This window comes from Eulemur rufifrons, chromosome 9 (assembly GCF_041146395.1).
Source record: "Eulemur rufifrons isolate Redbay chromosome 9, OSU_ERuf_1, whole genome shotgun sequence".
Taxonomy (NCBI): Eukaryota; Metazoa; Chordata; class Mammalia; order Primates; family Lemuridae; genus Eulemur; species Eulemur rufifrons.
The window spans coordinates 2374160-2518338 of record NC_090991.1 but is presented as its reverse complement, the minus strand read 5'-3'; the positions used below and the strand labels follow the sequence as shown (position 1 = coordinate 2518338).

General features: G+C 42.9%; 1 protein-coding gene across 1 annotated transcript; it reads left to right on the top strand.

Annotated features, from left to right (window-relative positions):
* The first annotated feature begins 26169 nt into the window (after positions 1-26169).
* On the top strand, positions 26170-120912 carry LOC138392053 (heparan sulfate glucosamine 3-O-sulfotransferase 3A1). Its single transcript, XM_069482348.1, has 2 exons — positions 26170-27183; positions 120291-120912. The coding sequence occupies exons 1-2, from the start codon at positions 26585-26587 to the stop codon at positions 120910-120912; spliced, it is 1221 nt and encodes a 406-aa protein (XP_069338449.1). The 5' UTR covers positions 26170-26584.
* Positions 120913-144179: the final 23267 nt, after the last annotated feature.

Sequence of the window (144179 nt, the reverse complement as noted above, 5' to 3'; positions counted from 1 at the left end):
CGGCTGCGCTCTGCAGAGGGCCTGCCTTTTGTTCCCCTTCCTCCTGACCCCACTTGTGGGCAATTAGATCAGTGATGGGGCTGCCCCTTGTTTGTTTTGCTGGGGCCCCAGGCTGCTTTATGCCCTGATTTACAGCACGAAGGGAGCCTCCGATAAGCTGGTGCTTGATACTTGCTCAATTTGTCCTCAGCCTCAGCAGGACTCATGCTGCCGTCTGCTTGCCATGCTGCAATAACAGCGCTCAAGGAATTAGCCTGTCTGTGTCTCCCTCCCTGGTGGTATACTTGCTATACTCTGGACCAGAAATAAACTCAGTGATCCCAAGATGCTTCGTGCTCCTGGGACTCATCCACAATAGGAGGTTCAGCCAGTGGCTGGTCCACAGATATCACTGTTGGGATTACCAAAATGTCATCTTCCGCTTGTGACTTACAAACACAAGGGAAATGGTTGTTAAGCAACTGCTTCCGAGATCTGCCCTTAAGTCCGTTTCTTCCCTTTTCCTCTTACAGGGTAACGCCAGCTGCAGGCAGCCCTCTGGGAGCAGCTGAGGAGTTTGCTGACTAAGAAACCAATTCCAGGTCAATGGGCCTCACCTTCCATCACTTACTTTGATGGCTTCCGAAGACCTGATGTTCCACAAACCCCACCTGCTTCGATTCAGTGCCCCGCCCCACATGCACACACCAGGCTCTGCCGCTTCCCAGCCACCTGCCAGCCACCTTGGGCAACTCAGTTAGCATCTCTGTGCCTCTGTTTCTCATCTGCACACCAGGGTTGTTGTAAGATTATGCCATGATTTTAAACAGTACTTGGCACAGAGCAAATGCCTAGCAAATGTTAATTACTGTCACCTTTGGGATGTTTCAACTCACAGCACAATGAGTGAGCCAAGCTAGAAGTGGGGAACCAAGCGAATGTGGGGAACAGATCCCTGAGTTGGGGCTTAAATCCAGGGATCCTTGATTTCCAGCCCCTGCTGCAATCAGCATGAGGTGGATCCTTCCACGACGCAGGGGTGGCAGCTGGCACTGAATAGCCCTGGGTGTGGATCCACGGCACTTACGTGTATTAACTCCTTGCAAATGTCACAACAATTTTATGAGGTTATTATTATTTTTTCATTATCTCCATTTTGCAAATGAGGAGATTGAGGCATATAGAAAGGCAGGGACTCCCCACAGTCACACGGGTAAGAAGCAGTATTCTAATGCCACCACACTGGCTTTGAATGTGTGCTTTTAACCACGCCATTATATCTCACTCAGAGCACTGGAAAATACAGTCCCAAGACCATAGTTGGTTGGCTTTTGACTGTATCTGCTAGAGCTCCCAGCATGAAACTGAACTCCTTCATTTTGCAGAGGAGGAAACTGAGAGTGGAGAAGTGCTGGGGCAAGGAAGGGGTGTGTGGCAGTTTGGGAAATCACAGGGCACTTGGCGAGAGTCCTAACTGTGCCACATACCAGCTAAGTGACACCCAGCAACTCACTTAGTCATCTAAGTCACACCTTAGTGTGATCCCACATCCTAGAGTCTTTCTTGTCATGCTGCCCCACCAGGCTGCCGTGCAGGCCACCTTGGATGACATGCTTGGGTGCAGTGAGAGCCTCCTGAGCGGTGGTAGTGGTGGCTGTTCTTGTTCCTGCCCAGTTCATGCAACTCAAGTGGTGGAGTCTGACCCCAGTGCTAGCTCAACTCCAGGAATCTTTCCTCTGCTGCCTGAAAAGCAGCAGCAATACATATACAAAAGCCAGGGCACTGTGAAATCCAATACTGATTCCATTCTATACATAGGATGCCATCCGCCATCCAGAACCCCCACAGATGTGCGGTGGGTAAAAGCAGGAGGAAGCGTGGAGTGTAGGAAAAGTGCTCACCACAGGCAGAGTCCTGGGTCCAGCATCTTAGGTGTTCATGGACCTGCTCTTCCCAAATCCTAGCCTCTGAGGTTAAATTGGTCTTGGTCCTCGTAATTACCAGATGTTCATTCTCTGAGGCTCAGTTCATCTCAGAGTTCATTGCCAGATGCTATGTTAGGATACACACAGGGAGCTTAGCAATGGCGAGGCCAGCATGCACATGATGAATATGCATGGCAGAGGGTGGCGCAAGTTCCAATGCAGTAATGAGCAATTCACAGGAGGATGTGGTTAACACAGTTTGAGGATGGCAGAAAACATCCACTACAGTGCTGAGCACTTCATGTACGTAATCTCATCTAATCCTTAAAGCCTTCTTCAAGAGATAAAGACAGTTAAATAAGTTTAACAGATGGAGCTTCAATGCTAAAGTCACATACTCGAAGTGTTAGAGCTGGGAGTGGAACCTAAGTCGGTTTTGCAGCAGTAATCCAAACCCTTTCTGTCACATTGCTTCTCAGCATTTACGGAGCACCTACTCTGTACACGGTACTCACATGCTGCATATATTACCTTATGTAAATGTCAATGTTTTGAAATGGGTGTTCTTTGTCCGAATTTCTACTAAAATGAGGCTTAAGTAACTTGCCCAAGGTCACACAATAATAAAAGCGCAAGATTTGAATTCAACTTAGTCTAGCTCCCAAATCTATATTCGTTTAACCTCACTATCATTCTCACTCTCTCTTTTTTTCTATAATTTTTAAACAAAACATTCCCAAATTCAATTAGGAGTTTAATAATGCATTCTCATCTATGCAAAAATTAGTATCTTCCTCACAGGCACTATCAGACCTTCTCTTCTTATCCAAGGAACCAAGTACGACCTCGCTAGCTCTGCACGCACCAGATCACATCGCTTCCTGCGAGGTGAGACTTCTAAGTGCAGCAGGGCAGGTGTGCTGCCACCTGTGCATCCCTCTCCCATAAACACCCCTCCAGTCCAGGTGAGATGAACCCTTCCCTCCACCTGTCCCCTAGATCTCGACAGCTGATAGATCCTGCCCTTTCCATGCACGATCTCAAAGTCAAGGGACTCCCCAAACTGTCTCTCTGGCACAAGTCCCTCCTCTGACCTCAGCATCTGTATTTATAACTTCCTACGGAGACGCCGAGACAAACCTGGGCAAAATGGCGCTGTGTCCGGATGGCGATATGCAGAACACACAGGGGTGGTGGGAGGAATCAACAGTCTGATGATTTTCTACAGAAAGGCCACAAAGAGTAAACCCTCTCAGCATGAGTCCAGGAAGAAGCTTCTAGGCCTTTTCTCTAAAGGCAGAAACCACTGATTTGTCACGGGAGACTTTCTTCACACAAAATCCATAGTTGTTTTCGTTTTATCTGTTTTCGTTTTGGTTCGGGCCCTCTGATGCATTTGCATTATTAAAATTCCCTCCTTGGGCTGACATTTGTCTCTTCAGTCTGTCTCTTGTGGTCTTCCCTGACCCCAGCAGGTGACAGAACATCTGGGCAACGGCATGGAGGTAGGAGGGTATTCAGGTGGGTTCAGACGTATCTTGAATGGCCTGCTCCTCAGTGGGGTGACCAGCTTGTCCCAGTTTGCCCTGAACTTCCCTGGGGTTAGAACTAAAAGCCCTGCGCCCTGGGAAACCCCCAGTGTGGGGCAAACCAGGATGGTCGGTCTCCCCATCTTACTGGAGGAAGAACTTTAAAAGGGCGTGGCTGTGGCCTACATGGAAATTGGTGTAAAAAGCCAAGAGGCCTTTGCCTCGAGTTCCTTTACTTTAGAACGAGGAGACGTCTATAGCTCAGAAACCCCTAGAGGGTGTGTGGAAAACACAGACGCTGAGCCCACCCGGAGCTCGCGATTCAGTAGGGCTGCAAACTGGTTCCCGGGTGATGCTGACACTCTGGTCCCGGGACCACACTTTGAGAACCACTGCCCCACACTGTCAGTGGGCCTCGTCTGCCGAGAGTGCAGGATCCCTCCAACTGTGATGATGCCGGAACCATCTTGCCACTAAGCCTGACCTTGTACATGCCCATTGAGCTTTTTCATTTTTGCTAAAGTCTTTATTGTTCAGAGAGAGAGGGAGTGAGTGATAGCCCGGCGACCCGGCCACCATTGATTAATGAGCCCCCTGCTGCCCCGGTGCCTTCGGGACACTCTGGCATGCAGCTTTTGCCCTCAGCGCCCTGCACTGGGGGGAGAGAAATAAGAGGTCTCTTTAGAAAGCCTGGAAGGGCTGAGGCTGGAGAGGTTGAGCCGAGCTACCCATCACTGCAGAAATACCAACCTGACCCTCTCCAACCCACAACAAAACCTTTTCTTGAGTGATTAGCCCCAGAGAAAGGTGATTTGTTAAAACCCTGGGTTCATGCTTTTGTGTCCTGGGCCTAGGACATCTGGCAGAAGCCAGAGAGCTCTCTGATACCGGGCTTGAGCCGGCATTCTCATCCACTGGACTGTGCATCATTGAAACACTGGCTACTCATTCTCATGCTAATCCGTGAACTCAGAGAGCAGATGTGAAACATTTGGTTCTGTTCTTGCTCACTTGTAAAGAACTAATGCAACTTTTTTAAAGGGAAGGGCAGAGTTGGGCTGAGAGAGGGGTGAAGGTGAAGGGGGAGGGAGAAAAGGAGGAAAATGGGGTGAATTCCAGAAAGAAATAGATGTTTACTTGAATGACTTCCTCTCTTGGTGGGCCAAAGCACAGCAGTTTGTGTGAACTTCATCCAAACCAAGATAAGGCAGGAAATGCAAATTAATATTAGAGGAATAGTGGGCTATGTCCAACCTGCAATACAGGCAGCATTCATGTAATGCAAAGATGGAAAGACATAGAAGGTTCTCTCCAGTGAAGTCCCATGAGTCCTTTGCCCTTTGCTCTGTGCAAAGGCTTTGTCTCTGGAGGTGAGAAAACTTTATTCCAACCCCCTAGGACTTGCTTGACAAGTTCATGGCACATTTTAATTATTTTATATTCAGAATGCCATTCCAAAATCGAGAATAGTTTAAGTGGAAGCTAGTAGTTGTTCAAAGAAATATATCTATTTTTCTATTTGTGTTTCTTTTTTCTCATTGATAGAAAAATATGTATAGGGTTATAGACAGGAACAGATAAATAACTTCTAATGCTGTCAGGCATTTAATACTGTCATTCCTGTGTGGTTCATCTGATTAAAGTGCCTATATAGTTGATGAAATTGTAAATCTGTTAATGACAACATTGATTCAGTGGAATATCTACATATGTTTCCCCCACTGTCATCAGGAAAATTCTTAGGGAGGGAGACTTAGGATACATTTGCTGATGGCATACGGTCCCTCCTGCCCAGGATTTGTGGTCTATTTAATGCATGCCACAGAGACAGGCTTACATCTGCAGAGCATGCCTATTTGAAATTGTTTACAACTCTCACCCGAATGTCCTCTGTGTTCCACCAGCTAGCATCACTCACTTTAACAGTTCTGCTGTGTCAGTAACCTCTGCATGCTAAGTGGACAGACCGTCACCTTCCACCCTTGCTCTTTTCTAGAAGCCTCTTAAATGAGCTCTGCCCAAGCTTCCCTCGAGATAAGAATGACCTGGGGTGCTTGCTAAACATAGAACTTCCTGGGCTCTCCCCTAGAGACTCTTATTCCATAGACATGGGCGGCAGTGGTTCCAGCATCCCTATCAAATATCCCAGGTGAGTTTGATCAACAACTGCAAAAAATCTAGGTCACATTGCCCAAAAGAGTGCGCCTGTGTAGTCTATGGGGCAACGGGATGTAATAAATACACCGAGCTGCGAGTCCTCTGCTCCAGCCATTTCTCCAGCTGCCATCCATCCACCTCTGCAGGGCAGGTGTTGGGAGGCCACCCCGACCTTGGGTACGCTGGGATGCCTGATCTCACGTGACTAACATTGCCTGCGATATGTGGCCGTGTGTCTCCAGATATCCAGCGCACACTTCTCTCTCCTATAAGTGCTTCCTCCTTGTCTCCATTCCTTGCTTGGGAGGAGAGGCTTGGGGACATTTAGTGACTGCCTACCAATCCTCTGGGGGAAAGTGCTCCCCAGGGGCTTGGCATTCTGGTAAAATTGTTGCTTTTCATTTTGCCACCCAGAGAGACTCTCAGGACAGGGAAGTTTAATCTCAACGTGGCACTGCCCTGGCAGCCACCGTCCTGTGACTGCTCATGTGGAGCTCACACTTGAGTCCTTCCTCCTTCACGGTGACTTTTTCTCAGTAGCCTTTCTCCCGCCCATACCTGTAAACTAGATAAACACACACACACACACGTGTGTATACAACACATACAAAACTAGATATACGAACACATGAACGTGTACACACAAGTGCACATATACATGACCTTGTATGGAAAATGTTGCGACTCTGTTAGCTGCCTGTGTGTGTGAGGCCTTGACTTCCCCCCTTTGGAATGCTGAGCCATTGTTTTGGGGCGTGTGTTATCTGGGTGGCTGTCCTCAAGCTTTATGCTCAGATAAACTCTATACATAATCATACTTTCCAAATCTAATTATTCAAGGTTGACAATAAAAATATAAAATACTTTCTTGATTTCTAAAAAAATATAAAATCTTCACTTAGCTTATCTGTGAGAAAAAAAAGAGCTTTATTAGCTATATAACACTTTATTTAAAATAGTTTTCCTTGAAACTTTACGGATATTGCTCCACTGTCTATGAGCATTTATGGTGGTGGGCAGTCTGAAGCTGATTTTTCGTCATGTTTAGATAGCCTTTCCTTTCTACCTGATTTTTCCAAGTACTCTCTTTTTATTAATTTTGTCTGGTACCTTCTTACTCCTTTTAATCTGAATCAATGTGCTTTTTTTTTTTTTTTTTTTTTTTTTTGCTTTGTTCAGCTCAAGAAAGTTCTCCTGTATTCTAAATCGATTCTTGTATTGGTTACATTTGTTCTGGAGGAGACCTCAAGAGCAACAAAGATTTGCATATTTAATCTTCGTTCTCTGCTCTCCATTTCTATCATCTTCTTTCTCATGTTTTTAATTATCTTTCTTTTTCTTGCCATCCTGGAACAACTTCTCTAATTTACTCGTCATTTTCTAACTCTATCTTCTTGAGGAAAACTTTGTTTTTCCTGCTTCTAATATATTTTAATGTTATTATCACCTTTTTATTATCTCATCAAGATTCTCATTTCGTTTCTGTTTTGTCCTTCAAAATATCCCATTTAAATCCCAGTTTGTTATCTTGCCTTCTCATTCTTATCTCTTGTTTCAGAGAGCCAATATGTTTTTTATTTTATTTTATTTTATTTTGTTGAGAGCTAAGCAAATGTACTCTAAAATATACCAAAGAAAACCATTTTGAAAATTTTATTTTCCCTCATGTATAATGTCCATAAATTTATATTTCCTTTTACTCATCCATGCATGATGATTCTTCTGTCTATAAATTATATTTGATTTCCAATAGTTTCTGTTGATTCTTCTTGAATTCCTTTGAGTTTTACCTGTATGCTTGATTAGTTTCAATAACACATCATCCTCATAAGCAATAAATATGAAGAGTATAAAGAGATCCTGTAACATAAAGGGAAAAAAGATAAACAAAACAAACTTAAACTTAGTTTTCTTATCTATTTAAAGGAGATAACAACACTTAGGTGACATGAAATGTTGGAAGATTAGATGCCTAAGATGTTTGACATACTACCCGGGAAATACTTAACAAATATAGCTCTTGTTATTATCAATAGGGAATCTAGTCTTTGTCCAGAATATTAAATTGGTGTGGAAAAAGTATGTGGCTGTTGATATTTTATATGTGTAAGAACAGCATTCATGGCCGGGCGCGGTGGCTCATGCCTGTAATCCTAGCACTCTGGGAGGCCGAGGCGGGTGGATCGCTCAAGGTCAGGAGTTCGAGACCAGCCTGAGCAAGAGCGAGACCCCGTCTCTACTAAAAAAATAGAAAAAAATTATATGGACAACTAAAAATATATATATAGAAAAATTAGCCGGGCATAGTGGCGCATGCCTGTAGTCTCAGCTACTTGGGAGGCTGAGGCAGGAGGATCGCTTGAGCCCAGGAGTTTGAGGTTGCTGTGAGCTAGGCTGACACCACGGCACTCACTCTAGCCTGGGCAACAAAGTGAGACTCTGTCTCAAAAAAAAAAAAAAAAAAAAAAAAAAAAAGGAACAGCATTCGTGGATAGAACCCCATTTCCTATCAGATTGCTGTACAATTACAGACACAGCCAGAGAATCCTTCATTTTTGTTTTTCACCTTGAAAAAGGTCTGGACAACCTAACTCCCAATTACTTCCTTTAAAAAAACTCCTTAATTTCCTCTAAACCTTATGCTTCTGGACAGGAATTGTGTTGATTCAGCCAAAGTTAGGCAAGTGCTAGCAAGTCAATGGTGACAACCGGGCTGAATAAAAACATCCCATTCACGTGAGGAGACCAGATGGCCGTCTCTGCCTTCTCCTGGCAGATAGGCTCACCAGGCATTTTCACTATTTGCCTTGTCTGAATCCCAGTCATTTGTACAGATTATGTTTCCATATCAATATCATTTCACTTAGAGAAGACTATATTTTATTGTTTTCTTAGTCTTAACTATTTCAAAAATATTTTTAAGGTTTCTATCTCAAAAAATTGTACACATAGACACATTGATAATTGTTTTTCTCTCTCTCTTCAAATTAATATTTTAGAAATTCACAGCTTCAATATGCTTCCCAGATATAACTTATCCTTCATACTTTCTTCACCATAAGAATCTGCTCCCCTTTTTTTTAAGGGTCCAGCATATTGATTTTGAAGTATCTTTTCTCTCCAAATATGTATAGAAAATGTCATTGCAAAGGATAGAAAGATCTCTAAATTTCAAAGGCATTTTTTTATGAAAAACCTTTTCAGCTTAGCAATTTTATAATATGTCCCTAATTTTTCCTTTCCTTATTTGAAGAGGGGCACACACAAGTAAAACAGGAAGTAGGAAGAAAAGGAAGATAGAGTTAAAAAACTAACCAAGCTGAGTCATTCCAACATTAATTGTTACTTTTCTGCAGGCTTGTACACAGCAGTATAAAATTATGAAGTGCTTAGGGGCATGCAGGGTTCAAATTCTGACCAACCACCACATCACTTAATCTCCTTGTGCCTCAGTTTCCTTATCTTAAAATGGGAATGATAATTATTTTATAGGGCTGTTAACAAAGATCAAAAAGGTTGATGTGTGTAAAGAAATTAGGACAGCATTGTATAAATGTTAGCTACTCTTTTTATTTAACCCCTCAGTTCCCTATCTGTAAAGTGGGGATGTTAGATTAGATCTAATATATCCAAGTTTATTTGTCCAATGGGCATATGATCAGGATTTCATCTGTGTAAAATTTCCAAGGTTTTTTTTTTAAATGACAACTTTACCAAATTAAGAATGTCTACACTTAGTGATGGAGTACTAGATCATGACTCAACCATGATTCAAATGTACATGGAGTCATAATTTATACCTATTTCCTTCTGTCCGTAATCCTTCATTATGTCAATTTGGTGATATAAATTTAAGGTATTAAACTTCAGCAGCTCAAAATTGTATGAGTAATGACATCGCACTTCAATTATAATTGCTACTTGATCCAAGCATTCTAACAGGACACTTGGCAAGGTTAGTTAAGCAACAGAAGCTGTGGGCTGGTGGCAAATGCTTGCTGCCCTGTGAAGTCATGTGTAGGAGCCAAATTGATCAAGAACATTTGCTAAAAAATCTTCTGGGCTACACCTTTGGCCCTTGGACAGCTGCAAGTGCAGTAGAGTGAAAAGAGTGCAGACACGAAGCCTGAGACATCTGAACCCAGTCCAGCGTTTCTAAGGTCCTACGGCAAGCTGTAGGATTTAGAGTTGGTGCAGATAAAGCAGCCAGCACATAGCTAATGTAATAGGCATTTTAGGTTACATTACATTAGTGGTAGTGGTATGGGTTAAAGTTAACGTGTGATAGTGAATGATAATGAATAACAATGCAAGGCAGAAATCATGAAGATTTGGGCTTTTGAGTTAGACAACCTTACATATGTATTCACCTTGCCATTATCTGGGTGGGTGACTTTCAAAAAGTTAATTTAAATATCTAACCCTCAGTTTCATCTTCTGCAAATTAGGAATAATACTTAGAGGGATTATGGTGGAAAAAAATATTAGAAATAACAGGTATAGTATGATTAGCTGAATGTGTGACATAGTAAATGCTCAACAGGAGATGGCCCTTCCCTGGTTATTCTATTTTATGTTTTTTCTTCCCCTCAATCCCCTGCATATTACATGTCCATTTATTTTCTTCATAGCGTTCATTCAACATTTGAATCTATTTATTTCTTGTCTTGTTTTATATCTTTCTTCAGACCACCTCTTTGGTGGCAGCCAGAATTGTCCCTCTTGTTCTTAACTCTGTCCTCAGCACCTTGCACATGGAAAGAATATAATAGGATGTTGGCTAAATAAACAAAAAAAATTATCTTTATTATTATTATTATTGATTTGGATACCTGGGCCTAAAAGAATCTCTTCCGCTTTTCATATATGTTAATTATTTTTCATATTAAAATGATTTTTCAACATTTCCACAAAGATTCTTGTCCTAAGTATATTACTCTCTAGCAAAATGTTTACATGCCCTTTTGCCAAAGGTTTGACAATTCAAAACTCATGTATTATGCTGTAATGAGGTCTTATTAGCATAAAATAGGTCTTGACCTTCTTACACATCTGTACTTTAGTAAGAGTGATTTGCACGTAACAACTGTGTATTGATGAGAAAGGGATTCATGCAAATGGAGTTAATCATGGTGAGAGCTAGATTAGGGATCAAATAGATAAGCATTGTTTCCAAGAGAGTATTAGCCCAATCATTATAAGAACCACAAATTTTAAGGGAAAGGCTTCCTAAAAGCCTCCTGACCTCTCCTGACTTCACTGCACTCAGCAGGAGGGAAGAAGATCAGGGGAAATAGAAAATGAGGACCAAAAAGAAATGGAAGAGATTCCAACTTTATATTTGTTCCCTGAGAAATGAAACAAAACTGTTCGTTTTTGATTATGTTATGCTCCACATTACTATAATATCACATTAAGTTTGGTGATATGTGTTGCCATGTTTTTAAAGTTTATAATGAAAATAATAATTGCTAACAGACTCTGCTTAAAGTGGTTTATGTAAATTATCTTCTTTGGCATTATTAATATGATGTCCATTTTAGAGGGGAGGAGGCTCATCGTCACATGCCCAAGGTCTCACAGGCACTGCATGAGCCTGCTGTGATTTGAACACAGGTGAGCCCACAGGTGTAACTACTACTGCAGGGGGTCTTGAGCTGTGGTCCAGAAGGCCTAGCTAACACTTGTTAGGAGCGCAAATTCTCTGCCTCCCCTTAGACTTCCTGAGTTTGACACTCTGGGGCAGCGGGCAGCAATCTGTATTTTATGTGATTCTAAGGCAGACTGACCTTTGAGAACCACTGTGATGTCCTCTCCTTTGAATGGTTGTAATTAAAATGTATCTTTGCCAATTATTCACCAATAACTTGAATTTCTTTTACTATGCTCTCATATCAGCGTCCACATTTGAATCAAACTCAGCCCAGTATGTATAAATCACTCAGTTAATATCTTTGGCATGTTAAAAAATAAAGCATTCAGGTATCAGTAACAACATACGTAAAGACAAGTAGTATTTACCCTCATTAGAGGCAATTAGGCTCTCAATAGAATTCCTAGAAAGATGTTGGAGTTGGAATTGTACGGATTTTAATGGCATAGCTCAGGCAAATATTTAACTGTGATATTGGAAATGGGAAATTAAGCCTTCATCTATGCATGAAAATAGACAAAGATGCAATTATACAGATTCCCAGATTGGCTTACATAGTCTAGGCAGACAACCAGCTTAGTGATTTTTCTCTGGAGAGCAGAGCAGGCCCATCTCTGTTTTAAGTAGAAAATATTCGAGTTAAACAGAAACCAGGATCCAGCGATCACTATTAGATATTTAACAAGATACATGAAAGCACACATCCATACAAAGTCTTGTATGTCAATGTTCATAGCAACCTATTTGCCCCAAACTGGGAACAACCTAAATGTCCATAGCAGGTGCATGGATAAACAAACTGTGGTGTAGTCACACAATAGAATTCAGCTCAGCAATGAAAACAAGCAAACTATTGATACACACAATAAATCTCAAAAGAATTATGCTGAAACAAATCAGACTATAGAGGTCACATAAAGTATCATTGTATTTGCATAACATTCTAGATAGTGCAAAGTAGTGTGCAGAGATAGAACACAGATCAGGTTGCCTAGAGACCAGGTGGGACATCTTGATTGTGATTATGGATGCACATACTGTGTGTGTTTGTGTGTGTGTGTATATATATGTTTGTGTCAAAAGCTATCAATTGTACATTTTAAATATGTACATTTTATTGTATGTCAATCATATCTCAATAAAGCTTATAAAAATTTCCATTTAATTAGCCACATGTGCATAGTGGCTACAGCCTAGATAGAAGAAAGCTGATGACTTACATTTAGTTGTGGTGACTTACAACACTCATGTAGATGATTCATCTCAAATCCTGGTTTCTCTGTTATTTGACCTCCTCATTTCTAACAACTCTTTCCTTCCCCCATGTCTGCCACCCACCTCCACACTCATACCTAGACTAGTGCTTTACGAACTGCAAGCCACAACTCATGAATATGGCTTGAATTTAATATAGTAGGTTGCAACCCACAATTTTTAATAAAACAGAATAGACTGGAAAATTCCAGAGTATGTGTGATATCATCTTGGTATATCTAAGTAGTAAGGATCAGTACTGTTTGTGAAATTTAATCAATTATGTGTGTATGTGTATATATGTGTGTGTGTGTATATCTATATATAGACAGAGAGAGAGATGCATGTATATGTGTATTAGATTACAAAATAAGATTTTATTTTACTATAGGTCAACGTCAAAAAGTTTTAACCTTACCGCCTTAGATCTTATCATTACCCTCAACTGCACTATATCCAAAAGTGTAATCAACACATTCTATTTTTATAGTCACTCATTTCATACATGAACATCAGTTTTTCCATTTTTCACTGTTGGATACCCATTAGTGCCTTCTCTTTGCTCCCACTCAGCTTAGACTCCAGAGTATTTCATTAGTATCTCCCTTGCATCCTCCTTAAACTCTCTTTTCTTCTTTCACTTCATAGTATTTGTTTAAAAAAATTTTACCTTAGTTGGTCCCAAATCTTGATCAATTTCAGCCCACACTGAGACATCTGAACACAGCTCAAGAAATGCAACCGTGATGATTCATTGTACTTAAAAGTTCATGACCACAAATACCAGGTGGGCTGTCTGCACTATATTTGCTGGTAAATTCACTCTGCCTGTGTTACAGAACACAATTTCACACCTTCTCTCCCTGCCCCCAAGCTGCCTCCACCAATCCCATCATACTGCTGTGAAAAACAGAAATGAGCAGTGAAGCATTGGCATGGAAAAAGTGCACTGAAGATCCTGATGAGATACTGAGGCAGGATAGCTCAGTGAGCATGAACAATAGAAAGTGTGGATGGTAAAAATGTGAGGTACTTGAAAGAATTCCATACCTCATCCTACTACCACCAAATGTCAGATTCCCCTGTACCTGTGCCCACGTGCTTTGCCTTAACTTCTGCTGGTGCCCAAGCCCCTTTTCTCCAGGTGGGTCCCAGAGATTCTCACTTCTCACCAACTCAAGGACTCAGTTCCTGTAATTATCCCTCTCCCTTATGGACTGAGTCATTCTCATCAACATAAAATATATTTCACTTTTCAGAAAATCTCTCCCACCTGCCCCTCCAATTCCCAGCCCATTTCTCTGCTCTCCCTTGTTTGCCAAACCCTTCTCAGAGGTCACCTATAATGATTTTCCTCTCAGATCATTTCTGTGCTATACGTGTATGTTTCCCATCTGAAGAAGATGAAACCCTTCCCACCTAGACCTTGCCAATCTAATGACACCATTCTTGTCAAGCTCAAGAATAAATTATATCTTGCCAAACTCTGGCCAATTTTCACTTCTAATTCTACTTGGTCAACAGCACCATTTGACCCAGCTGACATAATTAATCCTTCTCGATCAATTCTTCCCCCACCTCCGACCAAACTTATTCTCCAACCCCACTGTCTGCTTCTTCTTGTGTTTCTTTCCTGGCTCCATGCTGTGGTTCGAATGTGTCCCCTCTAAAATTCAGGTGTTGCCAATGTGATAGAATAAGAGGTGGCCTTTTAAGAGGTAATTATACCATAAGGGCTCCCCCTTCATAAATGGGGTTACAACCCCTATAAAAGAGACTTAGCACAGGCCTTGGCTTGCCCAATTGCTCCTCTCACCTTCTGCCACATGAGAGCAGAGTGTTCTTCCCCTTTGGAAGCTGCAGCATTCAAGGCACCATCTTGAGAGCAAAGACCAGATCTTCACCATACCCTGAAGCGCCTTTATCTTGGACGTCCCAACCTCCAGAATTACGAGAAAATAAATTTCTATTCTTTATAAAATACCCAGTATCTGGTATTTTTCTATAGCAGCATAGACAGACTAGGACACTTCTCTTTCATTTCCTAATTGCTATGTGGGAATATCCCAGGTCACAGACCTTGTTCCTCTCCACTTTTCTATTTATACTTTCTCCTCAGGACAAGACTAAATTTATTTTCTATGGTTTAAAATGCATTCAGTAAACTTCTGGGTCCCACACTTATAGCTCTAATCCAGTTTCTCCTCTGAGCTCCAAATTTACATATGGCTATTTGATATCTCCACCTGAATGTCTAATAAGAATCTCAAACTACGTATGACCAAATCTCTAGGTTTGATTCCTGCTCCTGAGCCATTCTACTCTGAACCATCCATCCATTAGCCATTCTGAGCCATCTGCGTTCCCCTAAATATTCATGCAAATGGCGCAATCATTCTCTGACTGTTTAGGCCAAAGACCTAAGAGCCATTCTCAATTCCTCCCTTTCCCTTATGCCCCATATTGACTCCATCAGCAAGTGGATGATGGAGTCATCCACTGTCTCCACCTCCAAAATACATTGCAAATATCCCTCTTATCAGCACCTTTGTCAATAGCAGCCTAGTTCAAGAGAGCATTTCTCTCCCAGAAAACTGTAGAAGTCTCTCCACTGCTACTTCTTCATCTTTTGTTCCTCTAGAGTTTATTCTCCATGCATCACTAATCTCTTGCATAAATAAATCATATTACCTTACTCTTATTCAAAATTCCTCAATGTTTTCCCATCACAACTAGAAAGATCTCTATACTCCTTTCTCTCTCTTAAATGACCCTAAATGATCTAGCCTATATCTCTCCAATGTCATAAGTGTTCAATGAATAAATGAATGAGTGAAGTAATAAATAAATGAACAGATAAGTAAACAATAAGAATAATAAATAACGGCAACAAGAGTTTAATAACTGTGAGCATAGGCTCTGGTATTAGATTATATGTGGTCATATTTTTGAATTCATTAATGAATGGTATGGGATCTGGAGGATTTGACCCTCTAAGGAAAGTTTTGATTCTAAGTGATAGAAAATCATCTCAACTATCCTCAACCAAAAGAGAGAAATTGTTGGTCTATGTTACCAGGAAATTCAAAGGATGATTCTGGCTTCAGGTACATTTTGCTGTAGGTGCTCAGATGGTACCATTAGAAATTTATCTTATTTTCTCCATAAATCACCACAGGTACCCCTGTGTTTGTCCTCAGTCCCAGGCAAACTCTATCCACAATGAGGCAACGATCTCTCTGTTTCCATTTTGTTTTATAGCTGATTCCATGAGAAAAAGTATCTTTTTTTTCCTGAAAGTTCTAGCAAAACCCTAATGGAGGACTTCAATGAACTGGGTTTGGGTCACTTGCCTAGTCCCAAACCCATCACTGTGGCCAACGAATGTCCTTCTACTCAGGCTGGGTCCATGCTGCTCAGACCACATGGACTAAGAATGGGGGCATGATGGTTTCCCAAAAGGATACTTCAGTCCTCTTACATGTAAAAGGGAACAAAAAACTTTCTACTCCTTGGGGTTGTCATGATGATGAAACGAGATACTGTGTATAAGTTTCATAGCACAATTCCTGGCACATAGCAAGCAATCTGTTAGTTAGATACAAATAGCACACCGAAAAACATATGGATGTGGGCAAAGTCTACTCAGATACAACTTACAATCCTAAACACTTTGAGATTTCTTGTAGGAGCAAAGTGGCTGACCAGAGACACCAGCTGCCAGAGTGTCTCAGTAAGAAGGAGAAGTTTTAGATGAAAGAGAAAAAACGAACAAACAGACAAACTGAAATCAGGTGTGGGTCTGAGGCAAGGGCATCAGAACCTTCAGGAGACTCCATGGGAAGAAGCTGCAGAGCAGAACAGGAAGGAGCAAGGGATCGGCAGAGATCAAGCCCTGAGAGGCTTGCAGTCCAGTGAGAGGGGTGGGTGGAGCAGTTTGTTTCTCCCTCTCTTGCATCTCTGACAGTTGGCAGGTTCTGAGCTGCTGGAGAGACTTTCTGCCCACATGAGCCCAGATGCTGCTACCACCAATGAGCTGGGAGCTTCTTGTGGACAGAGCACCAGACTTCCAGCCCCACTGGGGTACCTCCTGTCTCCACAGACCCGAGCTGGGACGGCAGGCGCCATATTGCTTGTCTACACACCATGTTCCTATGTCCTCCCCAGGGGAATTCAACTCCTTGAGTTTCATCTTGCTTGCTCTTACATAGACATTTCCTAACTCTGTCCCAGAATGCAGGAGCCACAGGGATCCAGTGGGTCCCGGGTGATCTGTGTGACTCCATTTCCAGGACATTCTGGGCTGGTGGCCTCCAGGAGTGAGGGATAGACATAACCAGGAGCTTCCTCCATCCAGACTGTTTTTCTCCCTTTCCCCTCCCCTCCCTGCAACCACTGAGAGAGACAATTGAGCCATCACACCAAAGCTTCCACAGAGAGTGGGGCTCAGACCCTTCCTCTTGGGGTCCAGCAGCAGACTGATGGGTGCTCGGACCATGAGCTCCCTGCCCACCAGCTGTCCCTGGTGCTGCTTGCTCAGCACCTCCATCAGAACAGGGCATGCCTCGAGGCGGAGAGACATCAAACCAGCTTGGTCACTCTATGGCCAACTTAGGACCAGCACACTTCTCCACGGTATGGTTAGGGATTAATCTTCAGCGACCTGGGGATGGACCCTCAGACCAGATCTTGTACCCCTAGGTCTCCATCATGTACCTCATGGCAAGGAGGGGAGACTTGAGAATTTGTCTTGGAAGGCAAGGGAGTGAGGGAACCAGCATGGGCAGATTGGGGGGAGAGTGCAGAGGGGGTGCTAGCTACAGCATGCTGGCACCCCTCCCCCAACAGGAGACCTGCACTCTCAGCTCAGGCTGGGATCCTGGGCAGAGAACCTCCTGGCCCACATCACAGTCATGAGGGAGCTCGGTTGGCTTGAACTCCTGCCTACTAGCAGATGCTGAGAGGGAAACCATGGAACAGAGGAGGGCAGAGAGGAGTGAGGCTGACTGCCAGATTGTGAATCTCAGATGGCCCTGCCTCCACAAACAGACTTGCTGCTTGTATGGGGCCTCTTCAGCCCCTCCCTCGTAGCTTTGCCCAGAAGCTGCAAGCAGACCTTTAACCCCTGCTGAAACAGATCCCTTGCCACCTTTTGTGAAGCCTGAGGGCAAGCTCACCCAACCCAGCCCTGCCCGGCCTTACTCTCCCACCTGCCTCTGCTGTGGCAGAGAATAAGGACTCACCTGAAGTTCCAGGGCCCCACCCATCACCTGGGGAATTTAAGTGCTTCTCCTCAGGTACTGGAGCCAGTCATAGAACCCCAAAACAACACTGTAGCTTGTTCCTTCTGGTAAGTGACTCCTACTGACAGGGAGGTCAATTTGTAAACCCTTTACAGAATTTACTGACTCAATCATACAGGATGTGGTTGAGCCTCAACCACAAGTACCACCAACTGTCTCAGAGATTATGCTGGGCATGCCATTACAACTCACACTGTTAAGAGGACCACAGGGCTGGGGAAAGAGAAAGTATTTGGTCCATTCTGGATAATCTTAGGGTCTGTGCCCCCTACTCCCCCATCATGGCTTTTATCAATTCCTCAATTCCTACCCCCAAGAGAACGCCAAGACATCATAGGGAATCTGGGCTTTGGCCACTGTCATCCATCCAGGGGCATCTTGGGTCCTTGGTCACCAGTCTACACTGGTCACAGCTGTGCTGGCTACAGACCTGGTTTCTGCAGACCAGACTACTTCTCCGTTGTTTCTGCACCTTCTTCCATGCCTTTGAAGCTTCCAGGAGCCCCTGGAAAGTTGATGCAGGTGCTTCCTGCTGAGGACCACTGCAGCTGTTCTCTTTTCCTGCTCTCATGCCACTGGGGTGGGAGATCTCCTTGAGGCTTGCCCCTTCCCTGACCCTCCCTGGGGGTCAAGGCACAGAACTCGTTTGCATTCAGATTCCCTTAGGCTATCTAGGGGTCCCTGCCTTTCCTCCAGCACCTGCTACACTTGTGGCTTAGGAGTGGTTCCTGCTCAGAAATCAACAACATTCCACTCTCTTATTTTCTCCCTAACTTACCCACCTCTCCTACAACACAGGGATTTTCTTTGTTCTATTATTTCTCAAGGAGTCCACTTTACCCAAGGGATAGGGTTTTAACTAAGGTCCTGAGATATGGTAATTTTCATAAATTATTGATTTGGTAAAAAAAATAAGTCTCCTCTAGAGATGGGGAACCCAGGAAACTTACTCAGACTCTTCATACTTTTCAGGTCCAGTGTATATGCCCCACATCCTTCTAAAATTCACCTACAAATTCTACTTAATTTTTTTTATCTTCTATGGAAAGCATATGACACCTTTAAAATAAAAAAAAGACCAAAATGGTGATAAATAAAATTATGGATTCAGTGTCCTTTCAGAAAACAAACTGAGAAGAAAACAAATAAAATAAGCACATCATGCTCATTGAATCAACTTTCAGCAGTACTTACATTATTTTAAAATGTCACATTTTCCAAGTAAGAGTTCTTCCAATTTTAAGAACCTGGATGGTCTATTTAAAAATGTCTCTTGAGCCTTTTGCATGTTAACTCATTTCTTGGTAAGGGATATTTTAAAACCTACACCCATTTTTTACAGATGTCACAGGATATGAAAGAATTCACTCAAGATGGAAGCAAAAGCATGAGGATATTTCGATGTAATTATCAACCTTTTCAATTATTTTTGGCCAAATCAATAGACGAGGGCTGTCTGGAAAGTATCCAGCCATTGTTAATAGGTAATTTTCATATTATGTGGCTGGATACTTTCCGGACAGCCTTCGTATTTATGAAAATTACTGTTTGTCAGGATCTTAGTGAAGACCCTATGCCTTGGGAAGAGTGGGCCCCTTGAGAAATAATAGAACAAAGACGATCCCAGATACTTGGTGAAATATGCCCCCAACCTGGTCTCAAAGAAAACCAGGCTCTCACTGCCTGCCGTGAGTTCCGAGGACTTTCACGCTCTGAGGCTCCCGATGGCAGCAAGCCTTGCCAAGCTTAGGGTTGTGTTTCCGGACGTGTGCTCCCCAGAACAATGCCTGCTACCAGGCAGGACCTGGGCAAAGGGAGTCCCGGATCCTGAAAGCTTGGAAAACATCAAATTACGCAAAATTTAACTGATTTCTTTATTGCAATGAATTATAATATGCTAATACTGATCTAGAGTGTTCAAGAGGAAATATGGTTTCCCAAATTTATTTAACCACAGAATACTTTTTTGTGGAACATTTCCCAGGATGAAGGTTATACCTGTCACTTTCTATATTGGAAATGACAAGAAAAATCTGAGCATCCTCTCAGAGAAAGTCCTGCTGGGAAAATCCCTGATGCTCGCTGCAATGCCCAGCCTTCAGTGACTGTCACTCCCTGTTCAGTCTTCTTTCCTCAACACCTTTACTGGTCCAAACTGCAATTGCTCACTAATATTGATAAGAACATTTCATATAATTGTCTTGTAATAAATTTTATATTTGTTCATTTTGTGTGTCAATCTTGAACAAGCACATTGATCTTCTCCATCTGCAAACATCATACTCCTACAAGGAAGGCCCTTCTTAAATTTCACTTCCATTGGGAATTTTTGATCTCTATTTGTTTGAACTCCCAATAACTCAATGTTTAGCATTTTTAACCATCATCTCACCTAAGATTGAGAAAACATTCTGCCCCAACATCATGAGATTAGTAAGAATTGTAGGTAATTTATACAGCAATCAAAATAGTCACTGTGACTTCATACAAGGCCTGCTTTGTCCTCTAGTGGGAGGTGACTTGTGACAAAAATTGTAGCTTCGATTCTGAAACAGACTTGACCCAGCCTCTGTCCCTTCTTGGCCTCTTGTTTGCTGCCCACTCAAGTCCACTCTCCTGGAACATCCCCAAGTCAGTTTAGAGCAGTGCACCAGCATGCCAGACTGCAGACAGACGGTAAAACCACCCCGCACACAAACACAAGGCCAGTGGTGCAAAGACGGATTCAATGGCAGTGCTTGGAATGGCTTTCAGCTTTTGCCTTTCTTTCTTTCACCCATGTTATCTACCCCATCACAGAGTTTTATGTTTCTTTCTTTGGAAGATATTTTAGATATTTTTGTTTCTGTTTGTACCCTCTGCTGAAGTCCTAGTTTGGGCTGCTGTGAGCTCATGGCTGGCACCTAACTATGGCTTCTCCACTGGGTTGCCAGCTATAAGGCTTTCCAACCTATCCAGCATACAGTTTTTAAAGTAATTTTCTAAAATGCTTTCTTCATTATTCCTGGGACTGAGAATAAGAAATCAGGTACTTGAATTTGAAGTTTAAAGATCCTGGGCCCTAATCTTTTTGTTTGGTCTCTTTATTTTTGTTTCTTTTGATTACAAATAAATCCCAGTTTTGGGGACCAGGTAGCTTTCTATCCCAAGCAGGGATGAATCATTCTGCTATTTTCCTAATATTGTTGTGATTGAAATAAGTTCAGAGAAGCAAATGGCTTCCACTTCTGAATAATAAAGCTTTTAAAAACTACATTGGAATGATGTGCACGTATAATCCAAAGTAAGAGGTGTATTTGTTGTATATGAATAATCAATTAGATGTCAAAAGCAAACACTCCTGTTTTATAGTCAATACTATAGTAATGTGTTAAACTCCTTATAAGGTAGATAAAAAGACAGTTTCAATGTCAGAATTAGCTAACTCTGTATGAGCCAGGCTCTCTGGAGTCGGGCGAGGGAGACCCAGTTCAGGCCTGGCTGGTGTGCTGTGGGCAGGAAAACAGGTGCAGTCAGATAGGTGAGAGCAGGTGGCTCGTGGTTCAGTGTCAGCTGGTGAGCAGAAGCAGCGCAGGCTGGGGTAGTTAAGATCGCTGGTGGGGATGTCTGGCTAGGCAGTCAAGGAAGCTTGTAGGGTGGAACGGAAACCAAATCTCATGAATAGAGAGAGAGCATGATACTGGAACATCCCAATGAATGTCGAAAACAATAACAGCAACAACAGAATTTATCAGTGCATGTAAATATAAGCTCCAGGGCAGAAATGAAGCCAGGGTCTCAGACCAAATTTCCCAGAATCTCTCTCCCTTGCTGGCCTCTGCATTCCTGTGTTGATTCTGTCACAGAGGACAGCACAGCCACCAGCAGCTCACGCCTCTATCCTGCCTGCCTGGTAAGCCCAGGGAAAAGGGCACTTCTTTTCCAGTAGTGGAAGCAAAGTTCTGGAATTGAACCTCTGGGCCTGGCTAGATTTAGTTGCACCTCCTAAACCAAACCCTTTGGAGAGGAAGATGGGCTACTTGGAGGTGTAAATCCGAGGGGTAGGGCTGCTTTTATTGGGATTTTGTGGCTTGAGTCTAGGGAGGAATGTTTGCCCAGAGGAAGATCAGGTTGCTATTATTATTAGAAGATTAGAGACCTGCTCTGTCCTAGCTCCCTGTGTCTAGTCTGCCTCTCAACACACACAGCGGAAAGCACCTCTTCCCCTGGCCTTGCACACGGGGGCGACTTCATCAGGAGAGTGTGAGAGCCCCTGTGAGTCCCCTGGACATCGCTGTGCAAGCTAGATCAAGGTGCTGCGTCTTCAAAACGGTGTACTGCCATCCGACAGAACATCGTCATCATAACTTACAAATCTGCAATGACTACCACGTGAAGGGCTTCCCTGGGATTAATTACGGTGGGCACAGCCTGCACAACCTAACTGTGGCCCTGAGTTTGGTACTCCTGTGTTCCCTGTGTGCCAGGAGAACAGGAGCGATTTTGCAAGTCTCCTCAGTCATTTCTTGACTGCAGTCTTTCTTCTTTTGGCTGGGGCGCGGGGGTCTTCAGTATGGTTTCTGGCAGCAAAATCCTCATATTAGTCTTAAGAGAGAGAACAGATGGAAGCAGAAATGTTGGGTGAGAATGCTCCAAAAAAAGGAACATGACTTCTCACCTGGTAACTTCATTCTCAGGAATGGGGTGTAAACCACAGAAAACACAAGGAGTGTGCAGGTCAGACAGAGGCTATGGTGCAATGCAGATGCCCCGGACAGGCCCCCGAGGCTGCAAAAACCAAACATCTGCTTCCGCTAAGTTAACAGATAAAGGAAACACTTTCTCAACATTAAAATAAGATTACATGAAAATCTGGTTATAGTTAATCGTTCAACAAATATTTACTGACTGCCTCGTGGGATTGCCACACTGGTATTTATCCCCATGACTCAAAATATCGTGCCCTCTCCAATTCCTCAAGACCCATTTTGGACTCTAAGGATTTCTATCAGCGCCCTGGTTCTGAGGCCTTCGGACTCTGGCTCAGCCACACCGCCAGCATCCCAGGGCTTCCAGCTTCCACAGGGCCTGTCCTGGGACTTCTCAGGCCCCATAGTTGTGTGAGCCACTTCCCCTAATCAATCTCCTGCCATCTGTCTATCTATCTATCTATCTTATCGGTTCTCTCTCTCTGGAGAGCCCTGACTGATACAGGTGGAATGACAAACAGAAAGGGAATAACAAGAGGAAACTGTGCAACAAGATCTATTGTGCTTCCCGGTATGTATTATTTTCCTTCAAATTGCCATAATAATTACTAGCTCCAACTTGTTTCCGTTCTAATGAATGCATCTGAATGGGTGAGGGAAAGCATTTTCTAAGAGGTCGTACAGTATGACTGAACCAATGTTATCATGAGACTCTGATCACTTTTCTTGATTTTTGTCATGATTAGACATAATGCCACATGGAACATTTCTGTCCCTGACTCCTTCCCTAAGAGGTTGGCTGGGGCAGGCTGTGTCTCACCAAGAAAGCTGCTTCTCTCCAGGGCCTCTTTTCTGTGACCTTTTCCTGCCAGGTTTTAAGAACCTCTCTTTTCCCTCATTCCTTCAGACATAAGGTGGCAACAGCTCCAATGCTACCAGCTCAGGATCATTGCGCCACATTTGGCTTTTGTCTATCCTACTCCTTTAGAAACAGATCTTTTGTAAATAAATCCTTCATGAATTATCCTAATTTGAATGCGCCGATTCCTGTTGAGACCCTGACAGACACGTCCTTCTCACCAAAACAACATCCCGGTGTGCTGTGCACTATGGTAACCACTGGGCCACATGTGGGCATTGAACATCGGACATGCGGCTCCAAAAGACTTGGTACAAAAAGAAAGAACATGAATGACCTCAACCATTTTTATATTGACTACATGTTAAAATCACATTTTAGATGTATTATGAAAAAATAATTTTGCCTGTTTCTTTTTACCTTTTTTCAAGGTACTGAAACTTGCTAGAAATTTAAAATTACCATGTGGCTTGTACTGGTGGCTTACATTTTCCTTCTAATGTGCAGAGCTGCCCTAGCTAGATATTGTGTGAGTGATTGTGAGCACCATGTCTCCTACAAAGCATGAGTCTTTATACCCACATTAAAGGAAATACCTATGTCCAGAATGTGAATGAACAAATACACGCTATTGTGGAACTAGAAGGGAACTTGGAGCCCATCATTTTCCAGTTGAGGAAACCGAGGCACGTTTGCAAGCATTTGTGGGACTGCAGGCTTTCAGAACAACTTTAAAAAGGTCTTTGTTTTGTTCTCCCTCTGCAAATCAGACCAAATACTTAGAGAAAAGTTTTAAAAGACATTAAAGCTTAAGTGAGTATTAAACCTCAACTGGTTTGTCAATATCCAATTTTAGGACACAAAGGAACTTTAAAGCTTGGCAGGACTTGCTGTTTATCCTTGTGAAAGTCCAGTGCTTTATGGCATCAGAAGCTAAAAAGCTCTTCACTGGTTGTAGAATCAGTTGGGATTGGTAGTTCATAAACAGAAAACCAAATGCAGCAGTGAGTATTTATCCAGTAGGGTACAAATTCAGCAGTGCCATGCAAGTACAGAGTTAGAACCACGAGGTCCCCTTTGGAAGCTGAGAAAGTATCTCATTGACTTCGACTTCCACGGTCAAAGCGCAGGAAGGCAGGCGGGTGGAAAGCTGAAGTGCCACCGCGGGGCGGCAGGAACTCCTGGTGAGTTTCTTGCAATATGGACATTACGCCCCGTGGGATCTTGTCAGCACCCACAGTGGGCCCAGAAAGCTGCCTCCGCAACTTGCTGGGGTTGGTAGGAAGCAGCCAGGCGAGCAACCACAGTATATGGCGTCCTGCGGAGGCCAGGAAGCCAAGAAATAAGGAACAAATAGGACTGGAACAAAAAACCACCTCATGCAGGTTCCACGGGCCACCTCCCTCCATTAAACAGCAAGGCTGCTCGTATCCCTTCCTGACCTGCTCCCCCGGGGAGCGCGCCAAGAGGATATAGGGTCAGGGGAGGCAAGAGAAGGAGGAAATCGCTGTTTGTGAAAGGACATTTAACCCCTTTGCGAGCGCGAGCACACACACACACACACACACACACACAACCAACATTAAGAAAAAAGACACTTCATCAAAAACTGGACATAGGGACTTGGACTTGGAGCTGATTTTTTTTTAAAATCTTAATTTCTGCCTTTGATTTATTTATTGGCTCTCTTCCTAGGGGATTGTTCCTTTCTAGGCCCCAGGGGACTCTGGATCATCCTTAAACAAATCCAAGGGAAAACAACTAAAAGAAAAAAACTATTGATGGAGGGAGGAAGGGCTTTGGTGGAGGGCTTGCAGCGGGCAGCTGAGTAGGTAGAAGCGCGAGCTGCCGCAGAGGAATTCAGTTTGCTCCACACAAACGGGGGCGTGGCGTGCAGCGCCGTGCTGGGAACTGCTGCGAACAAAACTTCCAAAGGTTCGGGGACGAGGAGGAGGTTCAAAGCCGGGGAAAGGGGTGGGGTGGGGTAGGATGCGGCAGCGGTGGCGGGAGGGACGCAGAGCGCGGGGAACCTCCAGAGGGTCAGGGCCGCGAAGGGCTGGCTGCGTTGGAGAGGTTTGGGGGCCCCAATCGAGCGAGTGGCTCGAAGGGTGGTCAGGCCCCCAGGGATCCGGCCGGCCCTGGCTGTCGGTCAGGCAACCCCGGGGCGGCCGCAGGCCCCTGCTCCGCTCTAAGGGGGCGAGGCTGCCTGGAGGGAGGGAGAACAGTGGGGAAGGGGCGTCGCCCCTGGCGCCCCCGCCCTCTCCAGTGCCATTGAGCCGCCCCTGCGGAGCCCGCGCCACCTTTTCTCCATCCCACCCCGCCCGCTGGCCCGGCCCCTGCGCCGCCGGTCCGCGCCCCGCCGCGCTCGTCCGGGGGCTGGTCCGGCCCGGGGCTGTTGACGTCACCGCCAAGTTCGCTGCCCTCCGCACCCCACGTGTGGCGGCGGCGGCGGCGGCCCAGGAGGCAGCGAGGGAGCGCCTGCGAGCACAGTGGCCGCGGCCGCTGACAGGTCCCGCGCAGCCCGGCCGCGCCACGCCGCTCACAGGTGGGGTCCAAGAGCGGTTTGGAGCAGCCGGGCGCGCGGAAAGGGCGGACGGCTCGGCGCCGGCCTTCTGGTTCCCGCTTGGAAAGAGGGACTCGGGGGGATCTCGCTCCGGGGCCAAAAGGACCTGAACCCGGGCCGAGAGGGAGCGTCCAGGCGGGCAAGGGGACCAGAGGAAGCTGGGGCTGGAGTGCACTGTCGCTCGCCACTGTCTGGAGCGCCCGGAGCTCAGCGGCCCCGCAGCCGCGCGTCCCCTGACCTGGACCGAGCGAGGGATGCACGATCGCTGAGCGGAGATCCGCGCCTAGAGGCCGCTCGGAGCCGGGGCTAAGACGCACGCCTTCGCCGCCGCCGCCAAGACCCCCATTCCGGCAACACTCGGGGAACCGGGGCGCCGAGCAATGCCCCAAGCCTCAGGACTTGGGCGCGTCTAAGACGATGGTTTCTTAAGCACGGCACCGCGTCCCCCTTCCCGCCCCCTCGACTGGAGCAGAGACCTTGAGCGGGGCTCCCGGGGCTCCGTCCCCGCGAGGAGCCCCGGCCGCCTTCTCTAGGGGCAGCTCGCACGGCCGCAGGGGCGCACGGGCGATGTGGTCTCCGGCCAGCGCGCAGGCCCGCCTGGGGGATACTATGGCACCTGGCGGAGTCCCAGCCTAGCATGGCCCGCGTTCTGCCCGACGTCGCCCCCGATTAGGATGGCCCCTCCGGGCCCGGCCGGCGCCCACCCCACCTCGGCCGAGCCGCTGTCCCGCAACATCTTCCGGAAGTTCCTGCTGATGCTCTGCTCCCTGCTCACCTCCCTTTACGTCTTCTACTGCCTGGCCGAGCGCTGCCAGACCCTGTCGGGCCCCGTCGTGGGGCTGTCCGGCAGCGGCGAGGAGGCGGGGGCCCCAGGTCGCGGCGTCCTGGCCGGAGGCCCGCGGGAGCTCGCGGCGTGGCCCGCGCCGGCACAGAGAAAGCGCCTCCTGCAACTGCAGCAGTGGCGGAGGCGCCGGCCGCCCGCTCCGCGCGACGACGGCGACGAAGCGGCCTGGGAAGAGGAGACCCCTGGCCTGGCCGGGGGTCCGGGTGGCTCCGGGGCCGGAAGCAGCGTGGCCGAGGCCCCGCCGGGGACCCTGGCGCTGCTCCTGGACGAAGGCAGCAAGCAGCTGCCGCAGGCCATCATCATCGGCGTGAAGAAGGGCGGCACGCGGGCGCTGCTGGAGTTCCTGCGCGTGCACCCCGACGTGCGCGCCGTGGGCGCCGAGCCCCACTTCTTCGACCGCAGCTACGACAAGGGCCTCGCCTGGTACCGGTGAGCAGGCGCGGGCCCCGGGCGCGGTCAAGTGAGAGCGGGGTGCTGGGGCGGGGGAGGGGGAGACCCGGGGGAGCCCTTGTTGACCCCCAGTTGGCCTCCCTCCCCACTTCATGCAGAAGGCAAAGGGTCATCCGTAGCTGTCCTTAATTAAGTTCAGTGGTCTCTTTCTCCACTATGTCTTCTCCTTCCCGGGAAGGGGGTGTTAAGGGAGGGAGTTGGAGGGAAATTTTGGCCTTAATGATTTTTTTTTTAGTCCTTGGGATTCTCTTTCCACTCAATAGCCAGTCTCATCTCTTTCTCCTGCTTTGCGAAAGTAATCATGCATTTAGCTAAAGAAAAAAGAAAAGTTTCTCCTAAATTAGAAACCTGTTCATCAATTAGTAGTAGGCGTCCCAAGGAAACCTGTTTTTATTTATTCTTTGTCTTTAGGGCGGTTCCTTGTGGCTAACACAGTCTTTGCCAGATAGTTGTCCTAGGTGGGAAGTAACAGAGAGACTTCGTAAAAGTGTCAAGAACCAGGGAGTCTACGAAGTTTGGAAAATACATGCCCAGCAAGGGCCAGTAACCGTGTTTTAAAGAACGCTTGCTTGGTAATAAATTTTGTTAGGGCGAGGTATGAGTTTTGTAAAGTGCTTTTAATATTTATAGGGAAAAGTAACTTTTGTCTCTGGACTGGCCAAAACTTTTCTAAAGATCTTCAAACAATTCTCTCTACAAATACGGTAGCCAATTAAAAAAGGAAAAAAAGAAAAAAAAATACATTGTGAAAATCCTGTGAATACAGTTTAGGAAACAAGTCTTGTTTAGAACTTAATCTTAAATTTGCCAGTCTCCTCAAGTTCAGATTCTATCTAATAGAATCAGATAAACTAATAAGCCCTAGTGTCGCCTGGATTTTGTTTGCCATAAAATATTGGCTTTTCTTCTTTCTTCCAAGTACAAGGAAAACCCATGTTGCTAGAATTTTCTATTTTATTAAGTTTATCTTGTTCATGAAATATGCATTCTCCCTGTTATTTTAACTGAAACAATGTTACAAGTGTTACAGCACAATTTAGATATATTTCAAAAGCCCACTAAATTAGCCATTTATCCCCAAAACAGAAATGGACATGACTTGACAAACTTATTTACTTGAGGGGTGAAGCTCACCCTTAGATTGATTTTAGGAGCCGAATTTACAGTAAATCAACTCATGAGAAAAGGTTTGGTCCTAAAAATCGCATTCAAACATTAAACACTTTTAAAACAGTAACTTTCCATTTGTTGGAAAGAAAAACAAACAACCTTCCCTTAATATAGATTATATATCATTTAAAATCATCAGCCACTTAAAATATCCCCTTGTGTTTCTGTCATTTATGTTGTATCCTCTGGGAAGTTCTTATAAAAATGACCTGTTGAATCTGGAAACAACAGGTCCTTCTTTTTAGCACAAAGGCAGCTCTGTTTTTTCCATCAAGGACATAAGAAAGAAGTGATTAAAGACCCCTAAAACTCTTATCTATAGCAGTTTGCATTGAATTCAGCCTCGCACCGTGCTGTAAGCGAACACATTTCAAACTGACTGTCTGAAACATCTAAGACTGTGTTGGGCTCTGAGGTGCTATTAAATATGGTGAAATATTTAGTACTAAAATCCTTTATTTTCCTTTTGCCATACAAACTTTACTTCCACAAAGTAGGATTGTTTCTTCTTATTCCAGAAATGAGTATTTGAGGGCACAAGTATATCTACAGACCTGGATCTTATTTTCCATGGACCTTTCTGAGCTCCTGTAAGCGAAGGAAGGTTTCAAGGTAACTAGAAACATGAGTATTAAAAAAAGAAAAGAAAAGAAAAGAAAATGGAGCCATAAAGTTTTAGGCCACTCGCCTTTGGAACTGGGTGCATGCTGTAAAGTAAATCTGTCCTGGGCTTGTTTACTCCAGCAGAAGAGTTCTATAAAGCAATTTATGGTGGTTACAAAAATAACTGCATAGTTGACTTCATGGTTTGGTGAATTTAATTTTCTAAGTGTTGGAGCAATGTCTTTGTTTTACCGTTTGCCATGGTTTTTTATTGGATGCATAAATTTAAGTTTAACTCAATTACATAGAAAACTTATTAAAAAAAATCCAACCTATGGAGCCTGGATTAGGTGATTATTTAATGAAATTTCCGCATAAGTTCCCTTTCATCTTGGCTCTAAACTTAGAGTTTGATGTTTGTGAAAAAGATTGAAGACTTAACTATGAAAAAAGAAAATGTCCCACACAGGATGCCACTTAACTAGCAAGTGCATTTTAGCTACTTATATTTAACTAATATTTTAGAACAGGGGATTTGGTTAGAACTTCCTGAGTCAGCCCAAACTTTGCAATATAGGATTTCTGTCATATACTTACGACCACACAAGCATACACACACACACACACACACACGCACACAAACAAATAAAATTCCAATATTTGCACCTTGAAGTGAATTATAGAAGAGACAAACCTGTGTAATATTTTTAGACGCACATTTATGTAGGAGAATCCTGAGATGTCTAGCCTAGTTTTTTTGCCAGTGAAATCTCAGTTGGCCCGAATAGTTGACTGTGGTACTGCCCCCTACTGTTGTCGAAAAGGGAGAAATCTGTTGCTATTAAGAAGTTTGAAGACCTCTTGGAGAATGAGTTTGTGAGTTAGAAACGCCTGTTGCCGAGATGTTTTGAGAAACTTCTCTCACTGAGAAGAAAAAAAATACGTTATAAAATGCGTCCCAAGGGTAAAGTAATAAACACTTTCTCGGAACAAATTTGTAGTAAAGGCTAAGAAAATGAATTTGTTATTCAAAATCTCTAAAAAGGAAATTATTCGTATTGATTTAAAATGTCCTGATAGCTTTCCTCTAAAATAAATGAAAGGCAATTTTTTATATGCCAAGAGAGGTTTCTTAATAATAATGTAGGACACTTCAGTGGAGTTTTCTGCATATGAAACTCCACCCTGATGGGGTTTAAAAAACATTCCTCATTACTTAATTTAGCAGACAGGGTATCAGTACAACAAATGTCCGTGGCTTGCGTGTCACGGGAAAGCAATCCTTCGCAGTGAGTCGTGTCCATTTCCATTGTATGTGTGGTGGGTTCATAAAAGAAAGTGGAAAACGGTTTCATTAGCTACAAAATGTTGAGATCTTTACCTAAAGTCAAACCCAAATGTCTCTACTGTAGTTCAAGAGCAGGTGAGCTCAGAATTTAATAAGAGGGCCCTCCTCTCTGCTCATTTATATTTGCCCGAACTAAAAGTTACCCCTTTTTTTCTCCTAAGACAAAAGATATCTATTTATAAAGTATTTACAGATATGTATACATATACACATATGTAGTATGTATGTATATAAATGTTTGGTTTCTGTAACATTTTAGTCTGTCATTTTGGCACAAGATAGGAAATACTTATTAGCATGTCTGTTTCTATATTTTAATTCCTTGTCTTTAACAAGTCTGGACAATTTCAGCAAAGAAGAATATTGCTAGGATCAGTTCACTCTGTAGATCAAAGAGGACTCATCTCAGAGTTTAGGAGTTAGTGCTCCCCTGACTTCATCAAAATTTCAAATTTTCTGGCCTCTAATGATCATGGTCTTGTTTGTCAAGTCCACCAGAGAGGCAGACTGAACAGAGGCCCTTTCGGGTCCTATGAGGAGAAATCGGCATGTGGGAGCAGCTGGGAGCAGCTGCAGAGTCCCTCCATGTGCAGTTTCCCACCCTCCTGTGCTGCTCGAGCCCCTTCTGCATGAAGAGTTTGAAACGAAATTTGAGCCAAGGGAGCTGCAGAGTCTGGCCACCCATGCAAGGTCATCTGGACTGGAGGCCAAAGGCTCTCTGTCCTTAGGGTGAAGCAAAGAGCACTGAGAAGGGATGAGGGGCAGGAGGAGAATGGGAAGATGTTGCTTTGGGCTCTGAGTCTAGAGTACATGTCTACAAGGGGAGAGGGTGTAACTTCTTTCATCATATAGTTCCCAGGAGCTCTCAGTGCCTGGACACTCCCCACCTAGTGAGCGGTTGGGAGGCCCAAATGCTGTCATTTGTCTGCTGAATGTCTGAACTCTGGACCCGCCCCCAGTAGACAACACCAGCAATGCAAGTCAACCAGCCCAGGCCCTGTGTGCGTGTGTGTGCATGTGTGTGTGTGTGTGCGCGCGTCCTCAGACATATGCATGTGTGTGCAAGAGCCGACACCCAGTAGGTGGGGAAAGTGATGGAATTTATAAGAGGAAGGTTATTAAGTGGTTGGAGAACTTCTGAGCAATGTTGGACATTTTGGGTATAGAACAGGCTTTGGAGCTATTGAGATCATAGTCCAGTCATTGAACAACAGCAAAAACACTTTTGATAGAGCCTGGAATTGGAATGCCTTGTGTGAGTGACTATTCCGTTACAGGGATGAGATTTATAATGTGCTGATATACTTCGTGTGAAATGCATAGACATTGGGTGAAAATCCATCACAACATTGTAATCTCCTGCCCTCCCCTTAAAATGAAAGCACTCTGGCCAAGATATTTGTCTCATATAAATAAGTCTGTTGATCGGCCAGGAAAGAAGAAGTGCCAAATCTGTGTTTTGGAGGGGTCATGGGAATGAAATAAGCCTGTGCAGTTAATGACCACAGGGGCTAACCTTACATAGACCAGATGCTCACATCATCAGGAGAGTGTTGCAGAGAAAACAAATCTCCCTGATATAAACAAGAACAACAAAAGGCCTTGTATCTCTACAGCTGCTGTCCCAAACCCCCGGTCCATGGACCAGTACCGGTACCAGTCTGTGGCCTGTTAGGAACCGGGCCACACAGCAGGAGGTGAGCAGTGGGTGAGCGAGAAAAGCTTCATCTGTATTTACAGCTGCTCCCCATTGCTCACATCACTGCCTGAGCTCCACCTCCTGCCGGATCAGCGGTGGCAGTGGATTCTCATGGGAGCGAGAACCCTACTATAAACTGCACGTGCGAGGGATCTCGGTTGCTCCCTCCTTATGAGAATCTAATGCCTGATGATCTCAGGTGGAGCCCAGGCGGTGATGCTAGTGCTGGGGAGTGGCTGCAAATACAGATTATCATTAGCAGGGAGGCTTGCATAATTATTTCATTATATAGTACAATGTAATAATAATAGAAATAAAGTGCACAATAAATGTAGTGCACTTGAATCATCCTGAAACCATCCCCCCCCACCCCCCGCCAGTCCATGGAAAAATTGTTTTCCATGAAAGTGGTCCCTGGTGCCAAAAAGGTTGGGGACCGCTGCTCTACAGGACACATTTGAACAATTGCAAATGCAATGACCACTAGTCAAATTGCTGGGCCCAGTGGGGAACTTGAGATTCTTAGCTCTTTTCCTTAGGGGGAGATCTTCCTTCACCAAGTAATAGTAACTTGGCTGTTAAAAAGCTTCATTTCTTAGTATATGTTTTTTAATGATATTAGACCACAAGCTTTTAGGAAATTTGTTTCTGCATAAGTGATGAGTTACAATTGTGAAAATAAGATTTCTTATTAAATGTATGCCTTTAATATGTAATCAGAGGAAGTTGCACCAAGGTAATATTTTTGTTCCCTAGTCTTTGCGTTTATAAGGATGTCTTAAAAATGCTTGTCAGCACTTTAAAACCTTTGCTAATTTGATACAGTTTAAAAATCTCTATGGGGGATACTGATATAGTTAATAAATAGACTTACATGAAGCCAATATTTAGAAATTAAAGCAATGCTGAGTTCATTGAATGGAAGCATCTCTCTAATTTCTTGCCTCCAATGATGCAGCCCTTGGATTTTTGCATTACTCATGTGGTCATGTCTACTCGTATACCTAAAAATTATATTTTATCCTAAGATTACTTCAGGACTGTATTGCAGAAGTTCAGATTTAGCGTGTTCTAAAAGTTGTCTGATGACAGTAAATGTGAAAAGGGAAAGGGGAAATATTTATTAAGAATGAAGCTTAGTACTTGCGGTGAGGAATGCGAGAGACATTCTTGCAAAGGTTTCAACACAAAATTCTATTCATTGACTGTTGAGAGCAGCCCACTTTGACTGCGACATGTAGCGCCACCTAGTGGGAGGAGGAGTCAGCAAGGAACCCCAAAGGGAGAACTTTGAAAACCTTATCATCATCAGGGCATATTTGCAGTCTCAATTGCAAAAAGAAACAACAGCAACAGAAACTCGTGTTTAGGTACACTTACAGCAAGTGTGATCTGCCTAGCACAGAGGAGCTGCACTTTGCCTCTTTTAGGCAGGAATATTTCACTTCTTTTAGGCAGAGAGTTTATTCTTTGGAGAGAAATAAAAGAGACTTGACTTCACAATAAACCTGAAAACCGAGATATATATGATTAGAGGATTTATATTAGAAATGCTTATGACTGAAGGGAATACCATATGCCCCAGATTACTTTTGTTAGTGTGTTTTGCCTCCGTTTTTGAAAGCCAGCTTCAAATGAAAACACTTCCAGATGATTTTATTTCAACATCAGTAATGCAGCCTCATTCGTCCCCCTGTGTGGTGCAGGCTCTGGAGGAGGGTCCTGCGATGCCTCACAGGCAGCACACAGAAGCCTGCTTAACCCTTCCGGCACGTGAGACACCCTGTGGAAGATCCTGTCCCCGGCACAAGGGACAGCTTTGCAGGAAAGTGTTTTCAGAGTTCCAACGGGAGAGGCATTTCTGCGACCAGGGACCAGCCGGGGACCAGGGCTGGAGGGCGGGGTGGTGGTCAAGCTAAAAGGAAGTCAGGAAGACGGGGACAAATGGGAACGTTACAGTGGACAAACCCGGTAGCCACTGCCTTTAACCAAGTGATGAAGGTCACATCCCCTTGTTATCACGCTGAGATGGTGTTCCCCTGATGAAATGCAATGAGGATGGCTTCACATCTTCCTAAATCCATAACCCCAGTCTGACCATGAGAAAACACTGGACAATGAGGGACATTGTCCCCCAGTGAGGGACATTCTGCAAAATACCTGACCAATATTCTTCAACAGCGTCAAGATCATACAAAACCAGGTAAGACTGATAAACTGTCCCGCATGGCAGGAGACAAAGATGAGTCATTACTAATGAGTAAATACGAGGGTGCCCTTGATTGGTTCCTGGGACAAGAAAAGGGCATTTCTGGGAAAACTGGAAAAATGGGAATAATGTGTGTAGGTTAGTTAAGAGCATTTTACCAAGGCTGATGTCCTGGTTTTGATCATTGTACCATGCTACGGTTAAGTAAGATCATAACCTTAGAGGAGTCTCGGTGAAGGGTGTATGGGAATTCTTTGTACTGTTTTGTTGTGCAATATTTAAAATTATTCTAAAACCAAAAGTGAAAACAAAGAAGGCAGGAGGAGCCTAACAGGGGTCAAAGGATGAGGGCTCCAACTGAAGCACTCCGTCCACACCAATTCCCTTTTACTCCGTGTTTCTTCTTTCCTTTCCTTCGGAAGGCCCCCAATGGGCCTGCCAGCCTTCCCTGCCCGGCCAGCACCTGTTGCTTCCAGACATGCTGATCTTTCCCCCGGCTTATTTCATAACAACGTCTTGTTCCCGAACCAAGCACAAAGACGGTTTTGTTTTTCTTTCTCTCTCTTTTCTATGGGTGGTAAACATAAAGTGGAAAAGGTGTAAAAGGTCCCCACCCCTGACTTAATCCTTCTGGTGGTAGGTAGCAAAAACTTTGATGTAAATGATGAGCCTTGGAGGACACAAAGAACTGAAGTAGGGGTCAGGGAAAATCAGACTTGGCCATATGGGTTTTATTTTTGTTTTGTTTTGTTTTGTTTCATTTTTGCCACAGACATAAGAGGAGCAGGTGTCAGAGGTGGGAAAGCTGCTTATAGGGTAAGGAGACGGTGCCAGGGCTGTGGACGCTCCTTATGGCTAAGATGACAACGCAGCCCTTATTTTCCAGGCCAGCTTAAATATTCGATCTTCTCACTTGACCTGGGGCTTTACCCTATGATTGACACATCGTGGCTTATGAGACCAGCGCAGAAGCAGACCTGGCACAGTCACTGCATTCAAGGAGGAGGAAGGAGGAGAGAAAGTCCAACCCCAGAGCCCTCAAGGGCGGGGAGGGGGACCTTCCCTCACTGTGGGCTTATCCTGCTGGGACTGGTCGTCCTGGACTGCTGGTGTCACCAGACTCAGAGTTCCTGCTTAGGTGGCATACTGTCATTTTCTGCTGTTTTGAAACACACAGTTGTGTATCTGGGCTTCTGGTTGAACAGGGTAATGAAAATCTCCCTCAAAACATTTCCTTTGATATTTTTAACAACTGTAAAAATAATTTTGTCCACATTACATTCTTATTTAAGCAACACAAAACAACACCCTCCATCTAGAAACTCCAAGAGGCTAACAGTATTTCCTTTTAGTCATTGATTCATTTATGGATCTGTTTGGATCCATAAACATCCATCCAACATCCATCTTTATTGGATCTGTTTAATACAGTTTTTTATGCAAGGGACAGGCTGCAAATACTTGTGTAGATTAAAAAAATTTCTGTGACTTAATACCATCCTTTACTGTTGTTCAGCATTTTTCCATTTCAGCAGGTATACACTTTTCTTCATGCATTTTGAACCCTCTTAAAAGTAGCAAAATATTTGTGCCCTACAGTGTATCTTTGCTGAAATCTGTCATCTCAGACGTAAGGTGATATTAGCTAAATTTGTTGAGCTCTCTGCTGCATGTAGTCTCAGTGATGTTAGCAATAAGCAGTTCCTATCCTTTTCTTCATTTTATAGATCAGGCAACAGAGGCTCAGAAAGAGGAGGTAACTGGCCCAAGGTCAGAGTAGAACTGTTGCTGAACCCAGGTTCACCCCCCCCCCCCCAGCGTGCCAGCATTTCACTGCCAGGGTGTTCCGGGTCCTCCCTGACAGACTTGCCCACGTGTGGTTCCCGTTTACGCAGAGCCATCCGTGTCGCAAAGGCGGTGGGGACCGAGAGGCTGCCCCACATGGTGGAGTGACTTGGACATGTTTGGTTCTGATCTTGAACCTTTTGTTAGAAAATCGGGCAACACATCAAAATACGGTTAAAAAAGTGAATTTTTAAAAGTATCTAAATATCCATGTTAGTCTGCTGGCCTATTATGGAATAGCTAAAGCCATCTCTGTTTTGTCAAGAAGTAATCTCATCACAGAACTCATCCTACTGAGCATATCAGAAACCTTGGGCCATTCAATTGATTTTTTTCCCTCCACTTATTAAAAAATAACAATAACCACTAAAAACACTTTTAAGTAGACCAAATAAGCGACTTTCCTGCTTCTAAACTCTGTTGCTTGAGGAAGCCGAAATATTTTCAACAATGTAACTGGAAAGCTGTTTGCTGCTCCTGGAATTGGGTCAAGGTAAGTGGGTGGCTGCTGTCCGCCCCTCGGCACCCTAGGGACCCCCAGTTGGGCACTCTCCTAGCACCTTGCTGAGTCACTGCCTGAGTCTCTTTTTCACTCTTTTCTATATTTTCACCTTTGGAACCACATATTTTTTCATTCCTTAGATATGTTAATATCTCCAGTCAGAGCACAGCAGGGCATGGTTGCCCCCAGCACTATTCTATCTTCATTATTATTGTTATTAATAATGTTCATCCAATCGATTTCCTGCCAGCTGGTCATTGTTAGCACCAAGCCCTTACTGCAGTGGTCAGGCCATTAGCCACATGAGACATGACTGTTGATTTGAACTTCCTTTAGCTCCAGTGAAATAAAAACAGAGAGGATGTTGGAGGAGGTAGAAGGTATCTCAAAGACAAAGATTGTCTTTTGCATAGGAAGAAATGGATGTGCCTTGCCAAGGGTAAGCTAAAAGAAAAGAACTCCAGGCTTCTAGTTCCAGGGTTACAATTCTGAAGAATGCAGTTGGGAAGCAGTTGCATGCCCCAAAATACATAAATTGAGCTTTGGAGGATTTGTAACAATGACAAAAATATTCCTTGAATAGAACCAGTTATAGCATTATTTTTTTCTCCTCTCAGAGCTGGTGAATTAAAGCACTGAATTGAGTTGAATCAGTGGTCAACTCATCTTTAAATTTCTGTTTTTCATCTCAGATGTTTTCCCCAATATTTTGATGCTTACAGATTTGGGAGCACAGCTAGCATGATGGGTCTTTGGATCCTCCAGAGTAATTTGTGTTTTATGGTCGTTGCCTGCTTGTAAAAGATTAGTAGGAGAAATCCGAGTACAGACAGGAAAAAGTTTGCTTTTTCTCCCTTGAGTGTTCAGAGTAGGAAGTAATCAATCAAATTATGGGAATAAAATTCCTTTTCCTTTTTTCAGAGTTCTTACTTGGATTAGATCTCTCCTTTCACTAGGAAATATCCAAGTTGCCAAGCTGGTTTGAATGACAAAGTCAAAAATGATGTGTTTGTTACGGTCATAAATCTTTGCAGATTCTCATTAAGTTCAGGTATTTAACAAACAGAACTGGATTAAGCTGCAACTAAAGTTACATTCCCAGAGCTAACCACTCCCCTCATCGCCTTCCTTAACTGAAGCCATGTTTGCTCTAACTGGATGTTTTGAAAAGTTCTGGAGGGAGGGAAACGTATGGAGGTGCAGCGATTTCATTTCACAAACAAAGCAAACAAAAACTTGCATCTGTTTTTTTTTTTTTTTTTAATTTCCTGGTGGACTCTAATTATACTTGTAGCTTCTTTTATCCAAAATGTTGTGGGTTTGCTTTTTTTTTTTTTTTTTTCTTTTTTTAAGAAATAAAGGCCGCTTGTTTTCTTACTAATGAGGTCCTACTCTTTCTTCTTGTGTAGGAGGCTGTAGGATGACAACAGTATCTGTTTAAAAAGAAAAGAAAGCTCTCTCCAAGGCCAGAGGGTCTACTAGAATGCCCTGCCAGGGTTTAATGGTGGAAAGAAAACAAACTGGATCTGTTTTATATTTGTATGGAGGGAGGTCAGGGGAGCTAACACTTTGTGGTGAAAATTCTTGGGATTTTCAGGTGCATTTGCCCTGTGGCAAAGGGCGGCCAGTTTGAGGGCAAGACTTGGAGAAACTACTTCAATTGTTAACTGAAGTAGGAGAGCGGACTCTTATTGCCATGTCGTCTGCCTTTTTTCAAAAGAAACTTGAAATACTGATTTGCTTCAACATATTGGAAAATAATTCACATATTAAAAACTGAAACCCAAACTAAACAAAACAAAATTCCACATGGATGGAGCAAATCAGTCTCACCTGAAGTGAATGGCAGCTGGTCCACACCAATGGGGTCGGGTGAAGACCAGAGTTAGACAGTAAATGGCTGGCATGAACCAAGGGTTTTTCAAACTGTGAATCATGAGACCTGAATGTATGATAAAATCAATCATTTTTAAAAATGGAACTATACATAAAATGGACTATAATAGGATAAAATGGGAGTGGGTCACATGTAGTAAACAAGACAAGTGCTATCTTGACAAACTTGGTTCTCTTTGTTATTTGCATATATAGATGAGTGTGTGTAGGAAGGGTTGGATATAAAATGTATTTGTTATAGTGGATCTTAAGAGAAAAAAAGTTTGGAAAACACTGACAAGTGTACACGGAAATCCTGTTTGAAAAGATAAATCAGTGTGTTTCAGGGTCCCTTGAGAAACTAAGTGTGAACATTCTGTGCTACAGATTCTAAACTTTAGTCCTTCTACCTGTATATGTCCAGGGTCAGAACTGCACTTACCTAGTACATAATAGGTTCACTATGAGTTTAATACAAAAAAATTATTCTTTCCTCCAGAAGTCACAATTTTTTTCTGGAAAGGGACAGACAGTAAATACTTCAGCCCTCGTGGGCTGCAGGATCTCTGCCACAACTTCCAGGGCTGCTTTTGTGGCAGGGAAGCGGCCTAGATGACATGGAAATGATGGGTGTGGCTGTGTCCCAATAACAGTTTGTTGGTCAGAACTACAAAACTGTAGTTTGCAGACTTCTGGGCTGAACTAAAGGATTCAAATATCTCATGTGCTCTTCCATTATTTGCTTCTTACTCTCAGGTGAGCACACACAACCAACATTTATGGGAATGTGAGGAAGGCATAACATAGGTGATTAACTTCCCATTCAAGATCCAGCTGAGAAATGAAAGACCTCCCCGTCTGTAGCTGGGTGAGAAACAGGTCAGGATCATCCACCTTGGGACTGCATGGCAGGGACCTGTGGTTTTGAAATACACAGAGTTGTTCAGGATAATGACATTTTTCCAGAAATGTGATTATTTGCTCAACTACAAACATTATATGTTTGTTTGTTTGTTTCTTTCTTTCTTTCTTTCTTTTTTTTTTTTTTTTTGTGAGACACAGTCTCACTCTGTTGTCCAGGCTAGAGTGCCATGGTATCAGCCTAGCTCACAGCAGCCTCAAACTCCTGGGCTCAAGCAATCCTCCTGCCTCAGCCTCCCAAGTAGCTAGGACTGCAGGTGCATGCCACCATGCCCGGCTAATTTTTTTTCTATTTTTAGTAGAGACAGGGGTCTCACTTTTGCTCAGGCTGGTCTTGAAATCCTGACCTCAAGCCATCCTCCTGCCTCGGCCTTCCAGAAAGGTAGGATTACAGGCATGCGCCACCACACACAGCCTCAACTACAAACATCATATGTTAAAAGAGATGTCATATCACCAATCAAAGTACTGCTCAGCTAATTTTTTTTAAAGCTTAATAATCTGTTTTGATGTTTCCTTGACTTTCAACTTGAGTGCATTTAGTTTATAAATCTTCCCCTGCTCTCCCTTTTTCCTGTTGGATGCCAGGGCATTCTGTGAAGCATTTGGAAGGAGCAGTAGGGACACAGTGAGGGCATACTCACTGTCACCTGACCTCTGGATGGAGAAACCGTCCCGCAGTGTGGTTCCATCCAACATTCTGTCTGTGCGAGTGAGGAGTGAGACATCAAGTTGGGAACAAAGGTTGGGGAAACATTTTTGAAGATTATCAAATGGCATGTGTAAGGAGTTTGGACTTCATTCTAGGTCAGCACAGAAATGTAATGGGAACCATATAAGTAATTTTCAACTTTCTATTAGGTTATTAAGTATGAAATGTCTAATTTCCTTAAGTTTTAAGTTTGACAGTTGATATCTCTGACATTTCATTTTGACACTTCTTGTTTTATTTTTATTGTGAAGGTGCATCCTCAGTCTTGCAAATGCATGTTTTGGCTTGTGATTATCTTTCAAATTATTTTTAGAGCAATTGTTGTGAAACCATGGGTAAGTCAAAAAGTCATGTTATTTCTGTATATGAGTTCCATCGTGGAACCAATGCAGTGCAGACAGCTCAAAATATCAACGAAGTCTTTAGGAAGGATGTGGCTATTGAACACACAGTCCATCCATGGTTTGAGAAATTCTGTTCTGGTGATTTTAATCTTGAAAATGAGCCATGTGGGTGACCTGAGACCAAGGGGATAATGATCAGCTGAAAGCTGTAGTGGTAGCGAATCCATCTCAACCCACGCATGAATTAGCAGCAAGGTTTGACGTTACTATTCCAACAATGCTGGACCATTTGAAACAAATGGTCAAGGTAAAGAAACTGGATGGAGGGTTCTGCGTGACTTAAATGAGCATCTGAAGAGAAATCGTCTTGAAGCTTGCCTTTCTTTGCTGTCACGACATAAAGGGGAACCATTTCTACACTGTACTGTTATGTGTGATGGAAAATGGATTCTTTTTGACAATCACAAGCGTTCAGCACAATGGTTGGATAAAGAGGAAGTGCCAAAACATGGTCCAAAACTGAATATTCATCAAAAAGAGCTAATGGTGTGTGTTTGGTGGTCCCCCGCTGGTATTATCCTGTTAAGCTTAATGAAAACTGGTCATTTGATACAGTGAATGTCTACTGCAACCAATGGGATGAACTGATGAGGAAGCTTGCAATTAAGCAGCCAAGATTGGTCAACAGAGACAGGCCAATCGTCTTGCAAGACAATGCTCAACCACATGTCGCACAAACAATGCTGCTCAAACTACAGAGGCTGGACTTGGAAACGCTCTGTCATCTACTGTATTCACCAGACCTTGCACCAACTGACCACCACTTCTTCCGGGCTTTGGACCACTTCTCACAAGGAAAAATATTCAATTCTCAACAAGCGGTGGGAAACTCCTTTCATGATTTCATGGCCACTCGCTCTCCAGGCTAGTTTGCTGCTGACATAAGCAACTTAAGATGGCAAAGCTGTGTTGACGGTTTAGGCGCATACTTTGATTAATTGTACTGCTTCTTGTCTGAGAGATAATAAACTATGCATTTCATTTGAAATTGGACATTTCATATTTAATGACCTAAGTTTAAAAATAAAGAGGCTAAATTAATTTTAACGATATTACAATTTAAGCCAATGTATCTAAAATATTATAATTTCACCACGTAACCAAAGTGAAACGTCATTAATGAGACAGCTTGCATCTTTCATACTAAGTCTTCAAAATCTAGTGTGCATTTCACTTACAGCACATCTCAGTTTGGATTAGCTACATTTCAGGAGCTCAATTGCCTGTGAGGCCGGTGGCTACCCTGTTGGCCACCTGCAGCTCTTGAGGAGTGGGTTTTGAAGGCTTTCCATGGAGGACTGATTTCAGAGACTTCCTCTCGTTCCACTTTGGAAGCCTATTCCTGGGTGGCATGTGGCTGCGTACTCAGTAGATGTCTGTTGAAGAATCTTGGGGACAGATGATGGAAGCTTGAACTAGATCAGTGCAGTGTACATGGGAAGGGGGGTGGAGATTTGCTAGACATTTTGGTAGTAGGAATTATAACACTGTTTGGAATGCTAGGGGTGAGGGAAGGGGGAGAAATTGGAGAATATTTCTTAGTAAGTCTGCCTGTGATAAGGAACACAGAAGGAGGAGTAACAGGTGTCAAGGGGAACAAACAACTTTGTTTTAGGCATGTAAAGTGGAAAGTGCTCTGGGTAAGTTGGAGCATACAAGTAAGGTCAGACTTGGGAGCCATCCCTAGGATGTGATTGTTGAGGCTGTGCCAGTCGTTGGCACAACTGAGACGTGAAGTGTATAGCAGAGCACGAGGAGCAGGTGGACAGAGAGCAGGACCAGGAAAGCATGTTTATATTCTAGCCTCAAAGAGAGAGAGAGTTTCTGTGGCCCATGCCATGCATGCAGAAGTGTTTAGAAGGGACTGAACTGATGTCTACAATTTACTTTGAAATGCATTACAAAGAAGATGGATTAATGGATGGATGGATAGGATAGATAGGTGACAATGAAAGTATAGAAAGATGTATAGTCAGAATATAGTTGGTGGGTAAATGGGTGTTTGTTGTACAGTTCTTTCAAACTTCTGCTATATTTAAAATTTTCATAATATTTTAAAATGTTAGTAGTGGGCGACAGGGTGGTTTCAAGGTCGGTGGTATCAAATGCCATGGAAAGGTTGAATAAAGGTTTGAGAGTGTTTGCTTTATCAATTAAGAAGTCACTGGTGACCTTGAGACCAGGTGGGCTTTTGTGGTGTGACAGAAGCCAGCCAGCATGGGTTCGTGAGTGAGCGGATATGCGTCAGAAGGCACAAGGAGCGTGATGAACTTCCCCACGTGTCTGTCTAATGCTGCGTCCCTTTCTTGCCTGCACTGGAGTCGACCAGTGGGGTCTTCACACTGGCTTTGTGATCATTATGGCCAGCCATCCGTGTGAATACACCTTCATGAGATGAAAGGAGGATTTAGACTGTGTTCAGTGTGTTTCTGTCCCGGTTACGGCACTTGTGTCCTGGTTTCTGTATCGATGTGGGTCCTTACGCTCAATGACTTGATCGACAGCTTCTTTACAGGAGGGTTTTAGCCAGGTCAGTTGGCCTTCTGTCTTCCTTCCTTCCGTCCTTCCGTCCTTCCTTTCTTACTCCATTTATTTATTTATTCATTTATTTATTTTTGAAATTGCAGAGTATACTCTTTGGATGGATACATGTGGTTTCAAGCACTGATTATGAAACACATGTAGTCATGTTGCATCTGATATGCCAGTTTAATTTTCTTGAACGTTTTGGTAAAAGCATGGTGGCTTTTTTTCAAGGCAGTACCGTGTGTACCAGGCTCTTCTAAGCGCCATGCAAGTGTGAAAAGAAAGACAAACTTACTGTAAGAATCTCCATCTTTTTGAACACTCACTTGAAAGTTCTATGAGAGAATGAAGAAATATCAATACTTTATGTTTTCTCTCACCAACATTGAAATTTTTTAAAAAAGTTTTAACCATTGGCTATTCTTCCATCAGTGATGTGTTGTTATTTCTTCACTGGGAATACCAGACATCAGATACAGTTCAGAGATTCCTTGCCATGCTCCTGATACCTTCTTTTCTCCAGAAATTTTAGTGATGGTGAGAAAGCATGAAAAACAAAACAAAAGCCCTGGGAGTGGAGAAACCAAAGCAATTTATTCCTTCATCATCTGACTCACCAGTTTATTGCTCATGGCAAAAAACTAAAACAGTGTTGTAGCGTTCAATTTCTCATTTAGTTAACGGCAACTATTTCTCTCCAACTCATAGAGGCTCACTGAGAAAGGTCTTAGAGGACATACCAAGCAGAATGTTGCTTAAAATAAGTGGAGTTGCTGTATGTAAAGTTCAGCAACTGTCTTCATGGCATTTCTTTAAACTTAATATTGGACTGTTGCAAATAATTTGTTAATTATTTCCAGTCATCTCAAAACTCTAAGGTGGGGGGGGTGCCTTTGGCAGCATGGTGACAGGCTAAGGGGGATTTATCTGGAGAGGATGAGGGAGAAGGGAAGAGGGGAGAGTATGGGAAGCCCAGAAAACTGAAGAGCCAAAAAACTAGGGGCTTAAGTTTAAACCAGTAAGTGCATGAAATCTTTACTTTTCTAATATTGTGATTAAAATAAAGCCAGCTTCCATGTTACTCTCTGCATACATGTGACAGAATTGTAGAATATTTCATTGCATGACCAGAAGTTCCATATAATTGCAGCAGAGGAGAAAGTAGAAAACTATTAATAGAAGGGGGCGAGAAAAGAGAAAGTCCCGTTGATCAAATGCTCCAGAGACCCACCAATAAAAGGGCAAAGAGGCTGACACGAAGGGGTGGGGGATTTGAAAGCAGTTTCAGATTTTCTTAGTGATCAACCTGGATATTTTCAAGGGATAGCTTTGGAGACTGACTCCTGTGAGTCCTGAAATTCACAGGTACTGAAATGTGTGTGCCTGCTGCTCGGAGTCTGTGCCTCTCTAAGGCAGTGGGTTTCCAGTGAGTTTCCTCATCCCCTCAACTTACTGCCTTTGCCCTTTCCATCATAATTTTGTGCCTGTGGCCTTCTTTTGCAAAGATGCATTTTTGCCTATTTCTGGAGAATGAATGGCTATACCGTCTTCACAGGAATTCAAACGATCTGTCCCTGGAAAATTGACTAATGACTGAATCTCTTGAACTGTGCCAGCTACTTACGTATTGTCAAAGCGCAAGTGTGAACCTGTGCACGTCAGAGGTTGCTCTATATGACAGCATTAGTTCAAAAATAAGCATTCGGGAAGACATGACAGTAGTTCACATATGGCTTCTAATAGATTATTGATTTCTCAAGGGAAGAAAGCATGACAATCATTAATCAAGTAATATAATGAATGAGAAGGCAGCGCTACGCAAATGTAAAAAGGTGATTATTATGAAATGCTTAGATAATGGACATTAAATGTTTCATTCCATGTGCAACTCCTTGGTTGTTTAGCCAACTACATCGATGGGCAGATTATATTTTGGCTCTGTTCTTACAGGCATGTTTCCCCTTCGTTTATAAAAAAAGCAAATAAAAAGAGTTCATTCAAACAACTATCTGCGTATATTGATTTGGACATCTGACTTATGTGTACCTATTATCATGGTATGCTAGTATGGTTGTAAAGCTTTGGGCAAAATCATTGCCCTTCAAAACAGGAAGTTCTTAAAAATCAAATAGTAATTGGATATTTAAGCAGCTTCAATACATTGATTTGGGCATCTGACTTTTATGTATGTCTATGATCAGGATATTGTAGAATATGCTAGCTCAGTTTTGAAAGCTCAGGCAAAATCATTTTCCTTGAAAACAGAAAGTTCTTTTTCTTCCTCCCTAAGGCCTCTAAAAATTTGAACTGTTGAACTCAGGTTTGAGTGATGATGGACTACACTTTGCCAAACCAGTTGTTTCCCCTTTTATAACATCCATCAGAAAAAAAAACGGAAGGATACTTCCTTTCATTTGTTCATTTGGACAAACTGTTTCCCAGGAAATCCCTTTTTGTGTGTGTCTGTTTATTTAAGTCAAGGTAATTTTAAAATGAGAAGAAAACTTCACACTGTTCTCAGGTGACATTTAGGAAATAAAAAGATACGTATCTATGGGTTATTGGCACAGAAATGCCCAGACCGTAGCTAAAATAAATAGATGCCTTCCATAATCATAAGAAAGTAATTTAACAACATATGTTCATATAAAAATGGTAGAAATGAGAGATGTTTAATATGTTTGCAGGTTTTTTTAGAGAGAACCACAACAAAATATAAAGTGCGTTTTAAACATTTCTTTGAAAATTTGGAATAGACTCAGAATGGTGTGACTGAATTTACTTTTAATATATTCAATTCCTTTTGAAATTCATGGAGTTTGTACTAAATCTTGATCTTCTGGGAACTGAGCTTATTTACCCTTATCTAAAAATAAAATGCTTTATTATTAAGAAAAAAGTACACTATCATAAAATCTCATTATTAGCATAGGAAATGACCTTGGGGTCATTTAGCCCAATACTTATCTGATAGACCAAAGTTTATGAAAACAGTTCCATAGCAATTCTAGTCATCAAATGATGTTTTTAAAATAAGTTCTCAAAATACTGATATAACAGAACTTATTCAAATAGTAAAATATTTGGTCTATTTCTTGTTTTACCTGCTGGTTGCCGAGCAGATTCACACCTACTTATTCTTCATGCGTGTGACTGGTTATTTTAAGACAGTGTAGAGTATGTAGACAGCTTTAGAAATATTGTTTTATTAGCACACATTAAAGTTTATTAGGAAGGTTCTGCTGTTATATATATATGTCTCATATATAAATATATATGATGTACATATAAATTCAGTCAGTTCTGCTATAACACTCATAGTGAAACATGAATTTGTTCCGATGGGAATAATATATTGGGAAACCACTTGAACATAATGTGAATTTTGCATTTGCTTATGTGCATTTTCTTCCACAAGGAACGCTAGACGAATACAGAAAACTGCACCCAGCCGCACCTCCCAGGAACAGACGTGCACACATGGGCACACACGGGCACACACGTGCACACATGGGCACACACGGGCACACACGGGCACACACGGGCACACACGGGCACACACGGGCACGCGCCGCAGCCGCCCACTGGCCCTCGGCTCACTGTGTGCGCTCTGAGCCACACCCATCTCTCTCTGGTATCTGGCTTTAGGTCTGCTTTTATTATTTTTTCATTTTACAAATTACTTTTATTTAATTGACAAGTAATAATCGTGTGTATTTATGGGGTACAATGTGATGGTTAGATGATCCACTTTTAGAAAACCTTCTACTCCCCACTTCCCAGTAATTCATGAGCTGCAACCTGCCGCCGCCCACTGCCACAAGAAAGTCGGAGGGCTTTGCACAGTAAAGTGTCATTTGATTGTACTATTTCTAGATTTCTTAACCATTTAACCTGTGTAAAACTGTGCTGTCATTGTTGTTAGGTTCTGACTTTTTTCAGTGTGCCACTGACGTTTGTGAGTGCTGTGCCCGAACCCCATTTCCCCCAGGCCCTGTGGCTTTTCTACCTGCAGTTTTGTGTGGCACAGTGATTTTGGTACTGCGTGTGTTGCATTATAGCCAGACTGTATATGCTCCCCTATTACAGAAAATGTAGCAAATGCAAAAAAAAAAAAAAAGACAAGCCTTGCAACAAGTTTGCTGTGTTTCCTCCCAGGCATTTTTCTATGTATCACAAATTTGTTCTGTTTTGTTTTTATCCTCATTAGGATCACACCGTATGTACAATTTCTTATGATTTAGGAGTGCAGCCTAAACATTTTTAAACCATATTTTAGGCCTTTTATAAATATTGTAATGATTTTTTCTAATTCCTCTTCTGTGAATATATCATAATTTACTTATGTTACCTTTAGTTACTTTTCTTTTAGGGGCTTTTATAAATGGCACTTTTGATGGAAATCTTTGTAATGCTGTTTCTAATACTGAACATGAGTTGCTTAGAATGTATTTCCAGAAACAGAATCATAAGGTCAGATGGCTACACACATTTGGTACAGATTGCCAGACCGATTTGCAGAATGGCTGTGTGCGTTTACACTCTCAGCAGTATACACAAGTAGAACTGGGAGAGAGTTTCCATGTCTTTATGGTGCTGAAAAAACAAAGATGAGGAATTTCATTTGGATGGAAAAATGTGTCCTATTATATGAATGTTTAGACTTCTTTAAAAAAAAAAGATACACAGTGCTAGGCATCTGAAAAACGTATAACTGTGTGATATGGTCAAAAATATTCAGTTTATCTAATAATAAGATGTTTTTCTTGGTATTTTGATATCAGACAGGTACACATTGCTTGTATATTTTGTGTATTTAATGACAATGACAAATTTGAATATCTTTAATAGTGAAAAATCAATTTCTATTTTTAATATATGAAGTAATTCAAATTCAAATAATTGCCATATTTGAAAATAATTGTTTGTACTGACATGGTTTCCATAATTCCTCTTACTCTGGTAGAACTTTATCATCAGGGTGCATCTGGTGTCACACTAAGAACCTAATTGTCATTCATTCATTTCCTCACTGAGTGAGTGTTACCTAGCCCCCTTCCTGCGTCAAGCCCTGTGCTAGGTACTGGGTGTGCACAGGTGGAGAGACCAGCCCAGGCCTGGGTTGGCTTGAACACATCTTCAAATACCACTGTGGAAACCCTGACTTTCAAAAAGATTTCTTTTAAAGAGTGCATGGGGGCCGGGCGCGGTGGCTCACGCCTGTAATCCTAGCACTCTGGGAGGCCGAGGCGGGTGGATTGCTCAAGGTCAGGAGTTCGAGACCAGCCTGAGCGAGACCCCGTCTCTACTAAAAATAGAAAGACATTATATGGACAACTAAAAATCTATATAGAAAAAAAAAAAAAATTAGCCGGGCATAGTGGCGCATGCCTGTAGTCCCAGCTACTCGGGAGGCTGAGGCAGTAGGATCGCTTAAGCCGAGGAGTCTGAGGTTGCTGTGAGCTAAGCTGACGCCACGGCACTCACTCTAGCCTGGGCAACAAAGTGAGACTCTGTCTCAACAAAAAAAAAAAAAAAAAAAAAAAAAGAGTGCATGGGGTTCTGTTATCTTGATGTGCCTGCCGTAAGTCACTTAAGCCATCCTCACTGTTCAGTGTTTAACTCGATTCCAGTGTTTCACTATGACAAATAAAACTGCGGTGGACTCCTTGTCACTAAATCTTTAGTGCTCATCCATGATTATTTTCTTAGGATAACTTCTCAGAAGAAAACTAGTTGAGTAAAATGGTATTTACATTTTTTAAGGATTTTGACAACTATTGCAAAATCACCCTTTGGAAAAGTTGTATCAAATTACTCCCTTTAGTAGTGTAAAGGAGTACACTTTGATTGGATTCTGGGATAACAGCTATTCTAAGAAGCCTTTTACAATATACCTCTCCCCCCGCCCCCACAAAACAAAAGCTGTTTATCAGAATTTCTTGGCTTCCTTAAAATAGTCATGAGACATAACAGCTGGGCCTCAACTTGATGCAAATGGTGGTTGTGTTGATTTGGCAAGAAAGTACTTTCTAGTAGGGATGGATAGTCCTGGCTGTGTCATTAGCTAGTGAACTTATACAAGGCACTTGATCTCTCTGCCACTCAGTTATTTTCATCTCCTAGATACAAAATGTGAAATTCGGTGATTTCTATCGGTTCCCTCCAAGCCTACAGTTGTACTGTTCTCTATGTATTCTGTCCTGGGCTATCTAAATGCTGACTCATTAAGAGTGTCTTCAAGCTCTTACTCTTCCTCTGAGCTGGGAGGGGGCAGTTAGCTTTGCTGGTTTCCTCACTAGACCTAAATGCTCTTCAGAGGGGAAGACACCGGGGAAGGCAGGTCCTCTCCAGTGTGGCAGAGAAAGCAACCCCATGGACACACTGGAAACTGAGAACCGTCCAAGCCAGGCACAACCAGGGGGGAGAAACCTTAGTCCCACGAATTAACAGCACGCTGGCTGGGCTGTCCTACCAAACAAATGCCTGTCCTGCCGTCCAGTGCTAGACATGAAAATTGTCATTAATTGCACCAACTAGGCGTGGATGCGGAGAGACAGGAACACTCATACACTGCTGGTAGGACTGCAAACTAGTGCAACCCCTGTGGAAAGCAATATGGAGATACCTTACACAGACACAAGTAGACCTACCATTTGATCCAGCAATCCCATTATTGGGCATCTACCCAAAAGAACAAAAGACATTCTATAAAAAAGACATTTGCACCCGAATGTTTATAGGAGCACAATTCACAATCGCAAAGATGTGGAAACAACCCAAGTGCCCATCAATACATGAGTGGATTAATAAAATGTGGTATATGTATATCATGGAGTATTACTCAGCTATAAGAACTAATGGGGATATAGAATCTCTTATGTTCTCCTGGATAGAGTTGGAACCCATTCTACTAAGTGAAGTATCCCAAGAATGGAAAATTAAGCACCACATGTACTCACCATCAAATTGGTTTCACTGATCATCACCTAAGAGCACATTCAGGAATAACATTAATCGGGTGTCGGGCAGATATGGGGGGGAGAGGGGATGGGTGTATACATACATAATGAGTGCGATACGCACTGTCTAGGGGATGGACACGCTTGAAGCTCTGACTCAGGGGTGGGGGGGCAAGGGCAATATACATAACCTAAACTTTTGGACCCCCACAATATGCTGAAATAATAAATAAATAAATAATAAAAATTGCACCAACTAGTTTAATAGTTGGGAAAAAAAACCATTAGGATAGTTGATTACTCTAGGAATAATGAACTAATTCTTAGGATCTCTCAAGCTGGGGAGATGTTAATTAAAATTGGATGCCTCAGATGCTAGGTGCTATTAAAAGTTTTTAGATATCCTCAATACTGCTGCGGTGGTTTTAGAGATATGTTCACAAATTCTTTGATGCCCTTTCCTTCAAGAGATGGAGCTTAATTCTTTTCTTGAGTGAGGACTAGGAGCCAGTCACTCTCTTACAACAAATAGGAAATGGAAGAAGTGATGGACTGTACCCTCCAGGCTTGGCTTATAAAAGGACTGTGCATTCCTTCTTGGGTGTGCTCTCTATCTCGGTGACTTGAAATGGGGACGTTAGCTGCCATGTTCGTGAGCAGCCCTGTGGAGAGGCCCACCTGGCAAGGAGCTGGGGTGTCCTCCAGTGGCCATGCGAGGGACCCTGAAATGGCTCTACCAGCTGAGTCAGGCGTCCATCTGCCTACGGCTCCAGGTGATGACTGTGATCTCAAGAGATTCGCTGAGCCAGAACCACCCACTTCAGCAGCTCCAGGGTTCCTGAGCCTCAGCAACTTTGCGAGATAATCAATGTTTATTATTTTAAGTTATGAAAGTCTCCAGTCACCTGCTATGCAGCAACTGTTCACACAGCCCCCATGACCATTTACCAAGGCAGAGCTTCTCAAATCTAAGGGTGCATCGGGATCTCATGAAGAGCTTATTAAAACACAAATTCTGGGCCTCAGCCTCAGAAATGGTGATTCAGTAGGGTTATTGTAGGGCCTGAGCATTTGCATATCTAACAAGCTTCCCAGTGATGCTGCTGCTGCCAGTTTGGGGACCATCCCTGGAGTGGTAAGGCCTTTATCTGCTTCCTGGAAAACCTTGCTGTGAAAATGCCATCCACAGCAGGGTAGAGATTTTCCAAGGCACTGTCCTGGGACATTTTTACCGCTTTCCTACTCTGGAGCCTCTGTTTTCTCCCTAGCACCGAAGGGAGTGAAGCTGAATACCTAACAGTGGATACTTTTAAGGCTTCTCAACCCGCTGGGCTTTTGGTAGGAGTTCTAGCAACTAGTCCATTTTCAGCTCACGCTTTGCCAGTACTGTTTCCCTCCCTTCTCAGCTTCTGTTGGCAGACACCTTGCTAACCTTTGGCATGGTCCTGTGCTGTCTGGGAGTCTCTTAAACAAACGCAGAGGGAGCTAATAATCCTGAATGACCCTTAGAATAAGCTGTAAGCTGAAATGCGTTTTCCATTCTTCCCCGACACAAGTCACCACAATTAGAAGACAGAGAGAGCAAAAACTCCCTGGTTAGGACTAGGAATTGACTGGCTGTAGATCTGTGCGCTGTGGTTTCTTCATCATATATGCCTCCTTCTTGATCTGACCAGTGTGTTTCACGTACGATGAATTATGAATCTGGCAAATTATGAAATAAAAATGGAGGCTGGGAGTTTCATTCCTTACTGGCTTCAAGCATCCATTACCCAACTTTTTTGAACCTTTAAAATATATGTTTTCCCCCTTTAATACAAGAGTTTGCAATTTGATGGAGGCATCAGGAAGGAATCTCAGGGCAGGGTTTCATGTGTAATGCCAGGTGAGGGGTGTAGATGGTATCAGCAAATTTCAGAACTGAGGGGAAAGGAGAGGTCTTCACATGCTGGGCCTATGCAGGGAGCCTCCTGAAGGAGATGGGATTATACACAATGGATAGGAATTAGATAAACAGGGACATGGGGGAAATTCCAGGCCGAGGCAACTGGGAAGTAGTCTGGCGGGGGGGGGGGGGGCATATTTGGGTGCTGTTGCAGGTGGTGGTAAGAGGATTAATTGACTGGAGCAGATGTTTTGTCTACAAGCAGTAATTCAAGATAAGATCAGAAAGAAAAGTCAGAACCTTATGGTTGGGAACCCTGGAAGTCAGTTTAAAAGTTTTAGAATTATTTTCTATGGACATAGGGAAAGTTTTTGAACAGGGTGATGATTCATCATGTTTTAGAAGATTGACAGGACCCTGGGTATAGACTGAATTAATTAGGGGGATGGAGGGTGTGGGGGCAGAGAGTGCTGGAGATGAGAACTGCACCATCTTCTTGTGTCCTCCTGTGGCAGAGAAAACAGAGAAGGAAACAAGGTCTCTTGTGTCCCTGAAAGGGCACTAATCCCATCATGGGGGCTCCACCCTCTTGACCTCATCTAAACCTACTCACCTCTCAAAGGCCCCACCTCCTCATTCCATCACATTGGGGATTTGAGTCTCAACGTATGAATTTGGCGGGGGGAGGGGACACAGGAACTTGGGGACATGCTGGGTTCAAGGGTAGCGGGTACTGGAGGTGGGAACTCCACCTAGGAGACCTCTGGGCTGGAGGTAATGAAGACCTGGACCAGGAAGGATTGGAGAGGAAGAGTCATCAGATTTTGGTGGCTGGTTGATTTGGGAGAATAAAAAGGAACCAAAATGACTCTTCCCAAGTTTTCACCATGGTGGCTTGGAAACAGGAAACCCTGAGGGAGTATGGCTAAGGGGTGTGGTTCTGGTGGACAGAGAGGTCAGGCAGGGAGTCTTTGAGTTCCAGGTAAACCCTCCTGACAGCGATGTGACCCTGCAAATGCAGACTAAGTGTTCTGCTTAAAAGTGAGAGGAGAAACAGTGGATGGCTTGAGTCAAGAGACGGAAGGCAGGAAGCCTGGGAAGAAGCCTTCCTGGGGGCATCAGACTATGGAAAGAGATTTTAAAATGCTTTCAGAGAGGATGGATGAGACACAAGGCCACTGCGATGCATGGAGGTCAGGGCAGTGGTCTTCTTAAATGTCTACAGGAGGGAGGCCAGGGAGAACCAAGAACACCAAAAATTAAACGGATTTGGCAATTAGGAGATTGGGATGAGCATCTCATGGGTGTTCAGTATTTTGAGTAAAATCAATACATAAGGGAAAAACTTTAGTGAAGTTGGTTGTAACCTTTCTCCGAGCCCTTTCTGCCGGTCGGGACCAGGTTGTTAAATAAGCAGGGTCTTACGGTGGAAAAGGGCCTTCAGTTTTCTCCTATTCAATATACGGTTTTCACTTATTCTTTTTATGTCTCCCATATCCCTAACAAGATGGTTAGTGCCTTGAGTCTGTGTTTGCTCAATTTTTTATTTTCCTGTGGTTTCTGGCACAGTGCCTTGCACATGGTAAGAAACTCAGAAAATAGCTGTTGAATTCGCTGTCTCCTTGATCCTGTAAAATAAGTATGTGGGTCTGAAGATCAGGCAGGTGAAATGACCGCAGCAAATTAAAACACACCCAGGACCTCCCCTCCAGGGAGCCCAGCCTCTGTGAACAGAAGCCGGAGGTTTAGTGACAGCCAATTGAATGGTGAGCCCTGTATCGACCTCAGGATCAAATCCCGGTATCAGCTCTCACATCCCCTCTGCTAGCTTTCCTGATGCCCTTCTTCAGGGGTATCCTTAGCACCCCAGCTTTTTCTAAGCCTCCATTTAAAATTTCTGAATGCATTGTCTTCCTAGGCCTTCTAGGAAGGTCTCACAGAAAGTGGGTCCAAGTGGTCATTTCCTGGGAAGGAAAGGACTTGGGACGCTGTGGTCTGGGGAGGCAGAGGACCTACTTCTGCTCCCGGACCTGCCATGCGATGACTCGATTTGGAGTAAGTCAGTTCCCCTCCTTAAGACTCAGTTTTGTACTCTTGAAAATGGGTTGGACTCAATGCTTTCTGATCATATTTGGTCATCATTAGAGAAATGTTCCTAAGCAATTCATAGAGATTGCAAAGACATGGTAAGGGGTGAGATGAAGAGAAAAGGGAAAAAAAAATTCTTCCATCCAACAGCATTTTGTTGCTTAGAAAACTGTTTTCCTGTGGAGTCTCTCTCTCTGTTGTTTTGTTAAACATTATTTTATTACAAAAAATTTGAATATATAGCAAAGCTAAAATAATTTTACACACCTACCTCCTGCCTAGATTCTATTCTTAACTTTTCACTGTGCTTGTTTTATCACATATCTTTCCATCTCTTATCCTCTGTCCAGTGCAGATTCTCTTTTGTTTTTCTGACCCCTCTGGGCACATGACTGTCCTCAGACACCAGAGGCCTGTAGGGAAGTCAGGGAAAGTTGTCACTGAGCCATCGGGGAAGAGTGGAGTTGGCCAGCTGGTAACCCATGCCATCTAGGATGCCCCGGAGTGAGATGTTCTTCCTGCAACCTTCAGACAGGAGAGCATTTGCTAAATTAATGGATCAACTGAATGACATAAAATACTAAAACAGGAAGACTGAGTTTAAAAAATAGGCCGGGCGCGGTGGCTCACGCCTGTAATCCTAGCACTCTGGGAGGCCGAGGTGGGCGGATCCTTTGAGCTCAGGAGTTCGAGACCAGCCTGAGCAAGAGCGAGACCCCATCTCTACAAAAAAATAGAAAGAAATTATATGGACAGCTAAAAATATATATAGAAAAAATTAGCCGGGCATGGTGGTGCATGCCTGTAGTCCCAGCTACTCGGGAGGCTGAGACAGGAGGATTGCTTGAGCTCAGGAGTTTGAGGTTGCTGTGAGCTAGGCTGACGCCACGGCACTCACTCTAGCCTGGGCAACAGAGTGAGACTCTGTCTCAAAAAAAAAAAAAAAAATATATATATATATATACACAGAAGCTGTAGTTCCAAATAAGCGATGTCCACAAAGCAGTCTCCATCGGAGGTTATATTCCGATATTGCCATCACACAAAGTATTTTGGGGGGATTTTTCTTTTGGAATTCCCCTGGGAATTGTAAAGCTCACAAGAGCACCAGCTTCATTGCTTCTGGGGAGGCCATGCGCTGCTTAGACTCACTATCACCACTTCTCAGAGATTTCTTCCTGCCTTTAATTCCAGCTGTGGCTCCAGTTCTCACTACCCAGGACCTTGTGTGGGCTGAAGTAGCAAATGTGAGTTCCCTGGATGGACAGACCCCTGAGAACACAGGCTGTGGTAACAGCAGCTTCTCCCGCCTCTCTCTGACACCGAGCAACCAACGCACTGTCAAATGCCTGTGTCTTAGCTTCCTTTTCTGCAAAATACGGCCAACCATCTTTCCCTTGCTCGAGTCGGAGGGTTGTTGTCATGAAAAATGAAAACAGGGCATGCATAGGAACCTAACCCCCCCACATACAAGAAAAATACATGGGTATTACGATTTTAACTATGTTTAAATAGAATTGTGAGGCAAAAAAAAAAAAAAGATTCAAAAGAAATACGTTAGCATTCTAGCACTGCTAGAATTATGGATGAGTGATTATTTCTTCTTCCTGTTTCCAAAATTGTTTACAATGTGATATTACCTTTATCACGAAAAAGTGTATTGGAACAAAGCATCCGATGTTCTTATCACATTAGGACAAAAGATACGAAATAATTTTCATTGGTTTTAGTTGGGGAAGGAAACAACCAATCATTTGGGAGAGAAATTGAACTATCATAGAGATGAGCCTTCTTTGTCTAATAGTAGCACTGACTGCTGAGTTGTATCTTCCACGTCCTAAGATCATTCGTCTACTTTGCACCCCTGAGTAACAGCTGGAATCTATCAAATGTAGTGAGAATATTCGAATGTCAATAATTCTAGAGGATTTTTATCACTTTTGAGTTACAAGAGGATGTCGAGAGGTTAGAATAACTGTTTGTTAACCTGCTGGCTCCTGTCTTCTGCACAGTGCCACTTTCCAAGTGGGATTAATGGAAACTCCCAGAATAGAATTTCCAGCCTACTCATCTAGGACACAGCTTATGTGAGCAGGAAGGTGGGAGGAGTGTGGAATGGTCAAAGACACATTCTAGATGGAGATGAGCAGAGAATGTGAAAACTGAGAAGGTTGCAGCCAGAGCTGATAAGTGAGCTCCAGAGAGGAGGTAGCTTTGAGATTCTTCGGGTGGGCTTTTTAGTTCTGTTTTACCTTTTGTTTCACTGCCTTCCCCCAGAAATTGAATTTACATCAGAATTTTACTTCCAGTCTAGGTCCTCTGCATTAAAGTTTGAGAAGTTGATGGCGGTAAAAAACGAAAATCTTAACGATAATTCCTGATGGTATAAAGAGACAGAAATGGAAGGAGCTGGCAGGGCACGGCCTGGGGACACCAGCAGTGAGTCATCTGATTCGTGCAGGCTTTGTGTCCTGGAGAGCAGTCAGGGGCTCTGGCTGATGTGTGTGTCTGCTGTGTCTCTCAGCCATGCACGTGGATGCTGGATGCTTGGACTCTCTGCTCTTGTGATGTGGTACCAATATAGCCTCATAATTAAAATCTTTAATTATCTTAGGAACATTCTAGCAATGAGATGGATTGAGCTAAGAAAGAAGTGATCTGCATCCCTCCTCCCTCCACCCACTAGCAATAAACACATACGAATGCTGCATAAAATAGAACCACCACCACAACAAAAACAATGATACCCAGCCCAAGTTCAAAGACAGGAAATCTTGCCAGAACAGTAAGTGGGGGCTGAGGCTGCAGGAGCCCACAGAGGATGGGCAGGAGAAAACACCTGGGCTGAAGGCTGGGGTCCGAGCATGTGGCCACAGCCTGCCTTTGCCCCTGCAGACACAAGTGTGCCCCTGCGTGAAGCCAAGGGCTTTGACAAACCCGGTGCTCCTTGACCTCATGGATTAGAAAACCTCACTTCCAACGCTCAGAACAAGTGTTAGGAAGCTTGCCTTCTCTGTAGACTTTTGGGCAAAACAAAAAAGTCACCCACGAGGAATTAAAACCACAGGTCTGAGCTCTGAGTTTATACTTCCTGTGAAGTGTGAGAACCACAGGCTGAGAAATCAACACAAGAACTGTCTCAAGACCATCGAAGCCCTGGTGTCTCTGGCAGAAGAAAAACTGAAGCTGCTCGGAATGATTTTTCACAGCTTGGTTCCCAGGAGACCTGTGCACCATGAACAACCACAACTGAGGATGAGAAACACAATTAGAAATTTCAATCACTTGAGGAAAGAAACCAACCATGAGGAAGAGGCAGTGCACCCAAATACCCCAAGACTGACCTCAAAAATATAATGCTCTGAAAGATGCTTACTTACATGCTTGTTTCAGATTATTAAAGAAATAAAAGAAAATATTAAAAATTATAACGAAAAACCAGGATAAAGTTTAAAAGATTTTAAAAAGAACCAAATAGAATGTGAAATAAAAAAAAAATATAGAATGCTGAAATTAAAAACTCAATGGTTAGGGTAAACTGCAGATTAAAATAGCAGAAAAAGAGTCCAGGCGCACCTCAAGAGATATTGCAGGTTCTGTTTCAGACCATTGTAATGAAACAACTATCAGAATAAAGCAAGTCACACAAATTCTTTGGTTTCCCAGTGCATGTAATAAGTTAGACGGTAGTCTATATGTGTGCTATATCACTACATCTGAAAAAATCTACATACCTTAATTACAAACTACTCTATCGCTAAAAAATGCTAATGATCATCTGAGCCTTTAGCAAGTCATAATCCTTTCGCTGGTGGGAGGGTCTTGCCTCAATGCTTGTGGCCGAGAACTGATCAGGGTGGTGGTTGCCAAAGGTTGGGGTGGCTGTAGCAATTTCTTAAAATAAGACAGCAGTGAAGTTTGCTGAATCAATCGACTCTGTCTTTCACAGACGGTTTCTCTGCCACGTGCAGTGCTGTTTGATAGCATTTTACCCACAGTAGAACTTCTTTCAAAATTGGAGTCATTCCTCAAACCCTTGAGTGGTCATGGAATTTGGTATCTGTGGGGTTCCTGAAGCCACTTGCCTAAGGATACTGGGGAACAACTGTAATAAAAATAAATGTAAATGGATTAAAATCAAATGTTAAAGGATTCTCAGATTGGATAACTTTCCCAGAACAAAATAAATCTCAGCCAAAAAGAACCTGAACCTTTTGAGAAATCTCTACTGCCTTTAATCTTCTGTAAGACACTTCACTTCTGTTATCTTCTACACCATGGGGTAAAAATTCATGTTGCCGTGCACAGGCAGGAGACAGCTCAGTGTGTAGAAAAAATATCATTAACACACGTCACAAGGTGCTGCTGATGGAGACAAAATTGCTGTCTTGGTTTTAACAGTAAAAACTTCCTAAAACCAATCTAAGCTCTTTAGCTTCCTAAAGAGCAGTGGTAATTTAGCTTTTTGGTCCATGGGACGAATCCAAATGTTTTATTGTGTAATAGTAGATTGGCCCATTCATTCAACAGTAATTAATTAAGAAAAACAATATGCTTGGCACTAGTGCTTATAGTTGCAATTTTGTGATTTTAAGTTGCCCTTTCACAGTTAATTAATAGCATTTAAAAGGTGCAGAAACCATACATTCAGGAAAGGAAGGAGCTGTAGGCGTGTTCTCCAGGGACAAATTCCCATGGCCAGAAAGAAAGAGAACAGCAGCTTTCTGTCCGGCATTGGGAAGGCTGTTTCCTGACGCTGTGCTGGGCTACAACCCTCTACCCACTTAGTGATTCCCATAGTCAGAGTGTTGGAGCTGAAAGGACCTTCCGGATTTCCAACCATCAAGCTGCTAAAAAGATGAGGACACTAAATCCCCCACCCCCACCCCCAGCCGGGGTCATCACTGCAGGGCAGCTGGACATCTCTGACATTTTCTTCATTTACCTACGTTCCCACTGCTGGATTGCCTGCAGAAGTCCTGTCCCAGTTCCCCTGGCCCCAGGGGACATAGGTCCTTGTGCATAATGATTTGAGTGAAAAGAAACGTTGGTCGTGACCAACGCATGGACCCGTCAGTTAACAGAAAGAGCAGAGTTTGTCCAACTCCCTTCTGCAGCAGGTGGTTCCCTGGTAAATCTCCCCGCTCCCTTGTGCACCGGCTTCACTTTCTCTCAACGTCGTGACCAACCTGAAGACATGCTGTGATTCGGCCCTTCCCGGGCTCTGGTGCAGCACGTGGAGCCTCGTCACCTCCCTTCGCCCAGTGAGACCCAGGCGTCCCTGGAGGAAGCGGGTCTGGGGAGGTTCGATTAAACGGGTCCCTTCTCCCTGCTCCCCATCTGCAGCACACAGGATAACAGGTTCCTATGTTCCCTGCTCACAGGGGACCCCTGAGAGTCTGCGGAATCTCGTTTAGGGCCCTTTGGGTCCCACTCGATTCCTTTACCCCCACGGAGTGAGCAAACAACAGCTGGCTGACTTAGGTTTTCAGGCTCCTGATACACAATCCCCTTGTAAAAGAAGCTAGGGCCTTTCAGGCAACTCAAGTTAGGCAAAAATCATCTTTTTATGAACTCAAATACTGTCCTGTCATAGTAAATATAAGATGGTTTACGGTCTCAGGGCACATCGATTGGCTTCATAAAGCCTGAGTCCCGGCGCTCAGCTGGGTGCCTTGATATTTGACTCTTTGGATGGAGCTGGGCCGGGTGGAAATATTCGCCAGTGGTTTCCATCAGTGTAGAAAAGCAGGACTTGCAGCCCATAAATTCTCTGCCTGGCCAGGGGTGGGGGTGGGGGTAGGTAGGGCAGGGCCTGGGGGAAGGGCCTGAAGACAGAGGGTGGAGGATGTTAAGGGACTTCCACCGGGGTAATGTTTCTTCAGTTTTTGAATCTGTCTTTCACGCTGGACATTTTTATAGGGCCATTCAATCCCAGGATGTAATGGAGATCAGAGCGGGCGGGAGGGGGCTGCGATGTCAGGAATCGGATAGGATTACTGTCCCCCTGCCCTCTGTCCCTCCTGTGTGCCCTGGCGGCCACGCTGGTGACAGGATGTGAAATGTCTGCAGGGTGGCCCGGGGTGTCTGTCCGTGGCAGACACGTCTGTCCCTGCCTCTCGCAGAATGTCCTGGGCTCCTCCCGGCCAAGGCTGTGTCTGACTCATCTCCTGGCTCCGGACGGGCCTCAGTCAGCTCTCGCCGGCTGCTGGCCCCGTTTCCCCAGAGTCGGAGCCAAAGTTACTCCTCGCCCATTCCAGAACAGGCAGGGTGGCGAGGGCAGTGGGGCAAAGGGAGGGACAGAGTGGAGTCAAGTCCGTCACTTGGTCCTGCTTTCAGGTATTTGAGGTGGCACGAACACTGGTCTTTGTTTGAGGATCCAGCTGGCTGTAAGGGACATTCGCAGTGTAACTCTGGCAGCTGTGGGAATCTCCTGCCCCCGACGCACCCCACGGCCACTGAGACCTTTACCCAAGTGGGCTGCCTCTGGCACCACCCGGCCGAGCATCCCACAGAGCTGTCTTGCCCTTTGTGTCTCTTCTCTGCACCCCTGGGATTGGGACATTGGCACCGGCAAAATTCCCAGCTGTGTCCTGCTGCTGCTTGTGTGAGTGAAATGCCTGCCCGTGGGTGCGGCGTCTGTCTCCTGCTGGAATTCCCCAGTGCTCCCCGGGGGAGGCGGAGAGAGTGTGGCCAGTGCATTCAGGAGCTGTTCCGGCCTGGGTGGTTCTCAGGGTGAATGCTTGCGAGTAGTCAGCAGCAGAGGCAAAGGAAACCGCAGCACAGTGTCACCTCCTCAGACAAGAGACTTAGCGCTCGGTGGTGGTGGACAAAAATACACAGCTGCACCCAGAGATCGAACCTCCCTTCCTCTGGGGCAGTGGGTCTCAGTGCTGGCTGCGGACTAGAATCACCTGGGAGCTTGTAAATACCAGTGTCCTGGTTCTGTTCCCAAGGACTTCTATTTTATTGGTCTCAGATGGGCTGCAGCGCATCTGTGCATCTTTTAAAAGCCCCCAAGACGATCCTGACGTGCATCGAGGAATGGGGACCTCGCCTGAGTCGTGCTGTGAACAGAAATGAGGGAGATGGAAGCAACTTGTTTCTGGTCTCAGTGGATCTTCTATGCCCACGTCCTCCACAGGCTCAGCGTTTGAAGGATTTGTGCTTTGCTGGACGGTGTTATGTTGTTGGAATTTAAGTTTAAATTTCAACAACCTTTCCTCAGCGCGTAAACTTGCGGAATGTCACTTTAATCTCCCACACTTAGGTTTCCCTATCTTTTAAAAGAAGAAAACACTCAAAAAGATTTTCCTGAAGTACTAAGTACTTTAGTTTAAAACCAGATTCTCTGTGAAGCATCGGTGTTGCAGTTGTACTTTGAACAAAATGGAATTTTAATTATTTCGAGATATTTATCCATGATATTTAGTAATGGAGCAATATTGTTTTGCCCTGAAAGAGGTCAGCTCACTTTATCACCGACATGATCAGCAAGAGTACCCAGACTAATGGAAACCCTATATTCTAAACCCAAAGTCCAGACACATGTTGTAATAAAAAAAAATTTTTGTCTCAATGTCAAATATCCTGAGTGTGATAATTATATTATGATTACTTAGGAGAAAGTTTTTGCTCTTAGGTAATACACGTGGAAGCATTTAGGGGTGAGATGTCATGATGCCTAACTCTACTATGGTTTAGCAAAAGAATATGTACTTCACACATACACATGCACACACACATACACAGACACACATACAAACGCATACACATACACATGCACACACATACACATGAGCACACACATACATATGCATGCGCACACACACTGGCACACATGCACACACATACACACACATGGAGGCAACTGTGGCAAGATAATAAAATTGGTGATTCCAGGTGAAGAGTATATGGGTAATACACTCTTAATCTTGAACCTTTCCTATAACTTTAAAAATTTTCAAAATACTAATTTATAAAATCAAAGAATTGATAAGAAAAAAGTTGGTGGCCCAACTGTAAAAACACAAAAACAAACTGTTTGAAAAATGAATATTGTTAATTGCATAACCTAAACAAACAAAGAAAAACTCACTATGTGTGTGCTTGCCTGTGGTTTGTCAGTCTCCTCGGTCACTTCGAGGACTGTGTGCTTCCGTTCCGTGCCAGGACGTGAAGAAGGAAACGCTAGTTGCTGTCAGCCGTTCACTGAAGCTGTGACCTGTGTTCACTCCCAGAATTTTATAAGTGAAGGATATTGTAAAGACAATAAGTTGCCTAAGACCTTAATAATAAATGGATTAGGTAAAAATTAAATATACATAAATTAAAATTAAAATTATATAATATGTTAAAATTATATATAATGATGTCATTAAAGTTGTATGTTTTATATAATAAAATCTTATATAAGATATAAAATATATGTGTATAATTAAAAATATTCATATATTATAAAAATATATAATATTTTTTTAAATTTAACTTTTAGTTATAATTATAGCATAGAACTAAAGTTTGAGGACATAAATGTTTGAATTCTTACATGTTTTGGGAGTTGTCGTCCAGTAACATGAAATGGCCTGCTCCAAGTTTGCCCTGGGTGGCTGCCCCAAGTTGGGGGGAGACTGAAGCTGCCCCCAGAGCCCCTCCACCCTTTCCCATTTTTTTGTTGTAGTCATAATACCAACAGCTAATACTCATAGTGCCAGGCTCCAGGCCGATGTGTGCTCATTGTTTTACATGATTGTGTTCTAGGTTTGTATTTATTGTCTTACATAATTGCTGCTATTTCTCCACGAGGTCGGTATCATCCTTAGCCCTTGTACGAGGAGGTAACTGCAATTCAAAGCAGTATTGTCACTTGCCTGAAGTCACATGACCATTAAGTGTTAGAGTCAGAATCTGAACACAGAGCAGTGCTATTCCTGAGCTCAAGCCTTCAACCATTATAATATATATACGGTATACTACGCACACGCACACACACACACACCCCGGGCACTTTAGCATTACTTTTCAATAACATTGTGGTTTTCTTCATGGGCTATTTTTGACATAGGCAATCTGTAAACATTTTTAGTTAGACTTTTTATGTTTATAGCTTATTTGATGGTCAAACCTTTCATTTCCTGATCTCTCCATTATTTAGTTCTTTAAAACAATGCACAAACTATCAAGCATACGGATGATACAGATAACCTCTCATGCACCAGATGTGATATTTTGCCATGTTCACTTCAGACATAGCTAGAGGTAGATGTAGCTATTTCAAAAAGAAAGAAAGTGGTACAGTTGTAGGTAAGCTTCCTTGTGCCCCTCATAGATTCTATACTCTTCCTTCTCTCGAGATAACCACCGTCTCCAATCCTATTTTTTTATCATTTGCTTGCATACTTTATATTTTTACTACTTACGTATAGCATAAATAACTGCTATTGTTTTTTATTTTTTAATTTTTTAGGATATTTGAAGTTTTAATTTTATCTATGTACTCATGATAATACTTTAATATTTTTAGCACTAAATTAAGATCCCTTCTTGTTTGTTTGTTTTGTCAGAGACATGGCCTCCCTGTGTCGCCGGGCTGGCGTGCTGTGGCTGCTCACACACAGGTGCAGTCGAGCGCTGCAGCCTCCAATGCCTGGGCCCGAGTGAGCTCCTCACCTCGGCCTCCCAAGCAGCTGGGACTGCAGGCTGGAGCCACCACACCTGGATTTTGATTTTTTTTTTTTTAAATCTCCTCTTATAAATGAAATCTTGGGTGGAATACAGCTTTCCGAGTATTGATATTATAGTTTCCCTCAAATCCCTGCAGACTCCGATTCCTGGCCTTATGATATTTAATGCTGTGAATTCAAGGCCTTAGACTACTTCTTTTATTTTGCTTTGAGGTAACTCGTAGGGTTCTGTCCTTATTCTTAAAATTCAAAGCATTCACTTGGGCGCATCTAATGGTGGTCACTTTTCAGTAATTTTGTAAATGGGGAAAGTGTTTTGTCTGCAGATCCAAGGTCTTGAGGTCTCTTTCCCGAGCACCAGCCACCTGCCTCGTGACGCCGCGTCCTCCGCTGCCTGTCTGCTCCCCTCCCTCCTGTGCTCATCTCCCGGCAGCTTCTCTCCGCAGCCTGAGAGGACAGGACTTCAAGTTTGGCTTCCATGATGATAATTAACCTTTATACTTTGTAGTTTTAGATTCTTTGAATGATTTCACCTGCCCTTTTTTCATTTCTGCCCACCTCTGAAGGGGCTGCCTCTTAGTCTGTCTTGATTCTTAGCATTTCCAATTTCGTCTTTGTTTTTGTAAAGTCCATATTGAGGTTTCATGAGAGTATTGAGCAGGTATCACTTAAAACATACCTCAGGTTTTGTCTGTTATAAATCTTTCTTTTTGTTCCTCTAAAATGTACCTTTTTTTGTCTCTTCCTATTTAGGGCTTGTCTATTTCCTTTAATTTTGTGGCTTCTCCTTCTAGAAATGATGTTGGTTGTTATCTGTTGATTCATGCTTAAACATTCAAGGGTTTTATTCGGGCCTTTAATTTGCTCAAAAAGCAGAGTGCTGATTCACCCCAGATAAACAGGAGGTCTGGCTGATGAGAAATCCATTCTAATTAAGTGATTCAGCAACTGTGAAGAGGGGGAGAGAGGTGGAATCCCAGGGCACCCATCAGGGAAACATTTCTGGGGTGTCCTCTGACCCTGCTCATTGTTGTGCCTCTGCTGGGCTAGATGTCTGCTTTCTCCATGGGTTTCTGTTGGTTGGGAGTTTGTTATTTTTGTTTGTTTTAATGTGCTCTAGCTGCGCCCTCCCTGGGGGTGTAGATCCGCCTGTGTCCGACCCGCTGCCGGTGCCGCCGCCTGCCCTTGCGGGGCACGCTTTGCTGTCCCGAGGGTTCTCTGCTGGGTGCAAGCATTGCTGCCACCGAGTTTCTGAGAGGTTCTCTGATCGTTCTGACTTCTCTTTGCTTTCTCACTTTCCATAAATCCAGGAAGATGGAAGATTTTCTGGTGTGGGCCCACACAGACCACATGACGGTTTTGGGAAAGGTACCTGTATACCACGGCCCTGGGTACCCTCCCTTAGTTAGATTCCGTCTGTGTCATGTCCGCAGAAGGACCTGGAAGCTGAAGGTGGATGTTGCCATTCACTAGGGTTCAGAACTGCAGGAAGATTTCCCAGATATTCATCTTCCTTTGGTCACTTTGCCTAAGATTGGAGGAAGGATGTGAGAAGGAGGAAATTTAATGAAGCCAAAGATATTATGTCTTTTACTTCATAATTTGTGCCTTTGCTTTTATTCTTAGAAAACACTTCTCCGGGGATGACTGCATGTCCGACTGTATCCTCAGGTCCTTATACTGACGTGTTCTCAGACGCATCTGACACCTATCACATCTGGAATTGGCGTTTGAGTGTGGTTTGATGTGCTGCTGGCACCTCATTGCTACCTCAGATAGCAAATGATCGTCCCAGCACCTTCTGTTAAATACAAGTCGCTTTCCGGGTGTTATTCTTTCATGACGAGGTGCCACAGTTGTGTCATAGGGGCATGACGTCTTGTTTTGGTATTCATCTTAAACGCCACAAGCTCTTATCTAGTCAAGCATGGATCTGGGAAGCTCTGTAATCCAGTCTGGGGTGTGCTGAGGCCAGCGGCTTCCACTCTGAGCGGCCCTGAGGGCTTTGGGCCTTTGGAGGAGACAGGTGAGTCTCAGCACCTTTCTGACCTCCGGAGGCACGTGCTCCCAGGGAACTCCAGGCTGAACGCCCTGCGGCATCGCACCTGTGCCCTTTCCGCGGTGGCCACGTTGAGTCTGTGTAAGTGAAGGGAGTCTGACGTTGCATGTGACACCCGTTAGCCAAGGGCAAGTTACACCTCTCGCTTTGCCTGTTCTCGGTTCCACACAGCAGGAACCGCGTGGTGGGTTTGTAAGAACAAGGATTCGGGGAAGGGTCCCGGGAACGGAATGCAAGGAGGACACACTTTGGGCAGACAGAGGGCCCACCCGGCAAGGAGGCGTGAGGGTCGGTCTGTACTCAGGGAGCCCTGAGTGTTCTGGACCAATGCCGGCCGCCGGCTGGGAGGAGTGGGTGGTAGCCGGAGAGGTAAGCAGTGCGAGACCGACTGGGCACAGTGGTGAATTCCAGACTGAAGTGTTTGTGCCTTGTTTGCACATCAGCGGGTGCCACGGAATGATTTTAAGTAACCCCATTCTCAGGGGGCTTCGAGAAGTAGTAATTTGGCACAAGATGGGATGACAGGGCTGGCCGGGAGCAGTCTGCCTTCAGGGAGATAACGTACAAAGATCGCCGTAGTCCAGTTTTGGTAGACTGGGTGCTCGGGTAGTTGTGGGGGGTACAGTGAAGGGAGGTGGCCTCTGTTAAAACCTCAGTGATGGCATCATCTTGTGATGGCATCTTATCCCAGCCCTGCAGGTTTTGAAAATCTGGATGGATATTTCCTCTTCCTGCTTGAAAGACCAAACCTTTGCCTTATTTCCCTTTGGAAAGGGGGCAGAGCATGCTTCTAACTAGATTGCCCTGGTATGTTTGGGGACTGGGCAGTTCCTAAGTGAGCACCCCTCGGCGAGGACGGCAGTAATCAGTCGCGTGCCCCTCGGGGCTTTGCACTGAGCCACCCTGGGCTCCTGGCCGCTGTCGGCATCACAGAGCTACCAGCTCCACGCAGGGCCTGGCGGCTGTCAGATGGCAGCTCTGGTCGTGACTGTATCTTGTAAAACTTCGTGAATTTGCCATTCCCCTTGTGAGCACTTTTATTTCTCGTTTTTATTTTTTAATAAGCTTGATACATTATACATTGCTCATTTGCTACTAAAATTGGAACCAGTAGAGCAATAACTGGCAATTACCTCCTGAGCTCTGTGAATTTCCCTGCTACTTTTCTGGAATCCGTGGAAGACTCAGAGCTGCTCAAACCACCAGACTTCGGCCTTGAACTTTGCAGACAGACCAGTAGACTTGCTGCACCTTTGTCCTGCCTACAAGGCAGCCTAGCCACTCAGTAGAAGCGCTTAGGGAAAAAAATTCATCCTGCTATCAAATAGTCACAAGACATCTTGTTTATGAGACAGGAAGTTTCCAAGAACGTTCTTTTTTCCTTTTGAATCTGCAGTTTTCCTTTGCACCTCTGGCCCTCGTACATCCTGGTGATGGTGTCAGTGGTCCCGCTTTCTTATCTCGGTGTCTAATTTTCCTTGCTGACTCCCGCCTGGAGTTTTTATAGGACAATTATAAGATCATCTGTTGCTCAAAGCCCCTATCTGTGCAGGGTACCAAAGGAACAAAATTCCTTCCGGATGTCATTTTAAGGGAAGTTTGATGAAGATGTGGCTAGTTAGGTCGGGAGCCTACTTAGAGTTTTAACGGGAAGTGCGTGAGAGGAGAGAATGTGTGAGAGAAGGGGAATTAAGTGTGATGTGCTAAAAAAGATATTTTGAGAAATTACTCCTATTTCCCGTGTCTAGGAAGGGAGTAAACTAGCTGGCCAGGCACCTCAGAAGGAAGGCCTTCAAAGCAACAGATGATGTGGACAGATGTTTGATTGGTGAAGAATCAAATCAAAGATATTGAGGGGGGGTATGAACTGATGTTTAGAATTTTGGGATATGGATTTTTTTATTTAGAATGTAATTTGATCCGGACAGGTCTTGAGGACCCCAAATGAACCAAGGGTAGAGAAGATCTTAGATTTAGCTGTGCCTCTGTTAACACTTGAAAAAGTTCTCCAGACTTGCCTAAAATAGTCATTTCTCGTTCATCACTGTCCCCTCCAGCCGGTCAGCAGGGTTCTGGAGAAAGGCACATTTCAGTGTAGACGGGGACTGTCCTTATAAATAAGTTTCCAAAACCAAAGCCAGCCACCTGCGATGAGGCAGAGGGAGCCTCCCCAGAAGCCGCCTTCGCCGTTGCCCTTGAGAACGTTTTCTCGGGAAGCTGTCGGGATCAGTGCCGCAGCGTATTGTGCCCGGCACACCTGCCGCTCGGGTCGTAAGGGCCATGGTCAGCCCAGGGAAAATTAAAGTGCTCAAGCAGCAAATGTAGCAATCGCCAGACAGACAGAAAGTGCCTCTCTTTGGCTTCTCCGTATGTGGGGATAAAAAGAGGATTAGGACGGGGTTCTCACTTTTACAAAGCGCGCACCTTGGTTGGACAGATAGACTCAGATCCGAAATGTTAAATGGAAATTCTTGAGTTAAAGAATATCAGAAAAACATAAAAGAGAAAAAGGAAATGCCACAAGGAAGTACCAAATGTGTGTAGGATAGATCATTATGGTAAGTTGCAGGAAGGTCACGGGACCTGGGCCGACACACTGATCCGGGCTTGGTGTGATCAAGGTGCGCACATACCAGGTGTGGTGTGATGAAGAAGATCAAGAATGAAATCTGGGAATGGGAAGCTGTTTAGGCACAAGCCTGAAGGTAGACGTGAATACGATTTATTCAAAAGAATGTAAAAGAAATAACCAATTCTTTTTTTCAGGGAATGAAATGTACTTAAGCAGAGGAAATAGTTGGAGCCTGAAAGTGAAGGGCTCTGGCTGAGCAGTGCGGGGTTACCGAGCAGCCCCTCCCTACACGGTGGGATCTGACCGGAGTGTGGGACAGCTGGTCTACCGTCGTGTGCACGGTGGAAGCCTCTGTCAGTGTGGGGATGGCTGCAGCAGCAAAGAAAGGGGGACCCTGTACTTACTTACAATACCGGTAGTTTGTTCATGATGGACTTGCTGGCGTTGATTTGAATTTTTAGAAAATTCATTGCATCTTATTTATCTTCATGCATGTTTTTGGTGCTCCCCGTAAATGTCGCTCCCATGGCAAGCCCCCCACTTGCATTATCCTAGTCCTGGCCCTAAATAACCCCCCAAATGTGAGTGTCTGCATAACAAAAGTTTACTTTTGACTCATAAAACTGACAATGCAGGTGTTCTTGGTCAGGTGGCTCTGCTGCTGGTGGTGACTCAGGGGCCCGAGCTCCTCAATAACACGTGCCTCTGAGGTTGCCCGGGGCTCCTCTCCGCCCCGGGAGCCAGAAGCAGAAAGGAACGCAGAGGGTGTCTGTGGAGGGGACGTTTTCAGAGACCGGACTGGGAAGTGACGCACATCACCTCTGCTCTCCTGCCCTTGGCTGGGGGTCATCCACACCCCGTGCGCTACTGCAAGGGGGGTTGGCAAGTGAGGGGTAGCTGTGTTCTCAGGAATAAGAGGAAATGGGCTGGCTGAACAGTCAGCAAACTCTTGTGTCATGAGTTCTGAAAAGAAAATTTAAACTAATGTCATTCAATGTTTGGTCCACGTGCTCTAAAATATATTTTTTAAATGCTATTACTATTAGTACGACTAAGTAGATTCAGTTATCAAATAAACTTGTAAACTCTGCATGTTGTTGCACCTTCTAGCAGGGTCATGATGCCTACTCGCATTTTAAAGCTCTGAGAACAAATGAAACAAGTTTATCTGAATTTAACCCTCTAAGTCCCCAAAATGCATATGATCATGGGCCCTTCTTGTCCTAGAACATCTTTTACTATCCCATGGGCATTTTGGGAGCTGGTGGGCCCACAGGAAAGGGAAGTTTCAAGGTAATCAATACGAAATGAATAAAGGGGCCTCAGAGGACTGCTAACAGTTCAGTTATATAAATTGGCAGTTCCTTATGCTAAACTAACATAGGTTAGTCTTGTGACTCTTCCCAATAACTTTCCCAGAGGCTAGACTGGAACACGTACATGGCGGAGGAGTTCCGTGGGTGACATTGGTAGGGCAAAATGCTGCCAAGTCATGGTGGTTGAGAGGCTCGTGCTAGGTAGTGTCCGACAGTCCAACTTTGGAGACCACCAGAGCAATGACTGTCAGAGGAGGATGAATGGATTTAGTTCACTGGAAGGGATCAGCGCTACAGAAATTGCCCTGAGGTCAGAGCATTATAGAACAGAGGTGGGACAGAAGGAACGTTGGCAAGAGAAAACGCTCACGTAGAAGGCAGGAGGAATCGGACAGCTTGGAGGTGAACAGATCCGTGCAGGACTGACTGCGTCTGTGCCTTTGCTGGAGAGGAACAGATGTGGAGGGGAGACTGTCGGTGAAGTCTAGAACATGGTGGACTGGAGGTCAAGGTCATAGATGGTTTGTTAACCTGAATATTATCCAGGGTGCGAAGATACATGGTAGATATGTACTATGGACTAAACGTCTGTGTTCCTCCAAAATGCATATGCTGAAGCCCTAGTTGCCAATGTGATGGTATTTGGAGGTAGAGCCTTTGGGAGGTGATTAGGTTTCGGTGAGGTCTTGAGGGTGGAGGTCCCATGAAGGGATAATGCCCTTGTACAAAGAGAAAGAGGCCAGAGCTCTCTTTTTCTCATGTCTGCAAGGACTCCACGAGAACACTGCCATTGGCAACCGGGAAGAGGGCCCACGATAGATGCTGAATTTGCCCACACCTTGATCTTGGACCTCTCGGTCTCCAGAACCATGATAAATGTGTTTGTTGTTCAAACCATCCCGTCTGTGGTGTTTCGTTACAGCAGCCCAAACTCACTACAGCCGTATGTAAAAGTCATGCAGATACAAAGTCATGAAAGACAATGAAAATGGTTACTGGAAAGCATAAGAGTATGAAAGTGAAAATTTGGACTTTGTAATATTGTTAACTAAAGGGGACTTCTGTGCCGTGTTTACCCACACCGCATCTGACACCAGATGTGTGGTTTTTTTCTCACACCAACCAATTATCCAACTTTCGCAGACACCAGCTGGAAGTCCACCAGTTCAGTTCAACTCTGACACTGTCTGCCTGGAGTTAGCGTCGCATCCCTTGGGTTGAAGGCTCAGTCCCTCCCAAAGTCTGCTCCACTTCAGATACCGTGGCTCTAAGTCAGCGGTTCCCACAACTCCCTTCTCAGGGTCAAGAATGTGATAAAACAACTCACAGAACTCAGGAAAGCACTGTGCTTGCTATCACCGGCTTACTCTAAAGGATACAACTCAGGAACCACCAAATGGAAGAGATGCTTAGGGGAGGGTATGTGGGAAGGGGCACGGATCTTCTGTTCCGTCTCAGGGTGCACCATCCTGCCAGCACCCCGATGAGTTCACCAGCCTGAAAGCTCTCTGAAGTCTGGTTGCTTAGAGGTTTCAACGGAATTCTCATTACCTAGGCACGATTGATTGAATCACTGGGCACTGTTGATTGACTCAGTTTCCAGCCTCTCTCCCTTCCCTGGAGGTTGGAGTTTGGAGCTGAAATTTCCAACCCTCTAACCCTGCCTAGGTCTGCCTGGTGACCAGCCCCCATCCTGAAGCTACCCAGGGGACCCAACCACCAGTCATCTCATTAGCTTACAAAAAACACTTACCACTCCCAAGAGTCTGAGGGCTTTAGGAGCTGTGTGCCAGGAACTGGGGACAAAGACCAAATATTTATTTTTTTATGATCACAGCACTTTAAAAAGCAAGACATAGTGTTAGATGCTGGGAAGAGGGGGAGGAAAAGCCTGAAGACTCCTTTTCTTCTCTGGAGATGGAGGAGAGTGAGGGGTGGGTCTCTGTGTTAAGAGACAGGGCCATGGCAGTTAATAGCCAGAAGGAAATTTGGTAACCATTAAGTTTAATGTGTGTTCTGTGAGGGGTTCCTAGGCAACCTGCAAAACATGAATTCCATGGTTAAATAAGTCTGCTAAAAGTTGTGTACCATATGATCTTCAAGTTTCATGCTGTTTATTAGCACATAAGAGGGTCTGAAAAGTTTTAGAGTAAAGATTAAACAGATTTTTCTCAGCTCTCCCTAAACTTGTTTGTCTCCGGAATCCATTTTTCCATGGTACATGTATTTACATTCATTCCACAAATATTTATTGAACATCTGCTACTTGGCCCTGTGCTGTGAAAGGTGGGTGTTCTAGAGAACACGGTTTGAGAAATGATTTTATCCAACCTCTGCATTTTTCTCAGACGAGGCAATTAAGCCTATGAATAATCAGGTTTCAGGAAAGGGAAGAGGTTCAAGAGAGAGGCTGAAAAGGGGGTGCAGTTTCCACAGGGAAGTCCGTGGGGAAAATCTACTTCAGGATAATGGAAATTGATAAGAGTGGTGTAATGAAGTTTGGGAGGCAGGTCCATTTTTTCCTAGAGTGGCAGGTGAAGATAAAGGACTAGACAAGATTGAAGCGTATACATCTTAGTGGTAAGGAGAGAGTCTACCTGGAAGATAGTCAAACTTATGAAGTTGCAGAGGGGGAACTGGTGGAAATAAAGCAGAGAAACGCACACACATGCTCCTATACTCAAGCAAGCCCCAGAGCTGGCAAAAGGCTGAAGATAAAGATTCACCTGATGTTCTCTTAGTATTGTGCTGGGCGCTTTGGGTGACACAGACGTGCATGACAGAGGTTTCTTCCATGGCTCCATGGAGGAGGTGATGCAGCCTCAGCTCCAGGACCAACGATCATTCATGTCCCCAAGAGTAGTGGGGTTATTTCAGAAGTCACATGACCACAACGTCTGCTGCAGGGCAGAGTATGACAAAAGATATGTCACAAAAACCTTTTCCATGCAGAGAGACGCTCAGCTCTGCATTATAGCTAGGGAGAGGGAAGAGAGGTATCTCAGTGGGGGAGGGCAAGCCAATGGAAGCGAAAAGGCCAGACATAAAAGCTCCACGGTGATGATGAGTGAACTCTGGAGGAGTTCTTCGGGGAAGTGCTCCCCTGAGCAGCGAGCGTTGATGTCGATGTCTCCATTCGTTGTGCGGGTTCCTCTCACACCGCTTTCATTACTTGAACACTATCTGGCGCCATTAAGATATCAATTTTATTTAGGTATATCTGCATTGGCAGTTTAATTATGTCTGGGCAAGGCTCAGTATTTATTCATGGGTGATCTTGGGTAGTTGTCAGACAGCAGCCCCGAGATAAAGGCGCAGCGCCTGAGGAATGCTAATGTCCCCCACTTGCCGTCTGACACACACTCGTGCCAGTCATTGCCAAACTGATTATTTCAATCATTAACAACACATACATCAGCTTCCTTCACCCGAGATTGCCACGTGCATTCATCTTTTCATAAACAATTATCTGACAAGGGCGCTGAGAATTGATGTTCTGGGGGGAATTGCCCAACTCCGGCCAGCCCTGGATGCAGCAAGCTGCACACCCCTGTTAGCATCATTATTTCATTAATCAGATTAGGACAATAACCATGGAGGGAGCACCATGTTCGTAAACAATCACCAATCGGGGTTCCTTTTTGTTGCCTATGGTGGCGGCTGCAGTTGTTTTGTTTTGTTTTGTTTTGTCCTAGAGGATGCGGCTTTTGCAGGCCCCCTTGGAAAACCTGGATCTTTGCTCATCCCGTCACCCACCCCATTTATAACAATTACTCTTGTTCCAAGGAGCAGGACACGGGGAGAGCTCTGGGTTTGTGGAGGCACCATCTGCTTCCTCTTGCTCACCTGAGTCACAGCCTCCTGACATCACTGCTCCACAGCAGCGAGGGACAAGCTCTGCACACAAAGAGGCCGGGGCTTGCCAGACGGCGCAGGGCCTGCACAGTGATGAATGAAAGAAATGGGAAACAGCACAACTGCTCCCAGGCAGAGAGCCGTCCTTCAGAGGGTGACTCACTGAAAAGGCCTTCGTTAGAAAGTTTGTCCCAGACCCTTGCAACCCAGGACCAGCATTTGTTTCTCTGCATTTCACCCATTTGGGAAAAGAGAACACTGTTCAGTTTTGCTTAGTCTTTTTGTTGTTGATCTTCTGATGGAATGCAAATTTCCAGAGTTCGGGTTTTTTAATGATGCTTTATGATCACCTTTTCAATAGACACACTGTTATTAATACTTTTTAAAGCAAAACCAAAGTAAGAAAAAAAGTACGTATTTCTAGTATACGAATGGAAAGCATTCAAATAATGGTTGTCTGCCTCTCCTTGGAATATTTTCATTTGATGGCACGTACGGCATGATGATGATGATGGTTTCCGTTCCCATAATGCTTCACTAATACACTCATTTTTGATTTTCACAAATATTGAAGTTTCTTTAAAAAAATAGTTTGGAAATTGAGATTAGGAGACTTTCTGCAGTTCCCCCAAGACAATGAGATGGTTAGCGGTGAGCCCCAATGAGTGAGGTCCTTAATCTTACATTTCCCACTTGAAAATCATCACAGAGTCGTAGCATCCCAACCTTCTATGCGATGCCTCAACATCCAGACCAATGGCCATTTATGTGAAGGAATCTCATCTCCCTTTTGGTGTACAGCTCATTCTCATTCTTCTTTTGAATGGCTATAATGGTTAAAAATTCTTTTTTTGTTATTGAGCCAAAATACTTATTTTTAAAAATTTCCAACCAGGTCTAGATTTCCTTCTAGGCTGCACAGAGAACAAATCTGATTCTCCATGTAGGAGCCCCTGTCTTCAGATATTTAAAGACAGACATAATGTCTCCTGGAAACTTCTCTTCTTCGGACTAATTCCAAATACTGAAGCTGGGCGTACTATATTGGGCTATATTAGAGGAAAAAGCAGGTTCTTTTTTCTCTCTACTCTCACACACCACTCAGTATAACACTTCTGACACTAGATTCTCCAGCAGACACCAGCTGGGTGTCTTCTTACTCAATTCAGTTCTGACACTGTCAGCCTGGAGACAGCGTCAGAGCCCACAGGCTGGGGGCTCAGTCCCACAAGGCTGCCCCCGTTCCAGGTGCCCATCTCGAGTAGTAGGTAGTCACCTCTACTTCTGGTCGACTGGCTATAAATCAGGGGTTCTCATGACCCTCTCCTCGGGTTGGATTAATTTGCTAGAGTGGCTCACAGAACTCAGGGAAACACTTTACTTACATTTGCCCATTTATTATAAAGGATATTACAAAGGGTGCAGACAAACAGCCAGCTGGAAGAGATGTATAGGGCGGAATCTGAGGGGAGGGGCACAGGGCTCCCCTGACCTCCCTGGGTGGGTGCACTGCCCTTCAGGGACCTCCATGTGTTCAGCTATCCGGAAACTCTTAGAACCCCATCCCGTTGGGTTTTGATAGAGGCCTCATTACATGGGCATGATAGATCACTGGCCGTGGGTGATCACCTCAACGCTTAGCCCCTCTGCCCTCTGTGTGTGGGGGAAGTGGGTGGTTACTCTGGCAGCCAACCCCCATCCTGAGGCTGTCCAGGGACGCCCAGCCACCAGTCAGCTCACTAGCAGACACAAAGACACTTACCACTTAAGAGATTCCAAGGGTTTTAGAGCTGTGAGCCAGGAAACAGGAAAAAGACCAAATGTATATTTCAGAATATCACAGGCTGGCGTACAGATAGCCACAGACTGGGTGGCTGTAACAATAGAAATTTATTGTCTCACAGTCCTGGAGGCTGGATGTCCAAGACCAAGGTGTGGGCAGGGTGTGTCTCTCCTGATGCCTCTCCCGTTGTCTTGCAGATGCCACCTTCTTGCTGTGCCTTTGCGTGGCCTTTCCCCTGTGCAGGTGTGCTCCTGGTATCTGCTCCTCTTCTTATAAGGACACCAGTTCTGTCAGATCAGGGCCTCATCCTTACAACCTCACGTAACCCAAATTACCCTCTTTCAGGCCCTGGCTTCAAATGCAGTCGCAGTGGGAGCTAGGGCTTCAATATGCCAATTCTGGGGAGGCACCACTGAGTCCATGACAGGTGCCAATGAAGTCAAGACCTCCATTTCTTCAACATGCTGTAGTAAGTGTACAGAAACCAGAGGAAGCCAGCATGATTCGCTGTTGGAAGAGGCTTCTAGAGGTGTATGAAGAACCTGACTTCCATCTCCTTTCTTCAAGGAACTTTCAGGATTTGTGTCCACGGAACGAATGCTGTGTAAATAGGCAGCAGATGACCATCTGGCCAAGACATTTCAAAGTTCAACCTAAAACAATATCAAAAATTATCAAGACTATGGCAAAAGATATGATTCCACTAAAGAAAGAGCTTCCTTAAGGGGCATAAGTCTCTTGGAACTTACTGTTCTGCAGCACAGCATATAAAATTGGAAGATCCTCCCTCTCAGGTCTCAGCGAAAGGGGACTCTGGGCTTATTTTCTTAGGCTGTGTTTGGGAAGGTGGAGAGGGTGATTATATAAACTGGCCTTTCCATTCCCAACATGTATACCAAGAGCGAGTGAGACAGTGATGAATTACCCAGGATGAGGTTAGAATAATTTAATAAAAAGAGGTGGAAATGGGGTCTTTAATTCCTAACCTTTTGAGCTGTGGCTAAAATCCATTAATAGAACATGGATTAAGAGTCCAAAGTAAGATTACTCAGCATCACCCGCCAGTGAATCACTCTGGCACTTGGGTCAGAATTAACATCTGAGAATTCTTTGAAAGTTTATGGCTGGAATTTTTCTTTCCCCCTGGCTTGGCTTCTTTTGTAGTCTTAGCCTCTTTAGCTGAGGAGATAGGAAATCTTTGGCATCCATTCAAAAACTCATTCAAACCACAGGGTAGAACTTTAAAGGAGGCCTTTGGGGATATATGAGGTCAGTCCAAATAGTTTATATCATAGCTTTCAGTTAAAGAAATTCTTTTACGGCATCAGTAGGGAGAATTATATCACAATATATAAATAGATTTAGCAGGATTTACAAATCCACATGTGTTCCCTTAAGCAGTAGTTTTCAAATATTTGATGACCTTAGAACTCTTAGTTCAAGTGAAATTTTACTCTGAAGTAAAAATGAACAAAACTGATAAAAAGAGAGTTCTCTGCTTAAATAAGGATGTGAGGTCCCAGAGACCACCTGCCTCTCCCCTTTGCTCTCTTGGGCAGCCCTTAAGGGGAACAAATGCCAAGATCTTCCAAGAAGATAGACTGAATGCTTTTCCCCTGGAAGACTCTCATTCTGCTATGAATTTCTCTCAAAGAACCACAGAAATGTGTGAGCGAAAGCTGATCATTAAGTAGTAAGTCAAACCTCTCCTTAAGTTTTGAAAAATATTTTGAAAATGATATGTGGTCTTCTAACATAAATGTAGAGATGAAAGGAAACAGATTTTTCCCCGCAGCAGGAGCACTTAAAACCCTTTGACTGTTTAAACTGCTGGAAAAAGGTGCATTTTATCAATTGCACATGCATTTTTAATTCATCAAATCATACAATGTTGAAGATTGAATGGATCTAGAAATTGAAATCAAGTAAGGTAATTACAGAAAAGTGCTTTGGAACCTATAAAACATTTTGCAAGAACAAATGATGATGATGATGTTCAACCCCTTCCATTAACTAGAGTTTTGATGTGCCTTTAATGTTCAGCCTCCAGCCCCTTAACAAGAACTCAGGGGAAAAAGACCCTGCCCAGTGTCAAGCAGCCAGTCAGTGACACAGATAACACCAAAACATTACAGATTGTTGCTTGAGGACATTGTGATCAGTCGTAAAAGCCTAGTAATCAGAGGTCAATCAGAAATTAGAAAGAGACCAGCCAGGTGTCGTGGCTCCTATGTGTAATCCTAGCACTTTGGAGGCAGAGGCGGGAGGATCACTTGAGCCCAGGAGGCTAAGACCAGCCTGGGCAACATAGCAAGACCCTGTCTCCACCAAAAAAAAAAAAAAAGAAAAGAAAAGAAAATATACAATAAATTGTTACTAATTTTAAAAAAAGAAAATTAGAAAGAAACCATTTACTTTCTCTTGCATAAAAATGTTTCATTTATACCTGCAATGGAGCCCAGGGAACTACTTTTTGTTGGAACACAAAAGATAAGTCTATGAGTCTGGATCTACAAGTGCAAAACATGTTCTATGGTGGGAACTAGGCTTATTCACTAACAAAGCCAAAACTGGGGGTCCATGGGGGCACCCTTTCTTCATAGCTCTACAGGGACAAGCTTGGGACATGGATGGAATCTCATCTTACATGCTTGAGGGTGAGCTTCTAAAATAAGCATAGAAGGTAAAGATCAGAATTACCTCTGAGACCCTTCAGACTCGTAGAAGCTCAAAGACAAATCACCTATTGTCTTGTCTATGGAAATCTTGCCGGCATGTTCCTTTTCCTGTGATATTGGAAACCCAGGTCTCTTTTGAACTGAGGAAGGCAGCACTCATAACGGAGTGTTTTGTGCCCTTGGTGGCTGATTGGTTGTTGAGGAATTGCACGTGATCTGATTCCCGTGCCAGTTTCCTGTGTTACCCACAGATGGACTCGCAGCGAAAGAACTGACTGAAACTCAAATTAATTTGAAATGAGGCTATAATAACAACTATGCAGTGATGTTCAAGGGAAAAGGTGGTTTTTTGGCAATGCCTCTAAGCTGTGGAGTGAAATTAGGGAGGGTGAGCACTGACTCCCCCAGCCGACCGTCAGTGCCCTCATCCGTGCTGGGGTCTGGGTTAGGAAGAACATTGGGAGTTGATATGGTTGATTCTTTCCATTGTTCTGCCGGCAATTCCTCCCGTCCGTATTGGTGCATTCCACCTCTCCCTTCAAGACATGGAACCTAATTATGTCCACTCGCCTTGGAGCTGAGCTGGGCTTGTGACTTGCATTGGGCAGCAGTGATGTCGTGCCAGTTCTGACGGCTTCTGCTTTGGCTTACTTGGAGCCCTGAGCCGCCATTTAAGGAGCCCAACAACCTAGCCAACCCCCGGCTCTTCAGCCACTGCAGCTGAGGCCCCAGATGTGTGAGTGACGCCGTCTCTACTGTGCTAGCCTCAGCTGAGCTCCCAGCCAAATAAAGCTGAATGACTCCAGCCGATATCACACACAGCAGATGAACCACTTGGCTAAGCTCTTCCTAAATTTCATAAGCACATGAATGTTTGTATTGTTTTAAGCATTACGTTTTGGGGTGCTTTGTTATACGGCCATGGATAGCAGACAGTTCATTGGCCAAGACACTTGTGACAAATTTTGTTTTGTGGACTCTTCTTTGACCCCTTTCCTTCCTCCAGATAGTCTCTTCTGCTTTGGTGCCCCCGATGTTGTCCAGAATCTCAGTGAAAACAAGCAAAAGCAAAACACCTGGGTCTTCCTCAGTGGTGGACCCTGCGTAGTCTTCCCTTCTGCTCAAACAAATGATGGGGCCGGAGGGTATGGCCTGAGCCTCTCGATGTTCTCACCTAGGAGTGGTCAGAAATGCCAGCCATAGTTTCATGAATGTCACAGTTTATGCAGTTATACTGACACTTGCTTTTCAATTCCCATCTCAAAGGAAGACAGTGACAGGGGGACTACAATTACTTTCTGAAGGATTGAAAGCCTCAGGGAGAAGGGGGTAGTGCTAAGGATCAGAAATGGGAAATCAGACAATTATGAGGTGAGTGGGATAAACGGAGTGAATTTCTAAGAAAAGAAAGTGCTACTGTGACAATAGCAAGAGGCAACTGTGACGGCTTGCAAAACGGGGAGTCCGCTTCCCCCGTGGCCAATCTGCATGGCCTGGAGTCGGTCAGTAAATGAGCCATGTCTGTCAACTGTCTAAGGAATTTGTTTGAAAAAATGTTGAATCGCCATCTGTAAACACAAAGGGTATCTTATCCATCCAATACCACCGTGAACTTCATTCTGTGCAACTCAGTTGCTAGACGTTTGACCATGAAGTAGTAAGACACATCACTTCTGTTGAATCAAAAAACACTGTAAAAGTGATATGTCATTTAAAATACACAAATGTAGCACTGATGGACCAACTAGATGTCTCTTGATAGAAAGCACCTTTTAAACCCTGGCAGGGCAAGTCAATCTGCTAAAGAATGTTTATTGCATTAGTTGAAAACTCAGTTAAATTCAGTGATGTTGTCACTTAAGAAATCACCAAAGCCTAGATTTTCACCTTGCAGGAATATCGATGGCATGAAGTGGAGGCTGATGAAATAAAGAATTCTTATTGCTTTTATTACCTTGGAATAACCTTCCACCTGTGAACTCTAAGAACATGCTTTGCCAATGCCGTCTCCTACCCTCCAGGGTAGCTCTCCTCTCAGTTGATAAGTGTCTGGTAGAAATTGTCTAAGAGTTTTCAGTGAGGCATCAGTTGTCTTTAATATGTGAAAGAAAATTGAATGGAAAGATTCAATTACTCATGTGAAAAATGAGCCTTCTACCCAAGGTTTGGCCACTGCGGGTATGCTTGTTTTAAAACTGAATTATAGATGCAATACATTTGCCAGAGACACAGGCATTAATTTTTCTCAAACCATTCAGGATTGGGAGGACAGAATAGGAGGGAGTAGAGAGAAAATAAGATAATAAGAGCTTCCCATTGATTTATTCACCTTTGTGCAAAGTAATGGTGACAAGAGGGAGACTGCCCCGGAGCCCGGAAGACAGACGGAGGATCTGCAGAAGGAAAGACTGCAGGGCAGCCTGCCAAACAGAAAGTCAGATTGTTGTTCTTAGATGATATAAGCTTGCTTTATTTCTCTAGCTGCTTATAAAAATACATATGCATAAAATATGCCACACGATGCAGCTGGAGTGAACGAAGGCCACTGTGTTTATCCAGGAAGGGATTGTATTCCTAACCTGCCTGTCTGTTAGCTCATTCCTTTAATAAAGATAAACTGGCCCTGTGCACAGCAGAGCTGGGGCTGTGATTCCAGTGTGTCTGATTCTGGTAGTGCGTGAGAGATTCGCTCACAGCTCGCCCTGGGCAGATGGATGGATTCTCCGAGGCACAAAGTTGATGCCACACAGAAGTCTGTGTATGTGAGCTATCAAGGTTCCAGGGCAGGACACACAGTGCATGTAGGTGGAAGAAGCATTGGACCAGGAGTCTGTGCAGTCCTGTCTCAGCCACTAACTAGCTCCACGCAGGACCAGGTTCATAATTTTCAAGGCCCAGTGCAATAAGAAAATGTAAGGGTCCTTGCTAAAAAAAATCATGAGGAATTTTAAGACTGTGATGCCAGAGCATTGAACCACGGGGAGAGCCCTTTGAAGCATGGGGCCCTTTTGAGTGTGGGCTCTGTGGGACTGCACAGGTCACGTGCCCACAAATCCCATCCTGGCTCTGTGATTTTGTGATAAGAAGCTTCTCATTTGGGCTGTCAGTTTCCATGTGTTAGAATAAGTCAGTTGGAAGGGATCAGCTGCTTTCACCCCAGGAGTGTTAAACATGGGTGGGGCCAGTGAACGACATTATTGGTGCAGTTGGATCTTCTCTGTGTTACGGAATTTGAATCTTAATTCCCCTTCCTGTTCTTGGAACCGTGCGTCTCTGCAGAGGGGAACATACACCCTCTTGGGTACCCAAGAGGTAGGGTGCCTATGGCCATTGTCCCATGGAACAGAAGAAAACATATTAACAAAGAGTGAGCAGATTTTCTCCTACCCATAGAAATCAAGTTCATTCAGTGTGTTAAAAACTAGTCCTCACCTTTCTTCTAAAACAACTTAAATCTCTTTTTGTCCCCAAACAGAAGTTTTTAAAACTAGCATAAGCTCATTTATCTTGGAACCGACATTGTAGGGAAAGCTGGCAGGTTTATCTGTTTGAAAAGAGACCTTGAGACCTAAATGCTTTCTTTAAAGCCTGGGCTCTGAAGTTGAACTTCTGGGAGATGACAAACGAGAATGGGATGGAGTATAACTTTTCTTGCTTTAACCATGCAAGTGTCACTAAATCCCAGCATAGAGCTTTGGCTAGTGAGTTCTGAGAAATACTGCTCTGTGTCCAACAGCTGCAAAAGGAGTAGCCCTGTGATTTCTCTCTGTCATTTAGGGAAGGCCCTGGAGTCACCAGAAAAATTTGTTGATATTTTGGTTTCTGGCCTTAATGAGAGAATCTTGTATAATTCTGTGGATTTACTCTTTCTCCTCTTTTCATGCCCCAGAGTGCAGCCAACGGGTCAGTAAAGCCTCAGAAACCAGTCATTAGCATAGGGAAAAAGCCATTTCATATCAGCTTACCATTTTGCACAGAACAAGTGTGTTTCTGACTTTCAGATACTTTGGCTTTTTTTTTTTTTTTAAAGGGGGACAGTTGATTTGGGAGAACAGACATCCCAATACATTTGGCCTATTTTCACAGGTGTTTAATTTCATTGTCTTACATGCATTGAAAAAATGCAGTTGATCCTCTTCATTCACAGATTTGTGACTGTGAATATGTCTACCTGCTAAGATGTATTTGTAACACCAGAATCAATACTTGCAGTGCCTTCCCGGTCCCATGCACGTGCTCAGAGCTGCAGACCATGTGCGTTGCTCAAGGTTTGCAGCTGAGGTTGAACGAAGGGATATTCTAACTTCTTGTCTGAGCTCCCATACTGCTGTCTTTTTTGCAATCTATTTGGTGATACGTTTTTCACGTTTTTATGGGTTTTTTGGTGATTTCACTGTTTAAAATGGCCCTCACGTGTAGTGCTGAATTGCTGTTTAGTGTTTCTAAGTGCAAGAAGGCTCTGATGTGCCGTACAGAGAAAACATGTGTGTTAGACAAGCTTCCTTCAGGCATGAAGTATAGCACTGTGGGCCATGAGTTCAATTTTAAATGAGTCAACAATATATATTAAATAAGACGTCTTTAAATAGAAACACATAGAACAATGTTATGAACTGAGCAGTTGACAAAATGTAGCGACCAGAAACTCACAGGAACCTAACCCTATGTTTCCCCTAGGAGCAATGGTTCTGTATTCCCTAGTTAATGTTTGGGATGACTTCATAGAACATAATTAGTGAGAAAAACTAGAACCAACCATATGTGTTGAGAGTCCACCCTGTCCAAATGCCCTGAAGGATGCGAAGTGCAACAGAATGCATCCTACCCTCAAGGAGTGTATCTAACAGCAATAGCTGCCATTTTGGAGTACTTATTCCAAGCACCTTAAATACCGTATCTGCTTTAATCCTGTCAACAATGCTGTAAGTTAGACATTAACCCCATGTATAGAAACAAAGACTGGAGTTATCACAGCTGCTGAGTGGCACAGCCGGGACTTGGACCCCGGTCATTGACCCCCATGTCACTCATTCACCCTCCCATGTTCCATCTACCTAGTCAAGGAGAAGACACCTTGCAGGTTGCTGGTTCATAACAAGACTCCAACGCGTGTGATTGCTTTGAGGTTTATGGAATTGAGAAAAAGAAGCTAACAAAATAGATATTTCTGGCTGTTTTCTCAAAAACAACAAATTCACCCTAATTTCTTTCCCTAGCTCACTTTGAGGCTTCTGTGAAAACGCTCTCAGAGAAGCTCTCATCAGTTAAGTCCTTTCTCTTTCAGTTTCTTGCATTAAATATAAGAACTTTATAAACTAAACTATGATCCTTGACTATAAATAATATCACTTAATTTTTTTTTTTGGTTATTGTTATCCTGTGTGATCAGTTTATAGACCCTATCTAAAGCTTTAGGAAGTTGTTTCCATGAAAGTAACATTTTTCTATTCTGATGCAATCAGATTTCTCCTATTTTTAATTATTTTGATTTAAACCCTTTGCGTTGACTATAACCAATCTCAAATGACAGATACATCGAGAATTGCCTTTAAAAACTAATGACAGTTTAGATTATGAAAATACTATGTGTATTTTTATTATTATTATTATTTTTCTTCTCTTTAAAAGTCTGAGAACTCAGCAAAAGCTGGGTCTGTATCTAGCCCTTTCCTCTTCCAAACAGGACTTAGGACAATGGCATTTGCTTTTTCTCTTCCTTCAAGGTTGCTGTGAGGATAAAATAAGATAACCTATAAAGATCACCTTAAGTAGTATGTGGATCAGAGCAGATACTCATTAAATATTAGTTTTTTTTCTTATTCCTTTATTAAGCAGTTTAATTTCCATTTAGCAGCTGAAGTTATTTATGAGACTAGTGTGTAAATGAGAAAACATCACCTGTGTAGGTGTAACTGTGTATAATAACCTGACACATGTAGAATTCTTTACAGATTGCAAAGTCCCCTCACGCCCCCAAACCTGGACATATTTTGTTCAATTTATTAAATTATAGCAACTCTGTGAAAAGACTGGAGCAGGTGCTATTGCCTTTTTTGGTAAGATGGTGAGACTGAGGTCTAGAGCAGGTGAGATTACTCAGGATAACATTCAGATGACACTGAAAATAACCTGTTAGATTTCCTCCATTTTCATTTTGAGTCAAAGCATGCATATATATATTAATATGTGTGTGTGTATATGACCACATTGCTTACTACTTGCAAATATGTCTTGGAAATATTCAACAGAGATGGTAAAAGCCATCAGGACCTGGCTCCTCCATGCGTCTATCTTCTGCCTCCCAGATGTGCCTCATTTCAGACTTTTGTCTGATGGAACTATGGAAAACGGTTGTCTTTCCCCATCTCAGTTCCTTTCAACAGATACTGAAGAACTGCTTTACGCTCTCGTAAACTCTTAATACCCATATTGCTTTTCTGCATTGATCTCTACTTTGCTCCACTCTCCATCTGACCCCCTCTGGCCCTGGACTCTCTTGGAAAACTCATTTCCTCACCATACTGCCTCCGTCTCCTTGTTGCCAGGTCTTCAGCTTGCTCCTGAAGTGCTAGGCTTTGTTTCCTGATGTCTGAAACTTGAACTTCTATGGAACTTGCTTCTGACCGCTGACGGCCTTAGGGCTGCTTGTTCGCTGGTTCGAACTCTGAGCATCCCCCTGGTCAAGTCCTGGTCTTCCCTGCGATCCTTTGTTGACTAGGACGCCTTGACCTGTGGTCCCCCTGTGTTGTGTGATGACAGTCAGATCCTTTGCACATTCCATTGTAAAGGAACACGTGTGCAGCCAGCACCAGGGAGGGCAGGGAGAGCTCTCTGCAGGGGGCTCTGCCTTCCAGTTCGCAGCCCCCTCTCCAGCTGCAACAGAATTGCCAGAGAAGTCACTGGTGAGCTAAGTCCGTGCCTCTCCCCTCAAAGGGGGCTGTTTCAACTCATCTGGCTGCTGGTGCCTGCAAAGAGGCTTGATTTTCAACTCTAATTACCAGCCACTAATTCAAGCCTGGCCCTCTGATCATTCATCTTTTAAGTGTTCAGCTTCTGAATCCCATTTGGTTCCCTGTCCCCTCTCTCTTTCCTACCACCTCCCCTTGATGTGGCCAGAATAGTTAACTCAGACAATTAGTAAATGCTGAATCATTGAGTCAGTGAATGAAGCAAGTGTCTGTGTGAGGTATACAACTTCCTGAGTGGGTTTAATGGAAGCCTAAAGAGATTTTTCACAGATTCATGGGTTTTCAAAGGAGAAATTTGCATATTAATAAGAAGCTGTTCAGACTGATTCGCTTAATGTGTTTGGAGTAAGTATAATTAAATGTCAAGGGAGATATATCATGAAGTAATGAAGCTGAAGCCAATTTATCAAAAATAAGGTCTGGAGAGAGACATTTCAAATAATAAACAGTTCTCTAACCTTCCTTTTTAAGGTGATTTGCTTAGTCTGGGCCAAGATTTACATGTTTTTTGAGACTCGGTTCAAACAAAGATGCTGGGAGCTGGGTGGGGGTGGGGAAGGAGAATGGACATTTCCCTATTCAAGTTTATAACATGCAGGGAGATCTTTCCTGTCTGAACCACTTTTAAAGGGGACAAAACCTATTTAGTTTTCCTCTCTTAGATATTGGGATGTGGGTAGGATCGGCACTCTACCCTCCCCCACCCCCCACACACAGCTGCCGTTTGCAAACTCAGGTTCTGATGAAAGGGAAAATAATATGCAAGGGTAGTGAGCTAATCGGGAGTTGTAACTATAAGAAACATTCACGAAAATCCAACCCTGGGTTCTCGATTTTGAAGAGTGAGCTATTTACTAATGAATATGTCTAAAGAGTTGGCCATTCTTTGGACAAAGTCAGTCCATGCTTTGTTTTAAATTCACTTAGGAGGGAGATCGTGATAGAATTACACAGCCATCTTTTTATGACTTACTCCCTAAATGTTGCACTGAATTATCAAGAAATCCAGGCTCACATGATAGATGGATTCTCTTGAATTCAGATGACACTGAAGTGACCTCCGGAGTAGTTGCCTGACCCGATCAAATGGAAACATTCAATAGCATTTTGATTCTGTTTATCAGACTGTGAAAGCCATTGGGTTCATTTCTAGCCATAGTAGAGGGATCAAGACCCTCACTGCCCCACCTCAAAGAGGTCTGAGGGGAAGAGAGGAAAGACTCGAGTCGATCCTGTAAACCATGGGCTGGAAGAGAAGCCATGGCTGCCTTGAACTCACTGGTCACACTAAAAAGTGAGAAGCCACATATGCAAAACTGAGAGGTTGAGTTGTTCACGCTTGCACCGACAGTGCATTGTGCTGACTGTGGCCTCGGGCAGGGTAAAGCAGAGAAAGGCCGTGATTGGGGAATATAAGCTTTGGAAGCATCATTTATTTCGGGTGGTGGCAGGTTCCCTCAGGACCTACAAACGGAGTGAACCTTGAGAAGCATTGAGAAGAATCTATTTTGTTTCATATCTAGATTGTTTATGTACGTTTTTTAAAAGTCAGTGGGACCCACTGCCTTTGTAACAGTGCTGCCTTTGAAATCTGTCTGTTTTAAGTTCGAGTCCTCCAACTGCTCCTTATCGTTTGGGTAGCTTTGGACAAGTAACCGAACCTCTCTGCACTTTAGTGCGGTCTTTGGGGCAGTGGGGATAAGAACATCTGCCGTGCTGGGCTTTTGTCGGGATTAGAGATGGTGTGTGTGAACTACCTTGTTGCTATTGTTGTTGTGGTTGTCATTCATCCTATGACCTTGAAGCCATCTTTTTTGGATTTACCATCTGTAGACATTCTTTACACTTAAAATGATTGGAGACGTGAGCCTTTCAATTTCTTCTGAACTTCATTCGAAGCTGAAAATCAGAACTCTATTTTAGGTGGATTGTGTATATCTGAGCAGGAGAGACCCTTGGGAACTGTGTGTTCCATCTGTTCAGAGAAATGAAGAGGAGGGTATTTCCCTTCTCTGAGATAAGCCCCCCTGGTCACTCTCCATTTCCTAATGGCTGATTTATCCACCCCACAAACCCACCCGTGTGTGTGTGTGTGTGTTAGACTGACTGATTACAGTTGTGGTTTCAAATTTTTGTACCACTAGAACTCATTCTTCTGCAAAAAAAATCTGTTGCCAACTCTTAATATATAATACAATCCATGCTGATTGAATGGGGGTGGGGAGTTCTAGAATCCACCTATGTAGCCACCCTCTCACTTCATGGGGTGACCCTAAATCATCTCCAAGGGACCTCTTTTGTTGTGTGCAGCAAATTTTGATGTGAAATGCTCTGAATTCCTCAAACTTAACCTACAAAATGTTTTCTCTGTAGTGTTACTTCTATTGTGTTGGGAGTTATGAAGTTAGAAGGATTTTGTGATCAAATATGAATGGGAAATGAATTCAACAAATATAAATGGATTTTTTACTGTGAACTTTTAAGGGCTGTGAACCTTCTAAGGTTCACCGTGAAAAGTCAAATGGGATTTGTCATACACAGTGCTTCCCATGTTACAATGACCATGGAAAGCATCTATTAATGTTATGAAAAAGCAATAGGACTATGGGTTCCTTGGAGCACTGCTTGGGAAATACTGTGTTTTTTAATTAAAGCAAATTATGATTTATAAAATAAAACTTTTTCAGGATGAATAGTCTTCCTTGTGAGAATTTGATGATGGTCAAAAGTAAGTTATTTTAGGACTCCAGAAGCAGGTCCTTTTCTTCTCCTGAACAAGTAGTCAGCAAGAGGAATATTAACTGCCATTTTCTTTCCTGAAAATGGGGGCCTAGCAAATGGATCTCACATGATAGATTGGTGTTATGATGTGATTGATTTTACTGTACCACGGGACAAGCAATTCATACTCTCCCTAACAAATAGCAGGTGCTATTCGTTCAAGGAAACCACCTACATAGAAGTAAAATATCTTTTTTAGGGCTGTCAAAATCCTATGCTATGGAATTCTCCATATTTTATTGCTTTGTGTAGCTCATTATTCTCCCAAGGCTACCATTTCCCTTTATCAGAGTCGACAAACCAATAGGACCATGTATACAGGGCATTTGTAAAAGGTGTTTATCTTGGATCCCGTATTTCCCAGCTGTATCTCCCCTGCCCACTCCCCACCTTACCTCCCCTCCACTCACGTCCCCATTCTGTCTCCACACATTACCTGTGGCCCCACATCCTGCCTCTTTATATCATGGTGCCTTTGTGCGTGTGTCCGTCCCTCTGCTTGCAACGCCCATTTTCGTCTTTTGCACTCCTTCTTCAAAGGTCAGCTCAAATCCCATTTCCCTCGTGGCTTTGCTCTCTTCGGTTCCTCCAGTGGTTGGCTTCATCACACCCTCTTGAGTCGCATGTCCCCATTTGGGTTCCCCAGGAAGCATATCCCGAGATGTGGTTAGAAGTACAAAAGGTGTCTTGGGGAGGGACACCTGTAAAGGAAAAGGGAGGGAAGACCGAAACGCAGACCTGACGATCTCCCCAGCCCAGTGGGGAGCCCTGTCTGGAGCAATGCTCGCTCACCACGGGAGTCCCAGCGCCACCACCTTGTCCCATCCTGACCAAGATGCACCCTGGGCAAAGCGTGTGCCCCCAGAGCTGAGATGGACCCCAACGGCCCTGACAGCTGGAACCTGTCAGCTGACCACACTTCACGCAGTGGGAGAGCAAGTTTTTCTTGAAGGGGGATCTGAGTAGCACATCTCTGTGCCTGCCACATTCTCCATCCTTTCCGATGCTTGTCAGAGCTTCTGTTCCTTGACCCGTTTACCCGGAATGTTAGAGGCAGGTGGGATTTTAGAGGCTGTGCAGTGTGGCGTCCATATTCTATAGACGAGGAAATGGAGATATATGTTATTCCCACTGGATTATGATTTTCTTGATAGTATGATCTGTACTGAATTGAATCCCAAATCAGAACCTAGTAGATCAATGCAATCATTCCCATTTCTACTCCCTCATTCCAGTGGTGCGTCAGTACCCATTTATCTGGCCAGCCCAGGAGGCGCTGCGTCTTCCTGGGAGCCCACAGGAGTGAACGTCAATTGACAGATGTCAGGTAAAACAGTGAGAACTTTATTAGTGATGTCCACACCAGGCCATTGTAGTTCAATGAAACGTTTCCAAAAACAAAAGAAAAACAACCAACAGTATTGACACTTTAAACACTAGGCTTTTGTGACTTGAAATCCCTAGACGATTACAGACAATAAAAGGGAACTAAAATCTACAAAGCCCGATGTGCTGCAGACATGTTGGGAGTCCATGAACAAATTTTTGTTTGTAAAAGGAAGAAAAATCAATGAGCAGAATGGGAATAAATTGCAGCAGAGTTTGTTTCCCTTTTTGTGGATCAATTGCCCTTCGTAGAAGCTGCTTGGCTGCGAGCTTATCTTAGATGCATTTCCAAAGATTGCTCTCTCTGGCTCTTGGTGCTTCCTGGTGAGTGATCTTCGTGCTGGTGGCCAGGGGCCTCAGCTCTCCCACGGGGTCTGCCCCACCCCCGGGTGACTGATAATGCCTTAATTACCAAATCCAGAGCAGGTGATGTCTGTCTCCTTGGTCCTGAGGGCTCTGGACTACTTAACTCCCTCCCTAAAAGGAAACATTTTCCACATCAATAATTAAACAGAGCAGTTAGGGGGATTTAAAAAGTATAATTAGACAGAATCAACTCTGTATCTCTGGAGTATTCTCTTTTTCTTTTTCATGCTCCATTCCCTCCCTCCCCTTTCTCTAAAGTATCGTTTTGTGGACCTAACAGACAGGAACCTAGTCTGTGCCTTTAAAGCCCACGCAGGAGAGGAAAAAAACAGTGTCAATGTAAAGGAATGAGCGAGAAGAGTGGAGAGTCAGCGCAGGCCCGGACTGTCTGGTTTCAGTCCTGGGACTTGCCGTTTCTTCCATACACACAGCCAGCCTCAGCTGTTGGGGCTCGAGGAACAAAAAGAGGGTAGGTGTTTTAGGCTGGCACATGCAGTTGTGCAGGAAGTCTCTGGAAGTGGGGTTCCCAGTCCCTGGCATAGTGCCCAGCCAGCAGCACCGTGTGCAGTGGCCTGGAAGGGGCACCCGTAGGAAATGGCCTCTTTGAGTGACTTGCACTTCACTCTGATCTGTCTAGTGTCCTCAGGAGAAGAGAATCTAGTTTTGTTTTTTTCACCTTGAGGAATGAAAACCAACCACAGGCCAACCAGATAATATTTTAAAAATATGAAAATGAGAGAGGCATCCTAGGTCAATACAGTAATACGAACTTTTTCCTGTAAATCTTCCCTTCTCCCAAATCCCCGGTGACATGGCCAAAGAAGTAGTAGCAGTGAGGAAAAAGCACTGTCGGTAATGGCATGAGAACGGTCGCCATCCACACAGCAAGAACTCACAAACTCTCTACGATACGATGCAGGGAGTCAGGGTTGAGGAGAGGACGACTGAGCCAGGAGCCACGGAAGGGAAGCTTGTCCAGGGAAGGATGAGGATGGGACCATCAGGAAATCTCAGCGCTCGGACACGGGGCTGAGGGAGGTCACGCTGCGATGCAGGGACGGGGGCAGATCCTGAGGCTGCGCTGGGGAGATGCTGAGGGCCAGGGGTGAACAAGCTTGACTCAGGCCTGCAGAAGGCAAGGCTGGGGCCCGGAGCACCGATCTCCGATTCTCCAAGGACATCACATCAGGCCCAGCTGGGGGCTCAGCACAGCGACCTCAGGACGCAGCTCTGGCTTGCTAGTTCCTGTGCGCACTCCCTGCCTCCTCCTCACAGGATATTTATTTGACTGTTAATTTAACAAAGTAACTCACAGAGCAAAGGTAACATTTCTCTTCCCCCTTCCTCTGGCCCTGACAGATTTCAACAGGAACTCAAGAAAAACAGAAGCTGTTTCAGCCCTAAATATAGACAGATACAGATTCACCTCCGGCTCCCTGTAAGGTCAGCAGACAGAAACATGACCAAACATAAACTCAGTAATTTAAAAGAACAGAAGCAATTGAAGGAATCAGAATGAATGTCCTCCTTTCCTGCCCTTCTGTGATAGAGAGTTTCAGTACGAACTGGGAGAAACCTTGAGAAAATCCCTAATTTGTTTTCTCGAGATTTTAGTCTGCAATTTGAAAAGGTTAGCTGAATACTATGCAAAAATAATGAAAATGGCCTAAATGTGTCTTGATTCAAAAGAGGAAAGTTGAATCAAAGGATGAAGGGAAAACAACAAACAACAAAAACCCTACAATCGTCTAGATGACAAAAACAGGGTGCCCACAGAAAGAAAAATAATGTTGGTATAAGATGTGTTCCTCAAAATATATTTTAGAAAGCATTAGCCTAATATTATAGTTTTAAGGAAAAAAGATTATGAAAAGAATGTTGAACCATCCAAATTACCTAAAATGGTTAAGGTAAAGAAAGTTAAGGCAATAAATTTCATAATAAAAATGAATGAACTAAAATTATATAGTAAAAAAGAATTAAAAATCTGTGACTGTTATTTCTTGTTTCCAAGAGACATACTTAAACAATAAGAAATAATGTTTAAAAATATAAGGATGGTCAAAACTGATTGACCAGATTCCTGGACATGCACACACACGCGCACACACACAAAGAGAGAAAAAAAAGAAAACAAAAGTAAGCAAGCTGGGGGTAACAATTAGCATCATATAATGTAAAACTCAAGGTAAAAGACTTTAAATGAAACTATATATACATATATATATATATTATTCAGAATGTTATGGGGGTACAAATGTTTTGGTTACAAGGATTGCTTTTGTACTGCTTAAGCCAAAGTTGTAAGTGTGCCCATCACCCAAATAGTGTGCGTTGTATCCATTAAGTATAATTTCACCCGTCACCAACCCTCCAACCTGCTTGATTTCAGCTGACTTTTACTTCCATTTATGCACATGAGTGATGATCGGTTAGTTCCCATATTTTTTTTTTGACAGAGTCTGGTTACTTCCACTTTAATAGTGAGTACATGTGGTGTTTGTTTTTTCATTCTTGCAATACTTCACTTAGGAGAATGGTCTCCAGTTCCAATCAGATTGTTGCAAACGATATTAATTCATTTCTTATGGCTGAGTCGTGCTCCATGGTATACATATACCACATTTTATTAACCTACTCATGCGGTGATGGACACTTGGGTTGATTCCACATCCTGGGGATTGTGAATTCTGTTGCAATAAACATTCACGTGCAAGTGTGTTTTTTATAAAATGTCTTTTTTTTCCTTCGGGTAAATAGTAGTGGGATTGCTAGATCAAATGGTAGATCTAATTTTAGTTCTTGGAGGAATCTCCATACTATTTTCCATAGAGGTTGTACTAGTTTGCAGTCACACCAACAGTGGACATGTGTTCCTTTCTCTTTGCATCCACACCAACATCTATTGTTTTGGGACTTTTGGAAAAGCCATTTTCACTGGAGTTAGGTGATATCTCATTGTGGTTTTGATTTGCATTTCCCTGATGATTAGTGATGTTAAGCATTTTTCATATGTTTATTGGCTGTTAATCTATTTTCTTTTGAAAATCCTCTGTCATGTCTTTTACCAACTTTTTAATGGGGTTGATTTTTTCTTGCTGATTTGCTTGAGTTCTTTGTAGATTCTGGTTATTAGTCCTTTATTGCATGTATAGCATGTGAATATTTCCTCCCATTCTGTAGGTTGTCTGTTCTCTCTATTGATTGTTTCCTTGGCTGTGCAGAAGCTTTTTAATTTAATCCAGTACCATTTATCAATTTTTATTGTTGCTGTGATTGCCTTTGGGGTCTTTTTCATAAATTCTTTGCCTAGGCCAATATCTAGAAGAGTTTCTCCAATATTTTCTTGTAGAATTCTTATGGTTTCATGTCTTAGGTTTAAGTCTGTTATCCACCTTGAATTAATTTTTGTGAGTGGTAAGAGATTTGGATCCTATTTCAGTCTTTTACATGTGGCTACCCAATTTTTCCAGTACCACTTATTGAATAGGGACTCTTTCCCCCGTTGTATATTGTTGTCTGCTTTGTCAAAGGTCAGATGGCCATATGTGGATGGTGTTATATCTGGGTTCTCTATCCTGTTCCATTGGTCTATGTCTCTATTTTCGTGCCAGTACCATGCTGTTTTGATTACTGTAGCCTCGTAGTATAGCTCAAAGTCTGGTAAAGTGATGCCTCCAAATTTGTTCCTTTGCTTAATGTTGCTTTGGCTCTTCTGGCTCTTTTCTGGTCCCAAACAAATCATAGAATTATTTTTATCTAGATCAAACAAAATAATTCTATGCTCATTTGGATCTGGAAAAATATATACTTTTTAATAATAAAGGGTACAGTTGATAGCTTAATATTCATGAACCTTTATGTGCTAGAAGACATAACCACTTACCATCAAAATATATGAAATGAAAGCTGTTAGAAATGCAAGGAAAGATTTCTTGATGTTTTTGTTTTTTACTTTTTGTTTTGAAATAATTACAGATTTACAGGATTGTATATAAATTTACAGAAAGTTGCTGTGTACCTCTCACCCCCTCAGTGTTACCATCTTGTGTAACTGCAGTATGATATCAAAGACAGGAAATTGATATTGATACAATCCACAGAACAAGCAGGGATTTTTAAAATACAACAATACTGGTGGAATATTCTAATACACCCATCTGAATCTCTCCAGAGCAATTGGAAAAATGAGAATAGACATGAAAAATCTCAAAAATATACTTAATTTTTATTTACTAAATAGCTATCAGAAGAGTACCTATTCTAAAAACAGAAAATAGTTTTTTCAAAAGTCTGTGAAACACTTATAAAATCTTTATATACTTGGCCACAAAAACCATAATAAGTTTCTTGACTTTAAATATTAATAATATTATACTCACACGTTGAGTATAAGTGAAAAGTAATAACAAAGGAAAAATAAAATTAATAAAATCAATACAAGGTTAAAACCATTTTCTTTAAAATCCTAGAATAAAAGAGGAACTCAAGTATGCAGTTAAAGGCCATTTATATAAGAGCCAAATGATAACATTACATACCTATCATATTTGTACAGTCAATGATGTAAGTAGAATTAATTCATATCCTTATATATTTTAATATTAAGATAGAAAGAATGAAAATGAGTAAAGTAAGCTTTCAAACACAAAACCTAGAAAAAGAACAAAAAATATTAAAACAATGAGGCCAGATATGGTCAAAAATATCAAAGAAATTGGAAGACATAAACTATATAACTCTATAATAATGAATTTTAAATGTCTCTGAAATAAATTCCCTATAGAAAGACACAAATCACCAAAACTCTCTGTAGGAAACAAAGGGCACTTCAGTCATTGAAAGATAATCCAAATTAAAAACAACCAAACAAAAGCAGGCAAAAACTTACCGAGAGGAAACCACTAGAGATTTCTCCATGTAAAACTAACTCTCACCTATTACCTGTAGCACCAAGAAAACCTGCATGAACTTTAGGAAAACTACTCTTTCCAGGGGCAACAGCCGGCTACCGTGTTGCCAGTCTGCCGTCCCTCAACATCTGCGCTCTCATCGTTGCAGCATTTGATATTCGACATTGCTGATCACAGCACTTCTCAAAATGATTTCCTATGTCCCCTTGGTTTCCTCTGCTGTAGGAAACCACCCTCTTTCTTCCTATTTTTACCCCGTACATGGGCTCCCAAAGATCCAGGCTTTGTCCTACTCCCTGTTATGTCCTTTGTCCCAGTTAACTGATCTAGTTTCCTGCTCAATAAATTATCTAGACCAGCCACATTCTTGGTCTTTTCCTGATTATTTCACCCACCATTCAGGCAACTGCGTGGCCAAATCTTCCAATCACTTTTTTTTCCTAGAAAGTAAATATGTCAGAAGAAAATGGACAAAACTTCACTTGGTCTTTGACTTCCTTCTAGACTCTCGATACTGGACTCCTGAGATCTAATTTCTTCTCTCTTTTGTGAACTTCCTAGTTTGTGTAATTTTTCACTTTTGACCGTATCTCCTGCCTCTGATTCCTATGTTGACCCATCTCTGTTTTTTTCTGAGTATTCGCATTTCACACTCCCCTTGGCTGTCTATTTTAGCTTGAGCACCTGCTCTACCCCTGGCTATAAAACTCTACCTCCACAGTCTGTGATTCCCAGGGTCTCAATGCAACAGAGTTTTGGCCAAAATTGAGAAGGTTATCTTCTTCAGTACTTGCTTTTTTTTTTTTTTAATCTATGAAGCTTGACTTAAAACAGCTTTGGTATTGTTTTTATTGTCAAACATTATTTTACTATTAATATTATATATTTGTTTGGGTTTTTATGTGTTCGTGTCATACGGCCCCAACTGACTGCAGATGCCATTTTTTGTGTGACTCAATATTAACCAGCTAACCCTGTGTCTTCTGGCTATAAAGGGAGACTTAAACAGGCATGTTTAAAAGATTGTCTCCTGAAATAGATGATAAACCTGAGGTGGCAGGACACATTTTTCCGATGACCCTTATCACGTGGTAAAGACTCACTAATCTCCTGGATGACCCAAGATGTCCTGCTTTGATAATTTTGTGTTGTCTAAGGTAGACATACATAACCAAACTTGTCTTAATAAGGTAGAAAACAAAGTGCCCATTCACTGAAAGAAAACCATATAAAGTTTAAAACAACCAAACAAAACCATATAATACATTACTGAGGACAAATAGAGATTCCTAAGTGGGAGACTAAAACCCATCTCTTAGCAGTCGCACAGATAAGTATTTCATAGTTGGCTTTCTGAGAATCAAGATAACCTGCTAGTATTTCGAACTTTTTCTTTTTACCATGATCTACATTATTTATATGTATATACGTGCAAACAAATAAATATGAAATACATGTTCCAAAATAATACTTTCTCTTACCTTATGCTATGTTGTCTGATATTTTCTAGCCTATCCTATCCTATTTTATTCTGTCCTTTTTTGAAAAAAAAAAAATATTAGCTGCAATTTTCTAAAGCAGTGGTTCTCAACAGGGGGCAATTTTGTCCCCCAGGAGGCATTTGGCTGCATCTGGAGATGCTTCTGGTTGTTGTCAAGCCCTGGAGGGGGAGTGGAGGGGCGGGAGGATGCTACTGGCATCATTGGATACGTCCAGGGAGCTCAACTCCTGTAGCTCACAGAACAGCCCCGCACAGGGAATTATCCATCCTGAAATGCCCATAGTGTTGGGGTTGAAAAACCCGTATCTAAAGGATTGTGTCCCCAGATCTAAAACCACGTCCCTTAATGCTGGGGTTACCAAGAAGGAAGGAACATTGCCTGTGATAATATGCCAAGGTTCCTCCAAGGGAAATAATAAGAGCGATTTTTGTCTCTATGAGGACCCCACAAGGTAGGCCCACTTTTTCCTGTTATAGTGCTTGGTGTACTCTTCACGTTTATGCCAACTTGGGAGACCTAGGTCCTCGAGGCCACCCAGGGCACTCTGAGGTGAAAACGTTAATGAATGCCTCTCTAAGTGTCCACGAAAGCTGATTCATCACTCAGGGTGATTAGCAGTGTTGGGTTAGAACTAATGAGCTTGCAGTGCCAGTGGTTGCTATGTGAGCTTCGTGGGGCATTGAGATTCAACAGCACTCAACTTCTCTCTGACCTGCGGGGCCTCTGTTCCCTCGGAACCCAGTAAGCGAGAAAACCGCTGAAACGGCAGTTTATTCCCCATCAGGCTAATTACTTCTTTTCCCAAGATCAAGACTACATTTTGGAAGGGCTGAGACATCTGAAAGCAGAGAACTGCCTACTGGGGCAGGGAAGCTCGGGCAGTTTTTGTGCCCCTCAAAAGAAATAGGTGGTTAACAAAGAATCTGAGAGCAGAACACCAAGCGGGGGGCGTCTAACGTGGCCTGCAGGCCAGCCCTGCCAACAGGCAGATTGGGCCTAAAACCTAGAAGCTGAGTTTGGGAAGTGCGACACTGCAGACAGCTGCTGCCGTGTGGAAGGAAGGGTGGCAGTGGAACCGGAGAAGCCCAGCACAATCCTTGTAAACATAGACAACTTGGAATGCACCACATGACCTTGCTTTTGTTTCCAAGGTTTGAGGTTGTCAGAACAAACTCTCATCCAACTCAACATATAGGGAGGTTGTTCTAGTTTTCTTACGAATAAGCAATATATTTGTAAAAATCTAAATGGAAGTATTTGCATATTCTTCAGCATTGTTAGTTATAACAGCCATGGATTTATAAATGTACGCTGGTTGGGAAATATTTTAGAGGTTGCTCTGGCCTGGAGGGTAGGGCCCTAGATTTGTGTTCCTATTTGGTTGGTATGACATTGGGCAAGTTACTTGACATCTCCTGACCAGGATCCTATAATATTTAAATGTGTGGTAGGACTGATATAATTTACAAAGGCTCGTTTCCCCTCAAACATACTAAAGACTTAAGAGGATTGGATGATAATGGAACCATCCTGAATAAAGTATGTCAGACCTTGTTTTACGTCACCACTTAAGCAGATGATAAAAGCGTATGAGGAATGCGAAATTAATGAGTAGAAACTTTTTGGTTATGAGAGACATGGAGAGTGCCACTAGCAATAGCATTCCAGTTCTTCGTTGATCCTTTGCCAGGCTTTGTCCAAAATGAGAGTTGATGTGGTGGCAAATGACAGAATTTAATATCTATAACCAGGGTACCTTCATTATATCCATTCAGTGGATGAGGAAACTGAGACAGAGAAATTAAGAAACTTACGGGCCATGTAATTCTTAGGAGATGGAACCAGGTACTTTTAATCCTCAGACTTGGCACATTTTTATGCTATTTAACATTCTACTACCTCTAATAAGTTTTGTGCTTCACACAGAGAGGATCCTCTGCTTTTTTTGGATGTCTATAGTTATTTTAAATGCCTTCCCATCAGTTAAAACTATTTGGGATTGAAGCTTAACATGGGGTGAGCAACCCAATCAAATGAACAATAACTTGGAATTACTTTTTCTTTCTAGACTTGGTAGAGGTTAAAACAATCACCGTATCTTCTAGACAGTTGGCATGAATCAATGAAATAACTACACATGTCAGTATCTACTTATTTATAAAATAACTCAGCTATTGTGATCATGTGAAAGGTCAAACTAGATCAACCTCAGGGAGTTTAATAGATTCTATAGCAGTCAGCTCTTACTGTAGCTAAAAATAAACACATCATCATCATCATCATCATCGCTATCCTAAGCACTTTCAGCTTATAATACATTTGTACAGCACTTCTGGTACTTTTTAAGTTTCTTACTATGGCTTTTCCTAGTCACAGAAGACACAATCATCGTCTCAATGGCCCCAAACCCCAGCAGGAGCCACTTGCATCTTTGTAAAAGAAAAATGTGTTGAAATAGAGGTTCAGTTTCTCATTCCCTGATGTTCAGCCTATCAGTGGTGTGGACAAGAACAAAAGCCAACTATTCTAAAACTTCTGACGCACGGTGTCTGTGCTGTAACCATTTAGACTTAATCTTAAGGCTCTAGGCAGTGTCCAGGATTAAGACCTATTTTCTAATCTATTTTTCAGCATTTTAGGAACAAGTAAAGGAAAGAAAACAGAGCAAAGCAGAAGTAGCAATCTATTTCTTAGATGGTACGTCAGTCCACGGCCATACCACCCTGAATGCACCCGATCTCATCTGATCTCGGAAGCTAAGCAGGGTCGGGCCTGGTTAGTACTTGGGTGGGCGAAGGCACATCAGTACTTGCAGTGTGTGGAAGTATAATGTTGACCAACAATTCCTTTTCCTCTAGGTAACCAGTGTTAATAGTTTGTTATGCATCTGTCCAGATGGTTGGTAAGCTTGCATTATATACAAATGCAGCCTATCAGTTATGTATGGCTAAAATAATGCTTCATAACATTACCACAAAACCTCAGAGATGTGCAGTAATGGTTATTTATTTTACTCATCTGCAGAGTTGTAAAAGCTGATCCAGGCTAACTTGGGATCTCAGCTGGCCTTGCTTATGTGTCTGTGGTCAGCTGTGGGTCGACCAGATGGCTCTGCTGATCCTGGCTTGTTTACACATCTGGGGAATCAGCTGGCTGAAGGCTGACCTAGGGAGCCTTTGCTGGGATAGCTGGGGTGACTCAACTGTGCTCCCTTGGTCTTTCATCCTTCAGAAGGCTAGGCCAGACATGTCCTCACCGTGATGGAGGTTTTTCAAGCCTTTTCTTGTAACACAACTGCTAATGTTCCATTGGCCAAAGGAAGTCACACAGATGAACTGAGTATCATGGAATGGGAAAACAGATTCCACTCAAGATGAAAAAGCTGCAAAGTCCGTGGCAAGTGGCAGGGATAAAGAGAGGGGTGAGAACTTGGGCTGGGTGACACACTCCACCTAATCCTCACTGAAGCACATTCTAATACACAGACTTTTTTATTGTCTGTTTTTATAAATTTGAGATAATATCTTATCATTTATGGCTTATTTTGTAAGCTAAAACTATTTGCAGGTCTTTCTAAGTCACCGAAAAAGGATGTAACTCTATCTTTTTTAACATTGCAAACTATTACATTATATGGATGTACCAGAAATTTTTAACCAGTTCCCTAAGGATGGATTAAGTTAATAATGATTAAGTTGTTTCCTGTTTTGAGAACTTAAATAACAGTGCTACACCATTTCACATAGAGAATTTATGCTGGTATTGTATTTCTATAAATTCAGTTTGTGTCAGTAGGATTGTGGAAACTTTTATACTTGACTCTCCAGCAAGACTGAGCCACTTGTAGTTCCCTGAATAAGCCACAATCTCCTACACCTCCATGTTTTCAAACACTGTTTCTTCTAGAATCCTCCCCCCTCTCCCACTTGATCATGATAGTCTATAATGAAACCCCCTGATAAAATGAATTTACATATAACATAACTGGTGACTGTCTCTCATTCTCCTTATCTGACCACTGTGCAGTATACCTCCAGCTTAAGCTGCGTCATACCTCCAGCTTAAGTGCATGCGTCAAACCGTTGGAAGGCCACTCAATAGCTCTGCTCTCGTCATCATTCTAGTTTTCACTCAAGCACTACTGTGTTGGTGAAGCCTTCTCTAAATTCCTTAGGCAGGCTCAGTGTGCCTTCTCTGGACATAACAACACTCCCATTGTAGTGATTCTCCTGCTGAATTACATTTGTGGTTATGTCTGTCTGCCCGCTAGATGGTCAGCTCTTTGAGGGCAGGAACATTGTCTTTTTATCCACATAGCTCCACTTTCTAATACGATGCTTGGCCAAGAGAGGCATTCAGTAAATGTCTGTTAAATAAAACTCGCACTTGAGGTCCAACCTGATGTTAGCCATATAATAATCATTCATTCAATAAATATTTATTGACTATGTGCAGTGAGTGAGATATGTTTGGAATGGGAGGGTGGGTAGAATGTGCATGTGTCTTATTGAAAAAGGATGATCTTTTCAGAGTATCTGGTGAAATTTCAGACTTTTTCCTCAGAAAAATGCACATGTGCTCATTTTCACATGCACTTCTTGTGAATTCACTGCTTCCTGGTACTCATTCTTGGAACTCAGGTTAAGAAACAACTCTGCCTTAAAGTGGATAAGAACATGGCCCAATGTCAGACTTTAGCTACACTAAAAACGAGTTTGGGGAACTTGAGGTCAGACCATCTGTCATGACTCACCCATTATAATACTTCATTCTTACCTTATAATAGGTGTACAAGTGGCAAAAATATAGATTCTGTCCTGTCTATATCTTCATCTACATTTTAGATACCTTGCCTACTCTCTAAAATATTTTTGAGACTCACATATTATTTTGGGCTACTAAGATATATACAAATGAAAACATCTACCACAAAGATGTCTTATGATTTACCCATAATTCTATGTAAAATACAAAGATCTGTTTGATTTTCTGAAAAAGAGTTTTAAAAATCACTAGACAGGAAATATAATTTCTGCATCTTAAAAAACACTTTAAGGCCAGGTGCAGTGGCTCACACCTGTAATCCTAGCACTTTGGGAGCCTGAGTGGGAGGACTGCCTGAAGCTAGGAGTTTGAGACCAGCTTGGTCAACACAGTGAGACCCTGTCTCCACAAACCAAAAAAAAAAAAAAAAAAAATTTAAATTATCAGGTTACGGTGGCACATACCTCTAGTCCTAGCTGCTCAGGAGTGTGAGGTGGAAGGATCACTTGAGCCCAGGAGTTGGAGGCTGCAGTGAGCTATGATCACGCTGCCACACTCCAGCCTGGGTGACAGAGTGAGAACTTGTCTCAAAAAAAATTGTTTTAAGGTATATTTAGATAAAATGAAACATCGAGATCTCACTCAAAATAGCAGCAAAATTAAAAAAAATATTTTGGGATAATCTCAACAAGAAGTGTGCATGATTTGCCTGTAAAAAGCTTTGCTGAGGCCTCCTGACCAGGGGTGAGGCAAGGTGCTCATACACATGTGCTAGCATAACACATAAAATAAACTGATAAATTGGACTTCACTAAAGCTAAAACTTTTGCTCAGCCAAAGCCACTGTTAAAAGAATGAAAAGACAAACTACAAACTGGGAAAATATTTCCAAATATTTTCCAACAAAGGACTTTTATTTCAGATATCAAAAAAGAACTTTGAAAACTCAACAGTAAGAAAATAAACAGCCCCATTTTAAAAATAGGCAAAAGACTTTAATAAACATTTCAAAAAAGAGGTAATTAAACACACGAAAAGATGTTTAACATCATTAGTCATTAGGAAAATGTAAATTAAAACCACTATGTGATACCACTACATAACTATTAGAATGGCTAAAATTAAAAAAAAAAAAAAAACCCGACAATATCAAGTGCTGACAGGGATGTGGAGCAAATGGAACCCTCATACATTGCTTTTGAGAATGAAAAACTGTATAGCCACTCTTAAAAACAGTTTGTTGGTTTCTTATAAAGTTATACATATACTTGTCAAATGATCCAGCAATCCTTCCTTGATATTTAGCTAGAAGAAAAACTTACATTCACACAAAACCTCTGCCAAATGTTAATAACAGCTCTATCCATAATTGTTGAAAACTAGAACCAGCCCAAACGTCCCCCAGTAGGTGAATGGATAAACAAACTAGTGCATCCCTACAACAGAACCTACTCAGCAATAAAAAGGAGCAATATATTGACGGGGGAACCCCTCATACTTTATCCTCCAGCAAGACTAAGCCAGCTTGAATTGATCTCAAAAACGTTGTGTTGAGTGAAAGACACCAGTCTCCAAAGGTTATATATTATATAATCCTATTTACATGACATTCTTAAAAAGACAAAACTGTAGTGACAGAGAACAGATCGGTGCTTGCCAGGGGTGAGGAGAGGGTTAGACTACAAAGTAATAGCATGATACTGAAGTGCTGAAACTTTTGTGTTCTGATAGTGGTGGTGGTTACACCAATCTATACAGATACTGGATTTCACAGAGTTGTACTCCAAAAAAGTCAATTTTACTATACATTAATTTAAATATAAAATAAAATCTTCACTGAGAAACGTAAATGAAATTAGTATAAGCAAAAGCTGTATCATTTTCTTAGATTGATGAACTCAGTATAGTAAAAATGTCATTTCTTCCTAAGTTAGGCCTTACATTTTATGAAGTCCAAATTCCAGTGGAAGTGAGGAGAGGAAGGGGACTTGCTAAAAATATTCTATAATTCTTCAGTACATTTGGAAAAATACACATTCACTAAAAAATATTGAAGAGTAGAAGAGATAGGAAATTTATGTTAGATTTCAGACATATAAAATTACATTATTAAAAGTTTTCCAATAATGAAGAAATAACATAGAACACCATAGAAAAACTTCAAATGCAAAATGAAAGTTACATAGCAATTTAGTATATGATATAGGTGGCATATCAGTACTGGATAAATGGACGGTTACCTGTTTATTATTTTAAAAAAAGAAGTATTTAAAATTTGAACTTGACATAATTTAAAGTGAATTCCAAAAGGAATAAAATTGAAATCAAAGATGGATATTTATTTATTTAGTATTAAGGTAAGAAAGACCTTATTTAGAAAATATCATAAAGCAAAAGGAAAAGTCATAAAGAAAAGGACTGATAGATTTTAAAACATTTAAAAAAATAGGAAAAACACCATAAAAGGAAATGTGAATGGATAAACTGGAACATTTGCTACATAAAAGACAAGGCATAAATATCATTAATATAAAGAAAATGTTCCAGACCTAAGAAAAAAATCATCCCAGTATAAAATAATAGGCAAAAAATACATTCACAGGAAATGTCTTTTAAAAATTATATTTGTAATAAATATCTAGGAAAATGCTCACCAGTATTAAAATATTGAAGAATTTATTTCCCTATGTCATTGGCAGCAATTACAACATCATAATGCACAGTATGAATGGGTATGCAAGAAAACATGTACTTTAATATACTGAAACAGAACTAAAATATTTTAAATAGTATATTAAGATTCAAAGACAAAATATAAATACCGTCATAGAAGTTTTGCAGTATGGTTCAAAAACTTTTTAAAACATACATGTCTTCATTTCTACTTCAAGGAAATAATTAAATGTGTGAATAAAATGTTGGACTTGGGAAACAACCTAAGTATCCAGCTATAGGGGAGTCACTCAACACTTTATGGCTGTGGTCCCCAACCCCTGGGATGTGGACAGGGACTGGTTCATGGCCTATTAGGAACCGGGTGGTACAGCAGGAGGTGAGTGAGCGACGCTTCATCTGTGTTTACAGCCGCTCCCCCTCACTCGCTCACTGCCTGAGCTCCGCCTCCTGTCACATCAGCGGCAGCGCTAGAGTCGTATAGGAACGAGAACCCTACTGTAAACTGCACATGCGAGGGATCTAGGCTGTGGCTCCTTATGAGAATCTAATGCCTGATGATCTGAGCTGGAGCTGAGGAGGTGATGCTGGCGCTGGGGAGCAGCTGCAAGTACAGATTGTCATTAGCAGAGAAGTTTGACTGCACAATAAATGTAATGCGCTTGAATCATCCTGAAACCACCCCGCCCACACACACCTCCTGCCCCATCTGTGGAAAAATTGTCTTCCATGAAACTGGTCCCTGATGCCAGAAAGGTTGGGGACTGCCACGTTATGGCATTTTGTATAATGGTATCCTCACAGCCACTGAAAATGAAGTAGATGTATATTTAATGATAACAACGGTGTTTCCTATTTATTCGTAAGTGCAAAAAGCAGTTTAAAGTAGTGTATGGACAATATAATTTTATTTTATAAATAAGTTAGAAAGATCTGCATAGAATGAGGTCTGGATGGATGCATTTTAAAATGTACATCTGAGCGGTGGGTGGATGATTTTACCTTTTAGAATTTTTGTGCTCTGAATTTTCTAAGTTTTCTATAATGTACCTTTTTGACTTGTGTAATTTGAATTTTTTTTAATTTAATTTTTAAAAAGCCCATTTGGAAAGCAAGTCTTTTCTCCATGGTCTCACTCAAGAGTCTATGTTATTTTGTTTTCCTGTGCTGAAAGAAGAGGGATTTCTGTTCAGTCACACAGATGTGAGACGCTGGTGACATCTCCTCTGTGTTAGAACCACCATGTGAATTGCTTCATTTGGAAAGCTCAGTTCCTGACGGCCCTCGGGCTGATTTGGAACAGAGAGCCTTGTCTGCCTGCCTTGTTTTTCTTTGTGAGGATTTCTCTGCGTCCTGGTGCATTTCTTCAGGCCCGCCCTTCACATCTGAGGTCCCTGGACAAGAGTACAAATGAAGACCCACATACCATATGTCTAAACATTTAAAAAGTTATAAATCAAGCTAATAAGCTGTTAAATGAAATACATTCTATTCTCCTATTTTGATAAATATTCTTTCCTAACAACGAAACAGAAAAATATGCTTGAATTCTATTGTTTTTATATGTCTGAAAGTTGGCAAATTACCAAAGATGACTCAATTTAATTATTTTTGCTCATTTGTGTAGTCTAGTGATGGGCCAGCAATGTTGGGATGAGTAATAGACTGAAGACAGACACAGATCACGAACTGTTATTAATACATACGTAGGCAGCACAATTTCTTTTTCATCCTTTAATTTCAGAAAAATACTAATTACGTTACAATCGAGATTTTTATACTAATTTTATTCTATTGACAGTAATGGTCTAGAGCAGGGGTGACAAATGTTTTCTGAAAAGGTCTGGATGGCAGATATTCTGCAGCGTGTCATCTCTGTCCCCAGCACTCGAGCCTGCTGTTGGAGCCCCAAACCAGAGGAAGACAAAACGCAGCAAATGGGCATGGCCACGTTTCAATAAAACTTTACTTATAAAGACAGCTCATCATTGCCACTATCTAATTCCAGAACCTTTTCGTCACCTCAAAAGGAAGCAACTACCTATTAAGCAGTCACTCCCTCCCCCCTGCCCTTGGCAACAACTCATCTGCTTTCTGTCACTGTAGGTTCGTTTATTTTGAATGTTTAATATGCATAGAATCATAAAATTTTTAAAAAAGCTATATTTGGCTGATGGGCCGTAGTTTGGTGACCCCTGATCTAAAGGATTTTCGAAGTACAGGTGTGTAAGTCGGAATATATTTCGATCAAAATGTAAATTAAAGGAAATGTTAAATTTAAGAAATTCGTGATTTTCATGTGCTTTAGAAGTTATTTTTCTTCTAAAGTATTCCAAGTCATTTATCAAAATCCAAAGGCAAAATACAAATTATCATTAATAATGGAAGTAATTTGAAATAGTATTTAAATGGACTTTTGATTAACTTTTAAATTGTAATTAAATCTTAGCCATTTCGATAGGCTTAGAACTGTTCTCTAATCTGGCTGCCAACACTACGTAGCTGCTAATAGAGAGAATCAGTGCCGCGCTGCCCTGTCTCGGCCGGACCTGTGTGTCTGCAAGTGTCAGGGCAGCGCCGTTTGCTTCACGATGCAAAAGGCCTCTCTGCCTCCACGTGCAGCTCTTGTGTGTGCCGCGATGCGTGAGTACCTCTAGGACCGTGAGCGGCAATAGAAGCAAAGGAATGAGCGCTCAGCAGTGCTAGAAAATGACACTTTTACATCAAGAAGCCACTTCTTGCTATCTGATTACGAAACACTTGGTGAGTTATTTAACTTGTTTTTTCTCTTAGCTAACGACTTCCCTCACTCAGATGCTTCCTGAAACTGGAAGCAATGGGCATCCCCAGTGCTGGCAGCCACGCAAGCCTTGTGTGCTCTCCGCATGTGGACTTTCTGTTCTGAAGACACAGGGCAAGAGTTTGGGGAAGGCATTTCCCTGGGGCCTGAACACTGTTAGCCACGAGAGTGGATGTTTAGGGTTACCAGTTACACTAGGCTAATGCTAGAGTGACACTCTCTGTAACAAATTTGTATGGATGTGATTTGTGGGACCTGCTAAATTGTGGGACTTAAAGCGAGAGCGCTTCTTTTCTGTGTCCCGACCGGATCCGTGGTTTTGCTGTTTCACGGTGGTGCATAATAAAGCTACCCTGGTAGACTGTGTAAAGGGTACACTCACGGATTGCTTCCCTGAAGTTTGTTTTGTCTGCACGTCTCATGTCATGACGTCATTATTTTGGAGGTTTATTTTATATCATAAGAGTGATTAATAAAAGGTTATTTTGGAAGTTCTGTTTTGATCTTAGTGAGACAAAGTATGTATCATTTTCGACTGTTCAAAGTCAAGCTGAGAGATTTACACAGGGCACCGATGGCCAATTTTAGAAAGAATAACCAGGCAGCTTCACGCCCGCGTTTTCTGTTTATACTTAAAAGATGTGTTGATTTAGCACCTACTCTGTGTCCAGAACCTAACAAACAGGATAAAACAAACAAGAAAACAGGGGTGAACAAACACAAACCCCACCAGGGCCAACACGTAACAAAGAACCTTCCTCAAATCTCAGACTTATCCTCGTCGTGGTCCTCTCTTGGCTTCCTCGCTCTCCTTAGATTGCTGATTTCCAAGCAAGGAAAGCTGTTTCCCCCTTATCTCCAGCCGCACATATGCAAAACCCTGATAATTCCAGGCTGATGAGAGGGCTCAGTCAGGCAGCAGAGTAGCGCAAACACTGATAGCACAGCTCTCAGACTAATCATTTATAAGCTGTTGTCAGGAGCCGAGAGGAGCCCCGATGGGGCTTGCTGTGGCAGTCGCCCCAGAACTGGGAGAGGACCCTGCCCTTGGCCGAGGCTTTCCCCACTTGGTTTGAGAATCCATTCGCCCCTTCTAGATCACCGCCCTTATAACTATGTGGCTATGAGAACCAGAGAGGCTGAAGAAAAGCCAATTCTCCTTTTGACTGGGACTCACAGTTAATATAACTTTCCCAGTCCAGAAACACTACAAGGGACTTTCCTCTCTGCACATGAATTTTATTTTTCAGGGACTTGAAATGTCAAAGTCGTGAAGCGCTGGACACATGGTACTTCTAGAATTAAGGCAGAATGATATAACATAGAAAGAACAGTGAACCCAGGGTCAGGAGACGCAGAACCCAAGCCCAGCTTTGTGTCCACTTGGCTGCCCTTCTCAGACCTCTCCACATCTGTGTCACGCAGCTGCCGGGAAGAGGCGGGGATTTCTAAGGTTCTTCCCAGTCCCAAGGTTCTGTGGCGCTCGCTGCTTAGGAGAATGCCGTCCTCCCACTCTCCTGCCTCTGGCAGAGTCTTCTCTCTTTTCCTCCTGCTTTCTGTCTTCTTGTCTGTCTCCCTGCAATCAATTTCTCTCTCTCTCTCTCTTTCTGTAACACACACACACTTTCTAAGGGCTTATAAATATTCATCAGCTTTAGATTCTACCTAATCATATTTGATTTCTGCTTATGTATTTGTGGTCAGTTTATAGCTACATTGTCATTTTTGGCGGGGGTAGGCAGAGTCTCACTCTGTCACCCTGGATATAGTGTAGTGGGATCTGGTAGCTCACAGCAATCTCAAACTCCTGGGCTAAAGTGATCCTCCTGTTTCAGCCTCCCAAGTAGCTGGGACTACAGGTGCCCGCCACTGCACCCAGCTAATTTTTCTATTTTTAGTAGAGATGGAGTCTCACTCTTGCTCAGGCTGGTCTCGAACTCCTGACCTCAAGCGATCCGCCAGCCTTGGCCTCCCAGAGTGCTAGGATTACAAGCGTGAGCCACCATACCCAGCCAAGAATGATTCTTTAAGACTTCTTTTCTGATTTGAGATGTCCTCTCCTTTTATTTAAATACACCAACTTTTTTTTGCCTTTAATTTTGCTCTATCTATAGTTCAGTTGAAATGAACCTTGAAGTTTGTTTGTTTCTTCCCAAAGTTACATGGGTTTTAAATCTTTTGAACCATTGAGTATTTAAAAATGTTATTTTGATACGACTTCAAGTGAAATAAAACTTAGCCAAGTAGAAAGGTCTTTTTCCCTTTAAACTTTTCCTACCTTTGTACACTTATTACGGACGTGTACAGCCAAGCTCCCCTTCACCCTCTGCATTTGTCACAGCCTCGGCATTGTGGCGTTTTGTTTGTCTTTCTGTATAGAATAGCTATGGAATACTTTCTTTATTCTCAAACTCCAAAAAATGTGCTAATGTTTTTCAAAGTGTGGATATCTGCCAGGGCGCGGACTAGAGTGAGGCAAGAGTAGCACCTAGGATAAAAATAAAAAATAAGGAGGTGCTTACTCTCAGTGCAGTGAATGTTCCTTTGCTTGGTACACAGCAAATGTCTGAAGTCCAGAGAGGGCCCCATGTGGGGAGGTGTGACGTGTTCCTGGCTTTTTCAGATGGTTTCTTAGGTCTGACTGTCTTGAAGACTCTGACATCATTAGGTTGTCTGTGAATTTCAGTTTTCAAGGTTGTGAGGTCATTTTTCTGGATATTCTTCAGTGTTTTGATAGGACAGTGGGAGAAAGACGTCAGCTCACGAGAGACAGACACCACTTTAGAACAGAGTTTGGGACAACGTCTGCAGGGTTAGAAATGATATTTTAAATCTTATGAATACATGAGTTCCCTCGATGAACTACACTGAGAAAGGGACGATCAGGAAGTGAGCCAGGAGCCTTGTAAGATGTGGGTCGATGTTTAGTGTTTCTAAGAGTCAACGAATGAGATGGGGTGTGGAGCTGCTTGGGAAACTCTAAGGGCCGACACACACATAAAGGGTTACTGCTGGAATTTACCCTCCAAGAGGGTTAGTTCTCGCCCCTTCCCTGTCAGGACAACCTGACCACAGGTGTATTGTCTGTCCCTGTGTGAGGTTCCCCACCATTGGCAACGAAAAATCCTTGACTTTTCTCTCCCTGAAGTCCAAGGAATGTCATGCTGTTTTCTTGAAATATGCCCTGGTGTATGCCATGTCGTAAAGCCTGGTGAGAGAAAGAACATTTTTGTGTCTTTCTTGACTTGATGGGTCAGAGTTTGAGAAAGAATCTACCATCAGCAGCCCCCAAGTCTGACGTTTCACTTGTCTTGATGCCTGTCTGAGTCTTAGAACTGCACACCCAGATTCAGTCAGTGTGGGAGCCGGCTCAAAAACATAAGTCTTCCTCCTCCACAGAAGCCAACTCAAACAACAACTAAAGGGAGTTTTCTTTCCAGCCTTACAAGTCACGTTTTGAGTGGGGTCCCCCAGAACAGCAGCAGGAGAAGAAATACTGATGTGAGCGGGGCTTGGCCCCGGGGGGCAGGCTGACAGCATGGACAGCTTGCAGCAGTCCCCCCCCCACCCCCGCTCCCAGGGGACACGCCCTCCGGGACTCACAGGAATTACCCTCTCGCCACAGCCATGAAAAGAGCATGCTTTTCCCAGTATTTTCTGCTGCTGGAGGCTTCCAGAAATAGACAATCTGTTTGATTGCATAGACTTAAAAAAAAAAGTACACATACATGGGCCAGATTTATTTATTTCTCAATAAATTACAACACAGGACTTCCCTTGCAACATGTTCTTACCTCGCAGAACATAGCCTTGAAAAACATGTTAGGTGTGTTACCTGTATGCGAGATTTCAGAAAGGGTGATTTGCACTCTGAGATGAATAGGAAAGGAATGCATTGAATACTCCTATGTTTTGACCCCCAGTAACATCAACTGAAAGAAACTGTCGTGTTTCCTGGGTGTTTGGGTAGGTTGAAAGAATTTGCACTTGAAAGCTAGACGGACTTGGATTTTCATTCTATCCCTGTTGATAGCCATGTGTCTTTGGACAAGTCACATGATCTCTCTGAGCGTGTTTCTTCATTTGTGAAATGAGGATAATAATTCTAGCTCTTGTTGTTGTGAAATTCAAGAAATAATACATCATCAGATCTCGGTGTATGGTAAATGCTTAATAAGTGTTTATTTGCTTCTGTCTTCGTCATGTTCTTCCTTAGGACCCTGAACTTGACTTTATGGCTGCCCCGGATCTGCTGTGTTTCACGTAGCCCTGTCCGTGAACTGCGTCGTCTAGGGCTGACATCTTATTTTGATGTTTCAGGCACAAAGGGATCTCCCTCATCACATACTTGCCTGATGAAATACAATGAGACCACTCAGCACATGGACTTCCTGGTCTTTCTGCTGCCCCCAAGCACTAGGGAAATGCCAAGTTAGCCTTCATGTGAACTAACCTCAGCACTTTCTCTTGGCATCAGTCATTTGAACTGCGTTCTTTCAGACCTCATTGATTTTGAAGTCAATTCTCTTGATGCAGAATTGCCTCGCCTAATTATTTATACAAATCTCTCGATTTGACTGGTGGAGCCACACTTCAGAACAGAGCAGCATGAAACTGTGCAGAACTTTAAACTCGACAAGTTAATAATGAATGAAAGTCCCTCGCCATACATGAAACCTTAGAGGTGGAAAATCCTGGAGACATCGAGGACAATAAACTTATTTTGCTTATGAAGAAGTCGAGGCCTAGAGAGCTAAAGGGATTTGCCCAAGATCACATGGCTTATTAATAGCAAAATCAGGACAGAAATCCATACTCCTATTCCCAGGTTTGCGTTTCTTGTAAAACTTTGTCGTCCTCGTGGAGTAATGTGATCCATCTGTGCCATGTTTCAGAGGAAAACGGATAATATTGTGTCTCCCTTAGAGTCCTTAGGAAGAAATCCAAACTTTTTTGGGTAAAGTAGCTCCAACTCTACTGAAAGAGAAACTTAATTTTTTTTTTCTATTTTTGGAGAAAGAGGAAGCTACTTCCTTCTTCAAAATATCTGTTTGTCTTAGTACAGTTTTTATTATTTTCCACCTTTCTTCCACATTGTTCCTGTCGTAAATCAGCAATCAGCCTCATCAGTTCTCCCCTAAATATTTCTCTTCTTCTCACCCACCCCTGCCTCTTCCACTGTCAGCACCCTAGTCCAGGACTGAGGCTCCCCAAGTTTAGGTTACATCAGAGGAGCCTCCTACGGCATTCAAACACCTGCGTTCTTTCGTCCTGCTCCGTCCTGACCTGAGCACTGCCTCAGACTCATGCACCACCAACGTTAATCACACCATCGTCTTTTCAGTGTCATTTCTTGCAGCTCCCCAATTCAGGCAGACACCAATTCCTTCATCTCACCTGCACTCGAGTCAGAAGTTAGGTCTTCCAGGGTCTTTGCAGCTACCTTCTGTATCACTCTCCCAGGCTCTCCTGCTCTCTGTCTGTTGAATTGGCTCCATCCTAGCCACTGTCTGTATGTTCTTTTCCTAATCCTCTCGGGCTGCTGATTTTCTCCTGTCTGATGCCATGGAAAGAACCCAACACGAGCACTGCGAGGCCCACCCACCACCTTCCGTACTCTAACTGTGAAGACTTTAGCATGCCACTTAGCCTCTCTGCATCTCAGCTTCCCTGTCTGAAAAATTGGGGATCATAATTGCCTACCTCATCTCTCTTATGGCTGTGTAAAGATTAAATGAGAAAGTCATTGCTAAAATGTCTTGCACACACAACTCATTCTTCAGTTATCCTTCTTTTTGCATTCACACTCTTGAGACACATCCTCTATGACTGCTGTCTGTAACCCCCAGTACCAGTCCATGGCCTGTTAGGTACTAGACCGCCCAGCAGGAGGTGAGCGGTGGGCAAGCGAAGCTTCATCTTATTGACAGCTGCTCCCCATCGCTCACATCACTGTATAAGCTCCGCCTCCTGTCAGATCAGTAATGCATTAGATTCTCATAGGAGCACAAACCCTACTGTAACCTGCGCATGCCAGGGATCTAGGTTGTGGCTCCTTATGAGAATCTAATGCCTGACGACCTGAGGCGGAGCTGAGATGGTGATGCTAGTGCTGGGGACCGGCTGCAAATACAGATTATCCTTAGCAGAGAGGTCTAACTTCACAGTAAATGTAACGTGCTTGAATCATTCCAAAACTATCCCTCCCCACCCTGCATCTATGGAAAAATTGTCTTCCATGAAACCAGTCCCTGGTGCCAAAAACGTTGGGGACTGCTGCTCTATGATACAGTGCACACCACTGTGTTCATAGTGCCAGGAGAATGAGTGGCCCGTGTGGGGCAGCTGCTGTTCTTATAATTTTTCTGGAGTGAGGGGAAGGTAGTCACAGAGATGACCCCTAACTCCTCACTCAGTATGTGAGAGCTTCACTTCTTTTCCTTTGTGATCTGAATTTCCACAGATTGGAGATATAGTTGGTTTAGCAGATGCCCTTTAAGAAAAATGCATGCATTTCTTGGAGCATTATAGGAAATTGGTCCATTTATTTTTTATAAGCATAGTAAAATTTTTATTCAAGTTATAACATAGATATAGAAAAGGACACAAATCCTGGGATACAGCTCAATGAATTTTCACAAAGCAGCTACACTTGTGTACCTAGCACCCAGATCACAACTTGGGATATTTCCATCAGTCTAGAAGCCCCTCTCAGGCCCCTTCCTAGGCACGAATTCCCCTAAAGGTAACCACTGTTTTGACATCAAATGGAATAGATGAGTTTGGCCTTTTTGTGCACATTTTATAAAGGAACTCATGCAGCATGTACACTTTGGCTGTTTGTTAACAGTGTGAGATTCAGACTCAAGTTTAAGTCATTCATTCTGTTTGCTCTATTGGATCTCATTGTGTGTATATACATTTTTGTTTTTGATGGACATGTAAAAAGCTTGAATTTGGGACTATTAGGATTATGTGTGAACATTAGTGAACATGTCTTCTGGGGAACATATGTATGATTTCTATTGAGTATAGTCCTGGGAGTTATATTGCTGGGTCACAGTGTTTGCACATGTTCGGCTTTGGTAGAGAGTGCCAAACAGCTTTCTAAAGTCACTGTACCAATTTACTCTCCAAGCGACAAAGGGCCAGTTCCACATCCTCACCCATACCCAGAATCCTCTGTTGTTTTTATTCTAGACAATTAGGTGGATGTGTCATCGTACGGTATTGTATTTTAATTGACATTTCCCTGGTGACTAATGAAGTTCAGCACATTTTCATGCATTTATTGACTATTTGGATACTACGTTTTAATTAATTTATTTTCCCTTTTAATTTTAGTTGACATGCAATAATTGTACATATTTATGGGATAGTGAGTGATGTTTCGTTACCTGTATACAATGGGTAATCATCAAATCAGGGTAGTCAGCATATCCATCACTTCGAACATTTATCATTTCCTTGAATTGTGAACATCAAAATGTTATTCTCTAGATTTTTGAAAATATATACCAAACTACTGTTAACCATATTCACTCTACAGTGCTACAGAACACTAGAACGTATTCCTCCTATCTAGCTGTAATTTTCTGTGTACTATGTTTTGTATGAAATGACTCTTCAAGTCTTGTGCCCGTTTTTCTTTTATGCTGTCTAGTTTTTTAAAACTTATTGATTTATAGGAACTCTTTACATATTACGGATATGACTCTTTTGTCAGATTTTGTATTTTCCATATTTTCTCCCATTCTGAGTTTTAACTTTTTACTAGCTTAAAGGTATCCTTTGAGAAACAAAACTCCCTATTTTTAATATACTCCAAGTCATCTTTTTTTCAGTTATGGTTATTCCTTTAAGAAATTATAAAAAATTTGCCTCCTTTAAAATCCTTAAGATGTTTACCTAGGTTTCCTTCCAAAAGTTTCATTGGTTTACTATTTGTATTTATATCTGCAGGCAATCTGGAATTGATTTTTGTCAATCGCTAGAGGTAAAGGTCAAGATTTATTTTCCTATACGAATAAGCAACCGACCAAACACTATTTATTAAAAATACAGTGGGGAAGGGTAATAAGGTGGGTTTTTTTAGAAAGAAATACTTCCAGGGAGGGCCCGTAGAAATTTCAGAGGGAGGGTGGGGGAACAAAGAGACAACATGAGGGTAGCGGGAATTCATGAGAAATGGCCCAAATTGATAAGAAGGGGAAAGCACATGAGATGGCTTTTTTTAAGTGCTTTCTTGCACACAGTAGATACGCGATGCGTCTGTGGTAAGTGCCACGGGGGCTCCTGGTGGCGCCCTGACCGCAGAGGGGCAGAGGTGCTCGGGTCGGGCCTTGCCTCTTGGACCGTGGGAGAGGCACAGCCATGGAGGCAGGTCTCTCTCCGCAGGAAGGTGGCGGTGGGAAAGCGTTCTGGGTCATTTCAGTACCCCACTAACTACTGACTTGGCTTAGGGCTTGAATATAAAACAACAAACTATTTAGCATAACCGACCGTGTTCCTGCTTGGCCGTGACGTTCCCCGCACCGTAGATGGACAGCTGCTCAGGCAGCTCTGGGCCCTCCGAGACTGACCCAGGGTGGCAGATCAGCTCCACAGTGAAATCCCCAGCTCAGCGGGTGGCGTGGTGTCAGAATCAAACAGCTGTGTTGCCAAGCAGTTGCCTTCTTGGCATAGCTATACCCCAGGCCATGGAAGGAAAGGGAATTCCTTTAAAAACTGAGCTCATCTGTCTCACACCATAAGTAGGTCTCTGTCCTTCCAAAGAACTTGGCCCGCTCATGGCTTTGGAGTCAGGCATCCTCACCGTCTCAGCGTTAAACGTGCAGGTGTGTGGATGCCCCAGGAATACGTGAGAAAGGTCTACCTCTGATCTCCCCTGGACCCTTGTTAGCTGACCGAAATGCGGTTCTACTGGCAGTTGGGAATTCAGAACAACGGCGTCACTTTCTCAATTAAGAGTGGTGCTTTGGTGCATTCCCCGTAGTAACGGTCAGGCTGACACTTCATTGCAGTGCAGGTTTCTGGACCCTTTGGCTTGCTTCTTCTGGCAAGGGGGATAAACCGAGCTTAAAGATGTTGAATTACTGGCTCATGAGCACCCAGCCAGCAGTGGGCACAGGCCATAAACCTCATTTTTTGATTTCAGATCAGCTCCACAAAATCTCATAATTATCATATTTCCCCTTTAGTTTAGCAAGAGGAAAGCAAAACTGGAGCTTCCTTCCGTGGTACATTGGTTTAGTGTTTAATTATCCATAAAGCCAGAAAGACTCTTTCGTCTAAATTCTATCAATGCCATTGAAGTGCTTGTCCTAAGTTCTTTTTTAAAAAAATTGTGGTAAAATATACATAGCATAAAGTTTACCAGCTTAACCATTTTTAAGTTCAGTCGTGTGAAGTGCACACACATTGTTATGCAGTCGGTCTCCAGAACTCTATTAATCTCACAAAACTAAGACTCTGCACCCATCAAGCAACAGCTCCTTGTTCCTTCTCCCCACAACCCCTGGCAACCAACCTTCTGCTTTCTGTCCCTAAATTTGACTGCTCCAGATATATCATATAAGTGGAATCGTACAATATTTGTCCTTTTGTGACTGGCAGTATTTCACTTAGTACAATGTCCTGTCTTCAAGGTTCATCCATGTTGTAGCATGTATCAAAATTTCTTCCCCTTTTAAGACTGAGTAATATTCCATTGTATGCATAAACCACGTTTTTTTAATCCATTCCTCCATTGATGGATACAGGGGTTGCTTCCACCTTTTGGCTATTGTGAATTCTCTTTGAGTTCTGTGGGGAGAAAGAGCAAACATGCAGAAACCACCTTGTAATAATCCTTAATTTGCTTGTGAAATCCCTTCTCATCCTTGTCTTCCTCAGGACAAAACAAATAAGCTTCTCGAATTTTTCCTTATAATTTTGGTTTCTACCCATTTCCCCATCCCCATACCTACTGTAAATGTCTCTAAATCCTGTTCACTATTTAGAAGTGACGTTGGAATAGTCTACTATGCTTAGCCTGGAAATTAAGTCCTGCTAAGATCTACCCCTCCCACCGTCCAGTTCAATTTCTCACTCCCCACGGTCAGCTGTCCTTCCTTCAGGCAAACCTCACGTGTCTTCTCATTGCACACACCTCTGGAATTTCTACAAACCTTTTATTATATAATACTGGCATAGATCTTTCACTACCCATTCCGAGCCCAAGCCCTTACACAGAGCAGAGTCCCAGTGTGTACCCTATGCTGTAAGGAAGAGCAATTTCCAAGTTCTAGCTAGACACTTTGAAATGCAGCGTTCTAATTTACATGTACATTCTGTTTTATGTAGTTGATGAGCACTTTTTTGAACATGAAAACCCAAATTGAAATAAGAAAATGTATAAGGAAATTTAAAAGGAGATTGCAATTTATGGAATCCTGTTGTGAGTCCTTTTGCAAAGCAACCATTCTCTACAACGTAAGCTTCATTAAGATTTTCATTTGTCACTTCTGTCTTTTTGCAAAAAGTAGCTTTGAGGCAGCTGATAGTCAAACCTGACTCCCCACCCCCACCCTAGGCTACGTCAGTCACAGGTGATAGTCATTAATGTGTTTTTCTTTTGAAATCCTATTGTAGCTGTTTCCTCTTCAAATTCCTCTTCTTTCAGATACCGCTCTTCCCTACTCTGTTAAGATTATTTAAGGACATGCTTGAAGCTCAGACTCGGGGGAATGGAGGGGCATGGACAATATATATAACCTGAACTTTTGTACCCCCTTAATAAGCTGAAATAAAAAAATAAAATAAAATAAAATAAAAAGAAAAAAAAATATGGGATTTTTCCCCCCAGCGGCCTTAGCAGTGTTTCCTCTGGCCCAGCACAACCTGTAGCTTCAGCCTCTGAGAAAGGCTTCTGAGCATCCTTCCGCCTCCCAGAGACAGGCCAAGCAGAATCTCCCGCGTGAAATATATTATCTCTATTTTACTGGCCAAAATTCAAGGAAAGGGAATTTAAAGTCCAAGATTATAGGAAAGGAAACAGGAATGCTGACTTTTTTTTTTTTAATCAACAAATACTTCTTATCACTTCACTGTATGTATTTGGTGTTTGCTTTCACAGCTCAAAACTTTTCCACACATTTGATCAGATTTCTTTTGCTGCAAAATGCCTACACTCTCTGGATAGACCTCCTGGCTCATCTTACCCAAGTATAACCCACCCTTCCAAATTAGGTTGGCCTGGCCAGCTTCTCTGTTCTGTGATAGGGGTCACCCAGGGATGAGTTCTGTGAATTCATGTCATGCAGTGGCCTTGGCATTCCACGGGTGGCAGTGACAGTGTCTCCCTTGTGTCAGCACCAAACTCTCTGGTCTTCCCTTCCTCTTACCCAGACCTTCAGGTATATTTAAGGGATGGGGAATAAGGGATGTCGAAAGTTATTCCGAAAAAGGAATTGCAAATTTCTTTAAAAAATAAAAAATTCCAGCCACAAAAGTCCAATGTCTACTTATCACTTTCCCTTCCAAATAAAGCAAAGATAACCCGAGTGAAATTACCAGAGGAAAAAATAATGGGAGAAAACCCACATCATTAATACTAAGGGAGTCTCAGTGCCACCAGATTGCCACAAAGACTAAAGAATTTGTGCCAGATACACTGCAGATGGGAGCCAAATATTGACAAATCAATTTATATGACATCTGTAACTGACTTTAAAATAATCCAGTTGGTCTGGTGGGGAAGTAGAAATGGGCAGGTTTATGGATGAAACTGGCCATCAGTTATGCATTTTGGAAGCTGGATGTAAAGTACTTAAGATTCATTTTCCATTTTTTCTACTTTTGTGTATGTTTGACTTTGTTCCCAATATATACAGTCAGCAAATAGTGTAGGTGGAGTAGAACTGTAGGGAGTCAACAAAGGCAAACTCACAGTACACAAAGCCTGGCCTTTTATCACAAATGCAAAATAGAAACTAACCACAAAATCATGAACAAAAATAAATCAGCATCATAATTAAAAATAAATACAACCCTAGATAATGCCTGGATCAAAAGGGAAGTGAGAATTACAAAATGAAATTACTAAATGTCCACAAAGTCATGACAATGACAACAGTATGTGTCAAAACTTACAGAATTTGGCCAGTCTATACTTAGAGGGAAAATAACAGCCTCAAAATGCTTTTACTACTGGAGAAGAGAGGTTGAAAATAAATGAGGCAAGTATTCAGTGAAATACGTTTGAAGGAGAACAACACAGCATAGCTAAAAAAATAAATAAGGGGGAGGACATTAAGAAAGCTAAAATGAAATCAATGAATTAGAAAAGACAATCTAACCAAGAAGGCAGAAAGAAAGGCAAAAACACCAAATTATAGGAATATAATTATAACTGTAGCTATTCACTGGATGATTTTTAGAAAAATATTAATTGCCAAAATTGACACAAGACAAGGCAGAGGATTACAATAGACCAATATGCATACAAGAAAGTGAAAAGATATTTGAAGCTCACACATCACTTTTTACCCTCGCTCCCAAAAGTGCTTGTATTGGATGGCTTTGAAGGTGATTCCCATCAAACTCTGAAGGAATAGAAAATTATATTTTTATTTAAACCTCTATAGGACACAGAAAAATGTGAAACATTTCTCAACCCATTTTCTTCATGGAATAACTCATATTCTAACAATTGATTAAGCTATCGAACAAGAGAAAAACTATAGGAATGTCTCATTTATGAATATGGATGGAAACTCCAAAACAAAATAATGAAAAATCAAGTTTAGCATGGTATATTAAAAGAATAATATGCCATCACCAAATGGAGTTTATTCCAAGAATAAAAGTGAATCCAATATAAGAATATTTACAAGTTTGATTCTTCTTATCCATAGATCAAAGGACAAAATACATTGTCATTGTAATAAAGTCCAAAAATACATTTACTTTAATATTGATCCGAGCCGTATCTATTATATTTCTTACAAAATTTGGAATTAGAAAGATAATGCCTTAGTACTGGAAAATGTATGTAATAAACAATGCATTTAATGGCAGTCCGCTTAGGTTGGAAGAACAAATAGGTTTTCTCTCTCCTGCTTATACTTTAGCTTGAGGCCTATTAGTAGGAAAGCATGCATGAACAGAGAAGCAATATCTGCTTTATCAAGACTCCAGTGGGATTCTTTTAAACATAACTAAATGATTTACCATTCATCAGGAAGAATAAACAGACAGGAATGGTCAAGAACATGTTGAACAGTAGGGAGTTGGGATTTACTTTGGCATACATGAAAATACACTATAACATGATAATAACTTATAATTGGGTCAATGTAGAAAGGAACCAAAATATTTAGACTATGATAACGATGGCATTTCAAATCATTAGATAAAAGGTGAATTATTTAATGTATTGTTTGTTACAGGAAAATTTATCAGGAATTATGAAGATAAGTATTTTGTGTATAATCATATGCTATGATAGTATGTTAAATATAATGGCTTAGTTTATAAGAAAACTACAGGAAGGGCTCAGCTTAATGCTAGCTCATAGCAGTACAATTATGTTTATGATAATATTCTAATTCACCTAAAGAATTTGACCAAGGTAATTTTCTTATATCGTTGTGGATTAATAATAATCAAAAAATTAAATGTTAACATAGTATTTATCGGGTGCCAGGCAGTTTTCTAAGCTGTTGAGGTATATTAACTCATGTATTCATCACAACAATCATATGAGATAGGTAATATTATTATTCTCCATTCAATACACGGGGAGCCTGAGGTGCAGAGCGGTCATGCAATGTTTCCACGGTGAGCAAGTGGGAGAGCTAAACGCGCAGCTCAGGCAGTCTGGCCCCAGACTGTACGGTGCACGGCCTCTCCCTGGAACGAGCTCTCTAGGTAAATGGGAAAGTCGCTCATTCTTCAGGCTCTGACACGCCTTCTTGCTTTTCTCGGGGACCCACAGGAGGATCTTAGAGAAACGCGCGTCTTGCTCTTTCTGCCTTGCGTGAAGGTGCCTTCAAGTCTCGGGTGGAGGGTGTCCCCTCCAAACTTCAGCTGGGATGTTAACCTACGGCTCAGCTCTAGAATCCTGCTTGCAGTTTTGCACGTGTCCGCGGCTGCTCGCAGGAGCCAGAGGGAGCCGGGATCAGAAGCGTCGACCTGGGGAGGTGGGGCCAAAAGGCACGACCTTCTGACCCCCTTTGGTCTGTTTGCTCTTGCCAGGGACCTGATGCCGAGGACCCTGGAGGGGCAGATCACCATGGAGAAGACGCCCAGCTACTTCGTGACGCGGGAGGCGCCCGCGCGCATCTCGGCCATGTCCAAGGACACCAAGCTCATCGTGGTGGTGCGGGACCCGGTGACCAGAGCCATCTCGGACTACACGCAGACGCTGTCCAAGCGGCCCGACATCCCCACCTTCGAGAGCCTGACGTTCAGGAACAGGACGGCCGGCCTCATCGACACGTCGTGGAGCGCCATCCAGATCGGCATCTACGCCAAGCACCTGGAGCACTGGCTGCGCCACTTCCCGCTCGGCCAGATGCTCTTCGTGAGCGGCGAGCGGCTCATCAGCGACCCGGCCGGCGAGCTGGGCCGCGTGCAGGACTTCCTGGGCCTCAAGCGGATCATCACGGACAAGCACTTCTACTTCAACAAGACCAAGGGCTTCCCCTGCCTGAAGAAGGCCGAGGGCAGCAGCCGGCCGCACTGCCTGGGCAAGACCAAGGGCCGGACGCACCCGGACATCGACGGCGAGGTGGTGCGCAGGCTGCGCGACTTCTACCGGCCGTTCAACCGCAAGTTCTACCAGATGACCGGGCACGACTTCGGCTGGGATGCATAACGATATAATTTAAAAAGAAAAAAAGATATCAAAATATAATATATTTTTTTACCATTCGGTAGAGAAAAGACAGTTTAATATTTGTGCTCAAAGTATTGGTTTCAGTATTTTTTTCAACGAATGTTAAGAGATCGTTCTTGCCCCCCACCCCCCGTCCCATCTTAATGTATAATCAATACCAAACATTTGGATAAACAGAAAAGAAAAACTTCACTCATCTAAAATACTTTCAATTTTCACTTTTTATTTTGTATTCTATATACCCAGTCATAAAGTATAAGCATCAGTTGCCATTGAAACATTTTAAGAAAATCCTGAGGGTAAACATCTCTCTCTCTCTCTCTCTCTCTCTCTCTGTTTACATACAAGGCCCTGATAAAATTGGTATCTACCCTTATGTTTTTCTCCTTTTTTTCCTGTGCCTTTTTCTTAAATCATTTCCCAGTTCATAATACGTAGGTACACCACTTCACAGTTTTCATAGTGCTTTCAAATACATTTTTTGATCATTAAACTACTATGTGGTATAAGAGCATAGTAGGTAGAAATTATTATCCCACTTTTACAGATAAGGAAAACTGAGTCTCAGGGAAATTAAATGACTTATTTTAAGGCCAGATGGCGGACCCTGGACAAAACTCCGTCTTCCACTCGTTTCCTCTTTCACGCCACTTTTCCCAGGAGAATGGGAAGTTAGACACCTGCACCTTTAGACACGGTTAGCAAGTTTTTGGATGATCTGAAAAGGGACAGACAGAGTTTTCTATTGCTTTCTAAGTTCCAGGTTATCCCTGACGGCACCCAGTCTCATTAGACGGCGTTCAAGGAAACCACGCAGACTTGGGCACCACCCAATCTTGGCTCTTGGCTGATTAAAGTATCCTGAGACAGGGAAATCTTGACTGATGGATGCTTGATTGAATCTGAGAGAGATGATTAGATTCTAGCGTAAGGATAAGATGGGCAGCCACGCTAGGAATAGGGCAAGATAAGATACTCATATAAGTGTGAATCTCATTTTCCTTTAACTTTTTTCTAAGAAAATAAATCTACCTTTTTTATATCTCACTTCTAACCTTGGAGCTAATACTAAAAAAAAAAAAAAAAAAGTTTGTTTACAATGCTCTTATTTTTGATGGGTGGAGGACTGTCACTTTGTCACTTTATTTTTTTCCCCATTTCCCATTCACACCAATTATAACCTAATGTTCATCAGTATTTGGAAAATATTCTGGGAAATGCAGATGTGAGTAAAATGGTGGCTTTTCCTCTTCTGCCGTCTGTTCCTTCCATCCCCTATTTAAATCGCTCAAATAAATCAATAGTTTATTAAGAGTATTTCTTTCCTCTCTGAGTGGGTATTAACAAGATTAGCATTAATGGGAATTAAATTGGTTTAGAGAGGAGCACATATGCACAAAATATATAAAACATTTATAATTAGTCTGTCAGCAACATTTTATTACAGATTTATACCCAAGGGGAAAATGTCTCCTATTTCATGGAAGTTTTCTTTATCTGCCAAAATTTAAAAGACCAGACACTCTAAAATAATATTCTTTTCCATCTCCAATGTTGTCAATCAAAAGAAACTAAAGTTGCTCTAAAATATGCAGTACAGTTTTGCATTTGTCATAGATGCTGCATCAGGTGATGTAAATAATTCTCGAGAAGCCTAACACAGGATTAAAATGAAGGGGAAAAAAATCTTAAGTTTTTAGATATTTTGTCATTGCTCCAAACCTTTGGATTTATTTGTTAATATTGCATTTACAGGAGTTAAGTAAATCCAGGTTGCCTTTTTCCAGTTGATTTCCTTCAAGTCTGTGCCCTCAGTTTCCCAATGTTTTGTTCTACTTGAATCATCCCTAGCTGCAACAAGACACTCATTTTAAATACTTCTCATCATTTCTCTTAACTCATTCTGTTTGTCCTTCTGACTCTTTTGTAAGTATTTGCTCGGCATTATGCAAAAGTGGCTTGCACAAAGAAACAACTGCATTCAGCAACCTTCATCTTTTTGTGTGGAAGAAATAATAAAAGAACAGAATTGAGTACAAATAATCTCTTCTTACACATGGGTACTTTTTTTCAAATTATTTAAAAAATTAATGACTACGGAAACACTCCAGGAAAACCTTCAAACTTCTATGACTTCCTAAGAGTGTTAGAAGTGAAATGTATAAAGATCTAGAGTCAGTATTCTTTAAGTTCCCCCCAGGACAGGAATATTCATTCATTTCTGCCCCTATGTGGTGCTCATTCTTGCTGTGCATGGACTTGGCTTCACATTTATTTTGTCCATTGAGCTACACCAAGTAATAGGCTTTGATCTTGATTGGAACATCTTAGCCATCCTTTGAGCTGTCTGCTCCAAAGCCATGCCTACCAACTCCTTCACTTTTCTTAGAAAGTGTTGTCTTTCAAACAGAATATCCAAAAAAGATCTACAGCTTCATTCTGAGCAGTTTGCTTCTGAGGTCACACCTACAGTGTATACATTCTCCAAATAACTTAGACATTTTGGGGGGAAGTTAATTTTATTCTAATAATTGGACATTAATAAGCTTCTAGAGCATGGGTATTTATTATTCTAGAAGTATTCATCCACTCTAATTTTCATATTTTCAAAGGATCCTCAAAGCTAGAATAAACCTTAATGGTAATTTGGATCACATCCCCATCTGGCACTCAAATCCCTTCTTTAGCTGGTTATACAGGGGTTTAAAACATTGGTGTGTCTGTGAATTCTTAACTCTTGATTTTACAGTTGAGAAAGGGGATACATTTCTCCTAAACACCCTCATCACATTCTGCCAGCCGAGACCTGCTGAATCTCCTGTTCCCGATGAAGACATCTTAAGTCCAATGTATGAATACACACATGTCTATAAAATAATAATGCTATATTCACCTGGACTACCCTTTCAAATGCATTATTTCACCTTAAACCAACAACAGAAGCTCTCTACTCTCCTTAGTTCCACTTTACAGATGAGGGAACTAAGGCTTAAGATGGTGGTTCTCAACAAAAGGTGACTTTGTGTCCCAGGGCTATGTCCGGAGACATTTTTGGTTCTCTCAAAGGTTGAGTAGTGTGGGGTGCTCCTGGCATCTCGTGCTCCCGGCATCTCATGCTAAACATTCTGGAATGCACGGGAGAGACCCCACAACACAGAATGATTCCAACCAAGATGTCAGTCGTGCCGAGGTTCCTGGCTTAAGAGAAAGTCACAGCTAGTGTGTGTCTCACCAAGTCTAAAAGCCAGATTCTAATTAATGCTGGGCTGATCATTCTGTTAGTCACCATTCTAGTTTTTCTCTTGCAAACCTTTCTTTCTCTCTCTAACCAGTGACTCCATGATAATAAGCAGATCAACATTTAATGTCGTGCTTTGCCAAGAGGAGTGCTAAAGGGAACTGAAGTGGTTTTTACAACAGAGATAAAGGAGCATCTTGTAACAAATGGATAATTGCATTTCTGAGAAGCGGCATCAGTCAGCTTCAGGTGGAAAAATAACATTCCAATAAAACATTTCTAAAGGCTCTTTCAAGTTCAAATCTTGCAATTTCAATTTGCCTCCACAACAGGGCCATGACAGTATTTCTTGTCACCTGACAAAACCAAAGTGCCTAGAGAGAGAAGTAAATGTCTCCATTTCTGTTAAACAGCTAAATTCAAATGGATGTGCTATGGTTACAAATAGCCTTGAGTTGCTGAGGAATAGCAAAGGAAAGCACATTCCTAGTGCCACTTATCCTAGAAACCCCAGAACTTTGTGCATAATTTTCATAGAATCAGAGAAGAGCTTATGGTTCCCAAACATAGGAAAAATGTTGCTGAGATTCAGTCCAATGCAAGCCTCGGTGTAGAAATAAAAGATCCTTATTCTCCTATTGTGTCCCACCCGTAATAACTGAAGAAAAGTGGCACTTGCAAAACCCAAACCTCAAGCCCTGTGGGCGAAGCATCGATGTTATCATAGAACTCGTGGTCCTTGAAATATCTTCACCAACGTGCAAACAGGTTTGCACTGAGCCTCAATTATATGGAAGAAGAACGTGAACAGGAAAATTATAAACCTGTTTGTTACATAATGGAATGTTGGAATGACAGGCCTTCCCTTTAAAATTTGAAAAAGGCTGAATTTGGGGAAATTACAAGGCAGTGCAACATTATACACAAAGTAATAAAATAATGGATTTTAGTTATGCCAGGAGGAAATAAAACTGAAAGTAGAAATTGCTTCTAATATATGGATCCATTGTGGGATATTAGGAAGTGTTAGTATGTTTCAGGCTATAACCCCATTTGTTTTTTTAGTTCAGTTTCCAACTGTTGGTTGTGTTCTTTTAATAGCTATACGCTCAGCAACGTACTCTCCTCTAGTTTGACTGTCAAAAGACGACAATCAATAGGGAACACACACGCTGTTGTGAGTCCTTTTCATCCCCAAATGTCTGCGTATGATATTTTAGGTGAATTTGGAGGATGGGTAGGGTGAGATACAGTGTCCTTCATTAGCTCTGCCTGGATGGTGCATGACTACGCTAGATTTCTAGCTCGGTGCTAATTTTGATTATTCCTAAGAGGGCTTTCGGCTCTCCGCTCCACAAATCAGCCGAGGGTGGTCCGTGTGCTCCCAGGTGTCTTCCAAAGCGGCTTTATAGTAAACCCGCACTGTTTCCTGCCCCTGGGGCTTGCCTTCGCTGCAGATAGGAGTCGTGTGTCTTCCCCTCCCACCTTCCAGCTTCATGCTTTCCTCACTTTTTGGTGCCTTCGGCCATGTCCTCCTGTGACCAGTGACCTTTGGTATCCCAGCCTCTGTTAGTCTGTTGTTTCCTCTCTTCAAATGCACCGTACTTGGTGATGTCCATTTCCTACCTCAGATTCCTGGGGAAAACCTTGCAGTTCGCCTAGGGCAACGGCTCTCAGCTTCAGGTCTGGGAGAAGCAGTCTCAGTATCTGGTGAGATACCTGGAGAGATGAAGGTCAAATCGGTTTAACTTCCCCCAAGAGTACTCACATCAGGAAACAAGGGCCCAAAGGGAGATGGATGAAACCGAACGTGGGAAGCTCAGGGGCACGTCTGAGACGGGAGGCGGAGGTGTTGGTGCAAGGGTTCTCACCTGGCTCCCCGTGCCTCGCCCCTCCCCTCCGACCTGGACTGCCAGGGGCAGCAACCTGGCCTTTCACTTCCGAAAGGTCGAAAGGTCGTCGCCCCTGGTCTGGGCAGTGGCGTTTTCCTCCCACCTGTTTTCCCAGAAAGCCTTATCGAAGCTCAGGTTTCTTTATTTCAAGCCAGCAACAGCTGGTCAGCCAGAGAACAGTAGGAAGCTAGGAAACTTTATAGTCATTTCACTGCGATTGTTCAGAGGGAACAAGAGTTTTTGATTAAGTGCTATCAACTGATACCTTTATAGTCAAACCTAAGTTTTATTTCAGATGACTTGATCTTACTCTTAAATCCCAGATCAGTTGTTCTTCATTATAAAAAGTTCAACTAATATTCTATAATAGTAATACCTACCTTTATGTAGAATGATGCAAAGCATGTTTTAACCTACTTTAGACTCGAATAGCTTTCTTTTCTTTTTCTTTCTTTGTAGATTAAAAAAAATTTATATATTCTGTTATAGCTCCTTCCTACTTCTAACAAACCCCGCAGTGCCCCTTGACTGAATCACTCACAAAATCTCTTCAGCATTTTTCTTTCCATCCTTCTTGATTTTATTTCATTTCTCCTCTGAGCAAACATTTGCCCTTTAATATTTTCGTGTATCAAAATCCTTATGTCAAACGTTATCTTACATTTTTTTCATATTTCTTTCTTTTCAACAGAAGTTCTAATTGTTATTTTTCCTTTTTTGTAACCATCTGGCCCCCAAATTATACCTTCTCTTTCATTTCAAAGTGCTTGGTCTTTATCCCACCCGCTTTGGCCGTCTTTCCGTTTCTCAGATTGTGCCTTCCCCTTTAGGAAAAGTTCTCTTTTGAGAAAAATCACTTCCTCACTAGCCTTTGGGCACATGGCATTTGACACTCTCTGGTGGATGGAGTTTTCTTACCCCTTCCGCCTGCTGAAATGCAAAAATCCCACTCGGCACTGGCTTCCAGCTGTAAAGTGATTCCCTATTGAACACACCTAGCACCTCTTCCCCCAGCCATAAATAATGGCTCTTTTTCAGACTCTTTGGCCTCTGCTATTTGATGAGGCCATTAATAAAAAGTTCTGTATCCACAGGATGATAAATTCTACTAGCCCAAGCCATATTTAATGAACGCAGGGGAGAATTGGAAGCAGATCTGTTTAGACCAGCCTCATCCTGTCTCCTAACTGAAGCTGCAAATCTCCCACCTGGTAACAATGCCCATGGTGTGTTCCTGCACCATTCCTTCGAGTCTGGCCGTGGCTTTCTCACCAGCCTGGCTCTCCTCGTTCGTTTCTGTTCATTCCTGTGGTGCCTTCACTATTTAACGGACTTTTATTCCAGTTCTTCCAGCCTGATTTTCATCATCTTTCCTGTTGTGCCCCTTATTTATGCTATTGCCACGACGCCGTTTTCTAGGTGTCTAGACCTGTGCTGGGTCTGCTGTTCTCCGACGCTGTCGCCTCCCGGAGCAGCTCTCCTGGTCTCATTGCACTTCCTGTGTGAGTCCAGGGACACAGTCATGCTGGTGAATGATGCGATCGTGTAGTCATCAGACTAACATGGCACTTCGTACTTACAGATGCCTTGAAGGGGACCGTGGCTTGTGAAAGCCATCCTCGTCTTGATCCCACTTTTCCTTTATGATGTTCTTTAGATTCACCGGCTCTTCCTCTGCCCCGATGATGAACCCCATGCCTTGCGGAGGGTTCATCATTACCCCATTATCCCATTACCAACCTTGTGAGCAGCTTTTATCCGGCCACGAATGGTGAAGTCCTGCACAAATCACTCCACGCCACTGCACCTTAATTTTCTCATTTATTTAAAGAAAAATGAAGAGATTCAACTGTTGCATCAGGCTCATCCCAGCTGTGACATCTGGAAACATTTTACGGTTAAGGTTGTCACTAATAATTATTTTTCTTCTGTCTCTTAAGATGATTATCATTCAGTCAATCACTATACCTACTTCCCATAGGCCACTGGATTACGGGGACCACAGTTTGCTTTCAGTACCAACACTCAGTGCTAGGCGGCCACCAGGCCTTTCCTGCCAATACAACTTGATCACATTTGCCAATGTTGGAAGAGGGACAGCTGCCCTTGAATTGTGTGTTTCTTCATTACCATCCTTCCTAAATTCTAAGGCCATTATCTTTTCTGCCTTCTGAAATAGTTCTGTAAAAAAAAAAAAAAAAAAAAAGTCCTTAATAGCAGTTTCTAAATTAGAAACAGCTATCCATTCATTTAATCCATTCATTTTTGGCCCTTTAATTCACAGACAACCCCCGTCCCAGACTTGAACAGTAAAATGCTATAAAGAAGCTGACTCATCCTTCTGTTAATCATTACTTTTATCATCACTTTGATCTGGTCAGACAGACTGTGTTTTTCCTTTGACATATGCTATTTTCTGTGAATTTTTATGTTCTTGTTTGTCCTGCCTCCTGCATCATTCCCTGCTTTTGCAAAAGAAAGAAGAACCTTGCCTTTTGAATTCTTTCTCCTGACAACCATTTGGGTATGGAGACCATGCCTCTTGCCTCCTGGTCAACCTTACAAATGCCTTCTGAGTCTATGCTTTGCCTGGAGTATCAGGTGACCGGAAAAGGCAGTATCGGTTACTTTGTTGTCCTGGCCTCTATCTTACAAGTAAACCTAGTCAGCTTTGATTCGTTGGAATTTACTTAGCTTCTAGGGTGTTTTTGAGCTCCCTTTTTATAAAAGGATCTTTTTTAAATTTTGTTAAAATATACATATAACATAAAATTTGCTGTCTTAGCCATTAAGTATATAATTCGCTGCATCAAGTACATTCACAATGTAGAACCATCACCAATATTCATTTCCATAATGTTTTTATCATCCCACACTGAAATTCTGTACCTGTTAAACACTAGCTCTCTATTTCTTCCTCCTCCCAGCCCCTGGAAACCACCTTTCTACCTTTCTGTCTTGTCTTTAGGTACTTCATTTAAGTAGAATCATGCAATATTTCACACAGAGTGCTTTCAAGGCACATCCACGTTGTAGTATGTGTCAGAATTTCTTTCCTTTTTAGGGCTGAATAATATTCCACTACCTGGGCAGACCACACTTTGTTTATGCATTCCTCCATTGGTTAGCAGCTGGGTTGCTTCCACCTTTTGGCTATTGTGAATTGTGTTGCTATGAACATAGGTGAACAGATACCTGCTCGAGTCTCTGCTTTCAGTTCTTCTGCCTATATGCCTACGAGTGGAATTTGCTGGATCGTACGGTAATCCTATGCTTAGCTTTTTGAGGAACTGCCAAACTTCTGTACAAAGTGGCTGCTCCATTTTGCATTCCTACCAGCAGCATATGAGGTTCCAGTTGTTTTACATCCACGCCAGCATTTGCTATTTTCTGTGTGTTATTTTTGGTTTTGCTTTTGTAATAGCCATCCTAATGGTAATGAAGAAAACACGTATCTTTTTTCCTGCTCCTATTCCTTAACTCAAAGTTTTTGTTCCTGCCTGCTCCTTTTCTTGTAATTCTCCTAGGGGTCATTTTTTCAAATAATACACAAACGTGTTTCTCATTCTTCTTCCCCTTCCCTGTCCTCCTGCCCTTCTGCAAACTCTCAGATGAAGTCAGCGTCCCCCTTGTCCTTCTACTCCTCTACCTTCTTCCACTGCTTCCTTTGCTTTCTTTCAAAGTTTTCATGCCTTGGAAACCCTCCTGAAAGCCGATGGCGGCTTCACCTGGCGGGTCCTGACTTGCCCAGCTTGTCTGGCCTTGCTATCCTGGGCTCTGAGCCTGACCACCCGTGACCTCTTCCTTCTCACACACTGGAATTTTCCAAATTCTAAAGCTCTCTAACAGTTCAGTAGAAATTGGAAGGAGAGAAGAGTGATTTAAACCCATTGTCTCAGTCTGTTCAGACTTCTATAACAGAATGCCATAAACTGGGTGGTTTACAAACAATAGAAATTTATTTTTCACGGTTCTGGAGGCTGGGAAGTCCAAGATCAAGATGCCGGTAGATTCAGTGTCTTGTGAGGATGACGTCTTCATTCATGGACAGCCACTTCACTGTGTCTTTACATGGCAGAAAGGGCAAGGGTGCTCTCTGAGGCCCCTTTCATAAGGGCCCTAATCCCATTCATGAGGACTCTGCCACCTTGACCTAATTCAACTCACAGAGGTCCCACCTCCAAATATGATGACATTGGGGATTAGATTTTAATGCATGAATTTGGCAAGGGAGTGGTGAGCACAAACATTCAGTTTGTAGGACTCATCAATGGGATCTGGTCTCCTCATTTTATACTTAATGTCTCTCTATTTTGCAGAAGGAGACCACCAAGGCTTCCAAATTATGAGTCATCTAAAAGAAACAAAGCTTAGGGTTACTTGGTGGAGTGACCTAAAGGTCTCCCCACTGCAAGGCTATGAGGATCTATGAGCACCAGCCCCTAACAGCCTCGGGACCTCGGGTTTCACTCCTAACACTATCCTGTGACTTTGCATAAACCTTGGGGATTCTCAGAGTCTCCATTTGCTCATCAAGGAGCAGATTAAATGATTTCAGAGGTAAGTTCTTACCAGTTCTACAGTAAGTGTAAATGCAAGGTTCATCAAACAGCTCGGTGCATCCTAGTGAAGGCATATTTTAATTTTGTAGAACACTTTAGGGTTTGCCCAGGTCTTTTGTAGGTGTAGACTATTTTTATTTCTTTTTAGCACTCACGGCCCTAAAGGTGGATGTTTCCATTTTTGACCAGTGACCACTCCTAATAGCACCTAAGTTTAATGATACTTTCTCCATAATACCTTGGTAAAAACGTGGCAGACTGTTTTCTTCATTTAAAAAATTACTATCATGGGCACAGTGACCTGGTAGATTTAGAATTTATGCCACATCACACTTCTACAATCTTCTAGTGTAGAAACAATTTACATTCACATTTGACCTTTTTGTTAGAAGAGGAAAAAGGACAATGATATGGCAGTTACAAATATATTGATTTTTCAATTGATAAGCTATAGGTAAAAAGTCTAATGAGAGATTATTTATGTACTAGCAAAGGTGCTGTTCACCCTTAGCAACTCTGAAAACTAAGTTAATCAAATAGGAATGCTCCATTAATCAGAATGTTTTGAGGTCGTGGAACGAATTCATGTTTACAATCGCAACATCTCGACATAATGAAAATAGTCTTTAGCAGCAATGTCACAAGATGAAGATATTTGCCATGAAGTAGGACTTACCATGCTATAAAATAAAACTTTACAAGGCTCCCGGCTTCATAGACTAGGACTGTTAGCATTTTATATTTCTATCAAATTGGTTAACCAGCTTTAGCTTCCTTGCTTTTGCTTAAATTAAAAGTTGCAGTTTTTCAAAGGTAAATCTGGGCTTCCTAGGGCTTTTTGAAAATATGTTAAGATTTATATAAACAAGTAAATTAATGGTTTCCCTTGACGGTTTGGTTCAGTTAATCTAATTGTATGTTTTTGTTTATTTTCTTCACACTGTAGTGGAAAGGGAGCTAAAAGACCATTTGTGGTGATAGTTGTTAATTTGATGCAATTTGTTTTCTCATATTTGTTGAAGTAGAAAGTATATGCATGCTATATTAAGCAGGCACTCTATTTGAAGTTACAAGTATTTGGGCCCTATTTGATGATCATTAATGTATAAAGAAAAGCCTTTCAAAGCTCCTCTAAAATATTTTTCTATGTCTGAGTCATCTAAAAGGTAGCTTTTATGTGCTTCAAGTCTTTGAAATATTTTTAGCATCCCCAATTTTCCTCACCTGGAATAATCCATAAGTTTCTTTTTCACAGGAAATACAATTTCTTCTTCCGTTTATGTCTGAAGGTCTTGATTGTTTCTTACAAAAGCTGCTGAGGGGCCTTTCATTCAAAATGTTTCTCTGAGCATTTTCTCAATTCTGTGGCTTTTTTCATTCTAATAATTTAAGTTGGGAACTATTTAATGTAGTAAATCTAAATTTACTATAATAAAACTGCCAGAAAAATTATAGACAATAAGTTAAAAATTTAAGCATAAAGTGGGAAAATCTCATTTAAAATGTGTTTATTAAATTGCATGATTACATCAGGGTTTCCGTCTCTTTCTATGTAACATAAAATATGTATGTTTTCTGTGATAAAGTTTAAATAATTTGAAACACCTGTCTTCACATAATATTTCATATTGGACATTTATCCCTCAGTGTTATTTGTTTAAAAAATAATTTTGCTTGTGTTTTACATTTTATTTAATAAAAGGCATCCATTTCTCACAATACAGGGACAGTTGCTGTCATTCATTGATGCTCATTTATAGAATATAATACTTGACGATCCTGATATTATTGACACACTGAACATTAATTCAATATTGAAGTTAGCCTTGTGTTCTTTAAAATGAAATTTATCAAAACTTTAGATTCACATGTATTCTTTTCTTTCCTGAAAATCAACCACAACTTTCTTTTAGTCTAAAAGTAAGATATGGGCAGTATTTTTGTTTTCTGGTAAAGCAAAAATTGATATTAGTCTATTTATTACATGGTTTGCTCATTTTGTCTCAGATTCCCATTATACTTTTTAAACAGCTCTATTGACATTCAATTGAAAATATTAAACAGTACATAGTTAAAGCATATAGTTTAATAAGTTTCTAGATATGTAAATACTCATGAAACCATCACCTTATCAGGATAATGAACATATCCAACACTCCAAGAAGCTTCTTATTTCCTGTTATACTTCTGTTATGCTTCATTTCATGTATATTGAGGTTCTGTCATTATTTATACACACATTAGGATTACTGTGTTCCTTTGATGTATTGATCTTTCTTTATCATTATGAAATAATCTTCTTTATCCCTGGTAATATTTGCTCATAAATCTGCTTTGTGTGGTATTAATTTAGGCATTCAAGCTTTATTTTGATTAGTGTTAGCATAGTAAGTCTTTTTTTTTCTTTTACTTTTACCTGCTTCTGTCTTTATATTTGAAGTACTTTTCTTGTAGCCACTATATAGTTGGGTCTTGCTTTTTATATCCATTTGACAACCTCTGCATTTTAATTGAGGTATTTAGACCATTTACATTTAATGTGATTATTGATGTAGTTAGGTTTAAATCTTTTATCTGGATCTTTATTTTTTATTTGGCCCATATGTTCTTTGTTCCCTTATTTGTTCCCCCCCTTTAGATTAATTGAGTATATTTTATGATTCCATTTTATCTCCTTTGTTGACTTATGGAAGTGGGTTATTGAAGGATGAGTTTTGTTCTTGTACAGCGTTCCAAGAAAAAGATTGTCACAATGCCTAGCACAATCCATGACAAAAACAGGACTGTTTCTTCCACTTAACATCTAGCAGTAAACCCTATCTACTACCTGCTCATTATTATGATTGATATTATGTGGTTTGTTTGAGCACATGTATACACACACACACACAAACACACACATACACACACACTCTGTTTTTAATTCTCCAGTATTCCCATTTGGCCCTGCACATCTCTAACTTTGTCCCAGTATCTCATTACCTTAAAGAACCCAGATTTAGGAGGCTTGGGAGCTTGGAACCCTAAGCTTGATTTTCAAGGTATTTATATTAGTTTCTTAGGGCTTCCCCAACAAATTGCTCTAAACTTGGTAACTTAAAACAAGAGAATTCTGTTCTCTTGTAAACTGGGTGACTTAAAACAAGAGAACTTTATCCTCTCATAGTTCAGGAGGCCAGAATTCTAAAACCAAGGAGTTATTAGGATTGGTTCCTTCTGGGAGCTCCAAGGGAGAATCTGTTCCATGCCTCTCTGTAACTGCTGGTGACTGCCAGAGTTTCTGGCATTTGTTGGCTGGTAGCTGCATCATTCCAATTTCTGCCTTTGTCTTCACATGGCTATCTTCCTTCTGTGTGTGTCTACGTCCTCTCTATCTGCAAGTCGCCCTCTCCTTATAAACATACCAGTCATTGGATATGGGGCCCACCCTAATCCAGTTCAAGCTCATCTGAACTTGATTGCATCTGCAAAGACCCTATTTCCAAACAAATTCACATTCACATGTACCTGGGATTAGGATTTTAACATATCTTTTTAGGGGATGCAATTCAATCCACAGCAGTACCATAAATCCAAAGGATATGAAATAAATATTCACTGAGTTATAATGAATTGACCATAGAAAAATTATTTCTCCTATCTGGGTTTCATGTTTGTGTTATCTATTACTGTGGGACAGTTATCCACAAATTTATTATCTCACAGTTGCTGTGGGTCAGGAGACCAGGAATCGCTTAGCTGGGTCTTCTGATCTGTGTCTCACAATGCTGCAACCAGGTTGCATTCTCATTTGCAGGCTCATCTGGGGAAGAATCTGCTTCCAAGCTCATTCAAAGTTTTGGCAGAATTCACTTCCTTGAGGTTTTAGAGCCGAGGACCTAGTTCTTGTTCACTGTGCTTTTAGAACCTTCTCTCAGTGACTAGAGGCTACATGCAGTTCCTAGAGGCCACCTACAGTTCCCAGCTGTGTAGACTTCCTCAGCACTCCTTCTTGTTTCACCTAGTCAGCAAGGAGTGTATCTAAAGTGAGTCTGCCAGCAAGATGTGTCTTACATCATGGAGCATAATCATGGGAGCGTCATCCATGATTTTTGCCATATTCTACTGGTTAAAAGCAAGTCTTGCCCATGCTCAAGGAGAGGGGATTACAGAGGCATGTACACCAAAAGGTGAGGGTCACCCTAGTTTGTCTGCCACGTGTTTCTTCACTTGGAGAATGAGGGGACTGAAGTAGGTCCTCACAGCTCTGCAATCTATGTATCTAGGGGAATCCTTCACCCCTAGTTGCACCTGCTGGCAACTCCCCTCTCATCATGCCCCACGTCTGACATGCAAGCACAGAGCCACTCAGTAACTTTAGCCCTGTTTTGCCAATAAAAAACCCAGACTTCCTTGCTGCCTTTGCTGAGATTGGTAACCACGCAAAAAAAGTCTTTAACCAATCCAAGGTGACTTTCAATTCCTGCATAAAACAAAGCCTTCCCTTTTCTCCTACTGAGTAGCATAACTTGAATTTCTGACACTCTTAGCCTGCTTTCTCTTGGTACATTCTTTTGTATATTTTCTTGAGGAATCAGAATACTTTGCTGATATGAAGTTATCGTCAAATTCCTTGCTTCTGAATAAAACTATGATTTTTTAAATTTAACTTACTAGTTTCTAAGGAACATCACCATCATATTGTTTTTCTTCCCCCTGGACTGCTTTTATCAGATTCAATCTTCATGTTACTCTTGCTTCGAGACCTTATTTAATACCCGTTCTTTCTCCTCACACACACCCCTCATCTCCCTTGCTTATTCAGCTCCCTTTTCTTTCTTTCCCCCTTCCTTCTCTCTCCTCCAGCCTGCTCCGGCTACACACACACACACACACACACACACACACGCATGTACACATGGCTCTGAAGTGCCTGCTGCCTTTCTCTGCCTTTTCTTGTGCCCCTGTTGGTGCACCCCCTTTTCATCCTGTCCCAACCACGGTGCTTCCAGCTATAGGCCACCCCTCCTTTCACTACCCCATTTATGGTTAAACACTGATGTGCCTCAGGAGAGAAGAACTCAGGACTTAGCCCTATGCCAAGTCTCCCGCCGAGCCGCCATTCTGGTCACTGTCCATACACACGTGTGGCCTCCTGTTCCCCCACCCCCACCCTCCCCACGGCATGACTTTCTCTAATTCCTGGGCTCAGTTGGCAAAGCAGTTCCTCATGCTCTGCCAACTCGTATCCTCCTCTTTCCTTCTCAGCCCACTCTATGCTCCATTCCTCACTCCTGCCCCACCTCTGGGCTCATGGTGAGAGAAAGACATTCCCAAAACTGGGATATAACAACACAGAGCCAGACCAGTGTCACACCGAGATTCAAGGACAGTGGTTCTGAACGGGGCCCGTATCTGTTGAAACTCTTCCTTGAATCCCCAGCCTTCGGCAGTGACCCCACTCCTTAGTGCAGTCACATCTGCCATAGCTTCACGGGATAAATGGACGGGATTATTGTCGGGGTGTGAGGGCGGGAGATGGCACCGTGCTGCCACAGAGAAACTTCTCACAGTCGCAACCCAAAGAATTAATTTATTCTTTCAGGTACTGTCGAAGCACCAACAGAGGCACAACAGTGGGGCACGCACGTTCCCTGGCTCACCTGCCTCTTATGCTCCCACCTGTGCCTGTGGAAGGCATCGTTATCCGTCATAGAAGACATCATCAGTCAATCCTAGTACTCTGGCATATGGAGAGACCTGATTTTCCCTGAGAATTTTCCCAACCTCATGCTTTAAGAAGCCACTGCAAACTGATTGAAGCCAGTGCCACCATGAAGCCTATCTGCCATCCCTGCACTAGAGCTCAGGCAGTATAAAGGGACAGAATGAGAAAAGGAGCTGGACAGGGAAATGGACAAGATCTCAAGTGACAGCTTACTCTTTACAGCATGTTTAACTTGCTTGCATTTCAGCTCCCAGTCAACTGAGAGCAACAGATACCCATAAGTTCTCTGGGTTCCCTAAAGACTCAAGACATGGATGATAGTGTTTTTAACTTGCTTCCTTTCTATTTATTTGTAAGACGGGGTAATCAAGGCATCCAATTTATAGAACTGTAAAGATTCAATAAAGTTACGTGTCAGTCTTAGAGCGGTGCTTGGTATATGATAGGTACTGGGTAAATATTAATTGCATTGATAATTCAAATCAGTTAGGACTTCCAAGCAGCGACCCTCTTGGTGAGGCTGGAAGACATCTTCGCCGCTGGCACAGGCCCGCCAGGGTGGGCTGCAGGACCTCTGCCCCTTCTCTGGGAACCGGCCGTGTGGCAGCGCCGCCAGCCTTGCACTGCTCCGTGTCACGGCGAGTGCGCACGTCTGCAGGGTCCGCAGCATCGTGTGAATCATCACAAACTTCCCACGTGCAATGCGACCCCGGCCCCTCACTGTGCCCCCCGTTAACTTTTTCTTCACCTCAGAAAGACCTTCCTGGGAAATGTGGTTTTAAAAGTGTTGGAAAAATCGGTCATCAGAGACCTCTCTAGTTGCAGAACCCGGGGGAAGTAACCGGGGCAGGAAACGCATCTGGTCCGCAGCACCGGCTGCCCGTGGGTGCCCGGCCCTGGGCTCCGGGAACTTTCCCGCGCCAGCGTCCAGTGTCACAGCCCTCTGCCCCACAAATCCCGCACCTTTCGCTGGTTAAAACCAACGGTATCCGGGGATGGAATGCTTGGTCACTTGCTACTGACGGGTCCGGGAATCGGAAGACCTGCCTTCTCTTTTCTGCTTCATTACATTCAAGAGCAATTAAGAAAAGTGACTTTTGTCATCATGCTCGTGGCAATAAATGCGGCTTCAGTGGGCTGAGCTGTAGCCTTGAAGCCAAAAAGGGTCATAGGTTTCCATCACATTTTCAGGTGGAAGCTAATCATGGTCATTGTCAAAACCTTTTTGCCTGTCTGTGTCTCTATTTTACAATCTAAAAATAAAAAGAGCAGATGAACACACTGACCTCCTTTCAGCAGCACAGGGAAGACAGAGCCAGCTGGCCCTCAGGGACCTTCCTGGTGCACAGGGGGTCAGGCTTTACGTCTGAGGTCCTTGGAGGAGAGGAGCTGTTCCCCCTGACCCACGGGTCACAGGCCAGGGCTTTGCCAAAAGGCCTGAGGAAGCCCTCCCAGGTTTCTGAAGTGTTCTGAGATTTCAACTTCCATTTCCGGCCTGGCAGGCACATTATTTCCTTCTCCGTGTGCCTCCGGCCTTGCACCGTGACACTCCGAAGGACTGTGAAAGAGAAAGTGGGATGCTATTAAAGAATTTGGCAAATTACTGGATCTTTTTGTTGTTTTGTTTTTTGCCCGTGCTTCAAGCAAAAAAAAATTCTAAAAGAATGAAAAAAAATACCCCAATGAAATCAGCAATTCCAATTATTGCCACTAAAAATGTTTTGTTTCAATCCTGATTATACCCACAACCTGCACTACCTTTTTCATGAAAAATAGGAGATGCACTAATTTTTAAAATTTTCAAGCAACTTTAGGATTTTAAAGATAGCAAAGCAATTCGACTCTTTCCCACCCACTGAGCCAAAATCCAAGAATTCAATATGAGTGGCCAGGGGCATAAACAAATACTAAGGACTGTCAATGAAATGTCAAATGCAGTGCAGAAAATCAGTTAAATTTTTTACATTTCAGTTTAATTTAACCTTGGAATTCAAAGAGGTATTTGGACTTAACTGTTCCAGCTTCTTTAAGACCTAGACAAAGCCCAAGTGTTCACCTTAGTTCTTTTTCCCAGTGGTGACATCCTGATTCCCTTGACCTTTAAGGGTATGGGAGAAGGGACCCTTCTTACTCTATCAACCACTCGGAAATAAAGAGAGATCCTATCAGGCCCTCCACAAGAGACCAGAGGATTTTAGTTTTATTCCTGGAGCTATGAACGCCATCTGTTAGTTAGTACACTGTCAAAATTTTGTTGCGATTAGAGAAGAGGTGGAGAAGGAGACCCAGTATTTCCACTGGAAGTTACTGGACATCACTAATAATTCCACACTTCAGTAGACCCTGGCTTTGACTTCTGGCTGCCAATCCTGGCCTACCTTCGTGGACTCCATAATTTGCCTGAGTAACGTCTCTTGGTCTGACTTTCTGACTAATCACACCTTCATCTACATGCCCAGTTTCCTGGCACGCTATGTTCCTAGCCACAACCTCCACAGCCCGCTGGCTGTTGAAGCTCTCTGCTCAGTTCTGTGATTGGTTCCTTCTCACTTATCTGAACACCCAGCACCGAAAGCACTGGGGCATTTGAGTGCAATAGCCAGGGCTTCCGAGTTGCAAAGAAGAAATGAATCCTGTTGCGTTGTGTAGCACACTGGGCGCAGCGCGAGAGTTGACAGAAAACGTTCCTCCCCATGTTACTTCTAACCACAGGTGGTGTGAGGACAGAGCATTGTTTGATCCAGTCCATAAAGCCAGAGTCTAGTACAACTGAAGTGCTAGTTAAAGCAGTTAGAAGGGTTAAAAATCGAAGGAACTGAGTGCATGACAGCACTGACTCTGACAGGGGACGGCATGTGTCAGGTGAGAGACAGCAGAGAACAGATGGAGATAACACAATTTGAAAAAAGTGTTTCCCAGAGGGGCTTGGGAAAACAGGAGAGAATCGAGGTTATGAAATGTTTGCTGATTTGATCAGTGAGACTTTACTCCTTAATTCCTGGTTTATTCTAGAAGGATATCTGTACCATCCAAATAATATCATTCAAACAACCCCAGAAGTTCCTGGTGGATAGGATGACTAAGGTCTCTCTGCAAGGATTCACCCATGGGCAGGACTGGACATATCCTGCTTAACTGAGTAAATTGTAGAATTGCATTTTGCCTCCATCTATTTATACAAGTCTTGAAAATAGGAGTGATCCATGGTAGACAGGAGATTGCCCTATTATTTTTTAACATTTTTATCGAAGTCTATAATTATCACTGGTATTCTAAATTCTGACCCTGGTGGTTGTGTGATGATTTCTTCTGTGAGTCTTTGGTGGCTTCTTTTGGGCTCCAGCCCACCCTTTGTGCTCATGCCACCCTGAAGGATGCTTGTCCTAAATGGTATCACTCTCTCCTGGTGGCTGCTAGAATCTCAGGTGCAGTCCCAGGAGGCTGTACTCCAATTCTAGGAAATAGGGCACCTTGCATATCTCACCCGCGTTGCCTTCTGCAAACGTTTCATACAAGCTTTCAGGTGAGAGAAAGCTGAACACCAGCCACCAGTAAATGTTTTGGGAAACCACACAGCATCCAGCCCTCTACATTTGTTTCCCCCTACGTCACCTCACATTCTCACTCCAGTGTGGTAACTTGATCTACATCCTGATTGGTCTTTTAGCTTGAAGACTTATTCCTGCTCCTGATTTTAACTCTGAACTTTTACTTCAAACAACCCAATCATAGTGGCTGTGAAGACAGTGCCTGAGCACAGCCCTTCACGCCATTACCGAAAAGAAGGGTGTCATTAACGAGCGCCCTGGCTCCTGGGAACTGGTTCCCTTCCTCGCCCTTTCCCACCAGAGCACACATGTGAGAAGCTTCCCTGCTGCTCATGCCCTTCCTCTTCCTCTGTGGCCTGGGCTCACTCTCTTATCCAAGAGCATGGAGGTGACAGGAACTTATGCAAAGTTCTTGGAGCCTGGATAAACATCCTCTTTGCTGAAGTCACAAGATGAAAAATAAAGTCTCATCTGTGACCCGAGGAAGTCACGCTTGATGCAAAGGATGCACTTTTGGATGCACTCACAGAATTGAGACCTTTCATATTTGAAAACTGTCTATACGGCGGGGGTACACTCCTGAACAACACAAGTCTACAATCACTGACCTCAGCTTTGTTTCAATGCTATTTTTTTCTTTGGTACTATCTCTAATATTTTGCAGAGTTCTTTTTCTAAATAACAGCATGCTGTATGATAGGGGCTATTTGGCATTCATCATCGCAATTTATACCACTTACACTCCACATCAAACTTACTGATTTTCAGGTGCAATTTTCGGTATAGCATTAGTCCTGTCACTTGATGAATATTCCAATGATGTTGTTATGAGATACAAAGGATTTTAAATTGTATATACATTGTGTTTACAATGAATGCTCAAATACCACCACAAGAGTCACCACCATTACATCAGAAGTTTCCACACACCAAAGCAACTGCGCAGCTCAAGGGGCACAGACGAGAGATGCCAAGAATAAAGTAGGGCTGCCATGAAGCAGGGCTGGTATTTGGCAGAGGAGAAAATGCATTTTATCATTTGAAATGATGTGGCTCTTAATTTTTCCTGCAATTTTTGGAAATTTGAACTTTTAAATCATTTTTTCATATGTCAGCCAGATTATACTACTAATGTCTCGACAGTGCGATTTCAATGTGCACAAAATGCCGCTGCCCTGCAGTTGGTGTCCCGGGAACAGCGCTCCGCAGTGACGGTGGGAGGATCTGAGGGCAGCGGCTCAGCTCCCAGCACCCAGTGGCCTTCGGCGGGGGTAGAAGCCCTGGGGTGGCCCCCACAGGCTCTGCTCTTCTCGGCCTCCCGGGCTCTGGGGCACTCCCCCTTTCTGTGCCACTCTCGTTGGATGTGCTCCTGGGTCCTGAGACCCTTGTCTAGTAACTCTTCTTTCTCAGTCCGGAAAAAACTCAGTTTAGTCTGGTGAAAACCTTCCTCCCTCCCAGCCATCTGGCACGAACCCTGTTCTCCTGACATTCTCCTCAGGGTGCCTGGAGAGGGGCTTGGTTTGGGAGCAGACAGGCGGGGTCCAGGAGGAAGCAGTGGGTCTGACTATCTCTTTGAGGGGAGAAGGAAGAGGACAACACAGAACGTGCCCCAGATGGGAACATCATGGGCGATGGAAATCGGATTCTAACCTCCACAGAAGCCGAGGAGAAGGGCGTTGCTGAAGCAGTCTCCAGAGGTTGCCCTGGTTGCCCTGGGCATCCCCGAGACCCACATCACTCAGAATTGCTGGGCGACATTGCCAAACGAAGTCAGAGAGGGTACGGGCGTGAGCATCCCCAGACTGCAAATGCTTCAGGAGCCCTGTCCCAGGGAAGCACAGAGAACCCCTAAGGCTCCCGTCTTGCTCCCTCCCCATTTGCGTTCTGGACCCAAGCCTGCTCCCTGCCTCCTTATGAACTAACCATGGGGCCTCCATGGATTTAATCTTCTCAAAAAATATTTAGGAAATTGAATGAGAAAAAGGAATTAGTTATTGTTTTCTTCAAAATATTAAATTGGACCAGTGGAAATTTCTAGAAGAAAATACTCCTATGCTCGTGTTTCCTATAACTGCAGAACAGCACTTCTGAAACTGGACTGAGATGACCGGTCCACAAGATCTATAAGGGACAGCAAATTTGGAGTGAGGAAGAGGCAGATAAACTAAAATTCTCTCATGAGCTGCATATGTATATTGGTTAAAAAGAAAAAAAAAAAAAACAGAGGAGGGAAATTATATTACCTGGGAATAAAATTGGCTCCAGGAATAGGAAATGCCACGAACTGGGAGTGGGACCAGAGGCGCAGATTTCCAAGTCCATGTTGTTGGGCCGGTGAGCAGCAGCGGGGTCCGCGGCATGGATCTGAGTCGGTCCCCTCACGGCTCCTGCCCTCAGTAGGGCACGCCAGCACGGACAAGGCTGTCTTCACAGCTTTGTTGAAAAGCCATAGCTGGTGGTTGGTGGCGATCTAAAAATGTTAAAATTAAAAAAAAGAGAAAAGACCTGGCTGCTTTAAAAGACTAATTTGGACAATGAAAGAAAGGTGCTCCAGGAGAAAGAATGCTTCACACTGCTGTTAAACAGTGCGCCACCAGATGCATTCCCGTCCCCTCTCATTCTTCTGGGGACAGGACTGGCCCTGTCATGGGATGGGGAGAAAAGGACAGGCTGGGGAGGTCTACAGCAATTCAGAAGAGCTTCGAGGATCTGAAAGCCACCCAAGGATGACCTGAGAGAGTTCATGGACTAAAACAGGATTAATCAAGAGCATATCTCTGATAAGCAGCAGGAAAGACACCGCTACAGGTACATGCCAGACACACGACAGTGTCCTGGCTCTGCTCTGGATGTCAGAGGACATTAAACTTCCATCTGATAAACACAAAGACAAGAGCTCAGTGAAGAGAAGCTGACAGGTGTTCCTGGCTGGTATTCACTGGGTGCTTCTCACGTGTTTGGTAATAGTCTAATTTCGTGTGTTGATTCCCTTAGTGTTTCCAACAACACTTTGTGGTTGATCCTTTATGAACATCAGTTACAGAAGAGGAAACTGAGGCAGGGATGGCCAAGAGTTTGTTTCAGACTGCACAGTAGGCAAGTGTTAGAGCCCGATTACAAACTAGACAGTCTGGCTCCAGAGCCTTCTCTCTTGACCATTGCTCCGCCACCTCCTGTATATGACAGGCACATAACCACAGGGGACTCTGTACTTGAGAGTTTCCAAGTCGAAGGGGTCATATCAGTAAAGCATTTCTGAACAGTTACTGTGTGCTAGGCATGGCACTAGAAGGTTGTGTACTTATTTTTTTGCAACAACCCGGCTGAATCCATTCCATTTCTTCCTAGCCTTGTTCTTGAGAGAGTAGGTTTGTGATAGGAGTGAAACTATTTTCTATAGAGACTGCACTTTTACAGAAAAAAACTAAAAGAAAAATTCAATGAGTAAACCCTATTATGGATGCTTTCTTTGGTCGCTCACACTTCTTCCTTCACACTGCTGCATACAGTCAGCCCAAGTGGGACTGCCTTTGCCCTGTGGTAGCTGCCAAGCCCTGGCGAGCTGTCCTGGCGGAAGTGACCTGCCTCCAGAGCCAGCAGATCGCTCCTGTGCTTTCCATCGGGGCCAGACACCGTGTTAGTTGTCATTTTTTAATACAAATGGCATCCTGATTAGAAAAAAATGTTTCAATGCCGAATTGTTTATCTGGAGGGACCAGTGAGGTAGGATCTTGTTTCCTCTGTGTTCCTGACTTTGTACGAGCACCACAGTAATCTCCCAAAGATTCCTGAGCCTCTCCCGCCTGGCCAAACGTTTTCATCAGCCATTATTTATTGAGTCCAGCCTCCCAGTCTACCGTGGAAAGTCCTTCCGTGCTGGTTTGAATTATTATTTTTGTTCTGATGTTATTTTCTGTGATTTCTTCCCTGCTGTCCTCCCCGCACCTTAGGGAGCAGGCGCCCTGACTCCAGTACGCTGGCGCCTGCCGTCCAGGGTGTTCCAGCTCCTACCGTCGCCACGGCTCTGCACGCTGGGGCTCTCGCCAGCCCCGGTTGCAACGCCGTGTCCATCACGACCCCTGCTCCAGTCACTCCGTCCCTGCAAGCTCGCACCCCTTCTTCCCCCAGCCCTTCATCTGAGCCCTTTTATGACACTCCAAATTCTCTGTCGTCATCTAGAGACAAGTTTCAGGCTTCTGGATTGCAATTTCTTTGAGCGTAAGACTGGTTTCACTCTGGGCTAGAAGCAGAGACAGACATGGGCGCCGTGAGGAAGGATGTAGGGGAGGGAGATTGGGG

Bases quoted from the DNA above. Each gene is read 5' to 3' on its own strand.
- LOC138392053 (XM_069482348.1), top strand. From the start codon at position 26,585: ATGGCCCCTCCGGGCCCGGCCGGCGCCCACCCCACCTCGGCCGAGCCG. The intron at 27,184-120,290 runs GTGAGCAGGCGC...TGCTCTTGCCAG, and splicing joins AAGGGCCTCGCCTGGTACCG to GGACCTGATGCCGAGGACCC.